Genomic DNA, 144,179 nt, shown 5'->3' with positions numbered 1-144,179 from the left:
TATTTTCTCTTGCTGGATAAAATTTCTTTATGAAACTGACATGACGTTTAATCTTTACTTTCTTATCAGCTACAAGTTGTAACCACACTGTGTTCTTTGTTGGATAGCTCATAATTTCGAACGGACCCTGATATTGGCTATCTAATTTAGGTTGATAACGTTTCTCCAAAGAAGATTTAGTTACTTTCTTAACTAATACTTTTTCTCCAATAGGTAAATCTATATCTCTATGTTTTCTAGAATACAATTTCTCTTTCCTTTTCCAGGCCAATTCAATATTATCTACAATAGTTTTACTCATCTCAGCTTTATCTTGAGTACTTTCAAGAATTCCTAGATCTAAAATCCAGTTTACATCTAAAGGATTAAACATCTTTCTTCCTAAGTATACCTCACTTGGAGTTTTACGAGTTACAGAATTTTCACTACTATTTAATGTGTACTGGACTTGATAAATATACTTAGACCACTTAGTTTGATTTTTATAAATATAGGTTTTCAAAATTAATTTTATATTTTTATTTTGTCTTTCTGTTAAATTGCTTGACATGGAATAAGGAGTAGTACAAATGTTTTTAATGCCTAAACTAAATAAATAATGTTTGAAATAATCGCTTTGCAGATATCCAGCATTGTCATGAATCACCTTATTTGGAAATCCGTAAGAATAAAATATTTTATCTAATTTCAAACATATAGACTTTGAACTCAAATTCCTAAGAGGTTCGATAATGACAAATCTAGAAAAACCATCGGTTAAGACTAATACATATTTAAACCCATTACTGATAGGCCAAGGCCCCATTACATCTAAAAATAGAGAATTATTAGGATATTTCTCTTTCTGAGTATAGTAGGTACCATAAGGAAGTCTATTCCTATCCCTACATAGCTGACAAGTCGTACATCTCTGAACAAAATCTCTAATTTCTTGGAATAAATTAGGAAAAGTATAACGTATAGCCACTTTTGCTATCGTTCGTTGGACCCCACTATGTCCTCCACCTACAGGGTCTTGATGATGAAATTTAATCACACTATACTTAAGAGACTCTGGTACAACAGCTCTTAAACCTCCATATTGTTTACCTTTAGTTTTCTTCAGAAGGATACCATTTTTAAGAACATAAGGTTCCTTTACCTGTCCCCTTTCTAATTCTTGTATTATAGTATTTAAATTAGGGTCCTCTCGTTGATGATCTCCTAATGGCTTATGAAAGAAAGGATTATTCCAGAAATTAACAAAATTCAAGTGTACTTCTTTATCATCCACCTTATCAATTTCCACTATATCTGATGAAGGAGGTGTATAATCGATATAATTATGCATCCTAGTTAGAAAATCTGCCATATTGCGCTCACTCCGCAAATGAATAATATCAAATTGATATCGACTCACCTTTTCAATAAGAGAGCCGTATTTTCTTTGACGTTTATGATTTTTAAGTATCCACGTCAAGGCTGAATTATCACAATAAATTGTGAATTTCTTATGAAGATACATGTCAAATTTATCAAGGGCATGAACTAAACTAGAAAGTTCAAGATCAAAAATGCTTTTCGACCAATCTGATGGAGGAACACGTTTACTCAAAAAGTAAACAGGTCTAAGTTTTCCATCACCATCGTACTGGCTTAATATAGCACCATAATTTTTGGTGGAAGCATCGACATGTAAAACGAAGGGCGCATTCATATCTGGCACTTTAAGAACAATATGGTTAATAATAGCTTCCTTAATTTTCTCCAATAAATCGTCTTCCTCCTTCCCCCAGATAAATGGAACTGTGGGTGATCTCATAGCATATAATGGACTCAAAAGTTCTGAATAATCTTTTACATATCTAAGATAATAATTAAGAAATCCCAACATTCTATTTAAGGCACGTTTATTTTTCGGTCTGGGTATTTCTTTAATCGCTCTTACTCTCTCATCATCTATTCTCATTTGACCATTAGAGAACTCATATCCTAATATTTTCACTTTTGATTTCATAAACTGAGCTTTGTGTGGACTAATAGTAATCCCCCAATCTTTCAACCTTTTTAACACTTTCTCTAAGATTTCTTTATGTTTTTCAACACTATCCGAGTGAATTATTAAATCATCACAGTAAATATCTAAATAATCCCCTTCTATATCACGAAAGATCTTATGCATTAAACTGGACAAAACGAATGGTGAAACTGCCATTCCCATCGGTAGGCGACAATACTGTAATAATCTATTTGGTGTAGCAAATGCAGTTATATTCCTACACTCAGGTTTAATCTCCAATTGATGAAATGCGGATCGAACATCAATTAATGTATACAAATGGTGTTTACCTATATTAGAAATAATAGATTCTAAGTTCGGACTCGGAAATCCAGTCAATAACAATTTAGAATTAATTTGGCCATAATTAATCACTAATCTCTTGGATTGATCTCGATTAGTAACGAGGAAGCAGGGTGAAATGTATGGGCTACTATTTATTTCTTCAATAACACCCTGTTCTATTAATTTGTCTAAAAACAAATCAAGTTCTTTCATTTTATATTTAGGAATCATATATGGTTGAGTAATGCTTGGTGAAGGATCTGTTAATTGAATTTCATATAAATAATCACGAACATGCCCTAACTTATCGGTTATTACTTCTTTGTAATCATTAAGTAATTGTTTAACATACGGTATCAAATTTTCATCATAAATATTTTCAAAATTTACACTACCTTTTAATGCTTCTCCTCCATCTCCCTCTTTATCTGCCTCCTTATACAATGGATTAAAGATTCTCGTGCCAGGTGGAACATCTTCATAAACAGCAGTATCAGTATTCTCAAGTGCAACTGTCTCCTTGGTCTTTGCCTTAGTACGGTTCTCCGCCCTACTCCTGGACTCGCCTACGCCACTGGTTGTCTGCTTGGTCTGGTTGCCATAACGTCGAGGCCTCCTTGGAAACTGCTTAGCCTTGCTGGTTTGGGTTGGTGTTGTCAGGTTACAGGAAAAAGAACTGCCACCATATTGTAAAGCTGCACCTTCAGACCTAGTCCCCTCGAATCGATCACAAACTCTGGCGCCAAGGTGTCTGGGATCTCTCCGAGTAGGCCTGAAATGATATTGGAAAGCGCACAGATCACTGTTCATACCAACTGGGTTATTCTCAAAAGGTTGTAACTTTACTTGCATTTTCAATTTCTCAAAAAGAAGTTCTCGAGCGTTTATATTTATATGGGCGTAATTATCCCTTAAAAAGTCTAAACCCAATAATAATTTTAATTTTGGATGGTTAACAACTCCAAACCACGCCGTAAAACGGACACCGTGTATAAAGAAAATAAGTTGCACCAACTCACGCACTAACAACTCATTCCCTTGCATGATGGTCACAGAATAATTTACTTGTTTTATTTTAGGCTTGCATTTCGTACGGATTTCTTCTAAAACACTGTTTTCTATTAAGCATAGAGTCGAGCCAGTATCTATTATACAGGGATATAAAGTATGGCATATACTGATGGGCAATTGTAATAAGCTTCCATGATCTTCCCTTGCACTATGAGAGTACGCACTATGAACTCCGGTTTTATTTTCATTTAAATTTTGATAACTCAGTCTATTCTGTCTATTAAAAGGTGTTGACATATAATTTGTCCTGGCACTTCTAAGAGGAGTTTTTACCCGTGGTAAACAAACCTTTTCACTTTTAACTACATTTTTATAATCTTGTTTATATTTGTCATTAATTTCGAAACTTTCCGCAAAATCTACATATTCATTTACCGTTTTTGGAACACTAAGTATCAACAACAGATTACGAATTTCGGGAGTAACTAAATTACTTATTAATTTACAAATTTCATCTTCAGGCATGTTAATTTCTAAAACATTTAATGTACTTAAATTCTCTTGTAAAAAGTTTAATAAATTTTCATTTTCTTGCATTACTCTATATAATGATACCTTCATAAATTCCGTATTAATCAAGGGTGTGACAAATTTTAATAATAATGAATGACAGATATGACCCCAATCTGTAGTTATTGTTAACAAGCGCTGCAACTCTTCATAAGCTTGCTTCCTACACCTCTGTAAACTCGATACTAAAATCGCCTCTACGGGAGCAATTTCCTTTACTATTAACATATCAAGTTTCAAAAGAAAATGACATACTAACATACCATCTGTTCCATCTATTACCGGTATATCATATATTTGCTTTTCTAAAGAATTAAAAATACTTTGCGAAAATTGTTTTTGAAAGTTACAGGTTATGGGAGCTCGCAACACTGCTTGTCTATTTTCATGAACAGGTGCATGTGGGAACGACAAGAAATTCCCCCCTCTCTGATTTTCCTGCCCTTCACACCTACGACCTTCTATCTCATCGTCAAATGAAATAAGGGGAGGGTCAGCTACTGCGACTCTGCTATTACGTAACATACTACCCCTAGCTTCGTATGCCGCTTGCCAATGACTCATTTTTCTTTTCTTTTCTAATGGTACCAATAACCGAAAGATTTATATACTTAATGAAATTAATTTCTTTCCTTTTATCCAGCTTACAAATAGTAGACTAATACAAATTTTATTTTCGTTTTTCTTGTTTTTAATCACAACCAGATTCGAAATCCACTTCTTATTGCCCTCACGCATTAAGGTTTAAGTTCCGAGATTGAAACATGAGGTAATTTATATTTATATGTAGCGGCAGTCTTGTTACCAAGTAATCCACTACCTATGAAAGGGTATTTTAGGATTCCCCTTAATGCGGAGTAGGTTGGGCAAGTAATCCTTTTCGTGAAAATTATAAATATACTTCAACTCGAACAATTTATTGTATAATTTCTTCAACATAAATGTAAATTCAACAATAACAATATAACTGTGCAGACACAAAACAACTTCACTCAATGTTAACTGGAACCCTTTCCCAATTTGAATAGTAGTCCGGAAATTTTTATACATTCGCATTCCACTACTTTATATTCTAAATTAATTTTACTGGTTGTACTTTTGACAGGTTTCATATATCAAATATCTACACAAATTAAATTTAATCCCCAAATATAACAATATATATATATTAAATTAGTGACCAAAGACATACACTCACCAAAAAGTTGTAACAGTTGGGCCGAAATGGAAAGAAAAAAAAATAGATTAAAATTTTGTACTTACAATTTCCTGACGAGCTGCATATCAATGGCACTTACATACATTACACTTAATTAATCCGGCTACTTTCTGTGTAGGAGCATTATTATCCACACACTATTCCGAAATCACATTTAACTAGTTATCAATTTAACGGACACAATTTCTAAGCTCCTACCCCTGCTTACCTCATGTTTCAATCTAAAGGAAACGTAATAGGTACGGGTAGAATACAAAAGATAGATGGCGTTTTAGTCACTTCGAACAAACGAATATCAGAACCATGACATTGACCTACAGAGCCAATGTTTCCATATACAAGTTTATTTAACTAATCAGCTGATCAAGTTTTCAAGTTCTTTTTTTTTTTTCATGAACTTAAGAGAAATGTCTCAGTATTGATGATAGAGAAAGGTATAAGAGGTGGAATTTCACAATGTAGTAAAAGATATGTAAAAGCAAAGAATAATTATGTGGAAGATTACGATGGAAACAAAGAAAATTCTTACTTAATGTACTTGGATGCTAACAACTTGTATGGGTGAGCAATGAGCCAATACTTGCCATTTAAGGGATTTAGATGGTTAAGTGAAGACGAGATAAGAGAAACAGATATCACAAATATAGCTGATGATTCTGATACTGGTTACATATTAGAAGTTGATCTTGAATATCCTAAAGAATTGCATGACTATCACAAAGACTACCCATTAGCACCTCAAAACACGTGTCCACCTGGTTCAAAACAATCAAAGCTATTAACAACCCTGTACAATAACGAAAAATATGTAATTCACTATCGAAACTTAAAACAATGTTTATCGCTTGGATTAAAACTTAAGAAAATTCATCGTGTAATAGAGTTTGAGCAATCATATTGGTTAAAGAATTACATAGATTTAAACACGCAGATGAGAACTAGAGCAACAAATGACTTTGAAAAAGACTTTTATAAGCTAATGAAATTCAGTTTTTGAAAAGACTATGGAAAATATTAGAAAGAGATGTAAACCTATAAAAATAGAATGTGATCCAACAAGAGTAGAAAAACTAATTGCTAAACCAAATTTTAAAGATAGAATTATTTATACTGAGAATCTATGTGCAATCATAATGAATAAAACAAAATTAACTTTTAATAAACCAATATATGTTGGAATGAGTATCTTAGATCTATCGAAATATTTAATGTACGACTTCCATTATAATGTGATGAAGCCAAAATACCAAGACAAAATAGAAGTATGTTATACAGATACTGATAGCTATATATACCATATTCAAACAGAAGATGTGTACGAGGACATGAAAAACTACATTGATTACTTCGACACGAGTGATTACCCTAAAGATAACAAATATAAGATACCACAAATCAATAAGAAAATACTTGGTAAGATGAAGGATGAGATTAAAGGTACAATCATAGAAGAGTTTGTGGGTTTAAGAAGTAAGATGTACAGTATAAATGCACCTCAAATAGATTTAACAGATAAAGACTGTAAAGGTAAGTTCGATAAAGAAAAGTGTTGTAAAAAAGCTAAAGGTGTTAAGAAGAGTGTCGTGTATAAAGAACTTACATTTAACGAATATAAGGACTGTTTGATTAGTCAAAGAGAATATTATAAAAAAGATGAATTTAATTAGAAGTTATAAGCATAATATATTTAGTATAGAAGTAAATAAGTTAGCATTAAGTTCTGTAGATGATAAAAGATGTGTTTTAAAAGACGGGATCAATACCCTACCATGGGGTCATTATAAGATAGAAGAGAAATAAAATATATGCAATTCATTTATATAATAAATACCTAAACAAAACATAATAAAATTAGACTACTTTCGATATTATTGCACAACATGTAAATCAATTGCAACGCAAACTAAAAAGGAATGTACAAGTGACTTCTGTAGCTTTGGAAGATGTAGTAGATGTGAACATTATGGATATGATTATATTTGTAAATGCGTAGAATAATTTAGTTGTAGTTAGATATAAGGTTTTATGATTTTAAATGCGTCTGAAAATTCTTTTGTAACTAGATTGTGATTTTTTGTAATTTTATAACTAGATTTTTTGTAGCCAGATGTAAGTTTTTATGATTCTAAATGTCATAAAAGTTTATGTGCAGTGTGCAATACCCAATCTACTTTGTGCTATTATTCTTTGTTAAAGTTCAATGGTTAGTGGTGGATTTGTAATTTTTGGCAGTTAGGAGTTGGAGGGGAAAAGTGGGCTAGAAGTTAGGTTTGCATTCTACTGATGATGATGAAACGTAGCTAGAAGTCATACTGTACAATGATGGGGACCATACACACGATGACGTTCTTTTATTCTTTGAATTAAAAAAAAAATTGAAAACATAATTTAGATTTTATTTTATCTATAATCAGGAACAAATAAAGAAAAGATAATAATAAGTATACAAAACAAACGAAGGAGAAATAACAGACATAATGAAGAAGAAAATGATAATATGTATACAAAACAAGTTTTAACAAAGAAAAAGAGAATGAGAAATAATTACCTGCAGTAATAGATAGAATTAAAAATTTATTTTCTCTATAACAATAATGAACAAATAAAGAAATGATAAAAATAAGTATACAAAACAAACGCAGAACAAGAAATAACAGACATAATGAAGAAGAAATGTTAATATGTATACAAAAAAGTTTTAACAAAGAAGAGGAAGGAGAAATTATTACCTGCAGTAATAGAATAATTGAAGATCATTTTTTTCTGATGTGGATGAGAAGGTATGATGAAAATTGTTTAAAGATCTTCCTTTAGCTTTGAAGCATAGAAATATGTATGAATAATGTCCACATAGGGACGATTTCACACTTTGAAATTGTTTATTATTGAATTTATAATAAAGAGAATTTTGAATGTGTTGCATTGCATATGGAGGAAATCCAAATGTATCGAAGTAGTGAGCACGTCTATCAGTATTAATATATACGGATACCCAATGGGTATGGATTTTAGTGGACGAATATGTATTTATGATGATAGCTGTAAGTACCGGAACATGTGATGGTAGTACGTTGGCTGCAAATATGAAAACATGATGATTTTGAAATAAAGAATTTGTTTGAAATGCGTGTTATTATTCTAGTGTAGAGGATATCATGTATGAAAAGGCATACATGTACAGTCATGTCCAAAATGTCGCATATCTATAACTGTCTTCTTGTAAGAATATAATTTGATAATGATTTTGCGGGGTACTTTTAATACTATTTGTATAATCGGGAAATGTATAGTTGTGATAAATTTTATATGAAAGGGTTATAAATACGAAAATTAGAATGAGTAAAATAATAAAATGTTGCTAAATGGACAAGAAAGTTTTATTTTCATTTTATTGTTCTTATTTACTGTTCATTTGACATGAAATTTGCCACATACATGTGTTTGCCGATTATACACGTACTAATATTATAAGAAATACCGGGCGAATTCGTTATCAAATTATATTAGTACAACAACATATTTATAGACATGTGACAATGATTTTGGACACGAGTGCACATATATGTTGTGGTATTTAAATAATAATAAAATAATGGGCCTTTAAAAATCCATGATGATGTTCCTCTGATGATCCACTTCTAAGAGACTGAAATTCGCCATCTGTGATGCATGAGACAGGTGCTGTTAGAGGGATCTTAAAACGAACTTCTAGACGAATACAGCCATGTCTAATGAGGTTCCAATGCTGCACAGCGCTGGCTTCTTCATCTTTCGTAATGCCGGAAACAAAGATAGTGTATCCTTGAGGAAAGTCAAGGCGAGGAATGTTGTTGCCATGGTTGGAAAACTGAATACCTGGTCCACAGAATGAGGTGTGATATGAAGAAACAGGTTGTTTTCAAAATTTGGTTGTAAAGGTTTTGAATGTACAGGTTTTCCATAAATGTATAGTGAAAAGAAATTGATGTCAAAATGTTTGAAATGAAATGGATTTGAAATTATCGTTCCTGTATAGGCATCATTTCGAGTAAACGCCACAATCACTTGAATTGGTAATACTCCCATAAATAAATTATCGATTGTTTTTGATTAAAGATTCTTTGGAATGACGAATGACTTCATTTGCACTCTTGAGAGAGGATATTTGGCGGATATTGATTGTAGAAGCTTGTTATGTGCTAGTTATATTGTAGGACTTACACAATTGTTTTTAAAAAATATGTAAAGCAGCGTTTAAAACGTTCACTTTAGCCTCAACAGACGAATCAATAGCGATGAGACAAAAGTTTGGCTTTGCAGGAATTAATTTGATGCAAAATTCTACTCCCTGGATTAAAAAATTATCCTGATTAAAAGTATCACAATGAACATGCCCAAGCACGTTGAATTTTGCACTGTTTTTGTTAATTCATAAAGCTGTTGAAATCCCCTAATACCACTAGTTCTTGCATCTATATGCTCATCAGTATCTCGAAACTATAATGCACATTAAAGACGAGTGTTTTTTTAGCACAATCATCATAATTTAACAGTTTTCCGATGTATGATCGATATGGATGATTATGAGATGGAAATGAAATCAGTTTGTTATTTAAATACACTTCCACTGTTACCTTTTCATCTTGTGCGTATGATTTTATCTATGTAAAACGTTTGTGATAACGTCACAGATTGTAATTCCTCTCTATAAAATAATCCATCCAGTGGTTTCTTGTTTAAATCTTCTATTTCATAAACAGCTGGATTATCTTCTTCAATTTAAATATTTCCTAAGTCCAGTTTTACATGTATAATTTATCAAATATACGTTTAGTTTCACTAATTCGTACTGTATCACCAATCTTGAGATGTTATGAAAAATCCAGATTCTTCTTCCTCTTCATTTTACTATCATACTGATTATATCACACTTGTAATATGTTATTTTGAGAAACATTTGCAGGTGACATCTCAATGCTTGAATGGTAACCTTCATTGTATGATTTCACAAGAAGAGGTAATACATTAACATAATTATACGTTTGATACTTTGTGAAATACTTCCACATTTTTTCTTTCGGAGCTGTGTTAAAACGCTATATCATACCAGCTTTTAGATCAGGATTTTTAGTTGTAGTATGTTTTATTTTGTTTTCCTTCAAGTACTTCTGCATTGTTTTATTAGTAAACTCACTTCCTTTATCTGTTCGGAGTGTGATTGGTTTTCTCTAATTGTTGTAAACAGTTTTTTATATTTTAAGACATCATTTATGCTTTTAGGTTTTATTGGAGGAGCCTAGGCATATGGACTGAACACATCTATCACTGTAAGAATATAACGATATCCATCATTAAATTTCCGAAGAGGCTGACGATCATTAGTATCACTTTCCCACTCGTCATCAATGTTATTCACTACATAGAAATCTCTTTTAAAACGATGACGTACTGGTTTGTGTAACGTATATGTTGATTGTTTCAGTAACCATTTTTTATACAGTGTATGGGAACTCTCTTCTTTGTAGCTATCTACAATTTTTTAACAGTTGTAAACGAAGCAGGATGTGAAGTGTTGTAATAAATTTTGTTAGCTGTTTGTTTATGGTTTCCATCTTGACCATACTAGATGTTTACACGCACCTTTCCTTTAAATTATAGGAGATAATACTCTTCCTTTTTCTTCTTCTGCTTCTACAAACGAGTTCAGAGGCTTTTCCCTTGACGATCATGTTACTAGTGATGCTTTGTTTCGTCGTAAAATATATGACAAATGTTTTGGATTTCTAATAAGATCTTGTGATGTGTTATTAGAAGATAAATAATTACAAAATTTTTCCCATTCTGGTGGATTTGTGTGTTTCCGTGGTCGCGACACATCACAAATCAAATCTACAATGTGAGATCCTTCTAGTTTATCACCTTTGACGTAAACAGCTCCTTTATTATCCCACGTGCTGTTATCATCTTGTTTCATTCAGCTCTTTTACAAAACATTTTAATGTCCGTGAACCTGGCCCCACCCACATCGACACTAATTTTAAAACATATGCCAAAAATTAGTGCCCAATTAGTGCTGACGACCTGTAATGTTTAAAAAATTTGTGCCGTTACACAGACTTCAAAAAACAAAAAAGATTCTGGGTGGGGCTAGGTTCACGCTAGTCCCACCCACTCAATCGAACGAGATGAAACCTATACCCAAAGTTAGTGTTAAATTAGTGCTGTTGATACCGCATAAAAAGAAAATTAGTGCTATTATCAGAAGGCCAAAATATATTCGAAAATGTTCAATGGCGGTATCTTCAAAGAAAACAAAAGATCCCTCATTTTTATGATAAGATATATAGCACTAATCTTCTTTCTATGCAGTATCGTCAGCACTAATTTAGCACTATTTTTTTTGGCATAGTTTACAAACTTAGTGTTCCATAATTAAAAGTGGGTGGGGCTGTCTTCACGTGAACCTGGCCCCACCCACAGCGGCACAAATTTTAAAACATATGACAAAAGTTAGTGCCTAATTAGTGCTGACGAACTATAATGTTAAAAAAATAGTGCTGTTACACAAACGTCAAAAAACAAAAACGATTCTGGGTGGGGCTAGGTTCACGCTAGCCCCACCCACTCAACCGATTGAGATGAAACGTATACACAAACGTAGTGCTAAATTAGTGCTGTCGATACCACATAAAAATAAAATTAGTGCCATTATCAGTAGGCCAAATATATTCGAAAATCTAATATGGCGGCATCATCAAAGAAAATAATCGATCCTCATTTTTATCATACTATACATAGCACTAATTTTCTTTCTATGCGGTATCGTCAGCACTAATTTAGCACTAATTTTTGGCATAGTTTTCAAAATTAGTGCTATTAAACAAACGTCAAAAAACTAAAAAGAAGTGGCCTGTAATGTTTAAAAAATTTGTGCCGTTACACAGACTTCAAAAAACAAAAAAGATATATAGCACTAATCTTCTTTCTATGCTGTATCGTCAGCACTAATTTTTGGCATAGTTTTCAAAATTAGTGCTATTACACAAACGTCAAAAAACCAAGAATATGTGGGTGGGGCTAGCGTGAACCTAGCCCCACCCACTCAACTGATTAAGATGAAACCCATACCCACTGTTAGTGTTAAATTAGTGCTGTCGATACCGCATAAAAATAAAATTAGTGCCATTATCAGTAGGCCAAATATATTCGAAAATCTAATATGGCGGCATCATCAAAAAAATAATCGATCCTCATTTTTATCATACTATACATAGCACTAATTTTCTTTCCATGCGGTATCGTCAGCACTAATTTAGCACTAATTTTTGGCATAGTTTTCAAAATCAGTTCTTTTGATTTTGCTGGAAATTTAACGCAATGAAAACTTCCCCATGAATTTCTTATGGAGTTTCGTGACATGTAATTAACCATATCTACATCAATAGTTAAGCATTTATGAAACTGTGTGTGTTTTCTAGAAGCACAAACGATGCATGAACGAATGACACTTACTTTCTGTTAGTGCTTAAAATGGGAGCCAAATTCACAGTGTCCCTAAATGTTTTTCTACTTGTAGAGCCTACACTAATGTTGCACTAACGTTATTTGTCGGTGCACTAGGAAGCACTAACGAATGACTAGGAAGCACTAACGAATGACATTAAGTTTTTCATTAGTATTTCAAGTGACAGGTGCAGCGTGAACTTGATGCCACAAAAGTTTTTTATTTGTGGCTCCTATAGTAATAAAGTACTAACGATAGGTGTTAATGCACTAAGAATCATTAACGATGCACTAGCGATTGACAGTAAATTTATCGTTAGTGCGTTATGTGGAGGTTATGTTCAGGGACTTCGTTAGTGCTTCTTAAGTCAAGGTGTTAGAAGGAAAACCCTTTCGTGGGACAATTTCTTCTTGCTACAGATACTCCAACCACTAACGAAAAAATGAGTGCCATTCGTTAGCGCATCGTTGGTGCTTCTTAATGCACCAACACCTAACGTTAGTGCCTCATTAGTATAGGTGCAACAAGTAAAATATTTTGGGAAATAATATGAATTTAGGCCCTACTATAAGCATTTAGGAAAAAAAATGCAATTTGTTAGTGCATCGTTAGTGCTTCTAGAAGACACTAACAGCTTGTATAATTTTGATATTTCTGAAGTTGGTCCCCATCAAAAGCCTTGAACAAATACTAAAATATGGTAGCAATAACATTAGTGCTTAGTGCGTTTAAGTGCACTAACGGTCCACTAACGATTTGTCATTAAGCCCATGTTTCTACGTCAATTTGTATAGATTAGGATATTTCTGAAGTTGCCCTCACCAAAAATCTGGAATAAATCCTAATATATGGTAGCACTAACGTTATTGCTTAGTGCGTTTAAGGTCACTAACGATGCAGTAGTGATTACCGTTAACTCTATGTTTCTACGTCAATTTATATGGAATTGGATATTTCTGAAGTTGCCCCCTTCCAAAAATCTTGAATAAATCCCGAAATATGATAGCACTAATGTTAGTGGTTAGTACGTTTAAGTGAACTACTATCGATGCAATAACGGTTGCCGTTAACTCCACGTTTCTACGTCAATTTGTATAGATTTGGATATTTATAAAGTTGTCCCCACCAAAAATCTCCAATAACTCGTAAACGCTGATAGCACTAACGTTAGTGCTTAGTGCGTTTAAGTGCACTTTCCATGCACTAACGATGTGCGACGTTTAGTATAATTTGGGAGAGGTCAGTGGGGGCAACTTCAAGCACGTGTGTACATAGCAATATTTTTCTTTCTATGCGACGTGTTTGAAGTTGCCTTCTCCCTACCTCTACCAAATTACAACAAACGTCGTACCTCGTTAGTGCATCGTTAGTACACGTTTGTGCAATCACAATTTACGAGATATTGAAGATTTTTGGTAGGGGCTAACTTCATATAAAGTTATTCTCCCCACTAAAGATGAATTAGTGATTCCCGTTAACCCCCTGTTTCCTTTCTATGGAATTTGATATTTCTGAAGCAGCCCCACTACCAAAAACATTCAATAAATCACAAAATATGATAGCACTAACGTTAGTGCTTAGTGCGTTTGAGTGCACTAACGACTGCCGTTAACTCCATGTTTCTACATCAATTTGTATGGAATCTGATATTTCTGAAGTTCACCCCCTCACCAAAAATCTTCAATTACTCGTAAACTCAGATAGCACTACCCTTTGTGCTTAGAGCGTTCAAGTGCACTAACGATGCACTAACGATGTGCGACGTTTGGTGTAATTTGGAAGAGATGTGGAGCCAACTTCAAGCACTTTTATACATAGCACTAATATTCTTTCTGTGCGACGTGTCTGAAGTTTGGCCCCACACCTTCCAAATTACAACAAACGTCGCACATTGTTAGTGCATCATTAGTGCACTAAACGCTCTAAGCACTAACGTTAGTGATATCAGAGTTCCGAGTTATTGAAGATTTTCGGTGGGGGGCTAACTTCAAAAATATCAAATTCCATATAAACTGATGTAGAGGTTAATTGCAATCGGGGTTAATTGCAATCGTTAGTACACTTAAACGCACTAAGCACTAACCTTAGTGCTACCATATTTTGGGTTGATGGGGGTCAACTTCGGAAATATCAAATTACATATAAATTGACGTAGAAATTTGGGGTTAATGGCAATCCTTAGTGCATCGTTAGTACGCGTAAACGCATTAAGCACTAATGTTAGTGGTATCAGAGTTTACGAGTTATTGGAGATTTTTGGTTGGAGAACAACTGCAGAAATATCCATATCTGTACAAATTGATGTAGAAACATGGGGTTATCGTCAATCGTTATAGCATTGTTAGTGCATTTAAACGTACTATGTATTAACGTTAGTGCTACCATATTTTGTGATTTATGGAAGATTTTTATTGGGGGGCCAACTTCAGAAACATAAAATTCCATACAAGCTGTTAGTGTTTAATGGAAGCACTATCGATACACTAACGAATATCACTAATTTTTTCGCTAGTGCTTGAAGTCGGGGCAAATTCAAGTAATCCTCCAAATATATTTTACTTTTAACACCTACACGAATGAAGCACTAGCGTTAGTGGTTTCTGTACTAAGAAGTACTAATGATGCACTTACGATTACACTAGAAGAGATCATTAGTGCTTTTGAATTTGGCGGAAATTTGACGCAATGAAAAATTCAACATTTCTTATCTGTGTTTCCTGACATGTAATTGGCCATAATTACACTAACACCAAATTGTTAGTGTTTAACACAACCACTAAAGATGCACAAAGGAATGGTACTAATATTTTCGCTAGTGCTTGAATTGGGGGCGCCTATACTAAGTTCACGCACGGCCTATACTAATGAAACACTAACATTAGGTGTTCGTCACAAATAACTAAAAATGCAGTAACGATTTCCTTAGAAGAGATCATCAGTGCATTTGAATTTGGCGGAAATTGATGGAATGAAAAATTTCCCATAAATTTCGATGTGAGTTTCGTGACACGTAATTGGCCATAACTAAACTAATAGTCTAACAGTAGTAATCGCGGGACTTAAGGCCATTTTTTCCGCCCCTGGAGCAGGGCGCCCGCCGCCGCCGCCAAAATTTTGCGCCCCCTGGCGCCCGGCGCCCATTTTTTGGGTTACGTGGCCCGGGGTCAATGACCTAGGGGTACATATGACCACCCCTTTTAGATTTTGGTAGGGGTACGATGGCCCACCCCTAAATTTTGGCAGGGGTACCTAGGACCACCCCCTTAAATTTTGGAAATTACCAAATCTAAAAATTTGGTGTGGTAGCCTAGGACCATAGTATGTACCTCTATCAGTATTGGGTGTCCATGTCGTTCCCTTTCATGGGTAAAACTGCCAAAAATTCAAATTTCGGGGTTTTCTGACCTAATTTATCCCCTTGGATGAGGTGTTATTATCCTATATAGTTATATGGTCATGTATATGGGTTCATTACCTTTCATAAGACGTGGATATATTAATGCACCTCTTGAAAAATTTGGGAGGGGTACCTTGGCCCACCCCTTAAATTTTGGAAATTGACCAATTTAAACATTGGGTATTATAGTACTGCACCCTAATATGTATTATGATGAATTTGGGTGGTCCACCTCGTTCCCTTCTAGGGGTACAAAATTGCCAAAATATAAACGTAAGCAATACGTTATAGCACGTGTTTGGTTTTTGGTCGATTTTATCCCCTTTGATGAGGTGCTATTACCTTATATGGTTACAAGGGTCCATTCCCTTTCATAAGATATGGGTATATTTGTGCACCCCTTTAAAAATTTGGGAGGGTTACCTTGGGCCACCCCTTAAATTTTAGAAATTGCCCAATTTAAACATTTGGTATTATAGTACTGGATCCTAATATGTATTATGATAAATTTGGGTGGTCCACCTCGTTCCCTTCTAGGGGTACAAATTTGCCAAAATATAAACGTAAGCAATACGTTGTACCACGTGTTTGTTCTTTTGGACCAATTTATCCTCTTGGATGAGGTCCTACTACCTTATATGGTTATATGGTTATGTATAGGGGTCCATTACCTATCATAAGAAATAGGTACATTTGTGCACCCCTTTAAAAATTTGGGAGGGGTACCTTGGGCCACCCCTTTAATTTTGGAAATTACCCATTTTATATATTTGGTATAGTGTAGGACCCTAATAGAGATTACTATAAATTTGGTTGGTTCACCTCGTTCCCTTTCATGAGTACGAAATTGCCAAAAATATAAACGTAAGCAATACGTTATACCACGTGTTTGGTTTTTGACCTAATTTATCCCCTTGGATGAGGTATTATTACCCTATATAATTATATGGGCGTATACAGGGGTCCATTACCTTTCATAAGACATGGGTATATTTGTGCACCCCTTGAAAAATTTGGGAGGGGTACCTTGGCCCACCCCTTAAATTTTGGAAATTGACCAATTTAAACATTGGGTATTATAGTACAGGATCCTAATATGTATTATAATAAATTTGGGTGCTCCACCTCGTTCCCTTTCATGGGTAAAGAACTACCAAAATTAAATTTCGGAGGCTATTGACCCCTATTTAACACGTTATATGGTTTATTACCTCTATATGTTTATGTTCTCTTTTAAATTTGGGAATTATAAAATAACAAAATTCGATAAACGTTTTCTAGGACCCATTGGTGTTCCTCTTATGGCCAAATATTCAAAATTTAAAGGTTATTGACCGGCTTTATTATTGAATAAGTACAGGATTTATTACTTTTTCATAAGACACAGGTGTATTTGTGTACCAATCTTAAATTTTGGGAGGGGTTCATTTCTTATTGTCACATCAATAATTGGTAATTGTTCTTTGGGTAAATCATTGTGAAATATTAGTATGATCACGTGATCAGTTATTGACCTATGATGGGATTAGGAGTCCAGGACATTGGTACATTTAAACATAATTTGAGAATGCGTCATTGGTATTGATTATTACAGCCAAATATGAACGTAAGCAATACGATGTACCACGTGATTGACCTTGATGAGGTAGTGTACAGGGATACATAGCTAACCTTATTGAATCTTATGACTCATAGTCTTAAGGGAATACATGCTACAACACTGGCAAAATTATTGTTGATGCAATTTGATTGGTTGATCACTATCTTTCGTGCAATCTGATTGGCTGATCACTATATTTCGTGCAATCTGATTGGTTGCTGATTTTCAAATCTTTGCTGCATTCAGTTTTAAGTTTTGTTTAACATTTAAAAATCTTGGTTTCGTTCAACATTTTGCACTCTCTGATAAATATGATCAAAACCGTTTATTTGTTAATCGAATAGTTAAAAACCGGATAAAGTTTGACGGTTAACCGTGAAACGTAAATTATTTTTTGTTTGAAAGTTTTTGTTTGAAAACTCTTGTTTCAACTTTGTGTTTGAATTTTTTTGTTTCAGAATTTTGTTTGAAATTTGTTTCAAAATTTTTTGTTTGAAAATTTTTTTGTTTGAAAATTTTTTGTTTAAAATTTTTTGTTCGAAATTTTTGTTTTGAAATTTTTCGTTTCCAAATTTTTTTGTTTAAAATTTTTTTGTTTCGAATTTTTTTCAAAATTTTGTTTGAAAATTTTTTTCGTTTCAAAATTTTGTTTGAATTTTTTGTTTCCAAATTTTTTCGTTTCAAAAATTTTGTTTCAAAGTTTGGTTTGACATTTTTAAAAGTTTGTGCACTCATTAGTAAAGAACCGGAACTGTTTAGAACAAAAACCTCTGGCAACATTGTGGTGCAATAGTACACGTCAGAACATGATAATGCAACGTCATCAGTTTTGCATCATATATAAGTATCGTTCGAGTTAGTATTCATGATAACATCATCATGGCTACTTGTCTGCAGTTTCTAAACACACGTGATGTGATGAAATCATTTACCAAGATTAGTGATTTACAACAGAATGTACCTTACAGAATCTTAGCTAGCCAAATGATCCCTACAAAGTTTGGATTAAGAATCGTAGTGAAGCTTGAAAATGATAAGAATATAATTTTACCAGCAAGATATTTACCCATGGAAGCATCAAAACAAGAAGAACTGCTGCGTTTCTTAAATACTGGATCTGTATCTTTATGTTACAAAGGATTCTTGGGTCGAAGTCATCAATTTGAATTTAGTACACAGCCAGATTCGTCAGCAATTGTGATGAAATCATAAATTCAAACGTCAGCACATCAGACATAGTTGTATGAATTTGGTTGGTCAGCATGACGTCAGTAACTGTGATGAAATCATGAATTCAAATGTCAGCACATTCCTTTCCTATGACGTCAGTAATAACTATAAATCAACCAATACACTATCATCCCACGAAATCATTTGAGCAAGTGCGTTTCAGCAGGAAAGATGTGTACTTCTAACGATAAAGAGTTCATCTTCGCAAGCTATTATCCAATAAATATATTTCAAACAAAACATGTGATGATTGGTATCAGTGCTAGAACATTTGAACCTGTGATTCGATTGGGCAAAGCAGAACAATTTGGTGTACAACTGACCTGTGAAGAGTGGCAAATATTATGTTCACGAATCGACCAAATGAACGATTATTTTCATGATGAGCTAAATGTGACCATAGTCAAATCATTAGGCTCAAATCATGAAGTGGTGCTGCGTACAGTCCTCGAAGAGAAGATGGTGCTGTTACGTAAAAAGAGTACATTTCATGCCCCTCGCAACATGGTGTATCTAACACAAACTGAATGGAACAAATTCATCAGCGTATTTCAGTGTGTTAAACATGCAGTGGAAGTGTGCAACAAAACAAGCATATTCCTGAAAAAGTACTATTTTGAAAAATGTGTTATGCATATTGTACAACATGTATCTAGATGTTGTGATGGTTGTCAACATCGTTCGTGGGTGCATACCTGTATTGATAAACAGTTTATTTGTGATCAAATGGACATTGAGTTTCCACCAATTGATATTGCAATAGACCTTAAAAGACTTCAATTGGAATTAAAATTATACGCTAAAGACAAACTAGTTCAAGAAGTTCAAAATACATTGTATCGACAATATCCAGATCATATATCTGGTATGGATGTATGTGGAGTGTAATAAAATGATCCATTTCAATGAATTGTGTTTTTTCATGTCAAGTACAACCCCATGTTCTGACGTGTACTATTGCACCACAATGTTGCCAGAGGTTTTTGTTCTAAACAGTTCCGGTTCTTTACTAATGAGTGCACAAACTTTTAAAAATGTCAAACCAAACTTTGAAACAAAATTTTTGAAACGAAAAAATTTGGAAACAAAAAATTCAAACAAAATTTTGAAACGAAAAAAATTTCAAACAAAATTTTGAAAAAAAAATTCGAAACAAAAAATTTTAAACAAAAAAATTTGGAAACGAAAAATTTCAAAACAAAAATTTCGAACAAAAAATTTTAAACAAAAAATTTTCAAACAAAAAAATTTTCAAACAAAAAATTTTGAAACAAATTTCAAACAAAATTCTGAAACAAAAAAATTCAAACACAAAGTTGAAACAAGAGTTTTCAAACAAAAACTTTCAAACAAAAAATAATTTACGTTTCACGGTTAACCGTCAAACTTTATCCGGTTTTTAACTATTCGATTAACAAATAAACGGTTTTGATCATATTTATCAGAGAGTGCAAAATGTTGAACGAAACCAAGATTTTTAAATGTTAAACAAAACTTAAAACTGAATGCAGCAAAGATTTGAAAATCAGCAACCAATCAGATTGCACGAAATATAGTGATCAGCCAATCAGATTGCACGAAAGATAGTGATCAACCAATCAAATTGCATCAACAATAACTTTGCCAGTGATGTAGCATGTATTCCCTTAAGACTATGAGTCATAAGATTCAATAAGGTTAGCTATGTATCCCTGTACACTACCTCATCAAGGTCAATCACGTGGTACATCGTATTGCTTACGTTTATATTTGGCTGTAATAATCAATACCACTGACGCATTCTCAAATTATCCTACAAAGTTTAAATGTACCAATGTCCTGGACTCCTAATCCCATCATAGGTCAATAACTGATCACGTGATCATACTAATATTTCACAATGATTTACCCAAAGAACAATTACCAATTATTGATATGACAATAAGAAATGAACCCCTCCCAAAATTTAAGATTGGTACACAAATACACCTGTGTCTTATGAAAAAGTAATAAATCCTGTACTTATTCAATAATAAAGCCGGTCAATAACCTTTAAATTTTGAATATTTGGCCATAAGAGGAACACCAATGGGTCCTAGAAAACGTTTATCGAATTTTGTTATTTTATAATTCCCAAATTTAAAAGAGAACATAAACATATAGAGGTAATAAACCATATAACGTGTTAAATAGGGGTCAATAGCCTCCGAAATTTAATTTTGGTAGTTCTTTAACCATGAAAGGGAACGAGGTGGAGCACCCAAATTTATTATAATACATATTAGGATCCTGTACTATAATACCCAATGTTTAAATTGGTCAATTTCCAAAATTTAAGGGGTGGGCCAAGGTACCCCTCCCAAATTTTTCAAGGGGTGCACAAATATACCCATGTCTTATGAAAGGTAATGGACCCCTGTATACGCCCATATAATTATATAGGGTAATAATACCTCATCCAAGGGGATAAATTAGGTCAAAAACCAAACACGTGGTATAACGTATTGCTTACGTTTATATTTTTGGCAATTTCGTACTCATGAAAGGGAACGAGGTGAACCAACCAAATTTATAGTAATCTCTATTAGGGTCCTATACTATAATACCAAATATATAAAATGGGTAATTTCCAAAATTAAAGGGGTGGCCCAAGGTACCCCTCCCAAATTTTTAAAGGGGTGCACAAATGTACCTATTTCTTATGATAGGTAATGGACCCCTATACATAACCATATAACCATATAAGGTAGTAGGACCTCATCCAAGAGGATAAATTGGTCCAAAAGAACAAACACGTGGTACAACGTATTGCTTACGTTTATATTTTGGCAAATTTGTACCCCTAGAAGGGAACGAGGTGGACCACCCAAATTTATCATAATACATGTTAGGATCCAGTACTATAATACCAAATGTTTAAATTGGGCAATTTCTAAAATTTAAGGGGTGGCCCAATGTAACCCTCCCAAATTTTTAAAGGGGTGCACAAATATACCCATATCTTATGAAAGGTAATGGACCCCTATACATGACCATATAACTATATAGGATAATAACACCTCATCAAAGGGGATAAAATCGACCAAAAACCAAACACGTGCTATAACGTATTGCTTACGTTTATATTTTGGCAATTTTGTACCCCCAGAAGGGAACGAGGTGGACCACCAAAATTTATCATCATACATATTAGGGCCCTGTACTATAATACCCAATGTTTAAATTGGTCAATTTCCAAAATTTAAGGGGTGAGCCAAGGTACCCCTCCCAAATTTTTCAAGGGGTGCATTAATATATCCACGTCTTATAAAAGGAAATGGACCCCTATACATGACCATATAACTATATAGGATAATAACACCTCATCCAAGGGGATAAATTAGGTCAAAAACCCCGAAATTTGAATTTTTGGCAATTTCGTACTCATGAAAGGAAACGAGGTGAACCAACCAAATTTATAGTAATCTCTATTAGGGTCCTATACTATAATACCAAATATATAAAATGGGTAATTTCCAAAATTATAGGGGTGGCCCAAGGTACCCCTCCCAAATTTTTAAAGGGGTGCACAAATGTACCTATTTCTTATGATAGGTAATGGACCCCTATACATAACCATATAACCATATAAGGTAATAGGACCTCATCCAAGAGGATAAATTGGTCCAAAGAACGAACACGTGGTACAACGTATTGCTTACGTTTATATTTTGGCAAATTTGTACCCATGAAAGGGAACGAGATGGACCACCCAAATTTATCATAATACATATTAGGATTCAGTACTATAATACCAAATGTTTAAATTGGGCAATTTCTAAAATTTAAGGGGTGGCCCAAGGTAACCCTCCCAAATTTTTAAAGGGGTGCACAAATATACCCATATCTTATGAAAGGGAATGGACCCTTGTAACGATATAAGGTAATAGCACCTCATCAAAGGGGATAAAATCGACCAAAAACCAAACACGTGCTATAACGTATTGCTTACGTTTATATTTTGGCAATTTTGTACCCCTAGAAGGGAACGAGGTGGACCACCCAAATTCATCATAATACATATTAGGGTGCAGTACTATAATACCCAATGTTTAAATTGGTCAATTTCCAAAATTTAAGGGGTGGGCCAAGGTACCCCTCCCAAATTTTTCAAGAGGTGCATTAATATATCCACGTCTTATGAAAGGTAATGAACCCCTATACATGACCATATAACTATATAGGATAATAACACCTCATCCAAGGGGATAAATTAGGTCAGAAAACCCCGAAATTTGAATTTTTGGCAGTTTTACCCATGAAAGGGAACGACATGGACACCCAATACTGATAGAGGTACATACTATGATCCTAGGCTACCACACCAAATTTTTAGATTTGGTAATTTCCAAAATTTAAGGGGGTGGTCCTAGGTACCCCTGCCAAAATTTAGGGGTGGGCCATCGTACCCCTACCAAAATCTAAAAGGGGTGGTCCTATGTACCCCTAGGTCATTGACCCCGGGCCACGTAACCCAAAAAATGGGCGCCGGGCGCCAGGGGGCGCAAAATTTTGGCGGCGGCGGGCGCCCCCTAGGTCATTGACCCCGGGCCACGTAACCCCAAAAATGGGGCGCCAGGCGCCCGGGGCGCAAAATTTGGCGGCGGCGGCGGGCGCCCTGCTCCAGGGGTGGAAAAATGGCCTCAAGTCCCGCGATTACTACTCTAACATTATTGAAACTGTTAGTTTTTTAAGCACTAACGATGCACTAACGAATGCCACTCATTTTTTAGTTAGTACTTGAAGTGGGAGCACCAACTTCACCCTAAAGTTCAAACCTATTTTATTTGTAGCACCTATACTAATAAAGCTTAACTTCAGTTGTTGGTGCACTACGAAGCACTTACGAATCACTAACAATTGCACTATTAGATGTAATTAGTGCTTTCGAATGTGATAGGATTTGGCGCAATGAAAAATTCCCCATGTATTTCATATGAGTTTCGTGACATAACTATGCACCTCCAATTCAAGCAAAAAGGAAACATTTGTGCAGTTTTTGCGGTTTTGTGTAATAGCACAAATTTTGTAAACTTTGCCAAAAATTAGAGCTAAACAAGAGCTAACGATACAGAATAGAAAGAAAATTAGTGCTATGTATAGTGTGATAAAAATGAGGATCGACTGTTTTCTTTGATGATGCCGCCATATTAGATTTTCGAATATATTTGGCCTTCTGATAATGGTACTAATTTTATTTTTATGCGGTACCGACAGCACTAATTTAACACTAACATTAGGTATAGGTTTCATCTCAATTGGTTGTGTGGGTGGGACTAGGTTCACGCTAGCCCCACCCACTTCTTTTTAGTTTTTTGACGTTTGTTTAATAGCACTAATTTTGGAAACTATGCCAAAAATTAGTGCTGAATTAGTGCTGACGATACCGCATAGAAAGAAAATTAGTGCTATGTATTGTATCATAAAAATGAGGATCGATTGTTTTCTTTGATGATGCCGCCATATTAGATTTTCGAATATATTTGGAATTCTGATAATGGCACTAATTTTATTTTTATGCGGTATCGACAGCACTAATTTAACACTAACAGTGGGTATAGGTTTCACCTCAATTGGTTGTGTGGATGGGGCTAGGTTCACGCTAGCCCCACCCACTTCTTAGTTTTTTGACGTTTGTTTAATAGCACTAATTTTGGAAACTATGCCAAACATTAGTGCTAAATTAGTGCTGACGATACCACATAGAAAGAAAATTAGTGCTATGTATAGTATGATAAAAATGAGGATCGATTATTTTCTTTGATGATGCCGCCATATTAGATTTTCGAATATATTTGGCCTACTGATAATGGCACTAATTTTATTTTTATGTGGTATCGACAGCACTAATTTAGCACTACCTTTGTGTATACGTTTCATCTCAATCGGTTGAGTGGGTGGGGCTAGCGTGAACCTAGCCCCACCCAGAATCGTTTTTGTTTTTTGACGTTTGTGTAACAGCACTATTTTTTTTAACATTATAGTTCGTCAGCACTAATTAGGCACTAACTTTTGTCATATGTTTTAAAATTTGTGCCGCTGTGGGTGGGGCCAGGTTCACGTGATGACAGCCCCAGCCACTTTTAATAATGGAACACTAAGTTTGTAAACTATGCCAAAAGATAGTGCTAAATTAGTTTTGACGATACTGCATAGAAAGAAGATTAGTGCTATATATCTTATCATAAAAATGAGGGATCTTTTGTTTTCTTTGAAGATACCGCCATTGAACATTTTCGAATATATTTTGGCCTTCTGATAATAGCACTAATTTTCTTTTTATGCGGTATCGACAGCACTAATTTAACACTAACTTTGAGTATAGGTTTCATCTCGTTCGATTGAGTGGGTGGGGCTAGCGTGAACCTAGCCCCACCCAGAATCTTTTTTGTTTTTTGAAGTCTGTGTAACGGCACAAATTTTTTTAACATTACAGGTCGTCAGCACTAATTGGGCACTAATTTTTGGCATATGTTTTAAAATTAGTGCCGATGTAGGTGGGGCCAGGTTCACGGACATAACATTTTAGGTATAGATAACAATATTTCTTCGTCTACATTAAGCTTCACTGATTTAGTTGGAAATCTTTTTTGATGCTGCTATTAATAGAAAATACACCATCTTTTAGGGTTTCTTGCTGTACTTTGTTGTTTTCCTCATCGCTGGAGGCAGAGATCATTGATATCACAGCGAGATGTTTTTTTATTTATTTATTATTATTATTTTTTGTAAGATTCAATAATTTTATACGGATTACAGATTGTTTTCTTATACTTAGGGGGCCACTATAGCTCAGTGGTAGAGCTCACACATGTGGTATTAAGACATATAAATGTACAGTGACTTGCTATTTTTAAATGTATATGTCCATGTATATTTGCTGCTGTAGTATTTATAACCATATTTTATTTTACTTCTGATATTTATTTTTCGTTATGTAATATTTGTTGACATTATTTGATTGTTAATTTCGTTACTGTTGATGTGTTTTATGTATTTCCAAATTATATGTTTGTTATTATTAATACTGGGTGAGAATAACCTGATAGACAGCTGTTTTTTGTTTAATTATATACATAAAGCATCGGTTATCAAAAACAATTGAAGACTAGTGGTGTTCGGATAACCAATAATTTACGAACAAACTTGTATCAGTGTCGTAGAAGAAATAAGGAACAAAAAAACACAATATTACATAAAGTAGTTTATTAAAGTAGACCTAAAATTTAGTAAAGGGAGTTCAAACTTTTAGTGTGCTTCAGAGCTGACACTTCTATTTATTTTTTCCCCGCTAAATCTCATACGTGTTTTAAAGACAACATCATATTCTTCTTGTTTATAACCACTTCATAGCCGTGTCAGGGCAGTGAGTTTGGCGACTGGAAAAGGACTGTTAAAATTCGAATAACAAGAAAAAATAATCGAATAAATTTGAAGGCTTTCAGTTAACCGTTGTTTTGGGTGATCGATATTCGGATAATCGATGCTCTACTGTATATGTTGTCGCTCATTTATATATATATACAGGGTGCGGCACGTAAAACCGGCCCGTAAAGTGAACACATAAAATGAAATGTAATGTATTGAATATGATTAACTACAACACATAAATGAAATGTAATGTATTGAATATGACTACTCACCTTCACAGCAGGTGCTGAAAGTGTCCTTCGCCCACTTCAACACACATGTGAGCACGATTGAAGAGATTCATATATACCCTTGTCAGTTCTTGTGTTGTAATGCTATTGGTGACATCCTGGATCCTGGTTTTGAGTTCTTCAATTGTGTGTGGATTTGTTTCGTATACTCTTCCCTTTAACAGTCCCCATAAGTAAAAGTCACACGTGGACAAGTCTGGTGACCGAGGAGGCCACAAGCCTTTGCTGATTGTCCTCTCTGGTGTAAACATCTCATGCACAAGGGACAATGATGCAGCTGATGTGTGGCATGTTGCACCGTCCTGCTGAAAGTAACATAACTGACGCTCCTCTTCGGTCAAGTGTGTATAAAACTACTCCAGGATTCCCATATACACGTCACTGTTTACTGTCGTCTCAAAGAATATGGGCCCAATAACGCGTGTGGCGGAAATGGCACACCAAACACCAATCTTCTCATCATGCAAGGGTACCTGGTGGATTGCGTGTGGATTTTCTGTCGACCAATACCGGTTGTTTTGGGAATTTATGTACCCAGACAGGTGGAACCACGCCTCGTCACTCATGATGAGCATTAGTGGATAAAAGAAACCACTGGTAAAATTGCTCAACAGCCATGAACAAAAATGCACCCTCTTCTGCAGGTCAGGCTCCTTCAGTTCTTGCACAACACTTATCCGGTACGGTTTCAACTTCAGTCCCCTTAAAACACGTCTGCAACTTCTCTCGCTCGCATGAACCTGTTGACTCAATCTCCTGGTTGACTTTCGAGGACTTCTTGTCATTATCTCCTCCACCTGCATCTTTAATTCAGGTGTGCAGACAGATGGTCGTCTGTTCCTGGGAGCATTTTGAACCGATCCTGTACGCCGCCATTTTTCAATCAATTCCTGAATGGTGCCTTTTGCTGGCACAGAACGTCCTGGAAATTTCTCCCGAAACAAATTCTTTGTTTTCACAAAAGATCCAGTGAGAATGAACCCTTCAACAATGGCAACACGCTCGGGTATCGAATACGGCATTATCACACACTGACACTCACCCGGCTTAACACAACGAGGCCTTTTTCTCAACTGGTTTCGACAAGTTTCACTGGCTGCGGTTGCACGTGACTGCTGCAGGTCACGTAAGTCAACCCGACCTCGACGCGCCATCTCTTGGTAGGAAGGTAGATTATTTAAGTGTTGCCAAAAACATAATATACCAGAATATTACGACGGGCCGGTTTTACGTGCCGCACCCTGTATATAAAGCTTTTAAAATATACAGCTTCTTTGGAATTTAAGAGACAACTTTTGTGATTTTAAAGTCTTAATTTTGTCGTTTACGTTCCATGGCAAATGGTGATTTGTTTAGATAGATAACGTATGCCACTGAAATTTAAAGAATGTAAAATGTATGACTGGACTGAGAATTAAAGCCTGGCCTCCTCCTCACTATAACGGTGGGTTAACTACTACATTACACTACCGCTTCTTGGTCAGCCAAACATATTTCCACTTGTAGATAAATCACCAAATGGAGTGTATCACAACGTTGTGCTTGTAGAGCGCAGCACATATGTCAATGAACACTTGTTCAGCTCATGTATGTTACATGCACATCTAGTAAAACAGAGAATGTTGTTATGCTTAATACTACTCTTGGCATCCAAAACAGTCCAACTAGCTGAAAATTGGAACACGCAAAATTCTGCATCATGTTCAGTGGAATAATGAATTGCTCATCATGCGAAAACTGCTGCAGTTCCTTGGAAGGTTATGGTAACGGAACACAGAGTTTGGATTCGGCCTTTGTGCAAGGTAGTATGAGTGCTGGTTTGCACAAGTTGAGAGATTGTCGCCACTGCTTCTCGAAGAACACCAAGCCAGTTGGAAATCCTTTCAGATGATGCTATTAATAAAACATGCATTATCTCCTAGGATTTTTTGCTGTGCTTTGTTATTGTCATCGATTTTGAGGCAAGAACTTTTGAAAAGACAAAGAGAGATGTTTATTTACCAGTGCAAATTATACGAAACTTCAGTTGAAATCTATTGTACACAATGTTTCTTTATTGCCTCCATATTGATATATAAATTGCAAATTATTTTGTTATGCCGATGGGCACTGTAGCTAAACAGTATAGCGCTCAGAGCTGATACTACGACATGCATACATGTAGAGCAACTTGGCATTTTGTAAAATGTATTTGTTCATTTATATTTGTTGCTATAGTATTCATGACTGTATTTTATTTTCGATAGATATGTTATTGGTAATTTTTTTGTTATTTAACATTTATTGCTATATTATTAGTCTTCCAAACTATGCTATGCATAAGTGTCGCAAGTCTTATAGAATGCCTTTGTTCGTTCGTCCGTCTATCGACAGGTATCAAAGAAAAATTGGTAAGAGATATATTGGTAGGATGGTTTCAACATTAATCATAGATCGAAAACTATAAAAGATAGAGAGAAGAGGTTTATGCCAACGATTCAGCATCTCAATATAACATGATTATCCACAATACTCTAACAAAACCAGAAGTAGTTCAAATTTACTATTACTTCCGATAGAACAAAAACGGTAAGGGATATGGAGATGCTGTTTTATGCAATAGATTTAGCTTCTCATGAATAGTGTCTGTCCCCTCCATTAACCAACTATTAGACTGGAAGTGGTTCTAATTAACCATTTCCGGTTTCAACATTCACCGGAAGAGAAAAATATAGTAGAAAGTGAAAAACGGTGTTCTTCAATTGAGTCAGGGAATCAAGACAATGTATCATCACAACCCAAAACACTACTAAAACCGGAAGTTGAAATTTACTATTACGTCGGGTTTCAATACAGATTTACACAGAGTGTGCGTGGGTTTTCTCGGGGTTCTCCCGTTTCCTCCCACTTTCATCATTCCACCCTTTCATTCATTACTCATCATCACCGTCTCCTTTAGCCTAACCGGCATAACCGTGGGACGTAAAACACAAAGATTTCATTTCATTTCAAGATTTACACAGAGCAAAAACGGTAAGAGATCGATATGTGGATTTTTTCAATTGTTTCAGCTTACCAGGAATAGGTTCAATCTTTTCCGTTAACTTTCGGTTCAAAGCGGAAATGTTTCAGATTTATAATTTCCGATTTCAACATTTGTCGCCATTGAATAAAAACAAGGGGGGCGCGGTGGCTCAGTGGTAGAGCGTTCATCTCTGGTGCTTGGGGTGTCGGGTTCGATCCCAGCCCCCGCCAAGTGAACTTTGTGGTGGACAAACACCGTGCTCGTGGGTTTTCTCGGGGTTCTCCCGTTTCCTCCCACTTTCTTCATTCCACCATTTCACTCATCTCTCATCATCACCGTCTCCTTTAGCCTAACCGGCATAACCGTGGGACGTAAAACTCAAAGATTTGAATAAAAACAGTAAGGTATAGGAAGTAATGGCTTGTTGATATGGATTCCTGTTTTGAGTAACAGGTTGTATCTTAAATCTTATTACTCTAATGCAGCGTTTCCCAACCGGTGTGCCGCGGCACACTGGTGTGCCGTGAATGGGCCGCTGGTGTGCCGCGAGAAAATCGAGATCGTTGTCTGGTAGTCTTGTATTGTCAAAATGTTGTGCACTTAAAGAAGAACTTCTTCTATTCTTTCTGTCAGAAGAATATGAAAATGTGGATTTCCTTAGTGATGATTCTTGGTGGAATAAAGTTACTTTTCTTACTGACATATTCCAAACATTGAATACGCTTAACAAATGCATGCAGGGAAAAATGGAAAATATCCTAACCTTAAGTGACAAAAGTTTCTCATTTAGGGAGAAACTCTCACTTTGAGAGGACAGAATTAGAAAACCAAACAAATGTGACATTTGAGATTAGAATGTGATGTAAAATTGACACAAACCTCTCAACACTTATTTCAGACACATTGTCTTTGTTGTGTAGCAATGTTGAGAAGTATTTTCCTACGCTTCAGTTCAATTCATTTGACTGGGTGAGGGACTCCTTTGAGCCTTCTGTCGTAGTCAGCAGAATTAAATGTACAGGAAAAAAGTTAATTGGTCGATGTGAGGAATGACCGAGGTTTGAAACTCCTGCACTCACAAGAAGACAAGGCATCATTCTAGATTTCTCTCCGGAGAGAATATCCAGCTATTTCTACAAAGTTCATATTCCCTTTTCTACATCCTACTTAAGTAAAGCAGGATTTCCTGCAATGAATACAATAAAGTGTAAGAACGGGTCACAATTTGTTAACTCCGAAACACGACATGAGGGTGTGTTTAACAACTATCCGTCCACAATTGAAGATTATGAAAGAACATCAAGCTCAATTTGAACATTAATTTTGCTTCGTGAACCAACTTGTTTTACTTATTTTTTGGAAAACTGTAACCTTCATAGTATATTATAATTAAACAATTGCAACCTTCAATAGCTAGTATTCAAAAATTTTACATTACTAATAATATTGAACAATTCTAACCTTCATATAATATTTAAAAATTGTAAAGGTAAAAAGTAGGATATAGTTTTCGAAAAAGAAAGTATATTTTTAAAAACCTGAGTCCTATATTTCATTGCAATTGTTTTCTATTTTTAAATTAGAATGAAAAATAAGCTTAATGATTTACACTGAGAGGAAAACCAGTGACCGAGCTTTCTTTCCTGTGAGAACAGTAATCACAGAGAAAAAATACTAGGGTATTTTATGTCTACAAATAATAATAATAATATCTATGTATGTGCCGCGAGAATTCAAGTTGCACCCGTAGTGTGCCGCAAGTTGAAAAAGGTTGGGAAACGCTGCTCTAATGCATCCATCAGTTATAGAGGTACTACTTCAAATTTGAGTATTGAATTCCCATAGGTTGGTAGTCTATCGAAGGGGCACAGTGAGAACGAAATTTTCTTACTTATTAGTTTCGTTACTATTGTTATATTTGATTTATTTCCAATTTATATATTTATTATTAATAATATTGGGTGAGAATGGTGTGATAGGCCGCTAGCTCTGATTTTAATTTTTTGTTAGTTTAATTATATATTTACTATTTATTCATTAATATATAATTAAGTTTTCATTACTTTTAAAAACGTACAAGGTGTTTGGATTTGTATTTTTATTAGAAACTTGAAGTCTGTCCTTTTAATATTACGAGAAAGTTATGTCGTTTACATTACATGAACAAATGGTTATTTACTTAGATATTCCGTATCTGCTACAATTAATTAAACGAGACATTATTGAAGACAATTTCTCCACTGCCGATTTCTCACTTGTAAGACTCTGGAGTCTCCACTGGATGAGGGATACTGAAAATTAAGGAAAAGTATTTGGTATTCATGGCTATGTTTGTACAGAGAGAATGTATGCCATCCACTTACGCGATTTCAATGCAAAGGAACAATTCCAGAGTGATAGAAATTTCCCCTAATTAGAAGATCCCTTATTTATATGATAGATGAATATACCTGTAATGATATTTGAAGTTTAATGTTCCTTTTCTGCTACAGCTATTATGGGATTGTAGACGTACAGCTTAAAGTACGACTTGAGTTGCGTGTACAGGGTCTACCAGAAGAGAAAGCAATGTTTAAAGTTTATATTTCATAAATTTAAATTATTTTAAAACTTGTGCGTATGGAATACGTAAGGGTATTCATGTTATATGTGACGAACAAAACAAGTATTGAATACAATGTCCTGCAGTTGGCAACAATCTCTACACATTTCTAGAATTTCGGTTACAAATTATCGATTACTGTACATTTGAAAGGGATCTTCTCTATATGTCTTTGAATTATTTGTTTCGGTAGTGGAACATCCCTTGATGGTAGGGGGCTAAACATTTAACTTTATAAACATACAGTATGTAACAGGAAATAGTCACGAGCGAAAATACCCAGGGATCGCGCAGGCCAAGACTAGTTACCATATTTTGAAATGATGTGATTGGAAACACTCTTGACACCGTCTGAATATTTAACCTCGTTTTGTTGAAACTATATTTCTCCGCTAATTTTAGAGAAAGTTGCCTACTATGACTTCAAAAATGTATTTAACATCGCTATATAGTTCTCGTTGTTATCTTCAAAGACGTACAGACAATAATCCCTAAGAAGAAATAGGTAGAACATTATACTCTTACTTTTTCACTATATAAGGGTCTTTGAAAAAGTTCCTCAGGTTAATCTTGCACCAGTACCGAATATTTTGCTTATCCACGTATATCGATAAGTGAAAGCGGCCCTTCTGTTATGAATAGGATCTGTTTCCCCCCAACATTTGTAGTAATATTTGGCAAAATTTGACTCTGTTTACATAATTCTTGGTTAATGCATGCACCTGCATTCCATCCTTACACTTTATAGGGATGGAGCATTGCAGACTGTGCCGGTTGGCTTGTCTCATTGCAATAATGTTCTTAGGTATCCTGAGGCTTTTCCAATAGTGCAGACTCTATTTCTTTGATATCCGTTGTATGATCTGCAGAAACTGGATTGTCGTGGTGAAATGCGAACCGTTGAGCTTGAGTTGAATTATCATTCCTGTGATGTATATTAATAACGAAAGCACGTCGTTTGCCTACCCCTTTCCGCATCCCGACTTAATGTTTTGGGATTGTAATGCAATGTCAGTGATCTAAGGTTCCCACATACACACTTGTATCCTCGTCGCCAAAAGTGCCTTTACATCGCCGTGACGGGTATGTGACAGCGCAGTACTCCGAGGAAGGGATGGTTGCATAAGAAATTGTGATTAATTTTGAAGAGTTTTTATTTTGACTAGGGAAATAACGTAGTATAGGGAGTAAAGGCATAGATTTGAAGCATCAGCGAACTGTCATCTCTGAAAAGATTCGTATTTTCAGTTTTTCAATTTATTGTCCTATATGTGAAGTTAATAACTGCTAACAACTGCTACTAGCGCTTTTCACTCTTCAGGAATTTACTGTGACATTTTCCCAGGACACTTTTCTAAGTCCTAAATGAGTTAGTGAATTACTTGATTCGCCTCACTGTTCTCATTTGAGAATGGAAACTGATTAAGTTGAACGTGAATATGTTTCGCTGTCGTCAAGCAAGGGCCGCAATAAATGTAAATAAGATTCTTATTATTAAATAAAACACAACAGTATTTATTCTATGTATAGCACAATATAATAAAGTAATTAAGCAACATGATAATCACTAACGCCTGCAGGATTTTTTCCAACGGGAAGGGGGGGAGGTAAAAGAACGATATAGAGTTTTTCGATTTATTGCCCTACATATATTAAAAGTCATAAGATTTATCATTGATAGCGTATATCCTCTTACATTTTAAAATCGCCACTGTAGCCTATTAGTCAGAACATTCATCTCCAGATATAATGTAGAGAGAAGGAAGGAGATATGAAAAGTAGCGTAAGTAATTTTACTGCGCCCTGGATCATCGATTTACTCATACCCGCCCCTGTCTCACGCATTTCAGCTGCTGCGTTATATTTATATATAATATATATATATATATATATATATATATAATATATATATATATATATATATATATATATATATATATATATATATATATATATATGATTCCATGTCAAAAGGGCCCGACAAAAGGGCGAGGATAGAAAGGCCGAAGTCAAAATGGCCCGTCAGAAAGACCCCGCGTCAAAAGAGCAAGTTCAAAATTGGCCCGCAAGAAAAGTGCCGAGTCGAAACTCGTCAAAAGGTTTCCCTCGTCAAAAGGTACCGGGTCAAAAGATCGTCGCGGGAAGAGAGCCCGAGTCAAAAGGGACATATGTCAAAAACCCGTGTCAAAGAGGACCCTGCCTCAAAAAAGCACAGGTCAAATGGTCCTCACCAGAAAAGAGGACGAGTCAAAAGGGCCCTATGTCAAAAAGGACCCCGCCTTGAAAGGGCACTGGTCAAAACGGTCCCGCGTCAAAAGGGCCCGGTAAATACAATTCCACGGCCAAAAACCCTGAAATCAAGACTGGAAATCAGGAGAAAGAAAGAGATATGACCAGTGGCGTAACAATTTTGCTGCGCCCTGAATAATCGATTTACTCATACCCGCCACCTGTCCCACACATTTCAGCTTCTGTGTTATGTGGTTAAATATCAGAATGGCCCCTCAAAAGGGCGAGAATGGAAAGGCCCGAGTCAAGACGGACCCGGTCAAAAAGGCCCCACGACAAAAGTGCTCGAGTCGAAAGGGTCCTATGTCAAAAAAAGCCCAGGTCAAAGAAAACTCCGCACCAAAACGGCCAGGGTCAAAATGGCCCTCCGTAAAAAAGACCCAAGTTAAAAGGCCCATCGTTAAGAGGAGCCGAGTCAAAAGAGCCCCGCGTCAAAAGGGCCCGGTAAATACAATTCCGCGCCTGATCGTTCATCATCTATTTACTCATCCCTGCCCCCCACATTTTAGCTGGTGAATATATATATATATATATATATATATATATATATATATATATATATATATATCTGTCTGAAGGGCACGGACAAAAGGGCGAAGACAGAAATGCCTGAGTAAAAAGGGACAGGCGACAAAAGGGTTCGAGTCAAAAGAGACCCAATGTCAAAAGTGCCCGAATCAAAAGTTCGACGCGACAAAAAGGCCCTATCTCAAAAATCCCCGGGTAAAAAATGACACCTCAAAAGGGCACGGCTTAAGACGGTTCCGTGTCAAAATGGCCCTACTCAAAGGGCCCCGCGACAAAAAGCCCCGAGTCAAAAAGGCCCCGCGTTAAAAGAGGCCGAATCAAAGAAGCCCTGCGTCAGAAAAATCCCTGTCAAAAAGGCCCAGCGACAGAAGGCCCGGTAAATACAATTCCACGACTCAAAAGCCTGAGATTAGGAGTGCAAATCACGAGAAGGAGAGAGATATGACCAGTTGCGTAACAAATTTTACTGCGCTCTGTATATCGTTGATCATCTATTTACTCATACCTTCCCCATGCCCCCACGCATTTCAGCTGCTGAATATTCTATGTCAGAAGAGCATGGACAAAAGGGCGAGGACCGAAATGCCCGAGTCAAAAGTGCCCCATGACAAAACTGCCCGAGTCAAAAACGGCCCCTCGTCTAAAGGGCTCGTGTTAAAAGGGCTCGGCGACCAAAGGACCTGAGTCAAAAGGGTCCAAATTAAAATGGTTCCTCGTCAAAAGAACCCGTACTCGGTGACAAGAAAGCCCACGTCAAAGAAGCCCTGGTCAAAAGGGCCGGAGTCAAAATGGCCCCGCGTCAATAGGGTTCGAGTCGAAAGTGCCCCACGTAAAATAGGTCCGAGTGAAAAAGTATCCGCGTCAAAAGGGACCAGACGAGTGGACCGAAACTTTTCAAAATTTGGTCACGGGTAGCTTGGTCTAGGGCCCCAGATCAAGACGAAGAGCTTTTATTCTAATTTCGAACTAGGGGATCTCAGGGGGACGTTTACCGGAACCGGCCTGGGGACCAGACAAGTTGACGGCCGAGAGTTACCAAATTTTGATCAAAGATACCTTGGTCCAGGTCCCACACCAAGGCAAAGCGTTTTTGACAAAATTCGAACCAGGGGGTCTCAGGGGGGCGTCTACCGGAACATGTAAAAGTACTATAAAATGACCGATATCAGTGTCGATTTCATAGTTTTCGCGGTCGCTGAGATCAATGGTGATACTTTCATTAGCGATTTTTTTTTCAAATTTAGCCACCATTGTATGCTGGTCGGGAGTCACCGGGGGTGGGGATTGCGAGACATGTAAAAATAATGGAAAATTACCGATATTAGTGTCAAATCCATAGTTTTTGCTGTCGCTGAGATGAATGGTGATACTTCCACAGGCGTTGACTTCCAAATACAGCCCCCATCGGCTGCGGACCAGAGGCGTTGTTTTTTCAAAATTGGAACCAGATGATCATAGGGGCTTTTACCGGGATATGTAAAAAGTAGTAGAAAATGGCAGATGTTAGTGTCACATTCATAGTTTTCGCGGTATTGGTTGGGGACCAGAGGTTTTTTTCACAACTCGAACCAAGGGGGTCTGAGGGGGCGTTCACCGGGACATGTAAAAGTAGCAGTAAATGACCAATATTTGTGTCGAATCCATATTTATCGGGGTTGCTCAGATGTATAGTGACACCGCCGATAGTGTTTACGTTCAAATTCAGCCCCCATCGGTCTTCCCAATGAAAACACATGTACGTTGTTGGATACACAAAATATTTCCAATTTTAGAAATGTTTCTTAATTGTTCTCCAGTTGTTCAGTTTGTTTACATTGATATTTTATCTGATCCGTGCGAAGAACGGGCATAACAGCTAGTACGAAATGGTAAAGTGTTTTTATGAACCAAATTACAATGGATTCAATTATATAGATAATTATTATAATTATAATACATAATTATTTCCTTGTTGAATTATAGATACTTTTCAGTGGAAAAAAGAATAAAATTTGGAAGTCCCAAATCAACGTAAAGTAGACCAACGTAAAGGAAAAATGTATAACATTTTCCATATAATTAAGCTTACAAACTTAAAATTTCCATGTAATTAAGCTAAATTTCCATTTTTGTGTCGCTTTATGCGCCTATTTCCTCGTTTCTGCGTCACCGGAAATGGCTCAATGTTATCCTACAAATATGACGGAACAAGTTAATGCTGTTCCGTCAGGAACGATTTCGAGGTCATTTCCTTCACATCGTCTTGTGCGTGTTTTCTACCGTTTTGTAAGCCTATGTCCACGTTTAGTAAATCAATGGTAGTGTGTCAAAATGGGCATTCAATGTGGGAAGAAAAATGACCCACTCTCCCACCAAGATCGAATTTCGCATTGTTTAGTGCATGTATTTACCGTTTCTGCGCATATTTTCACGCTTTGTGTACCAACGAAAGTGGGTCAAAGACGACCTACAAATATGTCAGAAAAAGACATATTCATTCCACTTTCAAGGTCCATTTTGACCCACTTGCACTGATGCACAAAGCGACACAAATCATGCATAAAAATGTGAAGGAAACGACCTCGACATTCGATGGTGACGGAACAGCATTAAGTTATTCCGCTATACTTGTAGACCATTTTGACCCATTTTCGTTGTCGCACTAAAGTGGAAACAGGAGCACAAAACAGTACAAAGCAGGCACTATACGATGCGAAAGAAACGACCTCCAAATTCGATAGTGGCGGAACAATGGCTCTATTTCCTCACACCTTGATGGACCATTTTGACGCATTTCTGGTGATGCTCAAAACGTGGAAGTAGGCGAACAGAACGGTACAAAATACACATTAAACGATGCGTTCTCCAAATTCGTTTGTAGTCGAACAACATTAACTTATTTCATTATATTCGTAGGTCCATTTTGACCTACTTCCGGCGACGCACAAAACGTACAAAACAGGCACTAAAAGATCCGAAAGAACCAACCCCGAAATTCGATAGTGGCGGAACAATGAGCCATTTAGCTCCCACTTTAAAGGCCCGTTTAACTCACCTCGGGCGATGCACAAGACGAGAAATAGGCGCAGAAAGCTTTCAAAAAAGGCACTAAACGATGCGAAAGTAACGATCTAGAAATTCGATAGTGTCGGAACAGTGGGTCATTTTTGTCACACTTTGGAGGCCTATTTTGACACACTTCTGGTGACGCGCAAAACGTGGAAATAAGGGCACAAAACAGCACGAAATTCACTAGTCGATGTGAAAGGAAGGACCAGAAATTCGGTAGTGGCGGAGCAGTGAGTCATTTTTATCCCACCTTCGAGGCCCATTTTGACCGTCTTCCAGTGACGCACAAAACGTCGAAATAGGCGCACAAAAGGGTACGCGATGTGAAATTAACGACCTCGAAATTCGATAGTGGCGAAACTCTTGATCATTTTCGTCCCATCTTGGAAGCCCATTTTGACCCACTTTCGGTGACGCACGAAACTTGGAAATAAGGACACGAAACGGCACGAAATTCACTAGTCGATGCAAAAGTTAGGACGTCGAAATTCGGTAGTGGCGGAGCAGTGGGTCATTTTCGTCTCACCTTTGAGGCAAATTTTGACCGTCTTCCAGTGACGCACAAAACGTCGAAATAGACGCACAAAAGGTTACGCGATGTAAAATTAACGACCTCGAATTTCGATAGTGGCGGAACTCTTGATCATTTTCGTCCCACCTTGGAAGCCCATTTTGACCCACTTCCGGTGACGCACAAAACGTGAAAATACGGGGACTCATTTTAACCCACTTCCCATGACGCACAAAACGTGGAAGTAGACGCACAAAACGGCACAAAACGATGTGAAGGAAACGAACTCGAAATTCATTGGTGGCAGAACAGCAATAACTTGTTCCGCCATATTTGTAGGTCCATTTTGACTCACTTCCGGTGATGCACAAAATGTGGGAATAAGCGCATAAAGCGACACAAAACTCGCACAAAAGATGCAAAACAAAGTACCTCGAAATTCGTTGGTCGCGGAACAAGTTAATGACGCGGTGAGCACCAATATAGACCTAAGTATATACTGTAGTTCTTACCAGGGGGCGCGGTGGCTCAGCGTTCACCTCCGGTGCTTGAGGTCCCTGGTTCGATCCCAGCTCGCGCCGTGTGGACTTTGTGGTGGACAAACACCGTGCTCGCGGGTTTTCTCGGGGTTCTCCCCTTTTCTACCACTTTCTTCATTACATTATTTCATTCATTTCCCATCATCACCGTCTCCTTTAACATAACCGGCATAACCGTGGGACGTAAAACTAAAGATTTCATTTAATTTTTTTGTAGTTCTTACCATCAAGGCTGAGAACTGCACGGTCGAATTTTTTAGCCAAAGTAGAAGCCCAACCGGGATAGTGATGTCAACCGGCTCTGCTCGGTTCAACTGAGCGTACAGCTTGAGCTGGCTTGGTTGGGATGACCCATCGACTGGGCTCAATTGAGCCAATGGCTTGAACCGGCTCGGTAGAAACGAGTCATCGACTCGGCTCGGTTGAAACGCGTCCATAGGCTGGGTTCGAGTCAGCTTAAATGAGCTGATGGTTCGAACCGGCTCGGTTGGGATAAGCAATCAGCTCGGTTCGGTTCGGCTTGTGTGAGCCATCGGCTCGAGCTGGCTCGGTTGGATGATCTGTTGGCTCGGCTCACTTCTCGGTTCGGCTCGATAAGTGAATGAGCTGTGAGCGAGCCGCTTGAGTCGTTGACAACTCTAAACCCGGGTCGAGCAATTTTGAACATTTTTGACTGGAGTCCTATAACTTTTAACAATTTTCGGCTCGAGTCCGAATACTTGCTCATCCTGAACTCAAACCTAGAACCTCGTGACCGATGTCATTGCCTCCTGAAGATTTCTTGACGACCGAGATCGACAGTCAACTAATTTTTAGTATTGAGATAAAAGCCGCCTATATTCCATGTTTATACAGGTACACGGTGTTATAAAAATAATGAGTTATAGTAAGTAGTACTAGTAGTATAATTGTTAGTTATATTGTCTATGTAGGATACTTGAAGATAGTAGTACTTGGAACTACACAAATGATTTAGCTCAAATTGTCTTGACTCGACTGGAAACTCGATCCGAATTCGAGTCGAGTTGGGGGAAATGTTTCGAGCCGAGTTCTCGAGTCGAGCTCAAAGATGTCTGCTTCGAGTCAAGTCGAGTTTTAAAGAAAACTCGCTCGAGCTCGCTCGTGCCCATTCCTATTGTATGCATGACGGGCATATAGAGTTCTTTCGAGGGGGATAGAACCATAAACATAATATATTTTAAAAAAATCTTAGTTTCACGGCTTTCTTCCCAGGGGGGCGAAGGGATGGTAGTTATCCCGCATTTCTTATAAGTACCTTATTTGAAATATGTAAAACAGGAACAAGTGGACAACGCAATATAACACATCTTCTTATCTTCAGTTTTAATTGCTGAGTTCAATTGCAATTAACAATTACAAGTTTCAATCGTCAATTGCAAATAACAATTAAATGTTTCAATTGCACCCTTTGCAATTGACAATTAACAATTAAAAAGTTTCAATTGCCTGGTGACCAATTAACAATTAACAATTGACGAAAATTTAATTGCAAATTTTATGATAGAATTCAATTGCAATTGAAATTAATTGTCAATTACAAATTGAAATCATTAGCAATTGAAATCAATTGCAATTAATTTTCAAAGCAATTACTTTAAATTGATTGATCAATTGCAATTGATTTCAATTGATTTTGCCCAACACTAGTCTGTGATTCCTTTTCCTGATTGGGGGTGCGGTGGCTCAGTGGTAGAGCGTTCACCTCCGGTGCTTGGGATCCCTGGTTCGATCCCAGCTCGCGCCGTGTGGACTTTGTGGTGGACAAACACCGTGCTCGTGGGTTTTCTCGGGGTTCTCCCGTTTCCTCCCACTTTCTTCATTTCACCATTTTTACTAATTTCTCATTATCACCGTCTCCTTTAGCCTAACCGGCATAACCGTGGAACGTAAAACTCAAAGATTTCATTTCATTTTTTAAAGATTTCATTTCCTTTTTTTCCTTTTCCTGATCGCACCAAATATTAGGCGTCACTTGGCAACGTCGCATAGCAGATACGTAGACTACAACTTTCGTGCCACAACATGTACTGTGGTTGTCCTTATTCATCAAAGTAAAGCCCGGCATGTAAGTCTTGCAGGCCTAGTATACCTTTTTAATGTTTTTATATACAGTCGTCTTTGGTTCCTTCCAAAACTATTTTCCTTGCCAACGAAATATCTCAGTATCATACGGAAACAGTGCAACTGCTGTGGCATACTCACTCCCTAAGGGTGTCACGTGACAGTGTAGTTATCAAAATGCGACGGTGGCCTTGGTCTTGAAAACATTCAACTTCAGTTCTGCTCGCTGTTCTACATAGCGTATGCCAAACGAAGGCGCTTTAACTTATTAATTTAAAGCGCCCTGGTGAAACACTGCTCATAGTTGGAGTCCCTTTCCAGCACAGTAAAAGAGCGCAAGGACGAAAAAAATGAAAAGAAAAGAAAAAAGAAAGAAAGAATACGGAGAATTGTTCCTTATGCAAAGAGCGTTTGAAAACATTTCAAAAGGTATGCTATGACTATTATCAGTTAATTGTCAACAACCGATATCGGGGACAGATCCAGGAATTTTTGATGGGGAGGGGCGCAGGTCTGAAAAATAAATTTGAGACATTTTTCTATATGTGGTTCGCTAACCAAAAATGTGAGCTGGAGTGCTTTCTAATACGTATTTTTTGTTTCATCAGTTGCTTGGCTATAGGCCCTACCCACATGGGGACTAGGGGGCCGGGCTCCTCTAAAGTTTTACTGTCCCCCTAAAATATTCACGGTAGGCTTGCAAATGAACTACTATAATATAATGATGAACTATCATATGGTTGGATCACCCCCATAACTTCTACCGCCCCCCTCATATTTTTGGGCTGGCTACGGGCCTGCTTGGCTACCTATCAATACACACAATGTTTAGTCTTAAGGGACCATCCACATATTACATAACGCTATTTTTGACCAATTTTTACCCCCTCCCTTCCCCTTGTCACACTTCGTAACGCAAGGCTGAACCCCTCCCCCGTTCGTTACATAACACCTTTGTATTTTTGTTTTTCACCAATCTTGCTTATTTTGGGAGTTATTATAATGAAACACTATTTTTAATGGGAGAACTTTTATTACAAAATGCTTTTATTCTGAATATATTTGTAGTGTTTTTCGCCAATAAATCAAATACCGGTACGTATTAGAAAATGGTAGGATGGTAATCATATTTTAACCCGATAAGATTGCTTAATTAACAGTCCTAATTCTTCAAAACTGCATACTGTCGTTTTCCCAAGGAGATCACACCTATCCTTTTCGGTCAGATGATGACAATGAGGAAATACTGACAAGGAAGATGAAGGTGGAACAGGATCTAAAGAACTAACATTCACCTCTTTTTCAGAGATCGTGCATTTGAAGTTCGCCAGTGTCGACGATGCAAAGTTCTCTTCCTCGTCGACCACAGATTCAAAGTGGCTGTGAATGTGGAGGAGGAGGGACATCTCGTTTGTGAACAAGCTTTTGAGCATCTTTTTTGGACTTCGGACTTAAGTTTACCTCTTTTCATATTCTTCTTGTCCTAAATCAGAGCGAGAATGCGAATAAACTCAATTTCTTCAGAAATATTCAAATTCAAAAATATATATATATAAAAAATAGTACGAATTAGGTTTTTAATATCTTATTTTGATCTACAAATCCTGGAACGTTCCATCGCGGAAAATATAATTTCACGAAAAAGGATTGCTTCTGTTTCCCATGCAAAACCCCTTAGAAGAATAGAGTGAGTAATGATTCGAATCAAAGGTTTCAGATAACATTCTTAAAAATAGCAATACGAGTGGGAACATGAGGGCATTTTCAGGCGGTGGTTACGATCACTAACAACTAGCTCCGAAAAAGCATGTTCTCTAAATCCAATGCTGCGATAGCCACAAAACGGAGTTTTATTGTATTGTAATACATGCAGGTTTCGCCACCATTTATGCTAGTGTCTAGTGCGTCTTCGAATCTCTTCTGTATGATTCCATGGTGTTTGGGGTCGCTGAGATGAACAGTAACACTTTCGATGCCGTTTAAATTAAAATTTAGCCATGCAACTTGGGGAAGGGGAGATGTATATAAAAATGATCGAAAATGACTTACATTTGTGTCGAATCCATAGTTTGTGGAGTCCGTAAGTTGACGGTGACAGTTTTGGTTCTATTTATATCCAAAATGAAACGTATTCTCCCCGTGTGAAGACGAGTATTCTAGCTAATTTATAAAAAAAAGAAAAGACTGAATAAAATTATTTGTTTAAAAGATTGCATATAAATCTGAGAATAAAAATAAAAATTACAGCAGGAAAAAGTGTAACGTAACAAAGACCTAAATCCCTTCCTCCCCCCTTGTCAAACTTCGTAACGCAAGGCCGAACCCTCTCCCCCTTTGCCGCGTTACGTAATATGTGGACGACCCCTAAATGTGTCTTAATCACATATCCGTTAGATACAGAACAAATAAAGGCATTTTAGTTGTTCTACTGACAGTCAGTACATATAGTGTTTTTTCTTGAATGACCCTTGTGCACATTTCGGTTGCACACAGAACAATTCCAAGGACTTTTTTTTTTTGTCATCAATTCGAGGACAAATAGCACATCTCCTCCTTTTAGCTGGAGAATCTGTCTGCGGACGGTCTTCATTGATGTTCCCACCAGTTAGTCGCAACAATGACTGCCGAAGCCTACGAGAAAGTGTCTCGCATTCGCCCCTTAATTTTAGGTGATCTTGAATGAGAGTCATCCGAATACTCCTCATGAAGTCTCGCCTCTGAAGCCTTCTTGGTTCTTTGGAAAGATGGTAAAAAACAAGAATATTTAAGCATGCAACGTCCAATATTCTGTAGAAAATTGCAAGAAACCACCTTCTGCACGATCTGCTAGTTCGGAGTTCTACACACACCTCCGTAACACTCCCCAAGAAAACCACAGAAAAAAATGTAATGCAGAAAACAGATAGCGCAAGTACTATCCTGGAGAAAATTTCGACCCCAGAGGTCCGAAAACATCGAAACAACAAAGCGCATGGACCCGAACACCTAGTCGCTACGAGATCTCAAGATCAGCTGAAAATTTCCTCCATTAAGTTTTACGTCCCACGATTATGCCGGCTAGGATAAAGGAGACAGTGATTATGAGAAATAAATGAAATGGTGGAATGAAGAAAGTGGAAAGAAATGGGAGGACACCGAGAAAACCCACGCACACGGTGCTTATCCAGCATAAGGTTCACTTTGCGTGGGCTCGGATCGAACCGAGGACACCATGCACCAGAGGTGAACGCTCTACGACTGAGCCACCGCGGCCCCCTAGCAAGGTCAACTGAGAATAGACGACTGAAACCTCAGTGAAACAATATATATATATATATATATATATATATATATATATATATATATATATATATATATATGTATGTATTGTCCACAGCTAGAAATGTGCTAGGTCAAATTTGACCCCACGATAGTAGTTACGAGTTAAGTATGTAGTGATAACTTAGGAAAAAGGTAAGTAAAAACTTAGAGTTCTTAATAAAAATAACTTTGTATACTGTTTGTATATATATATATATATATATATATATATATATATAACGCAGCAGCTGAATATAACGCAGTAGTATATATATCACGAGGGGGCCGCGGTGGCTCAGTGGTAGAGCGTTCACCACTGGTGCTTGGGGTCCCGGGTTCGATCCCAGACCCCGCCAAGTGAACTTTGTGGTGGACAAACACCGTGTGCGTGGGTTTTCTCGGGGGTTCTCCCGTTTCCTCCCACTTTCTTCGTTCCACCATTTCATTCATTATTTATCACCACAGTCTCCTTTAGCCTAACCGGCATAACCGTGGGACGTAAAACTCAAAGATTTCATTTCATTTCATTGGGGGTATCACAAACGTGTTAGGGCATGAAAAGTGGAAGGGCATCGCGAACGAATCTTGTGTATGTAACTTCTACTAGAAGAACTTATAAGAGTAAGACGGAAAGGAAAGACAGGTAACATACTGTATATAATAAAGTTAGAAGTTCATATTACAGTAAGTTCAATAATGAAATACAAAGTGTGAGTTTTGAATATATATCCTAACATAATACATAGCTATTTATTTTTACATAATATCTTACGAGAAGTTAAATCCCAAAACTTCCGTTGCATACTCCACAGTGTAAAGAGAAAAAAAGTGTGATTATAATGTGACAACTTTGTATATATAATTCCACATTATGTAATAGTTACGAACATCCAAATATGTGGAATCTGTCAAAGTATTCCAATGAGAATGTTTTTTTTCTTTCTTTTCAGTTTTACACTCAAATCCATTATGATGATTTGGCGTTGATCGCGCTAATTGTTAAAAGTGTTGGTTACATCATGTAATTTTTATTGACTTAAACCGCAATCTTACTAAAGTCCGCGTTAATCACTGATACTTGTATATATATCAGTGATTAACGCTACGATATGTATGTTATTATCGTAGCCGTAACTGTTGCTCTAACGACTAGCGCATGAGCCTTTTCTGTATGAGAGCTCGAGTTCGAGTTCCACTTTAAACTGTAGATCTACCATCTACGTCTCATATAATCTCGGTTCTCAAGAAGAAAGCTAAAATTCATGTTTTGTTTGATTTGGTTTCGTCTCTCTCCCAATTACATAGGGCTGATCTCAAAACAGATTTGTAGTACTCTCTTCAATTGCCATCAAGCGACATAAAAATTAGCAGAGTATTTCTTCTGAATCGAGACCAGAAACTACTTTACGAGACAAGAGGAGACGGGAAAAACTTTTTAGATTATCGAGACGAAAGAGAAATAGTCGTCTTCGAAAATCGAGACGAGACGAGAATTCTATAAAAATTGACGAGACGAGGAAATCTTATTTCTCGTCCTTCTCGTGAGGAACATACTATATTTGGGATTGAATTATGGTCCTCACATCAAATTTAAAGGCTGTACTACTGAGCCATCAATCTTCTTCCTCCTTAGTGACACGGAAGACTTGATTTGAACGTTTGTGTACTGTTCCGCACGAGACGAGACGAGAAATAAAGTTTTCTCCTGTCGTCTCTTAAATTAAGTGTTGGATTCTCGTCTGGTTTTGATTCTCGAAGAATTATTTCTCTTCTCGTTTTATAAATATATGCCTTGGCTTTCTTCTTAATTTTATCTAGAAATTATGAAAATGCTTCCGAGTTACGAGAGTTCCACTAAGAGTGTAATGTATCAATATTTAAATCATATTTAGTATTGAAGTATATTATGTAATAACTTACGTATCTTAAAATGTTGATAAATACTCTTCATTGTCTGTGCTCTTGGGTTTTCTCGGGGTTCTTCCGTTTCCTCCCTTTCTTCATTCCAGCATGTCATTCATTTCTCATCATCACCGTCACCTCTAGCCTAACCGGCATAATCGTGGGACGTAAAACTGAAAGATTTCATTTTACCCTTCATTGAGTTCGTACAACCACTGTTATAAATTATGAACTTTTACTATGAATCATGTAATACTAAAACACTGGAATCTAAGTGAATTGTTGCCCATGAGACTTGATAAATTCTTGTCTCGAAAATGAGACAAGAATTGTCGTTTCTTGCATCGTCTCTAACTTGGACATACACCTCTTGTCTTAACTCTTATTAGAACATACACTTCTCGTCTCGTTTCCGAGACGACACGAGAAATTTCTGTATCCTGCACATTACTTTTTTGCTTCTCCAAATACTAAATTTCTCAGTTACCTTTCATGCCACTTGTTTCTATTTGCTTGATTCATCAAGTATTTAAAAGTTAAACTGAATTTAAATATTTCTAATCAGATATATTTTATTTAAACGAAAAATTCTCTATGCGATCTAGCATGATGCAAAGATTTTAGAAGAACCCATAGTTATAAATCCTACTAACCTATTATCCTCTTGAAATTTTTGTCAGAAATATAGTTTCTAAGAATTTTTTTAATATATAATACGTATGTTTTCTATTACCATTATTCTGCGAACAATATCAATTTTAATGTGATAGGATTTAAGTTATATATATATATATATATATATATATATATATATATATATATATATATATATATATCTCTTCTTAGCACTTAGTGCGTATCATTCAAAATTACTATATACATGGTGTTTCAAAACAACACCGAGAACGTTCGGGAGCTGATTCCTGACACTAAGATAAGACAAAAAGTATAGACCAAACTGTGTGCACAAATGCTTCCTTTGAGTTATAGACTGCCGAAAATGCGAAAAAATGAAATTTAAAGGTCCAAAACTATGTGACCTACCGTAGTCGGGTCAAGACTTAACTTAGGATCTAATATGTGCACTATCCAAATATCCATGTTTCAGAATCCTGCGGTACTTCCGCGACATTTTTTATAGAGGTTGTTGGTGAGTGTTTCAAATTATATGCCTGTAGCCAAATTCCTTCCATAAAATTTGTTGCGGAAGTACCGCACGATTCTGAAACATGTATTTTTGGATAGAGTACACGCTAGTTCCTAAGTGAAGTCTTGACCCGAGTAGGTCCCATAGGTTTGGGGCTATGGACCATTAAAGTTCATTTTTTCATGTTTTCGACAGCCTATAACTCCGAAAGGAAGCATTTGTGCACCTAGGTTGGTCTATACTTTTTGTCTTATCTTGGTGTCAGGAATCACCTTCCAAACGTTGTCGGTGTTGTTTTGAAACATCCTGTATATATATCATGATTTACAAAAATGTCTGTAAAACGGCTTGTTTCTTAAAAAAAAAAAAAAAAAAAAACTCTCGTGTTGAGCTAGGTGTTTCCACCCAGCACATTGTGCGCCTGCCTATCACTACTTTGTGTGACGTCACTCGCTACGGTGAAGGGCTTCTCTTGAGATTGTCTTGCCTTACCCCAATGAAAATCAAACAATATTTTCGCAAACAGCCACAGCTGGGGGACATAGAGTGGCACAGAACGCACACAGTTCGCTGTATAGCTGCAAATACTTAGAACTATGAGACGTGAGACCCATGGACAACTATAGTTGCTCTCTTGTTACAAGGCGTTCAGTCAGGGAGACAACTTTGGTCTTGGTTCCCTCGCACCTACCAAGGTCAGCTCCTGCGACGAAAGGAAACAACAGCAACATAAAACTACTCCCTTCTGTTTACTTTTCACGAATATTTGTCACCTTCGTGGGTACGGGTCACGTACTTGCGTAGATTTAAATTATATGTTTGTCAAGAATATATTCCCTATAAAGATATGAGTACTGAGAAGGAAAAAAAAAACATGTAGCTATTTTTGTTCTCCTTTTTCTATTAGCTAGTGGAAGTGTGTATGGCTGTTTGAACACCCTTCTTGTAATTAGTTAGGATTCACTTCGTCTTTTTAGTTAACCTTTGGGTATGAATAACACCGGGACAACTCGTGGTTATGATAGTGGCGTATTTTCGCGCCCGAAGGATTACGGAAATAATAAGTAATGTAGACTCCGATGCTTTTGAAACGGACAATGAAGGTAATTTTGTAGGAAGATTCTAGCATCAATTTATGTGACACGCATCTACCTCTATCTATTTCGAAATACTGGGTGATATCAATAAAAATAAGTAACTACTCCTGAGAAGTCCTGCTCGTGAATCGGAGTAACTACAGCTGGAGTAATCTCCTCCCTCAAATGGGTGATATCAATAAAACGGAGAAGTTACTCATTACGCCCAATTTTGAAGTAGTTACTCGCATTGGCATCAATAAAAAGAGAACTGAGCACTAGTCGTCTGGGCTGACCTCGGAGAAGCCCCGCCCTTTTGAAGTAACACCTCTATTCTCGAGCCGAGTAACTACTCGACGTTTGATATCAACAAAAATCAAAGACTCTTCTGTGATGCTAGTAACTTCTCCAAATTTGTGGAGCAAGCTAAATAGGTGACACCGTGCGAAATATGGCAGAGTAGCTATATGATTGTTTTGCTATGTAGCAAAACTTATAAATTGCATAGAAATGTTGCAAATGGAGATTACAAAAAACAGGTTCACGAAAGAAAATGTAGAGTAGTTAGCACAACATTTTTTAGGAGAATCAACGGAAATTTGAGATGGTGCACTACGTAATGACGAAAAGATGCGGGTTTTCTTGCTTTACGTGAGTGATCCGGGATTCCAGGTCTGAAAGTTAGGGGATTCTGTTGTGGCTCAAAGTACTGTGTCTTCGACTACTACAAGTGTAATGGATGCGATTATTGCGAAATATGAAAATTGATTGTTTCCGGAGGTGTGTGTAATATTCAAACAGCAAAGGCAGAGTGGCAAGAACAATATACATTTCCGGGTGCTATCGAAGCACTTGACTATACACACGTGGCAATAAAGAAACCTAGTATTTTGATGACGAATACGCTAATAAGAAGAGCTCCTTCGTGGCTAAGCGCATAGCGTACATGCCTTTGACATGAGAGACCCGCGTTCGATTCCCGGCGGGAGCTCATATGCAGGGCCGGCGAGAGCGGTCGCGGGCCCCGGGGCTGAGCAATCCCGGGCCCCTTACATGTTTCCTTATGACTTTTACGTACTTACTTACGGAGGTAAACTAAAACGAACATTAAGACTTATTTTGAACTCTTTATTAGACCATTAATGCGTTTAATTTACATGTTAAACAGTATTGCTATATCTCCAAATAAGTTAATAATAAAAACTCTGAACCTAGCCTATGTTCACTGTTCGCTGAAAAAAAAAAGCCTCATTAATTCACTATTTATGTTTTTGTTTAGACCCTATACTTGTTGGTTCTAAGATTTTTGAAGGCTTCAAAACTAAAATGAATTTAAAAAATTTCATATTTAAATATTATGGTATCAAAATATAGAGAAAAAGTAACTTATCTATTTATAATAGCAAAAGTTCTCCCCTAATGCTCAATTGATTGGAAGCAAACTGAGTAAAAATATACATTTAGTAATTCTTTATCCTCGGCCGCCGGGCCCCCTTTGGGCCCCTGGGCCCCAGGGCTCTGGCCCCTCCTGCCCTCCCCTCTCGCCGGCCCTGCTCATGTGGTTCGGATTCCAAGTTGATCAGTGGGTCCCGTCTCATATAGCCTCGCTACTGAAAAGGACATTAAACTCAAAATCAACTCAACTCAACGCTGATAGGAAGGGTGTATACATGAGAATGTATATTTTTTTATGCCAAGGTGAAAGGGGACACGTATGGTGTGGAAAACGCAATCAGATGGACGTGCTTTATGACGTGACTGGCTGGACTATTTAAAAAAGGAAAAAAGGGACCAAGTGTCTGATTTCGTTCTTAAAGCCAAACAATTTTGGACAACATGTGATAGGCACTTATCGTGCTAATCTTGATATTGCTGGATTCCAATCAACATCCATCAGTTCCAAGAGGTTCGTGGTTTCAGTATTTTTTTTTTTTTTTTAATGCTCGCTCAGATATTAAAGATTCTCTTTTGGATTTGTGTCTCATTTGTAGATGTATTTCATATTTCGTTGCATTTCACTGTACTTGCCTTCAAAGCTTCGGCTTTCCTTCGTTTACTTTCTGGTAACTGTGACTTTGAAAGTACCACTGAAAACTCTTTTATAATATCCACAAATGCACTTTGATTGAAGCTGTCGTTACTACTTGTCCCTTCCATGGCGTTTAGGATACTGCGCCATAAGTTACCCACAACGAAATGACCGCCCAACAGATGGGAGAAATGAGTAACCACTTCTTTTATTGATGCGACTCAGTGCTACGTGCAGAGGAAACGCGAGTAAACGTTCATAAATCTGGAGTAGACTAGACATGAGTAGTGGCTTGTTTTATTGATATGAAATTGAGGGAGGAGATTACTCCAGGTGTAGTTACTCCGATTCTTGAGCAGGACTTCTCAGGAGTAGTTACTTATTTTTATTGATATCACCCAATGTAGAGTGGTTAGCACAACATTTTTTAAGGAAAATCAACCGAAATTCGGGGTGGTGGACTACGTAATGATGAAAAGATGCGGGTTTTCTTCAAGGGCGCCGATCCTATGGGGGCCAGGGGTCCCGGGCCCCCCAAAGCTCATGTGGGCCCTTTATTGTATTTATGAATATACAATATTTGGCATAATTAGAGTGCAATTTGTCTTAAAATCCTGATATATATATACCTTCTGCATCTGAATGCCCCCCCCCCCCCCAAATTTACAGAGAAATCGGTGCCCTTGGTTTTCTTGCGTTACGTGAGTGATCCGGGATTCCAGGTCGGAATGTTAGGGGATTCTGGTGTGACTCAAAGTACTGTCTATGACTACCTGAAAATGGATTGTTTCCGGAAGTGTGCGTAATATGCAAACAGCAAAGGCAGAGTGGCAAGAACAATATACATTTCCTGGTGCTATCGGAGCACTTGACTATACACAAGTGGCATTAAAGAAACCTAGTATTTTGGAGAGTAATACTGTAATAGGAAGAGCTAATTCGTGGCTAAGCGGTTAGCGTACATGCCTTTGGCATAGGAGACCCGCGTTCGATTCCCGGCAGGAGCTCATATGGTTTGGACTCCACGTTAATCAGTGAGTTCTGTCTCATATAGGCACGCTACTGAAAAGGATGTTAAACTAACAATCAACTCAACTCAACGTTGATAGAAAGGGTGTATACATGAGAATGTATTTGTTTATGTCAAGGCGAAAGGGGACACGTGTGGTGTGGAAAACGCAATCAGATGGACGTGATTTATGACGTGAGTGGCTGGACTTTTTTAAAAAGAAAACAAAGGAGCCCAGTGTGTGATTTCGTTCTTAAAGCCACACAATCTACAAAGACCTTGGACAACACATGATATGCGCTTGTCGGGTTAATCTTGATATTGCTGGATTCGAATCAGTATCCATCAGCTCAAATAGGTTCATTCCCATGGTTTCAGTATTACTTTCTTTTTTCCCGTTTTTTTCATCTTTTTTATTTTTGTTTTATTCTCGCTCGAATATTAAAGATTCTCTTTTGAATTTGTGTCTCAGTCGTAGATGTATTTGATATTTCGTTGCATGTCACTGTAATTACCTGCAAAGTTTCGGCTTTCCTTCGTTTACTTTCTGGTAGCTGTGACTTTGAAAATACCACTGGAAACTCTTTTACAATATCCACAAATGCACTTTGATTGAAGCTATCGTTGCTACTTGCCCGTTTCATGGCTTTTAAGATACTATGCCATAGGTTAAAAACAACGAAATGACTGCGCGATGAATGGGAGAAATGAGTAATCACTTCTTTTATTGATACGACTCAGTGCTACGTGCAGAGGAAGCGCGAGTAAACGTTCATAAATCTGGAGCAGACTAGACCTGAGTAGTGACTTGTTTTATTGATACGAAATTGAAGGAGGAGATTACTCCGGGTGTAGTTACTCCGATTCTCGAGCAGGACTTCTCAGGAGTAGTTACTTATTTTTATTGATATCACCCAATTTCGTATCAATAAAACCAGCCACTACTCAGGTCTTGACTGCTCCAGATTTATGAACGTTCACTCGCGTTTCTTCTGCTCGTAGTGGTGAGTCGTATCAATAAAAGAAGTGATTACCCATTTCTTCCATCCGTCGCGCGGTAATTTCGTTGTTTTTAATCTATGGCGTAGTATCCTAAATACCATGGAACGGGCAGGTAGCAACAACAGTTTCAGTCAAAGTGCGTTTGTATTATAAAAGAGTTTCCAATGGTACTTTCAAAGTCACAGCTACCAGAAAGTAAACGAAGAAAAGCCGAAACTTTGAAGGTAATTACAGTGAAATGCAACGAAATACCAAATACATCTACGACTGAGATACAAATTCAAAAGAGAATCTTTAATATTCGAGCGAGAATAAAACAAAAATAAAAAAGAAGAAAAAATAAAAAAACGGGATAGAAGAAAGTAATACTGAAACCATGGGAATGAACCTATTTGAGCTGATGGATGTTGATTCGAATCCAACAATATCAAGATTAACACGACAAGCGCATATTACGTGTTGTCCAAGGTCTTTGTAGATTGTTTGGCTTTAAGAACGAAATCAGACACTTGACTCCTTTGTTTTCTTTTTAAAAAAGTCCAGCCACTCAAGTCATAAATCACGTCCATCTGATTGCGTTTTCCACACCATACCTGTCCCCTTTCGCCTTGACATAAACAAATACATTCTCATGTTACACCCTTTCTATCAACGTTGAGTTGAGTTGATTATTAGTTTAACGTCCTTTTCAGTAGCATGCCTATATGAGGCGGAACCCACTGATTAACGTGGAATCCGAACCACATGAGCTCCTGCCGGGAATCGAATGCGGGTCTCCTATGCCAAAGGCATGTACGCTAACCGCTTAGCCACGAAATAGCTCTTCCTATTAACGTATTACTCTCCAAAATACTAGGTTTCTTTAATGCCACTTGTGTATAGTCAAGTGCTCCGATAGCACCAGGAAATGTATATTGTTCTTGCCACTCTGCCTTTGCTGTTTGCATATTACGCACACTTCCGGAAACAATCCATTTTCAGGTAGTCATAGACACAGTACTTTGAGCCACACCAGAATCCCCTGACATTCCGACCTGGAATCCTGGATCACTCACGTAACGCAAGAAAACCAAGGGCACCGATTTCTCTGTAAATTTGGGGGGGGGGGGCATTCAGATGCAGAAGGTATATATATCAGGATTTTAAGACAAATTGCACTCTAATTATGCCAAATATTGTATATTCATAAATACAATAGGGGCCCACATGAGCTTTGAGGGGCCCGGGCCCCCTACCCCCCACAGGATCGGCGCCCTTGAAGAAAACCCGCATCTTTTCATCATTAAGTAGTGCACCACCCCGAATTTCGGTTGATTCTCCTTAAAAAACGTGCTAACCACTCTACATTTTCTTTCATAAATTTATAATGCTTTTTGTAATCTCCATTTTTAACATTTCTGTGCAGTTTATAAGTTTTTCTACGTAGTAAAACAATCATATTCTCTGCCATATTTCGCACGGAGTCACCTATTTAGCTTGCTCCACAAATTTGGAGAAGTTACTAGCATCACAGAGGAGTCTTTGATTTTTATTGATATCAAACGCGAAATAGTTACTCGGCTCGAGAATAGAGGTGTGGTTTCTCCAGAAGGGCGGGGCTTCTCCGAGGTCAGCCGAGACGAGTGGTGCTCAGTTCTCTTTTTATTGATACCAATGCGAGTAACTACTACAAATTAGGGAATAATGAGTAACTTCTCCGTTTTATTGATATCACCCACTGTGTGGTATACAATATACGGAATTCAAGATGGCTGCCATGATGTACACTAAATCATTTAACGCTGTTTCTACACCAATGCCAAATTGTAACATTTTCGTTTACTCCGTTCATGCGTCTCTTTGTTACTGCCCTGTCACAATACACTTTTTTTATTAGATACATATGTCAAACATAGCATTCCCTGTCCCAAATAGATGATGTGTAAAAAATGAGTTCACATTTTCATTTGGGAGAATATTCAAGCCTAGGTTGAAGTGTAAAATCATAACCTTTTACATTTAAAACAATATTGTGTGATATGCAATATGGCGGAATTCACGTACTGCAGATTTAAATGATACACTGTGTCAAGTATATATTCCCTATAAAGATATGAGTACTCAGAAGGAAACATCCACTCCAAATCAGTGCGTCTACGCATGTCGTTATTATTGTTCTGTACCAATGACCTGTATACAGATCCACATATGTCTTCTCACAGCAACATTATGCTAATCTTTTCCACAGAATATTTTTCATTCTATACTTTGATCCAGGGGTAGAAATGAAATTTTAGAACTAAGGGGAAAGTCAATAATATATAGAGTTTGATTAGGCTATGTATCAAGAATACAACTCAGACAGTCGGAAGTGCAAACAAACTTTAATGGAGAACGACTTAAGCAATAGCGATTGTTGCAGAACAATCAACAGCCAAACAAAACTAATTTCACCATTCAAATTTTTTATTTGTTACTAATAACTACAGATATTTTCCTTCTTTTGCACAAACACTTCAACTTACTAAGGGGATACTTTCCCCTTGTGCATGCCTGATTTCCACTGTTGCTTTCATCTCAGGCTTTTTACACGTGGACCGTATTTACCGGGCAATTTTGACGCTGGGCCCTTTTGACTCGTGTCTTTTTGTCGCGGGGCCCTTTCGCCAGGTCCTTTTCCACGCTGGGCCGTTTTGACTCAGGCCGTTTTGAGGCGGGGCCCTTTTAACCCTGGCTCTTTTGACTCAGGGCCCTTTTAACTCGAGCCCTTTTGACCCGGGCAATTTTGACTCGGGGCCGTTTCTACTCAGGGCCTTTTGTCGCGAGACCCTTTTACCCGAGCCCTTTTGACCTGCGCTCTTGTAACTCGGGGCCGTTTCTACTCGGGCCCGTTTGACGCAGGGCTCTTTTGACTCTTGTCTTTTTTCTCGCAGGACCCTTTTCACCCGGGACCCTTTGACGCAGGGCCGGTTTGACTCGGCGACTTTTGTTGCGGAGACTTTTGACCCGGACCTTTTGGCTAAGGCCTTCTTGTAGCGGGGCCCATTTTGACATGGGTCCATTTGACATAAGGCCCTTTTGAGTCTGGGTCCTTTTGACTCGGGATCTTTCGACGCAGGGCCCTTTTAACTAGAGTCCTTTTGACCCGGGCCCTTTTGATGGGGCCGTTTAAACTGGGGGCCCTATTTTCGCGGAGAACCTTTCACCCGGGCCCTTTAGACTCGAGCCCTTTGGTCGTCGAGAACTTTTGACCCCGGGCCGTTTAGACTAGGGCACTTTTGTCGTGGAGTCCTTTTATCCGGGACCTTTTGACCAGGGCTCTTTTCACGCAGAGCCGTTTTTACTCGGGCCCGTTTGATGCAGGGCCGTTTTGACTCGGTCTTTTTGTCGCGGGACCTTCTGACCCGAGCCTTTTTGACTCGGGCCTTTTTGTAGCGTACCCCTTCTGGTACGGTCCATTTGACGTAGGGCCTTTTTGACTCTACCCCTCTTAACACGGGGCCCTTTTGAATCTGGTCATTTTGTCGCGGAGAACATTGGACCAAGGTCTTTTTCACGCTGGGCTGTTTTGAAACGGGACCCTTTGAGGCGGGGTCCATTTGACCCGGGCTCTTTTGACGCAGTGCCCTTTAAACTCGAGACCTTTTGAGCTGGATCATTTTGACCAGGGGTTGTTTTGACTCGTGCCTTTTGTCGCGGAGACATTTTGACCCATGCCTTTTTGACGCGGAGCCGTTCTCACTCGGGCCCTTTTGAGCGGGCCCTCTTGACCGGGCCTCTTTTGACCCAGGGCCCTTTTGACCAGGCTCTTTTTGACGCGGGGCAGTTTGGACACGGGCCCTTTTGGCACAGGGCCTTTTGTCGTGAAGATCTCATGACCCGGGGCCATTTTTAGTCGGGGCCTTATGTCGCGGGTGGACATTCACCCGGGTTCTTTTGACCGGATACCTTTTGACCTGGGCTCTTTTCACGCCGGGCCGTTTTTACTCGGAAAAGTTTGACGCAGGACCCTTTTGACTCGGGTCTATTTTGTCGCAGGACCCTTTTGAGCCGGATCTATTTGACGCGAGGCCGTTTTGACTCGTTCACTTTTGTTGCGGAGATCTTTCGACCAGGTCCCTTTTGACTCGGGCTCTTTTGTAGCGGGTCTCGTTTTGACACGGGTCCATTTGACGCAGGGCCCTTTTGACATGGGCCCGTTTTGCCTTGAACCCTTTCCTCGCCCTTTTGTCTGGCCCTTTTGACATAGAACCATATATATAACGCAGCATCTGAAATTCCTGGGGCAGGCGGCGGGTATGAGTAAATTGATTATTAATCGATCCCTGGCGCAGTAAAATTAGTTACGCTACTGGTCTCCTTCTCTTTCTTTCTCTTCCCTCTACATCGTGTCTGGAGATGAATGTTCTGACTAATAGGCTACAGCGGCGATTTTAAAAAGTAAGAAGATATATGCTACAAATTATAAATGTTATGAATTTAAACAATATATATAGGGCAATAAATCGAAAAACTCTATGTGGGCCTTTTGTCCCCCCTCCCGTTGGAAAAAATTCTGCTGGTGTTAGTGATTATCATGTTGCTTAGTTACTGTATTATATTGTGCTATACACACAATAAATACTTCTGTGTTTTATTTAATAATAAGAACCTTATTTATGTTTATTACGGCCCTTGCTTGACAACAGCGAAACATATTCACGCTCAGTGTAATTAGATTTCATTCTCAAATACGGTCAATGAAGCGAATGAAATAATTCACGCACAAATTTAGGACTTAGAAAAGTGTCCTGCGAACATGTCGTAGGAAATTTCTGAAGAGTAAAAAGCGCTAGTAGCAATTGTTAGCAGTTATTAATTTAACATATAAGACAATAAATTGAAAAACTGAGAATACGAATCTTTTCAGAGATGGCAGTGTACTGACGGCTCAAATCTGTGCCTTTACTCCCTATACCTACGTTATTTCCCTAGTCAAAATAAAAACTCTTCAAAATTAATCACAATTTCTTATGCAACCATCCCTTCCTTGGTGTACTGCGCCGTCACATACCCGTCACGGCGATGTAAAGGCACTTTTGGCGACGAGGATACAATACCTAACTACAATTGTGCCAATTTAGAAATCTCGACTGAACAACTCCGGAAATCATAAATGGATATTTTGGAATCCTGATTGAAAACTTCCTTACGATTTTTTGTACGATATATATGGTGCATATTGATAACAAATCTAAAGTAATTTTGCATGGATATGGTTAAGTTAGTGGTGACATGGTGACTTAGTGGTAGATCCTCATTTCTGACGCTAGGAGTCCCTGGTTCAATCTCAGACCATATGAGTTTGTGGTGGACAACATATGTTCGTGGGTTTTCTGGCGATCCTTCTGTTTCTTCCAACATCCTCGTTTCACCAACTATTTCATAATCATCCATTTTCATGGATCGTCTGTCTTCCTTAGCCTATAGAGCGTAACGCTGGATGTAAAACTAAAATCATGCTACTCACTTTTAATTTATGATGTAGTTAAATGATACTTAAAATTTATTTTACAAAATCCATTAAATTTGGTAAACAACACGGTAATATTACACCTAATTTTAACATCTTACTAAACTTATACAGGTAGCAAATATTCTCTAGAAATATGGTTAGAATTCCTTATGAGAACGAACTAAACGCAAGTATAATATAAGGTGTACATAAATGATTTTACTTTAACTGTACTAGTTCAGTTACCATATGGTACTGCTGTTGATTTTCAGTAATAGCTACTATCACCTCCTTCTGAGCTAAGTACCTAGAAGTAGTGAAAGTTTTTTTAGACAGGTTAGAAATGTAAAGGATTTTCTATTCAAATGTGTATATATACTCTTTCTTTTATTCAAGCTCTAAAATCTTGATGTCAGTTTATTGTGAATACGCGTCCATGTTGACATTAATAAAATTTAGAAATGTCGTGTATTTTTCTTTGCTCCTTCCGGTACCAAATTATCACTGGTTAAGCGAAATACGGTGTGTGTAAAGACTCATAACTATGTTTAATATGTGAATTACTGGCTTTGTAAATTATGAAGAATTTAATTTCTTAGTTGAGATGATAAAAATAACGCTAATCACTTTTTACATAGCGCATGAAACATTTTGTTCCAAACAATGTAAAAGTATTTATTTTTATATATTTATTCCCAATGAATATATAATATACACTAGAAGTGTGTTGTTAATTAACATTAAATAATTATTAGTGTAGTCACTCACGAATAAATGTACAAATTTTGTTTTACGCATTTCTTGTTGATTACTTGTGTATTTTGTCTCAATTTGCTGTGGAATTGTAAGTAATAAAGTATAGTGCAATTTAAATGAATTTGAAGACGTATAGCATACTTTTACTACTTTCCTTTATTTGACTGGTAACGTTCGAATTTGTGGTTGTAAACATTAGACTAGATCAGTAACTAGCTTAACGCTCAACCAACTAATACTTTAATGTTAAATGCTTAGAAGAACAACAGTGATTTATGATAATTTCTTGATTTATACGGAGTGTATATGTAAGTCAAATCAACTCTTATGTCGAAGTGATGTAAATGTCAATTGTGGTTTCACTGCCATTCCATAACGTAACAAGTATACGGATTTTCTTTTAATTGTTATCATTTTTCATCATTTAATTTAATACATTTCAGTGAATGATGTATTGTTGATAGAATGAATATTAACAATGAGTATTGTCAATTATGGATATAATAATAGGCAAGTCTGATATTAAAGTTTGCTAGCTTTCTGAATTTGTCCAGAAACTTCTTCACGTTAAAACAAAATTCCGAGATAGCTCCTAACTTAGATTTTTTCTATTCATTCAGTACATTAGACTTCCGATAATCCGGCATGTTCGAGGCTTGGTCAACATGCCGCGGTCACTACACATTAAATCCTAGACTGAATATAGCTATTACATAATATTTGGCACCAAATATTGTTACCAGGAACGATAGTATAATAATTTCAACTCAAATAAACAAAACCTAATTTTAATTTTACATTTTAAAAGACAGCGGACTGATACAGAATTACTGTAGGCCAATAGCTTGTATACTAAGAAGGTTTTCATTTAAAAGATTCTCTAGTGCCCTTTTTTCTACAATCAATTTCCTTTTTTTAGAAAACATATTCCTTATAATATAAAAATAAATGAATTCGGCATAATTATTGATTATTCTGCAAATTGATTACTGTACCGTACTGATTCATAATAAATAACTAAGCATTCTAATAGTGCGTGCCGAAAATTTCTAATTAGTCTTGAATCACGTCGAACGCGAGAGTTTGAAGACGTGGTCGTTTGATGTGACTCGTGTACATGCATTTACAGCTAAAGGTAAAAACGAAAATCTCAATAATGCCGATGGCGGACCATCGGGCATTCCGGACTTACGAAAGCCTATTGTAGTTAGTATTTATAGTATAAGTTAAAACGGAGTAAGGATTGCAAGCGAAGAAAAAAAACTTCATTTTGCAAGGCGAAACTACCAAGTTTGACTTTTCGTGTGTGTATGCAGTAGGGAATTATGGATAACGGGGATTGAGGCCAATCTTAGGTTTTCTTTTGTTCTTATTACTTCACTCTTATCATGCCAGAACAGCGATTCTTAATCTTTAAACTACAAGTGACCAGTGGATCAAAAGCTCTCGTATCAATATATACTCTTAGCTTTAACCTTTTGGATGACAGTAGCATGTGAACATGACATTTCAGATATAGCATTAGGTATTTAATGGTAATCTTGATATCCATGTTGTGTGTGAATACGCTTGGCATCAAACAAAAGCAATGTGTTTGTTCAATGTTAAAATGGATAGCGTTCTAGAGGTCAGTATGGAAAACCCAGATTCTGCTCCTAGGAGTACAATTTATTCTGACTTAATATATAAGCTATAGGTCCATGTCGTATGTTGCATTGCTTGTCAATTAACACTAAAATTTTAGAAAGTGGATAATACTGATTTTGTTTCTGAAATAACATACGCCTTTGTTTGTCTGTTTATTTCTATTTCCTAAACTCGTGAAGTATTAACATTCCTCGCTACCTTAAAGATAATATTGAAAAACATTGTACTATAATATTGGGTACATGCATTATTGTATTAAACTGTTGAGTAAAATGTTTAGAACTGTATTTTCTGTCAAGTAAAACTGTAATAATTTGCTTTATTTATGTGGATTCTCTTTAATCAACTATTCTAACATTTTCTTTTTCTTTTGGTTATATGTCCCTCTTCTATCTTCTCGCATAAAACATAGTTTAAATATACCCTTAAATTGTTGACATTCTGAATAAACATACAAGGTGTCTCAAAAGTCCTCTAACATAGGGTAACTCTGTTATTATCAGAGATGAAACAATATGTAAGAGAGAAAACAGTCTCCAAATATGATGTTTTAATCTAAAGCCAGCTCCCGCCAAGTGAACTTTGTGGTGGACAAAAACCGTGTGCGTGGGTTCCCTCGGGGTTCTCCCGTTTCCTCCCTCTTTCTTTATTCCATCATTTCATTCATTACTCGTTATCACCTTCTCCTTTAGCCTAGCCGGCATAATCGTGGGACGTAAAACTCAAAGATTTTTTTTCAATCTAAAGCCAAGGAAGTTTCTAAATCGGACGAGCCGCTTGTGCTGTACCCTCTTTATGTGCCCAATGTTAAATGAAAATGCAATGTTGCAATTTACTTGGACTCACAACATATGTGAATGAAGTTACTGTTTGAAATGAGGACTGACAGTAATTAAATTCACTTCTGTTGTGAGTCCAGGTAAATGGCAACGTTGCATTTTCATTTAACATTGAGCGCATAAAGAGTATACATCCCAAACGGCTTTGGAGACGATTTTCCCTCTTACATTTTGTTGTACCTCTGATAATAACAAAGTTACCCTATATCAAGAACTTTGGGACACCCTGTGTATACTTATATGTTGATACAACAAAATATCACAGTTGTTTATTTCTTTGGAATATTAATAACATATGAGATTCAGCACTAGCAAATATGATTTTTCATTCTGTCTCTTTCAGCAACAAACTTCACACAGAACAGCACAAAATAATATCACATCATCCATGTTCACCAAAGAGTAAGTCAAAGTCCCAGTTGTACAATAATTTGATCTTTATTACAATTCCATTAATCACTTGTCTTACTTATATGGAAAATGAAATGATAGGTAAATAATTGTACACATTAAATAAATGTAGTCTTGTTCAAAGTCCTGTGAATTACCGATTCTTCTTTGGAAAGCTCTGTACTCTAATTCAGGTTTGTATTTAGATTTTGGGCTTTCGGCATCTAAGGCCATTTAGCCCTTCACGTTTTGAGGGATGACGTCCCTCGGCGAACACACAATCCGGGGAAAGGGAAGGAAGGAAATTACCTGGGACCTATAAGTTAGGTACCACCCAGGCATTTGCCTGGTGTGGATGAGGAAAACCTCATTTAGGGTGGCTGCCCTGAAAAAGCGTTTTACACTTTTTCGACCGAGTGCCCCACCGGGGATAGAACCCGGGACTACTCTAATCCAGTGATTTCCAAGCAGTAGGTTGCGCAGTCCTACAAAGTACATCGCGAAGTTTTAGAATTGAACAATCAAGAAAGCACGAAAGTACCATTTTCTAAAATTGTAAAAAGATATGCTTTTCGATACTGGTCGCATCCGAGAGGGCGATGTTCTTTTTGGTGTCAATGACTAACATTTTAAATCCTATCTGATGGAGAAGCGCCACGTACGAGTAATGGTGCTCACACAATATTCTCAACGACCTGAAAACCCGGAAAATTGAATTAGCATTCTCGTAAAAAGTCCTGGAAAAGTCAAAGAATTTCATGACAAGCTTAAAAATCATAAATTTTCAGGGAATTTTTCTTTCTCAGAACTCATTTCTCTTTTTGCCTTACCCGGCTATTTGGTACATTTGTATGGGATATTTTACAAAACAAATTAGTTTGCTGTGAAAAACTTCTCTACCTACACACACAGTATAGCTCTGGAAGACTGTAAATCGTGACCTTGAAAAGTCAGGAAATTAGTGCTCGACAAGCAAGTGGGAACTCTCTCATTAAGAACACAAGATGCAATAGAATTTATGTACGAGGTGTGGGAGATTTCCTGCTGTTGGCTAGCTTTGAAGAAACAGTTGAATACTACAATGGAAGCAGTTAGTTGTTCCCGCAAGCGGAGTCTAATGGTGGGAGGTAAAGTGGTAGTAGCCGTCCGTAACGCAATTATTGAAAATCATGTTAGCTTTGTAATCAACTTTGTTTTGCAATAGGCTAACACGCAAAAGATCAATGTTTCGTCGCAGTAAAATTGAGGATTGTTCCATGTACTTTCCCATCCTTCATGTAATGTTTCAACATTTTTTTCGAGTCTTACTTGTTGATTGATTGATTGAGTAAGGTTTAGTGGAGACGTAGCATCGTGGCTATTTGTCCCCGTTCCAATCAACTCGATTCCTCCAAACACGGACTTCCGCAAAATAGAAAATAGACAATAAATAGAAGAAAATAACAATAAAGAAAATATAACAACAAATGGACAACGTGGAACAATAATAACAAACAGGGTACATGAGGAACAAAAAATAAATATTCAACAATAACAACAAAGAAAAACAACAGAACAGTAACAAGAAATACGATCAATATTGAGAATAAAGAATACATATAACAGTGAAAAGCAAGAAGGCAGAATAAAATAATAATCTTTTACTGTCATTTACTTTTGTTGCACTTTTATTATGTTATATTGGGGACGGGGGCATCGAGGCCACCGGTCCCCGTCACAACAAACACAGCTACACAAACACGAACGGCCATAAACAAAACGTACCCAGAAAACAACACCCACAACCCATTAGATTATAACATGTTTATCCTGGTGTCGCCAGTCGCCAGAGCCTCGTTAGCCTGCATTACAATGAATGCAGTTTCCAGGGTGCACTAAGAGGAAGTGAGGTTGGCATTTGGGCAACCACAATGGAGCGCCCCTTACACCCCGAGTCTCACTCGTATTGATGTGTAGGTAAGGCAGTTACTTTTACACAAGATTTTCATATTAATTTGGAAAAACAAACTACTTTTTTAAAACATTATTATTATTATTATTAATATTCGTTATGTTTGGAATAATAGAAGCTATGCAAACGCTGTTTTCATAAAGTTTCACCTCTTATGCAGAATTCTACCGGCAGTAAAACACAACCTTGACACGTCATGACAGAAAATTTTCAATTATACTCCAATGATTTGTTCCATGCAAAAGTGGATAATGTTAAGATATTTTTAAAATACATTAAAGTGTTTATTTTCTTCCCTTGTATCAGATCTAATTTTATTGATGACTCTTACAATATTATTTCAAATTAATATTATTATCTCTTATATTATTTTGCTTCTCAATGTTAAATATTGAACAGTTATATAAACATTTACATCCACTGAAGGCAAAAACAAGTTGGCATGTCCTTTGTCTTATTGCAATTTCTAAATTGTATACAGAAACAGCGATGACTCAATCGTAAAACGCCCATTTCTGACACCTGAAGGCCTGGTTTCATCCCAGCTTCTGTGAAGCGAATTTTGGGGTGGACAAATATCATATGCGTGAGCTTTCTCGAGGTTTTCCCATTTCCATTTACTACCACTCGTCATTTTTCCATTACCATCCATCTCATTATTACCATCACCTTACTTTCGATGTTTAATTGTGTATATTAAGCAAAAACAACATGTGTATGAAGTCAGCAATATCATTTTGAAAAAAATGAAATAAAAGTTATATATTAAAAGAAAGACCTTTTTGTTTTATATAAACAAGTATCCTGTAGGCTTAAAGTTTGTGTGTGTCTTATCAAGAGTGCATATGCAAATATTATATGTGATGTATAGACGAAACAACCAACTTTAGATAACCGTCTTCTGTAGGTGAAAATGTAATTATATACAAGGAGCGAAAAAATGGACCGGGAAACTTTCCATGTGCTCCGATATCAAGTGAAGGAATGTATAGGTATTCAGGTAGCATAGCGGTTAACTCAAGAGCATGGGAAGTCGGAGGCCGTGAGTCGTTCATTGCTTTACTTTCTACTTAATTTAATTTTCACCTATATGGGTAAGATATTATTGATTGTTTCGTCAATATTTATGACACGTAATATGAACTCAACCGTCAGAGGTCTTCAAAATGTGGAAACAGGGTTGTCAAAGAGCATCAAATGTACAATCCAGGCGGAGCACAAACTTCAAACATGACGGAATGTGTAGTCGTTCAAGAAGCAAATTAGATAGCATAGTTGTTAAAGTACGGTAAGGCGGAGACCTAGATTTGGCTCTCGGTTTATTCATGTTATGAGGCTTGTAATTACTTCGTAAGTCACAAGAAAAGACTACACCATTCCACACAGTAAGCTGTTTGTTGTTTCATATTTCCACAGATTTAGGGTTCTCACGCTGAGACCTACTCTTTCTGTTTTATGCGTTCTTAACCATTTTTACTCTCGTTTATATTTTTCTCGGTACACCGGACGAGTTTCTGATAAAGGGAATAATCTCGTTAAAAATGGGGCGTTTGCACGCCCTATTGTAAGTGCGCTTTTAATTTAATTTTATTATTATTATTATTGAGAAATTCAACCCTTAGTCTCACCCATGACACAATATATATAATATTGTGAATTACCAATTTTGAGTTCACGGATGAAAACTTACATGTATGAGCAATTCTCCTTTCTGTTTATGGGTCTTCCTACATTTCTTCAAGAATATTACCTAACTTTCAGATGAAGTGTCCCATCCATGATACATTATGCTTGCCTACTCATGCCTGTTTGGCGCAGGAGACCATTACCTGTTAGATTAGACGTTCCCCCTCCTCTATTCTTCACTTAATTCACTTTCTGGATGTTCGATAAACAATAAACAGAAAATAATAAAGCATAACTTATCACATATTCACTAGGCAAGTTAAGTTTTTCAGTAACCTTCCACCGAGTAGTTCCCTCCGCTCGACAAATAAGTCTATGCTCATAACCGCTTAGACAAAATATAAGCACAACTTGAGCTCTTCTTACATATTATCAAGCACATAAATGAGCAAATTATACATTTTTCCCGGTAAATTTTCAAAACTTTGCAAGAAACGAACGATTAACTTCGGAATTTAATCAACAATAATAATAATATTCATAGTAGTACTCGCAGCACCTGATCAAACTATTGATTATCCAATTTGGGGCCACCATGGACCATAGTGAATGAATTAGGGATGCTTTGGCCCGCGATTGCGTCACCTATTGAAATTTTGTTAACGCTTATTAAGGGGCCATGCACGCTGGTGCGAATGAGTCAGAGGTACCTTAGCCAGGCTATGACGTCATTGAATTGGGAATTTTGGATTAGAGGTTATGATGATTCTTTAGATTTACTAAAAATATGGTCTTGATGATTGATTACGTTATGAATTAGTACAGGTTTATGAATGCTTTTTTGATTTTCGTTTCCTTTTATGGCATAAAATTTGGAGATTGTTATCCCTTTGATGATATGGACTAACACTGGTACAAATGAAATCTTTAGTTTTACGTCTCACGCTATGCCGGTTAGGCTAAAGGAGACGGTGACGATGAGAAATGAATGAATGTGTGGGAGAAAATTGGAGTATTTCGAGCATAATGTTGCCCACCACAAAACTACTTTCGCGGGATTTGAACCAGGGACCCCATACAGCAGAGGTGAACGTTCTACCACTGAGCCACCACGTCACTACTCGTGCGAGCTAATGTGATTGTTTGACGTCGGGGTGACCCTATTTCACTCTTGATTATACAATTTGGGACCCCACATGGACCATAGCGAATGAGTTAGAGATGCTTTGGCCCGGGATTACATTACCTATTGAAATTTTGCTTATGTTTACTCAGGGGTCAAGGATCACTCATGACACATAAGATCACCTTGATTTACATCAGGAGTTGGGGGGGGTATAGGACCTCGTTCCCTTTGATGAGTATAAAAATATTAAAATTCGGACTTTTTTAAAGCTTATCCTATTATTTAGATGAGACATTTTCGTTATATAATAGAGTACAATGGTTTACTTTTTAAATTTGGGAGTCATCGTTCCCTTTGATGAGTATTGATTTTGGAGCGTTATTACGTTATATGGAGGCGTGTTTAAAATTATTTCCTTAAATTTGATAAGTACTTTGTGATCCACTTTGTTCCGTTTCAGGGGTGAACATGGATACCTTACATGTGTTGATTACTACGTTATAGACATTCCAATCGTCCCGAGTTCGATTCTTGGTGCTAGTTTAGGAAATGTTGAATTTAACGTCCCCAGCGAAAACGATGGTGATGAGAAATGATAGGACGAAACAGTGGAAAACATGAACTTACTTGACTGAGGATTGAAGCAGGGACCTCACACATTAGAGACAAGCGCTAAGCGACCGTGCCCCATTGAGAAATTTTAATTTGTCGATTACTACGTTATAGACAATGTAATGGTCTGGAGTTTGATTCTTGGTGTTAGTTTCAGGAAATGTTGAGTTTAACGTCCCCTTGAAGCGATTATGAGAAATAATAGGACGAAGCAGGTGGAAACATGAACTTACTTGCTTGCGGATTGAAGCAGAGACCTCACACATCAGAAATAAGCGCCGAGCCACCATGCCAACTTCGGTGCGAGCAATTTCACGTATGAAAAGAACATGGACAGGTTATGTTACATTACATAATTCGGTGTGAGCAGTTTTCACACTAGGTTTATGTTTCATATAGAAAGATAGAAGGTCTGTGTTGTCATCTTTTTTTTTTTACTTCGTGTACGACTTTGACCTTGAAGGAAACCTTGCTGACTCAATGCTAAGCATTGGCATTAAAACGTATAAACATAACCTTATTGTTTAGTTGGCTGTATTTAGGGATGAATCAGACGTTTAGGGTTGTTGGTTCCAATCTAGTTGTGTTCGCTCTAACTCAGTGCCTGAGCGATACTTAGCGAGATTTTCCATTTTGCCAATACTATCAGAATGAATCGATTCATTTAGTCGGAGCAGTTTCGTGACGAAAACTGATTTTTGTTTTGTACAGAATTTTTTTTTCTGAAACAGAATTTTGTTTGTACATAAAAATTTTTCTGAAACAGTTTTTGTTTTGTACACAAAAAATTCTGAAACAGAATTTTGTTTCGTACACAAAAATTTTTCTGAAAATTATGTTTCGTACACAAAAATTTTCTGAATCAGTTTTGTTTCGTGCACAAAAGATTTTCTGAAACGAATTTTGTTTCGTACACAAAAAAATTCCTGAAACAGAATTTTATTTTGTACACAAAAAAATTTCTGAATCAGTTTTTGTTTCGTACACAAAATTTTTTTCTGAAACAATTTTATTTTGTACACAAAATTTTATTATTTCGTACAGGAAAAAAAAGTTCTGAAACAAAAATTTAGTTTGATTTTTTTCCGTAAAACATTTAAACATCTTTAGAAATTTTATTATACCGGTAAACTGATTCAGAAAAAAGAAATTGAAATCGCAGTACAGGAAAAGAATTTGATTTTAGGATGTGAAATAAAACACAGAATTACTTTTTTTTATGTTTCTGTACATTTATTTTTAGCATGTGAAATATAATGCAGAATTTCTTTTTCTCCATCTTTGTGTGCATTTATTTTTCTTCAAAGAAAGACGTGTCCGTGACGGGTACAAATTCTGTAAAGAGAAGATAAAATATATGAATATACATGGAAATATTTATTTTGTTTCCTGTGAAAGAAGAAAAACAGACTATTAACATCTAACAAGAACATAAACTAACTGATCAAGAGAGAGTGAGGTGAGAAAAAGAAAAGCAAATGTGACGTACCTGAATTCCTTTTTTTCTCCACTGGTTTCTGCAAGGTAATGTCATCTGAGTTTGTCTCCGTTCGTGCATCGTTGAAGCATGTCCCATGTTGCGGTTGATTCTTTGCCCATCTTTGGGAGATGATATTGGTGGGATTAGGGAAAAATATGGCTGTTATTCTGTTTTGGCTTTTTTATACCCATAGGGCAATGTCTCGTATGTGTTTTTTATAGTTGAAACTGTATTTCTTTTATTCAGGTTTTGTGACAAGCTGATGATCGTGGGTTCTGTAAATTTTGTATGGCGTGCTAATGGAGATTTTTTCTCTGAATTAATTAACGATCATTTGCTCCAGACTATTGAAATTTAGCTTTTAACTTGCTGTATAATTGAGTGTGAATCCACGAATTTTGCATACATAACTGGTTGATTTCGTGTCGGGGTCGTAGATTTCTAAAGCGTACTGTTTTGGGCCACCAGACACGAATTTTTAATGTATGCTTTTGTCCAATTGTTTCCAGTTCATTTGATATTGAACCAAGAAATACTTCTGGTTCTATTGTGGGCTCTGATGGTCGCTGCGTGAATATCACGAAATCTGTATCGAAATATAGTACTCTTTCTTGCAGCAATTCTAAATATTTGTAGAGTTCCAGACGTCTTGACACGTTGTAAATGCTCCAAGGACAACATTAGCATTGTGATTTTGTACTGGAACATCATCTTCATACTGCCAATAAAGGTATAACAACGAATCATTAACAGGTAAAATTTGGTTGACATTTATATCTGGAGCAGTTAATGATGGTCGTTTGGCTGAAATTGTCTCTTATAGCGAGTCGTCCCCAGAAGGCATTCAAACAGAGTTTTGCAAGAATACGACATGCTGAATTTGTCATTATATTTGCTGCATCCAAAGTTATGCCTTCACGTTGTTGTACCATTTGAATATACTGCTGCTTTTCTTCTTCGGTGACGCAATTGGCGGGACATCCAGAAGCTTCTAGCTTAGATTTCAAAAATGTGTTAATGTATTCGCTGAATAATCCGCCAGTCTTGGTTTCAGCATAATATACGGTGATGTCGTAATCCCAAGTTTCATAAATTTCAATGATTTGATACACAAGTTCAATGGCTTTTTGAATTTCATAGGACACCCACGTTCCTGTTAAACTTCGTTCACTGTTGGAATGTGTACATTCAGAATCTTGATTTAGTGCTGTGGCACAGGCAGCACAAAGTGGAAACAACAACTTCTTATTTGAGCGAAATGGAAGTACTGGGTGAAACACATTTCTGCTAGGCAAAATCTTTAACTTGACTAGTCCGTTGACATCTTGAATGGTGGGCATTTCTGGATCTCCCTGTAGATATATTCGTGGGTGCCCTTTTGGATACCGTCCACATTTATTAACATAAGGATGCAGTAAAACGATATCCAAAAAGTTAATTTCTTCGCCTTCATTTTCATTTCCGACGTGATACAGTTTAATGGCATTAACACGGCCACCATAGAAGCTGTCTCTTGGATTTAATGGTGTTTTATTAGTATAAGGATGTGTGCTTAAAGAAGAGGCCAATGCTGGATTGGATTTTAACACTTGACGAAATTCACATTCCCACATTTCATGTACTTTAGATCCCATGGATCGTAATAATTTCATTTTACGCTGTGTTCTCTCGTAGCGATAGTTCGTCGTTTCTTCGGAGTTCTCATAAATGGGCTGATCACGGCCTGTAGGGACGCATAGAGGACAGGCATGGATTCTGCAGCCTTGAAATTCATACACGTGTTCCTCTTTAGTGTTGGGATGTTTGTAGTAACCGTCCAGATGAAAACCAGCAACATAAACTTCTTTTCCTCTTGCAGCATGTAGAATTGGATGGCCCTCTTTTTCTTCCATGTAGGCAAGCCACTGCAAAGCAATCCATGACTGATTATTTCTGTGACGGTATCCTCGTGCAGGAAGAATGCTAATAGTATTGGGTTTTAAGAAATTTCGTCGAAATACTAAATTGCACGCACTCGCCAAAGTGATAGCGTCCAGGAAAGGATTAACGTGTGTTTCTTGTTCAAAAGTGGTCATGAAAGATATACAAGCCATTCGAAGTACGTTGACGTCCTGGACACAATAGTTCACCAATTCTTCTTGGAAAATAAACGTATCGTTCTGGTGTTCGTTGTACCATGTCATGAATTTCTCTCGTTCATCCACTTTCATTTCATCTGCACCATAATAATGGATGTCCGGTAATTTTTCCACATACGTTTGATTTCCAGCAGTATTAAAAAATGTGGAAAATATCCTTTGGTCGCTGGTAAATGAAATGCCTTGGATAATTTACTTAAAGCCATTGGCATGAAATTTAAGGAGTCAATAAACGATAAGTGATTCACTTTCATGCTTAAAATTTTTGTTCCGTTCAAGATCAAAGTAGGTTTCAATTCATGTTCTTCCACTAAGGATTTAAGAATAAAATGACCATCATATCCCTTAGAGTTATGTGCCAAAGATACAATAAGCTTGATGTTAGGTCGTGGTTGACGTAGATACGCAAGAAAGGCATTGATCGGATCATCTTGAAAAATATGTTCCTTCTGTCCACAAACTTTACACGGGTGATGTATATCTTAATCTTGAACACAGTTGTAACATACTTGTTGGGCCACCAGTAAATTGGGGTTATGAATAAACGTGTTTTCGTCAAAGAAAGTATGCTGTGTGGCTTCGATATCATAGAAGACAATCATAGCCTTCTTGGCATGTAACACTGATAGAACTCCAGGCTTTAATTGAGTCGTATCAGGCTTCATATAACATTGGTGAGACGACAAAACGTGTTTACGACACACATTACAAAAATAATCTGTACAATGATGGTATCTTTCCCCTGTATGGACAAACGAATAAATGCGTAGACATTTGGAACAATGTTTCACCATCTTGCATATAGGCTGGCCATTATGATATGGTACAGTCAGATGATTTCTATAGCATGTTTCACCATAAAATTGACGATTGCATTCTGGACACTGCTTCTCCGTATTGGTCTTACTGCATGGCGGTTTCTGCAAACATTTCTCACACATGGCCGAACAGTTCTTAACGTGTGCAATAGGATGATCATATTCTTACGCTTGTGTATTCGGTAGGAATGCTTTCGTCGTCGTATTGAAGAAAGAAAAGAAACTATAATCGTTAATTTGGGAAATATAGCTCACTGGTAGAATTGAGAGGTAACTGAGAAGACGACGAGCGTTTTTAGTTTGTAGGGCATGTGGGTAGAAACAAATAAGAACAAATATTTATAAAAAAGAGAGTCGAGAGTCAGTTTAAGTAGTAAGAAAAGGAAGGTTGTTAGGGCGTTTAGGATCTTGGATGAGTATTCCGTACCTCAGTTCCTGGTCGTCGACTGGTAGTCTCCATGTCTCGGCCTCCGTATCAAATTGGCGTGGGATTTGATATAGATCTCTCCTGCTGTTGCTCACACTCGATTCTCGCATACTTCTCCGCGCTACTCCGCTTCTCGTGTGCTACTCCCATCTTCCGAGTCCTGGGACGTTTTTATATCAACCAAAGTAGGAAGATGGCCGTCGAAATTACGAAAAAAGCATCCAAAGTACGCACGTGTAAGGATTCAGGAAAGTGCAAGGTAAATGGTATTCTCGACTTATTTAATAATTTGTCAACAGTTACAGAACACTTTGGTTACATCAGATTACATAAGTTACATAAATTTACCAAGAATGAAGAATGAGGAATTGTCTACTAAAGAGAATTTTGAAATGTTTGCTGACAGTCTTATTGTTCAAAGTTGTGACTGTCTCTCATCATCCACTAAAAAAGGAAGAAAAAAAGTAAAAAAATAAAAAAAGTAAAATCGTTATTAAATCTTGATTTGTTTATATACTGAATATTAATAATATGATGGAAGTCCAATATCTCTATCAGCACAGTAATAGTTGGTAGAAAAAACAGACGATAATGACGTGATGATGTCATAATGAGAATTGATGCACACTAAATTGATTGGAATTTTGTCTTCGCCACCCGGCCCTTCATACAGAATATCTTCTCCGGAAAAGCGGGTGTATACGGTAAGTTTATAATCGGTCAAGTGGTGTTGCAATTGTCGCAATTCTTCCACGGATCCCCCATGGTCTAAATTCACTGAGGATCTAGACAAAAGTTATTGTACGTCAGGGAGAACGACACACTTGCTCTGGTCCTGATATTGTCTGTACAGTTTCTTGTTCGTATCCTTATATTTCTTTAGGCCAATAGCAATCACAATTGCATAAGCCAAACATTTCTTGTCGGTGTTTTTCACACGTAAAATGCCATTCTTGCGTTTTAGCAACTCGTCGTTTGATAAAAGACCTTGACGCATTCTTCCAAATCCACATGATTAAAATGTACAATGATCTCTTCGTTCATGAGAAAACTATCGTTACTTTGAAGGATGCGATCGAAGGAAGCCCATAAAGTCTCCAGTGTCAAATTACTTGCACGCCGAAAAGATAAATAAAATGGCTTGTTCTTTTCATCGTGAGATAAAATCGATAATCCAACCATCGATGATTCGTCGACATTTTCCAATAAATAATCCAGCATATGTTGAAAGGAGGTCTGAACCCACTCAACAATATCAGTGTCACTGGTCGGTGCATTAATTTGAATTTCCAGCATTCGTCCTTCAAGATTAAAACGCCGATAATGTCTATTGATTTCTCGCAAGAGAGTAAAGCCAGAAGTAGCCATATTCAAATAGGAAAAAGGTAAGGTAAATCAAAAAGGAATAGACAAAGAAAACAAATATCTAAAACGAGAAAAAAAGCACGAATTAAAATTGATTTCAGAGATCGCTAACACGTTTAACTGTATCAAAATGACTACACGATCAATCGTAAAAGAATGATCATATCTCAAACAGTTCTACTGTTAAAATTTTTTATTGTCGTCATACTGGAAATCAAACCCGGGACCAACATCAACATGTAATTGACCTAAGTTTCTGTAGTGATAAAAAGAATGAATGAAATCGTTTTTCTAACTGTGCTGAGAGAATCATTGTAGTAAGCATTTTCCCCTCACACTGAACTTTAAACGTATGACGAACATGAAACGAAAACAAAATCTCATGCGCTTGCTTTTTCGAGCTAAGACAAGAAAGACTCGATTTCGATTCTCGGCGGGAGATCAGATCCCACATTAAACTGAAGGTCCACGTCTCACTGTTAAAAGGCACGTTGTAGGGGAACAAATTCGTGCCTCTAAAAACTAAAATTTTGTATACGTTAATGGTAACTTTCAGAAACTGAGCTTCCTCATAGCTAAGTGGTTAGCGTTACGCACCTCTGGTCCGTGTTCAACACCCAGTATGCGCTCAAATTCAAGATTAAGCTGTATTCTTAGCCCCACTACTGAAGGGACGCTAAACCAAAATCAAAAAATCATATAATTTCTCGTGCTTACTTCTAAATGTGTGGGATTCCTGATTCGATCCCCGGTCAAGTAAAGGTACTCCCACTAATTCTTCCATTTGCTAAATATTTCATGCTAAAATAAAACAGTGATAACAATGTTATCCTCGTGCGTAATACATTTTCAAAATAAACACTCCATTGATATTAAGAAACGCGGTTAATAAACTCTTAATAACTTACCTCAAATTCAAGGAACGGAGTAAAGTCACGCTGACACAAGAGGTACACCTGCTCAATTTCAAGATCTTCCTGGAAGTAGGACTTGAAAATGAAATTAAGAATTTTATTTAGGTCTGAAACGTGTTCAACTATAAAGTGGCATCACTATCAGCCAAACAGAAACGATGAAATGAATCAATGACATCACGGAGAACCAATGAAAACACAGCTTTCATCATGTATCATGAGCCGAAACGTGATGTAAGAAACAATCTAATTGATTGTGACATTATTCACGTTTTTCTCCTTACACATCAATCCTTACAACATCTAGTATCGCGATTCTGGTCATGACATCATACCGTTGACTCGTTAGTTTCTTACGACATTCAAATTACACATCTGAGCTCCTACGTGGCTAAGCGGTTAGCGTACGCACCTTTGGCGTGGGAGACCCGGGTTCGATTCCCGGCGGAAGCTCATGTGGTTCGGATTCCACGTTAATCAGTAGGTCCACGTCTCATATAGCGTCGCTGCTGAAAGGGACGCTAAACTAAAATCAACTCAACTCAACTCAAATTACACATCTAAAATGTGATTCATTTCTTTGAACTTGATTGAAAAATGTAACACTCATCAATAAGTTATGAAACTGTCTTTGACATAAATGTAAAGTTGAGCTTTAAAAGCCCGTCAGCTGAGAAAAAATGCTGATGTAGTATAAGCAGATTCTGCAATTTTACAATAACAAACTTCTATGCGTAACAACGAGCAGAAATGTGTAATGTAACATAATTTGTTCATGTTCTTTTAATACGCAAAACCTGCTCGCACAGAAAATTAAAAACTTCTCAATGGGACATGGTGACTCAGCGCTTATTTCTGATGTGTGAGGTCTCTGCTTCAATCCGCAAGCAAGTAAGTTCATGCTTCCACCTGCTTCGTCCTATTATTTCTCATAATCGTTTCAAGGGGACGTTAAACTCAACATTTCCTGAAACTAACACCAAGAATCAAACTCCAGACCATTACATTGTCTATAACGTAGTAATCAACAAATTAAAATTTCTCAATGGGGCACGGTCGCTTAGCACTTGTCTCTAATGTGTGAGGTCCCTGCTTCAATCCTCAGTCAAGTAAGTTCATGTTTTCCACTGTTTCGTCCTATCATTTCTCATCACCATCGTTTTCGCTGGGGACGTTAAATTCAACATTTCCTAAACTAGCACCAAGAATCGAACTCGGGACGATTGGAATGTCTATAACGTAGTAATCAACACATGTAAGGTATCCATGTTCACTCCTGAAACGGAACAAAGTGGATCACAAAGTACTTATCAAATTTAAGGAAATAATTTTAAATGCGCCTCCATATAACGTAATAAGGCTCCAAAATCAATACTCATCAAAGGGAACGATGACTCCCAAATTTAAAAAGTAAACCATTGTACTCTATTATATAACGAAAATGTCTCATCTAAATAATAGGATAAGGTAAAAAAAAAGTCCAAATTTTAATATTTTTATACTCATCAAAGGGAACGAGGTCCTATACCCCCCCCCAACTCCTGATGTAAATCAAGGTGATCTTATGTGTCATGAGTGATCCTTGACCCCTGAGTAAACATAAGCAAAATTTCAATAGGTAATGTAATCCCGGGTCAAAGCATCTCTAACTCATTCGCTATGGTCCATGTGGGGTCCCAAATTGTATAATCAAGAGTGAAATAGGGTCACCCCAACGTCAAACAATCACATTAGCTCGCACGAGTAGTGACGTGGTGGCTCAGTGGTAGAACGTTCACCTCTGCTGTATGGGGTCCCTGGTTCAAATCCCGCGAAAGTAGTTTTGTGGTGGGCAACATTATGCTCGAAATACTCCAATTTTCTCCCACACATTCATTCATTTCTCATCGTCACCGTCTCCTTTAGCCTAACCGGCATAGCGTGAGACGTAAAACTAAAGATTTCATTTGTACCAGTGTTAGTCCATATCATCAAAGGGATAACAATCTCCAAATTTTATGCCATAAAAGGAAACGAAAATCAAAAAAGCATTCATAAACCTGTACTAATTCATAACGTAATCAATCATCAAGACCATATTTTTAGTAAATCTAAAGAATCATCATAACCTCTAATCCAAAATTCCCAATTCAATGACGTCATAGCCTGGCTAAGGTACCTCTGACTCATTCACACCAGCGTGCATGGCCCCTTAATAAGCATTAGCAAAATTTCAATAGGTGACGCAATCGCGGGCCAAAGCATTCCTTATTCATTCACTATGGTCCATGGTGGCCCCAAATTGGATAATCAATAGTTCGATCAGGTGCTGCAAGTACTACTACTTTCATCATAAATATGTGATATCGTTGTATAAAAGGCAAGATTCTGTACGAGAGGAGCAAATTATAGTTTCCTGCCCGGTATATTTACAAAGGTGGAGTGAGTATTTTTAGAGTAATTCCGAGCATTTCATTATCACATATTTTACTAATGTTAAAGACTAAGCTCATAACTTAAAAAAGGCATTTATTTAGCTAAGCCCCGCCAGCTAATCAACATGATAATTACTGGTGAATAGGATAATTTAGGTTAGGCATCATTTGATTCCTTTCACTTACTTGTTTGGGCTAGAGGGCCTTATTGGAACTTAACCCTTATAAAAGATTGCACTTAAAATTATGAGAGTCCGAATATCATTTATCAACTGAAATAAATGTCTGACATTACTGTAATTAGTGGAAAACAATTAAGTTACACTATGAAAATAGAAGCAATTAACGGTGCTGGTGTAGTTCTGGTGCACCACATTTTGGAAGATTTACAGGTAAAATTAGATATTTTGCATTAAGAGACATGTTTATAAGTAACATATTTCTGCGCGACAGAATTAACCCTTAGTCGGTAATATCCGTCTCCCAGGCGGATGTCAGATATTTTTTTCTTCAGAGTTGGTACGCATATTTGCGCTATGAATTGATATTTCGCCTATGCTTCAGTTGCGGGTTGACTCTACTGTTTTGTGCAGATGGTTGCGTATCTAGCTCATTGTTGCAAACTTCGAAGTGTATGAAGTTATTCCACGCCGTCCCGCAAGCGAATATTACTATAAAGGAAATACATTTTGTCTGTCTAAGGGACGGATATTACTTTACACTGACAAATATTAATATTTGGGTGTTTCTCTCGTTTCGAAAATCTCAATATATTAAGATGGCAAGTAGCGAAGGTATACCAGAAAGGAGTAGGGTTATACTACAAATGGCTATCGAACAGTTAGAGGAAACTGAGTATGGTTACGGATCCGATGGTTCCTCTTCGTCAAGTTGTAAGAATACTGATAAGACTAAAATTGAAGCGCTCATTGGGTTGATGACTTTGTGTTCCATTTTCCAGGTGGGGCGTGAGAGCTTGGTGTTAGTTTTATCAAATGACTGCACTGGAGTTCATGCTTTTCGTGCAGCCATGTCTCTCAAAAGGTGAGAAGTTTTGCTGGCAGCTCTTGCGTATGATTCATCTACTCGTGAACGAAGGAAAAGAAAGAATTCTCCAGCAGCAGTGTCTAAGGTTTTCAATAAGTTCATTTTTAATTGCCACAAGGCATATTTTATTGGATTTGTTGATAAAACTGTACAAGTTATGTGTATAGGAGTGGATTCTCAGCGGTGAAGCACGTTGTGTTGAACTCGTGGGTACATCCACAAGTGAATTACGACATGCTTTACTATTCAGTTTATGAATTTTGTTAGGTAGAATGAATTCTCTGGGTGTAACTAAACCTTATTAGAAACTGGCTTACACCACTTTGGCTTCAAGCGTCTCAATTATGCGTGTCCGACTTTTAGGCGGATGTTACTGTTATAGCTCGGGAGCAGGAAAATTCGGTGTAGGAAATTTCGGTGTAGGAAAATTCGGTGTCGGGAATGTTAGGTGTAAAGAAAGATTCGTTGTAATAGGCCGTAGGATTTATTAAAAACTCAACTTTGAGGATAAATGAGCGTATTAGTTTTAAGTTCAAACTGAAGTAGACCGTAGGATTTATTAAAAACTCAACTTTGGAGATAAATGAGTGTATTAGTTTGAAGTTCAAATTTTGTGTAGAACGTACTTTTACTGTCTACTATCATTTTTACTGTTTACTGTGTACTTTATATTGCTTTATATTGAATTGTGTTTCTGAAATTATTGGAATTCTAGATTTCGAGGGATTTTAACATTTTATGGCCCTTACATGACGAGAAATTTGTCCTCCAATCAGACACTTTAGTCCTCAAAGTCCTCCAATCAGACACTCTAGTTTGTTTACTTTAAGGCAAACAAACTAAAGTGTCTGATTGGAGGAGAAGTCAACTATTTGTACAACTATTATCTAAAAAAACATCCTGCTTTATATTGCCCTTTCCAATAAGACTTTTTTGATCAATATATTTTGCATCTTACATATGTATATACAGAGTGATTCTTTGAAAACTCACGGATTTCATTTGGCTCTAGAATTTCTAACTGAAGTCAGATTTCCATGCTTTTTGCTACAAATCATCAAGGAGGGATGGGAGATTTATGGGACTATTTTACTGGTTTAAATTCATCCGGGGTAATATGAGCAGGTCGCAAGAAAAACAGCAACTATTCGCCATTGTACGTTACAGTTCGAATGAGATATTGCATATTTGAAGCGAAATCACATGTTGAATAGAGATTTCTTGGGTGACTTAGAGTCGGTACCTGACATCTTTCACAACATCCGCCAGCGAGGTCCGATGCTTCCCTGTCTTCCTCAGAAGCGATTCTGTTTCCTGTAATTCATTCACTAACGACCATATTATGTTCCTGTCTGGGGCAGAAGTGAGGCAAAGTTGCGTGTAAATGTCCTTTGCGTAGCAACAACAGATCCAGTTCTCGAAAAACTTTTTAACGATAAAATCACGTTGCTCCAAAGAGTACATTATTGTAACTGTGTCCTGATCATATTGATACAGTAGCACAGCATAATTCTCAATACAACGGCCCAGTTTCTTGTTTCTTATTGACCGTCGCGAGATTGCCATCTAAGGAAGAAACTCAAATCTCCACACCGCACCTCACCTAATTCCAATTCGATACAGTGGCGAATATTTGCTGTTTTTCTAGAGACGTGGCCGATATTGCCCCAAATGAATTTAAACCAGTAAACATAGTTCCATAAGTCTCCGACGTTCCTTGATCATTTGCCACAAACCGTAAGAAAATCGGACTTCAGTTAGAAATTCTAGACCCAAATTAAATCCGTGAGTTTTAAAAAAATCACCTTGTATATGTCCTATGATGTACTATAGGAAAGATGTTTTTAGTTGTTCCTATAACTATTCTCTGAACTTATAATTGTTTTATTTCTGACAAAAAATGTCAGCTTCATTGTGTGATGAAAAGTAGTTTATAGTAATACCCCGCGAAAGACATGCAAGAGGTAGTGGACTGAAGGCAAAAAAATAAATTTGCTTTTCTTGAAATAGGAAATAACATTTTATTCGTTACATTTTATGGTTTTTGTTTTCACAATATGAAGTGTCGTAAATTATCGTAAGTGGTAATATTCAATATCTATTACACCGAATCTACCTTACGCCTAAATTTCCCCACACCGAATTTTCCTACACCGAGTTTTCTTACACCGAATTTTCCTAGACCCGTTATAGCTCATTTTTTGGATGTTACCAATTAAGGGTTAAATACAAAGGGGTTAAGTTCCAAAGTTGGTAGTCCGGTTCTAGCAAAGTTTTGAAAATTTATAGGAATAAAATGCATAATTTGCTCGTTTGTGTCCTTGCAAAGAGAGCGAAGGTTGTATTTATATATAAAAGTGGTTCTAAACATGTAAGCAGTTGGGAATCGAAGGGAACTATTTGGCGCAAGGTTACCGCATGGTAGGATTGTGAGAAACTAATAAGTATTTGTCTTAAGCGTATTATTCATCGTCATACTTCTCCATCATATATTGTATCAAACTTTTCTTTGATGGTAATTTGGTCAAATAAGTTGGCTAAAACTTTCGCAACCATTATAAACGATCAAATATAAAGATGAATATACTTGCTTATTTGTTTATATTTCTTGATTCAATTGTCATTTAATTAAACGTATCTGTGTAGTTTTATGGTAGTACCTGCTGATGTAACCATAATGAATAAGGCTGTAGAAATAAATGGAATGACAGTTCACAGTTACTTCTGTCTCATTTCCCTCCTTTATTGCTATTCCCAAATAAATCTTATTTTTATGCTTCCTTTCTTGTTCAGTATATACGAAAGAATTTATATTCTATTTATTGGCCCGATGCTTAACTTTCGTCTAATTCAGTTAATTTTCGGGTAACTTTGGGGCACTGATTAAGAATAAATAGTCCGTCATAAAAATGTTAGGCTATTGTTTAGTTTTGGGGCCAGGTTTTTAATTGACGTATTTGCGATATTCTGTTCACATTCGGTTGAGTTAGGTTAATTACATTTAATTCAGACATTATTGCCGAGCGATCGTTAGCGAGTGGAGGCGGGTTAGAATCCCGCAGAGCACGTTGTTTTCTTTCTTCGTTACTAATGGCTCCCCATTACTAAACAATTACCAAATGTTAGGTTTCACAACTAAAGTGAGAGAGTATATATTAAAGAGGGTGCTGTAGGATACTAATTTCCGGAGGAATTTTTCAGTGTAGGAAACTACTAATTCACATTTAGAAATGCAAAAATATTACGCACTCTAACATATGTGATTTTATCCAACATCAAGTGTTTTTCACACTATACTCATTTTCGCTCTCACCTTGCTAAATCGTAGGTCCCATGCAGTACTCCTGCTCTGAATCGGTTAAATATCATCCTCACTTTTAATGAGCACCTGTCGTAAGTTGCTTTTTTTCTGCAGTCTCTTTTTAAATGGTATTCGTCCGATGCGTATATACCTTAAAGAAAGTCCTCATAAAGTGAATCTGCACTCATGAATTCAACACCTATCCTGAGAAACAATCTTTAAGATATTACGAATGAATTTCGGGAAGAAAGAACCACATATAATAAGATAGCACATTATAATTCCAGACACATCGTATGCAGGCATATTGTCAATCTGTAAGCAATAATCTGAGCATGCGCCAAAGCAATAACATGCCAGAAAGTCTTAAGAAATCATCTAAATCGAAAAAAAGAGAAAGATTTTTTTTTAATTTTATGGAATATTCTCAACCTGCGCCAATTTTGGGAAGTTACCTGCGGTACTTAGCTCTAATATTCTTTAATTTTATAGTTACATAACACAAATTACTGCTAGTATGCATCCAAAGAATATCAACTTTCCGTGTCCACATTATACTCGATTTTAGTGCCACCGCATAGCGATTTTCGTTTGTTTTCTTTGATACAATGTTGGATTTAAGTAGAACAAGTTCTAATTTAGAACAGATGTATCAAATGTTGTAACCAGCCCAAAAGTTGCATACAACTTTGTATCATACATGTTCAAATTCCACTTTGATGAAATATTTGATACAATATATGATGGGATATTGGTTCGTCTATAACGGGCTTTATACACATGGCTGCAGGTATACAGACACGTTCCCCTGTATGTCAATTTACAGTTTCTGAGACAATGCAGTGATACTCAGAAAAAATCTATTAACAGTATGCTGAAGTAATCGCTTAATAAATTGCAGAAAATAAGATAACCAAATAACTGCAAAGAAACGAGAAACAAGTTGTACTTTTCAATGTAACGGTAAGTAACATATCCAACATGGCTCGCTCGCTCGGCATTATTATGTTAATTGGTAATTAATCTTTGGTCAGGTAAATTAAACTAAATCCTGACGATTTTCAAATTTTCGTAACCTCTATTACCCTTTTGGCCAAAAACTAGAGAGATGACCAACTTCGGAATTAATACCATACAAAATAGATGTATTTAAAGTTTACAAGTATAGGGTTAGTATGTCAGAATCATTACAAGTGCTTTACGACGGATAACTAAGTGCATAGGAAAGACGACTCTATAAGATTGTATCTTCCATCGGTGGTATATTTCTGCACATTATCTTTACAAGTGGAGCGTTACTAGATGAAACCATGAAAAGTGTTATTAAAACTCGTATCACTGCGAGAATCTCTTATTTTGATTACACTCGTTTATGCGCATACCCATCATCACTAACGCGCCTATTCCCTTCGGACGCGCCTTAGCGCGAGTGCACAAGCTTCGCCCTGTTCTGCCTCGGTTAGGTAGCAATCGTGCTTTCTACTTGAAACAGCACAAATTGGTTTGTCTTTCTTTGCACTGTAGTTCTTATGCTACACATCCGGAAGCCAATTTATACGCAAATCTTAAAACAATTCTTCCTACTGCTGCGCCAGAAGTAAACCAGTAAACAATTCATTACCTGTTTTATTTTCTTTCGTTCCTTCCACGTTATCTGGTAAATTACCTACTCTTTAACTACTAAACCGACTCCTTTCTAATAGCAAACGTTGTCGCTAACATTGCCTTCTGCATATTCCCTCCATAATTCTATCCACCTCACAAATATTTACGAACAACACGGATTTCGGATTTCGTGTTTCATATATTTTCATTTTTACAGGCTACGCATGCGCACATCCAGTTTTACGTAGTTACCACGTTTATTTTTCTTATCTCATGTATTCGACTTATAGTAGTTAATCATACTCAAATCAACTCTTTTGCAGTACTCAAAGTAGACTCTGAATACTAAAAAGTTAACTTTCCTTAGTAAACAGCTAGTATAATACTAACTAGTAGGTGACTAACAATCGATTAACGAATTGTCTCTGAACACCGCCCTAGATGTTTGGTTGCTGATTATACCCTATTCCTGGAAACTAAATTTGGCTCACTAAACCGGAATTGGATTACGGAAATAGTTAAAATTGGTATCGATCGACTTATTTTTGTCAAACTGAATCGATTGATATATAGATTGCATTGCATGTTTCTTTGCTGATTATAACCTGTTGGAAATTTTACAAAAAAGAAAAAACTAAATAGAATGTGTGAGTACCTTACCTCAATTTCCGCAAACGTGGTTTCCGTTCGTCGTCTTGGTTAAGAAGAAAAAAAACTTCTCTTATAGGTAATTCTCCCCTTGATCTTCCTATCTTCTAGAAGATTCAACGTGATTTTCACACTGTCAGTCAGTCCTGTGCACAGGCTGGAGTCCAATGTTATACACGTCCCAATTTCGTGCAGCACTAACTTCTAGTAGCTATAAAAATCACACCAGAGCATGTAATTATACTCACTTCACTTACTATTAAACTCATGTGTTAGACAGGTACACGATCTGTGTTGACCGCACTCTACGATAGTTGCATACGACTGCTTCCTACAGAGCAGCAACTTCCAGCTCACAGCACTCATACAAATCACGAACTGTAACTGTGTTTGTGTGCATATTTGCTACTACAACTGCCCTTACGTATTGTCACTAGAGGCAGGGCGTAAGGTAATACACGTCACTCACCCTGACGTCACTGAACGAAAACTTGATAAACAAAAGCACATAAAAAGGTCTGTATGGGCAACACTTGCCCTTGTTGACAAGTTTTCGTCAATATTATGATACATGGATAACAATATCAAAGTTACTTACATATATATACAATTAATGTACAACTAGTTATGTTCTAATTTACAAGGCCTATCTTGTTACAAAGTAGTACTAACCTATTTCTCATGAGAGGCTTTGTCAGCAAATCTGCCAGCTGTTCTTGTGTTGAGATCTGGTTCACCCCTAATTGTGTAATGGAAATGGAAAGGGCTGAAAGTACCATAAAGTAAAATTTCCAGTATTCAATAAAAACTTCCTAAAACTGTACTTTATCCTTTAAAAATGTATAAAATGCGACTGCTCTAGAAACTAGTAGGAATTTTTCTGCCACTTTGGACCTTCTCTAGATTATTGGCGATGTCGTTTACAACACATTCCATGCAAAAAACCGATTTTTTATTTTTTTTTGCACTTTCAGCCTTTTCCATTTCCCCTACACAATTCTTCTTGAGTCACCTTTTCGCGAATAAAGAACTGCTTGGTCTGAATATGTTTGGTCCTCTTGTGGAATTCCGGGTTCTCTGCAAGTCTCACCGCTGCGCTGTTATCGACTTGAATGACGGGCATCTTCTCCAGCTGTGTAATCTCTTGGAAAAGCCGTTTTAGCCAGGTGACTTCCTTCGCCGCCTCTGTAGCTGCTACTAGTTCAGCTTCTGTAGTTGAGGTCGTTACCATACTTTGACGTTGACTCAACCAACTTATACTTCCTCCAAAATACAGCACAAGAACTCCCGTGGTTGACTTCCCTGTTTTCTCACAACCAGCAAAGTCAGCGTCTCTGTAGAATTCAAGAACACCTGTATTCTTGTTATGCTGATAAACAATTCCTAGCTCAACAGTACCTCTTATGTATCTAAATACACGTTTCAGTCTCATGACATCAGTGTCTGTAGGATGTTCAAGCGTTCTTCAAAAGCACACTCACACTGTAGGCAATATCTGGTCTCGTACCTAGCATGAGATACACCAAACAACCCACTGCCTTGCGATAAGGATAGTCTTTGTTTACCTTTTCTTCTTCAGATGTTTTCATTTTAATAACAGGTGTTGTTACTGCTCTACACGCATCAAAATGGAACTTGTGAAGCAGTCTTTTGGTGTATGCTGTCTGATGTATCTTGATATCGCCATTGTCACGCCCCTCTATTTCCAATCCCAGGAAGTAGTGAGTCTCTTCTTGAACAGTTATCTTGAATTCGCTTTTCAGCGTCGCTAGGAATTCATTAACTTTTTCTTTGTTACTAAATGCGACCAGGCCATCATCCACATAAATAATTAAGAGAATTTTATCCGTATCTATTTCACGAATAAAAAGACATGGATCATCATCACTTTTCTTAAAACCCTGATTAAGCAAGAAATCAGCAAACCGTCTGTTCCAACAACGGGGTGCTTGCTTCAATCCGTACAGACTTCTCTTAAGTTTGCACACCTTTTCTGAGCCATCCTGGTACCCTTCTGGCTGCTTTATATATATTTCTTCTTCTAGATTTCCATAGAGAAAAGCTGTGGATACGTCGAATTGAAGTAGATGTAGTCCCTTATTCGCTGCTACACTCAACATTGCTCTTATTGTACCAAGTTTTGCCACTGGACTGAAAGTCTGCTTGTAGTCGATGTCTTTCTTCTGACTAAAACCTTTCGCCACTAGTCTCGCTTTGTATTTCTCAATGCTTCCATCTGGGTTATTCTTAACCTTGTACACCCATTTACATGGAATTGCCTTTTTTCCTTGCGGTAAATCACATAGTTCCCATGTCTCATTCTCGCGCAACGATTCCATTTCCTTGTCCATTGCCTTCTTCCATTCAAAACTTTCTTTGCTTTGTATGGCTTCGTCATAGGAACTGGGACTGTCTAAGTCATTAACTAACTCTTACTGCCATCACATAATCGTCGTATTTTGAAGGTTTCTTCAGAGTCGCTCGGTCTCGCAACACTATGCCCTGACCATTAAGTTTCTCTTCCGTAACTCGGCTTGGGAAACACTAGCGGTTTATCATCCTTCATTTTTGCCGATTCTTGCTTGACTATAGGTTTTGATATCTCTTCCGGTTCTCTACTCTGAACGTCCCTTGTTCGTAGCTGTACTTCTTCTCTAGAAGTTTCTTCAAGTGTGCTTTCTTTGAAAATGACGTCTCTGGAGATAATAACTTTTTTTTCTTTAATCCAGACTCTATATGCTTCATCTCCATTGTACCTAATGAGATATCCTTGCTTGGCTTTCCTGTCCATCTTTCTTCTTTTTTGTACCGGAATGTGCACGTAACACTTGCAACCGATCTGTCTCATATGCTTAATCCTTGGTCTCTTCTGCTTCCAGAGTTCATATGGACTGACACCTTTTTGTGAAGATTTTCCGGTCGTGTTAAGAATGTAGATCGCTGTTGAGGCCATTTCTGCCCACATCTCTTGCGGAAATTGCACTTCTTGGTTAGAGTAAAGGAATGTTCTTGCCATTTCCACAATGGTTCTATTCTCACGCTCACTGCCCCCATTTTGTTCCGGTGTATAAGGCGCTGTGAACCGTTGATGGATGCCATACTCCTTGAGTATCTTCCGTACTTCGCCATTATCGAACTCTCCTCCGTTGTCGCTAAGAAACTCTCTAATGGTATTTCCTTCTGCCTTGGCACTGGCTAACACCTGTTTCAAGGCATCTTTCACTTCTGTTTTTTGATGTAGAAAAACACCAAACCTGTACTTTGAATAATCGTCTCTGAATATAGCTAAGTACTTGTATTTCTGAAACGATTCACTAAAGGGACAACAGACATCTGCTGATAATAACTGTCCCACTGAAGATGAAGGTTTTCTACTACTAAACGGTAGTCTGTGCGCTTTTCCGTAAACACAAGAGTCACAGAGAACATTTTCATCTTTCACAGAAATATTCAGCTCTTTCTTCATTAAATCTTTGATATGTTGCTTGTCCTGATGTCCCCATCTGCTATGGTACAATTGTAAAAGAGCTTTATCAGACATCACAACATTCACTTCTTCACAATTACTTGAGGGTATTGGTTCAAACTGCGCTTTGAACAACGCCCCTTGGACTTTTCTTTTGCCATGAACGATAGCAACTCCGTCCATTTCTAACAAACACTCAGTGGTAGAGGACGTAAATTTACTATTTCTATTCCTATCCTGTGCGGCCAAAACTGAGAACAGATTTTTCGTAATATTCGGAACGTACCACACATCCGTAGGGATTAAGTCAACTTTCTTGCCTTTCACTTTTGAAAGCACTTTGACGTCACCTTTCCCTAATGCAAGCAGCTTCTCTTTACCTGCTGCTGAAATACTACTCGGGTTCACAAACTTCTGATAATTGAGGAAGAAATCGGGTGTGTGTTTTACATGCTTCGTTGCACCATTGTCAATCCACCAAACGAAAGGTCCATTTTCTTCTGTAGAACATTCTTCGTTAGCAGAATAAACAATTGTCAACTTGGTTTCACTAGATTTCTGATTCTTCTTCTTCTCATTCTTAGGCGGTTTCCCATCTGCAATCCACTTTTTGCACGTTCGAACCCAATGCCCTCTACGTCTGCAGTAATTACAAATATCATCTTTCTTGACCTTCTTCTGTAATTGCTTCGAAGAATTCACTACTAATGCTTCTTGCTCTGAAGGCGCACCCTTGTACTTGCCTACTGGTGACCGCTGTACAAAGTTCCTTTCGAACATACACAATTGTGTAGTCAATTCGTCAAACGTACGTTGTACTTCTTTGGTCAGCAACATCCAACTTGATTTGAAAGTTTCAAAGGTACTGGATAGGATATGTAACACTTTACAGATCAACAAAAGATCTGGTAATTGAGTATGTCCTTTGTCCTTCAATCCACTGTTGAGTTCCATCCACAAACTGTTCAATTTACCTATGTGTGTGGAAACATCTTCACTTTCACTCCAATAAAAAGCGAAAAAGTCCATACAAATCTTGAACAATTGATCTGTGGAACTTGCCTCAAATAGCTTCTTTAAAGCTAACCACATTTCTTCAGCCGTATCTTTCTCCATTATCTTCTGGTAGACTTCGTCCGTTACTGCACTCGTTATCATCGACTTGGCATAACTATTAGCTTTCCGGTAAACATCAGCCTCTGCTCTATATTTCTTCTTTTGAGCTTCTGAAGCGGAATCTTCTAACGGTCCGGTTTTCGCAACTTGCCATCGATAACTTCTAGTGTCCCTTCATGGTATTCTAATAAGTCCCTAATTTTTCTTTTCCATACGGGCCACTCTTTCTCACACGATAACGGCTTTATATTCTTTAAGAAATCCATCTTCGTGTTTAAAGAAAAAAAAACTGACACAGACCAACTAACCTACTAGGTGTATTTGAATACAAGCGTCTCGACTTTTAGTACAAGGAAACATAAAATGCAATAAATCTATTTGCACTTCACACCACAACAGTTGCACTTCACTTAGAATATGCATATGTCACTAGCACGCCCAAAAATAATGCGTAAGCTATTCGTCGCACTATTCAAGCACTTAAAACCAAACACAGCAGTTTCGGAAAATTTCAGTAAGCACACTGGGCCTTATTAAGCACACTGGGCCCATAACCAGAATGTTGGAAATTTTACAAAAAAGAAAAAAAACTAAATAGAATACGTGAGTACCTTACCTCAATTTCCGCAAACGTGGTTTCCGTTCGTCGTCTTGGTTAAGAAGAAAAAAAAACTTCTCTTATAGGTAATTCTCCCCTTGATCTTCCTATCTTCTAGAAGATTCAACGTGATTTTCACACTGTCAGTCAGTCCTGTGCACTGGCTGGAGTCCAATGTTATACACGTCCCAATTTCGTGCAGCACTAACTTCTAGTAGCTATAAAAATCACACCAGAGCACGTAATTATACTCACTTCACTTACTATTAAACTCATGTGTTAGACAGGTACACGATCTGCGTTGACCGCACTCTACGATAGTTGCATACGACTGCTTCCTACAGAGCAGCAACTTCCAGCTCACAGCACTCATACAAATCACGAACTGTAACTGTGTTTGTGTGCATATTCGCTACTACAACTGCCCTTACGTATTGTCACTAGATGCAGGGCGTAAGGTAATACACGTCACTCACCCTGACGTCACTAAACGAAAACTTGATAAACAAAAGCACATAAAAAGGTCTGTATAGTGATGGGCAGTGGGAATATTCCCGGTGGGAAGAAATTTAAAAATGGGAATATACCCGGTTTTTTCCCTGGCCTATAAATTCCCGCGAAGAAATTTATTTCCATTTCTTTACTTTATCATCCAAATTATAAGAACCATATGACTAATTACTTTACTTTAATTATTATGATTTACTTCTATGTTTTAAAGAATTTGGAGGTTAAAAAATTTAAAATTATTTGACGATACTTTATATAACTAAAAATATGATTTTTTAAATTCCATTTCCATTTGCACTAAAAAGTAAGGTAATTGTTTAGTATTGGGGGGCCAAAACTAGCAAAACGTAAGATGATTTACGGAAGAAATGAGTTGATAGTGATGTTCAAGTAGTCAAGAAAGTATCGAACACTTTTTTTTTTAGGACAGTAGGGGATTTATACAAAACGGAAAGGTAAGTGGAAGTGATTTATGTAAGAAAAGAAAGTGAATTGTTGGTAACGAAGATAGAAACCTGCCTTCATTCGCTAACGCTCGCTCTGCAATGCTGTCTGAATTTAAAGTTGGTAACATAATTTAACGTATGAAACCATAAAACAACCGAATCGGAATAGAATATCGCAAAAAAAGTAGGTGCAAAAGCTGACCCCAATGCTAAAGAACAGCCAAAATTAGCCAAGTACTAATTTACAAATGATGAAAAGGAACCATTTTGTAAAGTAATTTAGAATTATATAGAAATAGAGATGAAGTACTATTAATAAACACCGAACCACAACTAGTAATAGACGCCGGTCTGTCTCCTCTCTCTGACTCGAATTTCTGAAGAGGTACTCGGACTTCCTTTACATGTGAATTAACGTATGAAATTTCGAGAAATAGTTAGAATGAAAGGTCGTGTATGGCAATGTTACGTGCTAAAATATAAAGATAAGTAAGTATCTTGCAAATTTTATGAAAATAAATATGTATGCGCAAATGTTGATGAATTGGTGAGACATGTATCTTCTAGCATTAACCCAATATTATTGGTTCATAACATTTATAAATTTAATGTGTTTATAATATCAGTAATAAAGTCAAGCTGAGCAAATCCACTTACATATAAATTTAAACTGTTACTATATAATTTACTATATAATTTTTTCACACATATTTAATTGATAGAACATGTAAATAGATATACATTTATCCGTATTCTCTAAATATAATAAAGTGTTAATAAATTAACATAGTACCGTTCAGAATATATAGATTTTAAAGAATCCTTTGTGGACATCAGTAATAGAGTCAAGTTAAGCAAATCTACTTACATATAAATTTAAACTGTTACTATATAATTTACTATATAATTTTTTCACATATTTAATTGATTGAACATGTTGTAAATAAATATACATTTATGCGTACTCTCTAAATATAATAAAGTGTTAATAAAGTAACATAGTACCGTTCAAAATATATAGTTTTTAAATAATCCTCTGTGGACAACAGTAATAATATGCTGTGATATAAAAAATAATTCAACTTTGAAATCATAATATAGCAATAGAATGCAATTTTCTTTCTGATTGTACATAAATTCCCATTTTGCTAATATTCCCGGGAATATTCCCAGGGAATATTCTCGAAAAATATCTTCCCGGGAATTTACCCATCACTAGGTCTGTATGTGCAACATACCCCACCCCCGGAAACAAAATTAGGTTCTGTAAACCTGAAGTGGTTTACCGGAAGTAGTTAAAATTTGTATTAATCGATTTTTTTTTGTAAGCTGATTCGATTGATATATAGATTGTATCCGCCTTATGCAGAGCCGTTTTAAAGTATGATTAGCATCATACTAAATGTCTGGCTACTGCAGGAAATAAATTTTAGTCGAATCTTTAGTATGGTACTAATCACGCGTCAGAAAGACTCTGTATAAGGCCCAATAGGAGCTATTCAGAGAGAATTTGTTAATCGAGTTTTAGTCACAGTCTAGTTAGTATCATACTAACTCTTTACTAAGGAATGTGCACTTTTTGGTATTTAGAGTCAATTTTAAGTACAACTAAAATGATGATTTGAGTATGATATCACCCCAATTCATCGGGTTAGAAAAATAAATGTGGCAAGTACGGAAAAGTAGATCAGCGCATGCGTAGTCAGTAAAATGAAAAAAAAAAACATGAAATACGAAATGCGATATGTTGTGTCACACGCTACACCGTGGGTAAAAGATTAGCCTCTGCTCTAGATTAATTAGTCACATGCGATTAACTTCGTCAAATACTACGTCCTAATCAGAATAAACGACTCTGCATAAGGCCCAATATGTTTCTTTGCTGATTATACCCTCCACCCCCGGAAACTAAATTAGGCTCAGTAAAAAGGAAGTGGTTAACCATAAATAGTTAAAATTGGTATCGATCGATTTCTTTTACGAAGCTTAATCGATAGATATATAGATTGTATATGTTTCGTGGGTGATTATACCCCACCCCCGGAAACTAAATTATTCCCGTGGTATATTCCCGTGTGTGTGTGTTGCGTTTTTATCAACTAACTTTTGAAACTGTTATGGAATGAAGCCTAGGGAATGTTGATAATGTTAGTTTTTTTGACCTGGCAAGGCTCATTCGATAGTGACCGTTGGCAGACAATTTCGAAGTTGTTTTTGCTCTTATGTCCGAAAATGGCTTTCTTTTTCAGGTACCAGATTTACAGCTTTGAATATGGAAAGTTCCTAAGTTTGCGAATAAAATATGGTGTTCAATTTTGGGAAATTATGCAGGTTGTTTGTAGATACTATGGTTGTTCTCCGCACAGTGTTCGTTTTGTATATAAATGGAAAGACGTCAACCTTCATGAGACGATTGAGAGCCTCGGCGACATTGGAGGGACGATATATCTCTTCCCTCGTTGTAAGTAATAAATCCTATAGTAAAGTGTTGAGTAAAAAAAATCGATAAGGGTTTAAAATAAGGTGATTGCTCAGTTTATGGGACAATTACCGGTAAGAATGCACTATGAGCAGAACAAGTGATTTTGGTTATCTTTCAATTTCTCCCCCTATCTTGCAAATATAGGGTCTCCGTCTTACTTCACAAAACAAAGCTGAGCGAGCGAAGGGGTTTACAAGGCCCGCAGGGCTCGTTTAGGCATGGTTCGTGTGAATGTTCTGCTCAAACTACACTTTTTTGCCAAATTTTCTTATGTGTTTCTTACAAGGGCATTACTTGAGCCCAAAGGGTAAACTTTACAAGACACACTCCAGCTGCGCATAGATAAGTGGGGCCCTTTGTAGAACTAGAGTAGAGTAGAGTAGGGTAGAGTAGAGTAAGATATAAATTAGTAGGGTAAGGGTTAGGAACGGGTTAGCTTAAGGTTAAGTAAGTTTTGATCCATTTTCATAAAATTAATAGTGTGTAACTTCTCGTTTCTGAGTGCGTATGCCTGCTGGAGCAGGCGTTGTAAAGTTAACCCCTACCAAGTTTTAGATTTCTTACATTTTTAAGTTAGGTTAGAGCTACAATACTGCTGTGATGTCATAGTATAGTTAATGATTTGTTAGAGTATAGTAGAGTATTCAATAAGGTTAGGCTCGAAGGCCACGTTCATAGTACTGCATACGCTTTGTCATTTATCAAGAAATTCACTTTCACTACATTTATAAAGTGTTACACAAAAATTCTTCTGTGCACATTTACTTTAGGAGGACTTGACCGTTTTGCGTGTAAACACTGCATGCAAGAATATGCCATAAAAACTAGTGTAAAACCAGAAACCAATCTGTGCTAGGTGTCCACTAATAGCATGAGTGCTAAGAGCGCAGCAGGTGTTCCGAAACAGTTACAAGGGGATGTGTCTGTAGGGACCAGGTGCGTGGGCGTTAGTGGTTGTGTGCATAGACAAGGATGTCACTAAAGACACTGTTACGTTAGGTTTTTTTTTCTGTAGATTTTACGTATTTTTCAGGTACTGTTCTTGAACACACCTCCCTCTTCCCATTTAGCTGTAATAAAGACAGAAAACGTGCCTGCGGGGCTCTAACTCGCTTTCATTCGATAACACTCGCTCGGTAATACTATATGAATTAAATAAGAAACTTTGGTACAGAAAGGAATCAACCTAGCTACTAACCTATATGGAGGGACCTGTGTTCTAGAACCTTCCCTATTTTTCATATATCTGGGCCTATTACCTGGCACTTAACCCTAGAAAACAAACGTGTCCTAGGTGGTCTCTAAGGTCAGGAATTTGTATCTAGCATGCCGTAAGGCTCGAGCGGAGCTGTTGGTCACGCCACGTGCATGTAAAGAAACATAGTAGAATTACACTGCCTTCACATAGTTCACTTCATTATCTTCTTTATGATCTATTACGTGCTGTAAAGCATACATTTTGGTTAAGTTTTAAAACAGTATTACAAATGTCAATTGTAAATCATGATGTTTTGATTACGTACTTATACGTTCCTCTTATTGGATATTCCTTGTGTAAGTTTTACATATCTATAGTTTCACGAACATTGCTTTCCATTAATCCCTGCCGCGATAACTGAAAATTTGCAGAATTGCCTGGGAAGAAGTGGTTGCTGTAATGGTTATAGGGTGTGATGGAATAAGAAAATTGTAGAAATTGGCATTTGTTTATGAATATTGGATCTATTTTGTTATAGCGGAAGGTTGCTCCATTATGGAGGGAGTAACATGAGAAAATGGCGAATTCTGTTAGGACTGATTTAAGAGTGTTTAGGTTTGTCCAGTTAAATATCAAGAACGAGGAAAGTTTGTTGAAATTGTGCATAAAGCATGGATTAGCGATTGTAAGGGCGAAATGTGGAAAGTGTAGGAAAAGTGATCAGATAAGGAAATTACAGTGTCAAATGTTAGGCAAGGATCAGTGAATGTTATTGGTAAAAATCGGCAACAAAGAAAACATTTTTCGAGCGACTCGATTGCCGTTGTAAAAGATGCTGTATTGTAAGGAAGATGCGATGATTTAAAGTGCTATGTAACGGGAGTGTACAAAATGATAATGGAAGTGTCGCAAAGCTGTCCCACATGCAGGGCATGTGATTTCATGCCAAATGTAGTGTTTCTGCAGTATTCTCGTTTATGCATAGCCTCTCGACGCTGTGACACCCCACCTATTTTGCTCGGGCTCCCCTATTGCACTCCTGCCCTGGGTCTCTTAGAATTCGTGCTTTTTAGTTGCCACTTAGCACAAGTTGCTTGGTGTTTTACAGTTGGTTCTTACTTTATGGTCAGCACTCCTAAAGTCAATCTCCATCCGTAATGCAACACCTGCTTTGAGAATCTTTTTTTTAAGGGAGTAAGATTGTGTTTCGTGCGAAGAGAAGATAATGTTTGGGGAATGTAAATATGCTCCTATAAGGTAGGATAGTACAATGAGTGAAAGGTATAAGCAAAAATTGGCGATGCTTTCGGCAGGCAATTTGTAATTTTTGATCCGATAATTCTGGTCATTAGCTGGCGGGGCTTGACGGAATAATGAATTGCACAAACTGGAATGGCACTTAGAATAATTATCGGCCTGGAGCCATTGCGTTTACAATCTGAACCAAACATTTATAAAATTTACGGAAGAAATGTACATTTTCATTTAAGAATAGAACTATATAAATAGTCAAAATATATAAGGATCTTATCTCTGACATGCGTCAGAAGGTGTAAATAATACTACGTAGTACTACGTAAGGAAGGTGGGATGAACTGTAATGGTACAGGAGGGCAGGGTGTTGGGTCATGATGTGTAAAGATAGAAGTGTCCCATGTGTTGTTTTTGTGTTATCTTCATTTACCTGAAAAATAAACACACTGCTGAACAAGACTGCACTTATTTAATATAAAAACACATTTATTAAATAAGTTTAGTCTTGTTCAGCAGTGTGTTTATTTTTCTGATTTTATTCGCAAGACGTTGACTATGATTGTGTGTCAGTTTCATTTACCTGCTTGCTTTCTATGGACGAACCCCTGTGTAGGCTCACCAGTTTCGCCCTGTCGTCGCTAGGGTCAGATACAATTCTTGTTTAAAATAAATACGTAGCACGTGTTCGTTGGTATTCTCGAATTTTTTATTTATTTATTTATTTATTTATTTTTACGTATCCGCACGTGATATTAGTAACCCATAACGGTTAAGCTCTTTTACAGTGGATTCGCGTCCAGGAATGAAGCTCTTCCCATAAGACACAATGTGTAAAGTACGAAGAGTATGTATTTTAAAGAAAGGATTTTTTTTTTTTTTTTTTTTTTTTTTTACTTTAACATCCCACGAGTATGCGCCAGGGTTATATGAGATTGTGACGAGATTGATGATAATGGTGGAATCATAAGGAGGAACGGAAGAACCCGAGAAAACCCAAGGGTCCGCCACACATACTGTTTGTCCACCACAGAGTTCATTTAGCGCTGACTACGATCACCACACAGATAAGTGCTCTGCTACTGAGCAACGGCAAACCTGAAATAAAGTAAATATATTATTAATGCTAGTAAATATGATTGCAGATTGATTTTTGATTATTAATTTTCAACTTAGTATCCCTTTTAAGAGCGCGGCTATTTGAGACGAGGACCTACAGTTTAAGTGGGATCCAAAGCACATGAGTTCCTATCAGGAATCGAACCCGGGTCTGTGAGTGCAGATTATAAAATTGCACCGTCATTGTTTTGAAACTTCAATTAATATATAGGAATTTACGTTAAAAAGTATATAATTCTTTAATTTTTTTTGTTTTTAATAAAAAAAAAGCAACCACCAAGGATTCTTTCTTTAAAGGAAAATGAATGATATATATAATTATTTTAACATCCCTATCGCATGTTCCACAGTGATGCAGTATAGTTTCAGATTTGATGAGTCACATCACTTATTATCGAACTTACGAACTGAAATATCCATAAAAAAAAATTCAGCTATCAGAAGAACTTCCCACATTGTGCATCAGTCTTACCATTACAAGCTGCTTTTCGGGGAACACGTTGGCTTAATGGTAGAGCGTTTACCTCTTGTGCGTGGAGTCCATGGTTTGATCCCTGGGAAAGTAACTTTGTGGTGGACAGCGTCGGGTCCGTGGGTTTTCTGTGGATACTGCCGTTTCCTCCCACGTTCTTATATCATCATTCACTTACCTTATTCATCCGTGCCCCTTAGCCTAAAGAGCATTATGTTATTTTACTAACAAGGTGTGTGTCACTTAAAGCTATAACATGCACAACATTAATTTGCACAAAGAAAACAGGGATGGGCACGAGCGAGTTCTCTTTGATTCGACTCGACTCGAAACAGACATCTTTCAACTCGGCTCGAAGAATTTCCTCTAACTCGACTCGAATTTGGTTGGAGTTTCGAGTCGAGTCGAGCCGAATCGTGTATGTAGTTCAAGTACTCTCTTCAAGTATCTTACATACACAATACAATTGTTATCAATGACACTACAACTTTATTATTATTATTATTATTATTATTATTATTATTATTATTATTATTATTATTATTATTATTATTATTATTATTATTATTATGGGCCGCCATGTGTCTGTGGTAGAGCGTTCACCTCTGGTGCATGGGGTCAGTCCCTGCTCCCGCCAACTGAACTTTGTGGTGGACAAACACCGTGTGCGTGGTCTTCCTCGGGGTTCTCCCGTTTCCTCCTACTTCCCCCATTTCATTCGTTTCTCATCATTTCCGTCTCCTTTTGCCTAGTCTGCATATGCGTGGGACGTAAATCTCAAATATTTATTAGTATTGCAGCGTTTTTGCTTCGCAATCGGGAGCTCTCATGTTCGAATCCAGAGTTCGGTATCCTGACTGAGGTTTTTCAGGGTTTTCCTCAGTTACCCCAGGTCAATGTTGGAATGGTTCCTTAAACTACAGGCCCTGGCCGCCATTCTTCCACTTCCTTTCCCAATGTTATTATTGTTGTTTTGTTGAGTGCTCCAGTGTAAAATGACCTCTGCGATTATATCTGGTAGCTTAGTAATAAATAAATAAATATATCTCTCGTTCACTTAATTCTGCAAAGGATGGGTGATTTTGGGCTCCTAAGAGACTACCGCTTTTACGATACTTCTTCGATACGAGACAGCCCAAACTTTGTTTCGTAGACTGTCGTCGTGGTCTGTATATGAGTAACTTTAGACTTACAATCTATGCTACATTCGCGAAGTGTTCTCTCGGAATTCGTGTAAAACTGATTCAAATGCAAAGTTCTCAGCGGCCCAATGCATATTGTACTCATTTTAACGCCCCATACGTAATTTGCATATTTATGGGCCTTCATATATACGGAATTCAATCATACACTACTATAACGCTCGGGCTAGAGGTCTGCACTTGCCGAAATTTTTAGCCCGGGCCGACTCGTGAATTTACAACATGAGGCCCGACCCGAGTTCCAAATATGTTTTAGCATTTAGGCCCGAGCGTGTGATAATCAAGTGAGTCCGAAACAAGCCCGAATTACAGAAACTTAATTAATGCAAAATTGCCTTTTATTTACAACAATTAGAAGTTTAATTTTGCAGTTGTACTTTAAAAGTTCTCCAGAATGAACTGTGCAATATATTATCGTTGTACAGTATTTACAAAGTTAGGCCCGAGAAATATGATGATTGTATATTTAAAAATTCACGGCCCGAGCCCGTGAACACATCTAGCTCGGGCACAAAATTGTTTTTAGTTTCTTTATATGGAACTGGACAGGAATGTGGGCATATGCCAAACAAATTGGATCAAATATTGTATCAAAGAATTGTTATGAATAAATATTAGTCTAGTAGCGCTTTACTGAGTAAGTAGGCAGAACGATAGGAGGAGAGATCTGATTCGGATAAGCACAACAATGGCTCGTGATTGAGGAAGGCAAAATTATGTATATAACACTGTTGTCCAAAATAAGATAAACTATTCTACATTGTAGATATTCTTCATTATTATTATTAGTAACAACTTCGGCATGCAAAGTGTCACACATGTCAATATTTCGTGAAAGCAGAGAAATGAACTTGTTCTTCCAATTGCCTTTGTCCTATTTGATTCTTCCGGTTATTTGAGGAGTGTATTTAGCTGCAAATTCTGACTACCATAGCTTTGCTCAAATAAATGACAAACTGCCGCAGAAAAGTAATATTGTTCTTTTCCTTTTTTATTGCCTACTATAAAATACAACTATTTCTGAACCTTTGAAGGGACCTCTGATTACAGATTCAGTTTGGTGGTAACTTGTTTACTTGCAGAGTTGCAGGATTGTTGAACAATAAACCACACGTGTTCAGTTGTAGTCCAGTCTAAATCTGTAAGGTTCGCCTACAATGGAGAAGATAAAAGAGAATTTCCGCCCATACAAAATATTAAGGGACGAAGTCAGCACTTTATTTACCATGATATGAGAGGATTGAGCGAACATAACGATAAGTGTCACTTCCGGTAAAATTAAGTTATTAAATGGAATGAATTGGCATCGAACCACAGAAGAAACTTGTTCGATGTGTATCTTTGTATCGAATTGCAGGGGAATGATGAACTTTCTTTTCATACTTACTCGAAAGTTAGAAAATGTGGCATACCATTGTTTCCACGAGCTGCCCATACTAGTATACAAATAACAACATTGTTATCCGGAATAGGCTTTTCGCAGATATAATATATCCTATTAGTAATGCAAATATTGATGTTTTTGGCCAGCTTAAGAACCAGTAAATAACAATACTGTATATGTAGGCTTCAAAAATCTAGGAACTAGATGACAACTATTCTTCTCGCAAGAAATTCTAAATATGAGGAATTTAAAAATACCATAGGAAAATTACACAGCTAAAGACAATATAGGGATATTACGAAAGAGTATTATGAAGATAATTTAAAGTATGACTTCTTTTGTCACTAGAACTCTTTATAATGATTGATATTAACAGAAAAACAGACTAACAAAGCAATAGGCCCATGTTAATACTGAAAAAATAGTGATTTCTCCATATAGCAGGGTTTGCCCAAGTGGGCCCAGCCCGAAAAAACCCGGTGGTCTTTTTCGGGTTGGACCCACCTGAGCTTTTGAGCTTTCTGTTAGTGTATTATTGGTACAACTAAGGTAATCACATTGAAAGTGATTATCAGATTTTCGACTTTCCTTGGGAGAATCAGGTGCTTTCACGTTATGGTATACATCATCATTCAACATGAGACCTTTATAAAGCTCTGAATGCACTGAATGAATTAAAAAAAAATAAAATAAAATAAAAAATAAACAGCCTGAGATAGTTATAGAACAAATTAATGTGTGGATTATGCTTATAGTCTATTCGAAGTAAAATATGCAGTTTTGTACTGCAGAAAATATTTTCCGCAAATAGTGTTCTCGTGGTCTCGGCGACACCGAGGGACGTTGTCACTCATACGTTTGACGGGTTTAAGGCCATAGGTGCTAGTACTAATAGTAAATATATAAATACATTAGTATTATTTTTACCTCTGATGTAAAACACAAGTATTCTTCAGTACAATTTGGTTTTCCAACAAGAACAGTTTAGTTCAGTCGTTTGTTGCTACTCTCCAAATAAGCATTCTGTAGAGTCAACACAAGCAATAGCGTAAAAATTCTTCTCAAATTTAAGAAGCTTAATGCTCGGAGTTCCGAAGACTATGTAACGCTTACTATTTCAAGTGCTGAATTCAAATTTCCGTACTAGTGGAAGTTTCGATGTTCAGTAAAGAAACATGTATTCGAAAAAAAAAATTGCCTGGTTAAAGAAGCGCTCGGGAAATTCCCGCAATTGAACGCAGGAGCATCGGAAATGAATGCTTCAACAATAAAGCTATTTGTTTTACGCTGAAAGATATATAATTTCATTTAAGACATTTTGGAACAATTACTTTATAAAATATGAATTATATCTTTAATTGTTTCAAATTATTTTTCAGGAAAGAACCATCTTGCAACAAGTGCTCGGCAAATTCCCGTAATTGAACGGACAAATTATCGGAAGTGAACTTCAACAGTAAAAGCATTTATTTTACGCTGGAAGATGTTTATTTCATATAAGACATTTTGAAATATTTATTTATTTTATACAACATGAATTGTATCTTTGTTTTAAATTAATAGACCCCTTTTGGTTTTCATATTTGGGGAGCGTCAGTCAGGCTTCTGGATGACTTGATCTACATTTGTTCATTTGTCTGCCAAGCTCCTTCATTTCATGGCTAAGCGGTTAGCGTACGCGTCTTCGGCGTGGGCGACCCGGGTTCGATTCCCGGTGGAAGCTCATGTGGTTCGGATTACACGTTATTCAGTAGGTCCCATCTCATATAGCCTCGCTGCTGAAAGGGACGTTAAACACAAAATCAACTCAACTCGTTTGTCTGCCTCTGCTACACACACTACAGGGTGCAACTATCGGCCTTTTAAGTTGAAATTTTCAGAGTACAAGCACGAGACACTCTAAATTTCCTGTATAGATTTTGGCGGCATACCAACGTAAAATTTCGAAATGGCGGCATTTTTTTCAAAATAGAAAGTATCCACGCTACAAAGCGCAATTTTCAGTCTTTTACGTTGAAATTTTGACGGTGGAAGCACGAGATATGCTAAATTTGCTGTATATATTTTCTCGGCGATCCAATATAAAATTTCAAAATGGCGGCCACTTTTCCAAAATAGCAGTGAATAGAAAATTGTTTCAAGTTGTGGCAATGACAATCTTGAAATATAAATCACATTTTAACACTTTTACTCCAAAGATATTGAAATATTTCGAAAAAATCCATATAGGCCCAGGTGGGTTGGGCTTTTTCAAAAAGAGCCCGGGTTTTTTCAAGCCCTGCCATATAGGCCTGTGATACGATATTCAGAAAAGTGATCAATTTTGAATTATCACTTTTATTAATCATTCATAATAGGAGTCATTTCAACACAGCTTTGCACAGTCACAAAGGTGAAGACAAGGAGATTTAATGTTGATAATTATGGTTGGAGGGGGGTAATTCGAGATGTATGATAAAATATTGGAAAATATGGTAAATTTTAGGTTTACGTATTAACTAAGTAATTAATTATTCATAACGTGAGAGCTGCTTCAACACGGCTATAGTATAAAGGTGTATACCAGGAGATAAATTGATACCGACATCAATTTGATTAAAGAGGAGTTACATGAGACATATCCTGTAGAGGCGTATATCCATCTTAGAATGCCCCGGCAACCCTGTTATTTTTCTGTTCTGGAGGCAGCAGTTATCTGAATCAGTGCGGTGCTCGGCACGGGTTTAGGGTTGTCAGCGGCTCGAGTGTCTTGGCTCACAGCTCATCTACTATCGAGCCGAACCAAGAAGTGGGCCGAGCCAACACCTCACCCAACCGAGCCGGCAAAAGCCGATTTCTCACCTGAGCCGAACCGAACCGAGTCAGTGGCTCATCCCAACCTAGCCGGCTCGAGCTGTTCACTCAGTTGAACCCAGCCGAGTCGATTGACATCACTACCAGGGTTGGGCTGCTTCTTACGTTCAGAAATTCGACCGTGCAGTTCTCAGCCTTGATGGTAAGAACTACAGTATATACTTATATTGGTACTCACGACATTTGACGCTGTCTCTTTATAAAAATCTATTGTTGTCTCGTTATCGAGACGAGACTAGATGCAAGCAATGTCCTCTCGTGAGCAACACTAAAAGTATTCCACATTTTTCATGGCTTTCGCTTTCCAGTTCAATCATGTCATGATTTCAAAACGAGTTGAACGAGTGAGCCATGTATCAAACTCGACTCGACTCGAAAGTCGATCTCAAAAACAGTAACTGGACTCGAGAAAACTACCTTTGACTCGGCTCGAAACTCGAGTCGAGTCGAGTTTCATCTCGACTCGTGCCCATCCCTAAAAGAAAGCACTACGCTGAAAGCACTTTAAATTCATTCTCTTTATATTTAGGGGGCATGGTGGTTCAGTGATAGAGCGCTTATCTCTGTTTTCGTAGGGTCCCTCGTTTGATCCCCGGCCAAATAAATTTCTGGTGAAGAACTTCGTGTTGGTGGGTTTTCTCAGGGTACTCTTGTTTTCTCCCACTTTCTCATTCCACTAATTTTTCCATCATTCACTTTCCTTAATCATCTCCCTTACCCTCATTAAACGGAAAGATCTCATTTCACGTTTTTTTGAAAATATTTAATTGAACGTCAGCTTTAAAGTAATGTATAAGGTTGCTTTACGTTCCTTGTGATGTAATATGTGTGTTTGATTGCGTTAATTCAGAAAATTATTGCTTTTATATTTCCAATACGATGATTTTACGCTTTTGCGATTTCTTTGTTTCAGACCTTACCTACGTAAATATTGGTAGTTACGTCCGAATATTCCTACATTGTAGTTTAGCATCCTCTTGGCTCAATATCGTTGCTATATGTCACTTTGCGTTTCATAAATTATACTTCCTATATCACACAGAAAACAACAAAAATTGATCATGTGATAATAGACAATCAGTAATATTGCAGAAATTGTGGCTGTAAAAAGAGTATATTTTCGATAGCAACCTATTTTTCTCCTTTTTTGCGTAGTCATAGTGTTGTGGGGAAAACGATGATGCATGGTGATCATGTAACTGCTGATAAGGTAGCAAGTTTATTACTTACTGGTATAACCTATTTTGTAGGCTTGTCTCAGGATATAATAAAAACGAACACTGAAAGTACTAAATCAATATTAAGAAAGTTTTACTTTTTACTTTTTTTTAAAAAAAAAAAAAAAAAAAAGATTAATTTTCTAAAACTGCCATGTCTGCATCATGTTTCCCGGATCCGAAAAAACAATGCAGGGCCTGAAATATACGAGCCTGCATTTCATTAAGATATGCATCATCATCCACTGTGGTTTCTGTTATTTACAAGATATTTTGATCCTTAACAGTAAATAAATGCAGCTTAAACGAAGAAATAAACCTACTACGTTCTAGATGCATAAAGTAATTTTCTGTTACTCAATGTCGAAATGATTTTCGGTAATGTAGGTTAATTTATATGTAAGTATAATATCAAAATTCATTGAACAATAAATTTTCCCATTAAGTAAGAGTTTCACTGTAATTTAAGATGTGTCAATTGAGGAATTTGATGCAATAAAGGCGTAAACCTGAAACACGTACTTGGAGAAAAGCGATGTTGACATTTAAGTTTTACCTAACTGACTCACTCACTCTATCGCCTATGGAACCCGGAGGTTCAGTGCCGCGTTCACAAAAGCTCTCCACTGACTTCTATCCTTAGCTAACTGCATCCAGTTTCTACTTTGTATTCCAATCTCTGCGAGATCCATCTTAATATTGTCCTCCCATCTGCGCCTAGGTCTTCCTAATAGTCGTTTTCCGATTGGTCTTCCAGTCAAGACTTTGAAAGCGTTTCTACTTTCTTTCATTCCAGCTGCATGACCCGCCCACCTAAGCCTCCTAGACTTGAAGAACCTAACAATGTTGGGTAAACCGTATAAATTATGTAGTTCCTCGTTATGAAGTTTCCGCCATTCCCCATTCCCGTTCCTCTTGGGTCCGAATATTCGTCTCAGAATCTTGTTCTCAAATACTTTCAGTCTTTCTTCCCTCAGAGGAAGTGACCATGTTACGCAGCCATACAAAACAACAGGCATGATTATCGTTTTGTATATTTTAAGCTTCAGATTCCTCGACAGAATTCGCGACGACAAGAGATTTCGAACCGAATACAGGGTGGCCACTCACCTGGAAAACCGTGAAAAGTCAGGGAATTTTTTAATTCTGGAAAAGTCAGGGAATTTTGATGAAAAACATGGAATTTTTACTCGGAAGAAAATTTACGTTCTGCTGTATTCCTAGCCATTTAGCCGGTTTATTTATATACGAAATAGCTTTGGTCGCTGGGGGCTTCGCCCCCAGATTTCTCCTTCCTCCCAGGTTTCGTTTATCTAGCTCTGCTGGTTTGGGCTGCGCATACTTTCTTCATATTCTTTTGTCATTTAGTGCTGCCCATGAATTGAGCTGGAGCGAAATCGGGACCATTTTGTAATTAACACACTTGTTTAGTTCGATGGCTGCTTGATTTCCAGAATTCGCTCGGGACTGCGCCCCTGCATCCCGTTTTGGTGGTCACGTGATTAATATAAAGGCTGAACGATAGTGTGTGGAACACAAAATGTGTGGAATTTTGGTTAATGCGTGTATTTCTATGTGGAATCAAAAACTGTGTGGATTCCACATGCATTTGTACTCAGTGGCATCAGTACTTTTTGCGCCACACGATTAATTGGCCATGCTTTTTTACAGATATTTGACCTTTTGATCACCAATTTGAAGTAATGGCATTCCCCTCCCCCTAGTTTTTACACCCAATTCCGCTACTGCATGTACTATTGTTCTAAAAAAAAAAATCAGCTTCAAACAAATTTTTCTGATTTCTTAAAAGCACATTTTAATGGTGCTCATTTACTTCAGTTCCGTTGTTTTGTTACACAATATTTCCCATCTATGTCGACCTGTTCCCCGGTTGCATAACCACCGCACGCCACTGCTGGCACGACAAAACCTTTGGGACCCGGGCCTACCTAAAGTTGTTAATGCCGGCTTTCTAGACCGAAGTCCGCTACTTCTTAATACAGGTAGCTCCATAATTGTCCTTTCCATTCATTTGTGACGTCAAAGAACGATAGCATAACCTTGTACTGCAACATGACAGAGTTGCTAATAAGCACACCTGGTGAAGATATTGTATATTTGTTGTTAAATCCGGAGAAATATTTGATTACAAATTAACGAATAATAAGTAGATAATGAGTAGAATAGTTTCTTGATTTGAATTTTGCAATTTTAAACCGATTTTATGTAAATTCTGTAATGGTGTTTTTCCAAGAAAATAAATTTAAGAATTATTGATTACTTATTTTTTAAACATATATTTGTTTAAAAAAGAAATGAAAATTTCAGTCAAGGAAGTTGAGGATTGTCGCAGGGTGCGGGCTCCACCTCCATTGGCCATTTCTTAGCTATGGGCCTGGATCAAAATATCATGTTTTCGAGGAATTCATTTTCTTAACACATGGACTTCTTTGCCGTATAACTCACATGATTTGTGTTTAATAATGGTTTACGGGTTTGCAGGGCCGGCGACAGGGGAGGGGGAATAGGGGACAAATGCCCGGGGGCCTGGAATCACAAAAGAATAATTAAAAGCAATAATTTTACTGGAATTTAGGGGTTCGTGTTCCTGAGTTGCCCAAGGTTCCTATATATACCAATTTTAGATATCTCTAGAAATTTTCTGGAAAACCGGGAAAATTTCTGGAAAAGTCAGGGAATTTTGAAATTCCAAATGAGTGGCCACCCTGGAATAGTAACATGAATTTCTTACATAAAACAATGTAATATGCAGCATTTTAGTCCGATATTGAATTGAAATGTTACCAGGAAGCTAAACATCATGGCAAAAACCACAAATGCGTTTGATGCAAAAAGGACGTAAACTCGCTTACGCCTTTATTACATCAAATTCCTCAATTGCTAAGTAGTATTCTTCGATACTAAACTTTGCACTATCAATTAAGTAAATACTTGATTTCTTTTAACTAAAAGTAAATAAAATAAATAAAAAATCACATTGAATAATGGGATGTTTACTGCAATGTGCATTTAGGAGAGAGACTAAAATCTGATGAAAATTCTATTTTAATTTCAGGTATGCCGTTTTAAAATTGAAACAGACAATCGGGATCTTCAGCGCAGCACCAAATTGCTTGAAGGTAACAGAATTTTTTAAATTTCACAATATTTCTATTAATAATAATAATAATAATAATGTTTTTGAATAGTTTAGAAGATTAAACATTCATGTCTCATATTCAGCTCGTAAGTGGGCGAATCCTTTCTTAAACATTGTGTGGACACATTATGAGAAAGTACAAGGCAAGACTTTACTATAGGCATTTCATTCAATTGACTCATTCAATGAATCGATTCCTTAGAAACTGATTCCACGGAACAGTTTCCCAACTGTTCCGAAAAACTAGTTCCTAAAGAATAAACTCGGAAAGGTTCTACCACACTGATTACAAACCAGATTGTTTACTTTCTATATGCAATTTCATAGAGAAAGGAAACAACTTGCTTCATAATCAATATGGTAGAGCAGCGTTCTAGAACTTTCCACCAATACCCCACTCTTGAAAAAACATACCAGAAAAATCTGCACGAAATATAAAACAGAAATCGCGTTAAATCATACTACAAGGGGGGGGGGGGCAAAGCAAAAATTATATATTAAAATACATTGTACTACAAGAGGGTCAAGCCCCCTAACCCCCCTAAACCAAAAAATACATATTAAAGTAAATTGTACAAGGGGGCAAGCCCCCTAACCCCCTCCAAACCACTACCTACATATCAAAACTTAAACAAATATATAAAAGAACAACATACCTGAGACTAAACTGAAGTGTACAGTTCACCAGCATGCTTCATAAAAATTAAATATTTTTCACCAATTCTCGCATCCTTACAAAATTTTTGACACCATAGATAATATGCAAATTGCAATATCATGGACTCAGAACCATGAGTACAACTTAAATTTCTTTTCAAATGACACCAAAGATTTTCTATATTTTGCGGGTAGTCACAACTTACTGGGTCAACGAAGTTTGAAGAACGGTTCACTGTCAAATGATGCCATCCATCAATCTTTATCTAACTTTAAAATTCCTACTGAGAAACAAAAGCGGTAGCTATTTTTTTCACTATTAACCACCAAAGCTCCTAGCCTACCCAAATTTAAATTAGCGATTTCTTCATCCTCATATAAAATATCAACACCGTTTGCCATTAAACCGCCCGCGCAAACCATACACAGCAGGGAAGAGAGCACAACCTACAGCAAAACAGAAGAAACATCACTGACACACCACGCCTACAAACACACAACCGCATGACGTCACACCCAACATTCCATACAAGAAGATCGAAGGTACGACGTACCAGAGAAATCATGTTCTAAAGACGATTCACATCAACAACCAAATCACTGAATCAAAGAATCAAATGAACGATGAAATGCCTATAGTAAAGACCTACCAAGTACAAATTTTATTTTTATATTCTTCATTCAAATTTTCATTCAGGAAATGGGAATAATCATATGTATTCAAATTCAAACAATAAATTAACATTTTGGAAACTACACATAGAAATAAGCCCATTTACTCTGTAAACATACTTTTTAAATTAATGAATATTAACTGTAAATTTGGAAGTGTTTTTAAGTCTGTTTTTGCGAAATTTTAAATCCCTATAAAGCCCTAGCAACCCAGCATCGATGAGGTGAAAAGTTCGATATTCAGCACAACAAAATTATAGATAATACTTTGTTTCCACCTGATCGAAATACGCCATATGATGACCGTAGTATTCGACAGCAAGGTACTTGGATGTGCATTACTCCGTGTCTTACTTGTGCCACCACTATTGCAGAGGCCTCCAAAATTTGAATATTTATGATAACCTAACGTCAAGGGTTCCTACAAGTCAGGGAAGCTTAGGGAAAAGGACTGGAAATCAGGGAAATTTTACAAAATGTGTTTTTTCTAACATTAATGGTACACCAATTTCAGCTTAATCAACCATTATAATACCTATTTTTGTGGGTGGTAAGTGGAATGTACGTATGAGCAATTGATTACTATTTTTCTCTATAGAATAAATTTTCTCATATATAAATATTCACCGCTATTTATTCCTTATTTATATGTTAACGTCATGCGATACCTGTCACCAAGGTCAGGGTGAAGTCAAGGAAATAGATTTCTCTAGATCAGTAGGAACCCTGAGCTTTCTTAGTTTGTAACACTGCATAACATATGTGGTATTGTATGTTTTCCTTTTACATGAAATATATAATAAGTGACGTGTCAAACAATGTCACCCTTCCGATATTTGCAGACTATAAAATTTCAGCGTTTTTTGTCCATTAGCTCAAAAGCTAAGGGCGTATCAAAATAAATGTTACTCCCCCCTCCTGTATATAAGGGACAGAATGTCACATACAATATTTCTGACTTCTCTTCCACACTGAGGAACAACTTAAAGGAGAAAGGCAAGTAAACACAAATGGTGGAAAATTAAAAAATAACGTAAATGCATGACAGAGCACTTCAAATTCGTTGCTTCTGTTTTCAGGAACCTGGGCATTTGGAGTTATGGAAGATACTGAAGCGAATAGCGGCGCTGAAGATCCTGTGTTCTGTGACGGCCAGCGAACCGGCGAACAATGGCCTCCTTTGGGCGCAAATGATACAGATGAGCAGTGCATGAGTCATCACACTAATGAGTAAGAAACACATTTGATCCTTTTTCAAAATTAACTGTCTTGTGTTTCCTTTTGTCTACAACTGTCAAATTCACATCTCTGAAGAAAGGCGTTTCTCTCTTTTCATGGAAATTAGAAACATGAAAGTTATAGAGAAACTAATCTTTATGGAACTTCATTACTTATTCTTTGTTAACCCCCACACAGCCAAGCAGCCAAGCTCAAAATTATGACATAAACGGTAAAGTGAGGGTCTAAGTGATCCCATTAGAAATTGTATCAAATTTGTTCTTATTGCCTTGTTTTCTTTACAGAACTTCTGTTGCGGTGTCTACATGTCTATTTTGACTTGATAATGTACTGTTAACATATACATGCAACTCCAAATATTACTTTCATAACAAAGATTTAGTAATATATTTTTTGTGTTAATATCTATATTGTACATCTCGCTACATAACTTCTTCGCAATTTATCCTTTTTTCATTCAGATTTTATGCACAGTTGTTACACTTAACAGCTGTTACAGTCTTTCTGTACCTCCTACATATCCATCCTTTACAGCTTTCACATTTAATCTTTGACTTTGTATCCTGGTTTCTGTCGCACATAAAACAACTTGCTCGTTTCACTTTTTCTCAGTGTCATCATCAGACACATATTTTAGGCGTGTTCCAATAAAAGGTATTATCAAAGCCTGAGGAACGGCGTTTCTATGTCTCTTTTGATAACTCTAATATACAGGGTGTCTCAAATGTCCCCCTGACATAGAGTAACTGTTATCATCAGAGTTACAGCAAAATGTAAGAGGGGAAACCGTCTCCAAATATGATGTTTTCAATCTAAAGTAAAGGAACTTTTTAAATAGGACGAGCCGTTTGGGCTGTACACTCTTTATGTGCTCAGTGTTAAATGAAAATGCTAAGTTGCCATTTACCTGGACCCACAACATAAGTGAATGAAGTTACTTTCTTTTATGGTAACGTGTCAATGGCAAGCCCCCATTTCATTTTAGTTGAGGATGCTTTCACGTGTCATGTGCACACAATAGTGTAAATTATTTTATAAGATTACTGACTAGTTGACTTGTTGGCTGGATGAGATAGTACAGAACAACAACTTCCAAACAGCAGATCAGGGTCAGAGCTGTTGTTAGTCCATCGTTTGGATTTGATTGTTTGTTAGAAGAGAAAGTAATGTTCTACGACGTGTTTCTTAATACAAGTGTGTTTTGACATTGACCTCTGTTTGTGTGGTTAAAACAATTCAGAATATTTGTAATTATGTATTTGTTTGTGTAGTGTTCGAATACTTACTGGTGGAAATAAATTTAAGAATTCCCGGATCTGGCCCAAAGTTAGTTCACAAGGTGGTGATGGGAGGTGATAGTGGTCCCAACATGGGATTTATGTGCCCAAATCATACAGTACCCATCTTAATAGCACTGGAACCAGTTCGAGCTATACACAAGCAGCTGTTCAAGCAGGTAGCGTATCGCAGACGTTCATAATGTTTGTGGTATGCTATCACGCAATCGCTGGAAATTTTGCATAACTGGATGATGTTTGTTGCCCGAGTCTAGCTTACGATCAGGTGCCATTCCACCATCGGTTAAGGTACGGAGATCCGGTAGGCCAGGATAGGTGTGTACTGAATAGAGTATGTTGTGTTTCCCTTAGTGCTATGGGGCTGTCTGTTATCCAACTGGAGTATGGAGTACTGCAAAATGTCGAGAAGAGGATTGATGTCGTAGATGAAGGATGCACTATTTATGCTCCGTATAGAAAAACTAAATTCGAGCGGGATGTGTACCTTAATTACTTCATATTAGAATACATGTATCCTGTGTAGCGAGTGCCTTCACCTTTACGTCTATGGACACACAAGCCTCCTCCACTGTGCGAGACAGAAGGTACTTTTGTTATTGGATACTATCGGTCCTATTCGCCTTGCCACTTCAGTCTTTCCAGGCTCATCGAAGACGTTCTTCGTCATGAACGTCTGATAATCGTGCGCGTACACCGGTCTCTACAATCGATTGTGTAATGCTCGTACGCTCACATGGAGGGCATCTGGACAGAGTGACTGGCGGCCCGAAGAGCATTGTTCTGTCCAGGAGTTTCCCGGTGTTTAGGGAGGACATTGTGGACTCCATCGATGGAGCATTGACACTTCACGACTCCGTAATGAACATTCTTCCTCTCGCAGTTCCACTGTATAACCAAGCTTCAAGTCACTTAGCTGCTCAATATGCGTTCACCCTGTCGTTGCAGTCACAGTGTGTAATCCACACACAAATACAATCACGTTGTTCGACAACCTCTCAACTACTAGCAAGCAACATACATTCTACACACATACATTCTGTGCGGCAAGTTTATTTCGAATAGGACTTTATTTGGAATGTTCTTAAATGCGCTTGCAGCAGTGTACTTTGGAAGTGAGATAGATTTATTGCTCTAGTGTAGATTTGTACTGTAAACTTCCTGTGCTTCAGGAACTTCGTTACTGTCGTTTTGGAGATACCAAACGCTGTATGAGGCGCTGTTCCATGTTTGTGACCCGTTACGATGGCTTATTTCTGTTGTTGTTTTAGGTCTCTTGTTTTTGCCGTAGTCCCAAATCTAAGAGGGAGTATTTACAATTTAAAATAAGGAGTAAAATTGACAGAAGATATGAATACAAACACAAACCTGTTCGATTTTTCGCCAAATCGAAAAACTGTAAAAACATTCACGATTTTCTCCTTGTCCATTGTCGTTACATACCAAAATGCAAGGAGAATTGGCCTTTGTTTAAAATTTTGAGCGCAATCTGCACTCAAAAAAATACCAGGCTCGTAAGTTCGGAGGCAGTTTTTTTTTTCTGCCGGTGTGCAGTACCGGTACTTTGCTTGATTAAAAGTACAATTCCTGTTGCCATTTTTTATTTTTCTATTTATAAAATGACTTTTTAAATTTAAATCTATTTGAAGACTAGAACAACAGTATATTATGTGCGTTTAAAATGTAATAGTATCAGTAGTTTCGACCAGACGCCAATTTTTTTCACTTGTTTAGATTACGCAGCACCCAAATGAGAAGCAGTTCTTTGTTTTCGTGAATATCTTCACGAAAATAGTCTCGGACAAGCTATTTCCTCTAAATTACACTTTGCTCATAACTGTGCGAATGTGAAAGAGGTTTTCTCGTGTCTACCATATAGCAGCTTCATCTAGATCTTTGTGCTTGTACGAACAAATTGTGCAGTGAGATTCATCAAGATGGTAGGATAGGACTGTCTCTCACACTATTTAACTCCAGAAAATACATGGACTCAAAGCTGCTCCGAGGTCACCATTCTGCGGTTGATGCCGAAAGCAAGACATGATGTAGAAGCAACTAGGATATGTTGGACGATATAATAAAAGGGTAAAACTTGTAATAACATACATACTTAGTTTTTCTTAAAAACTACCGAGAGGTAATATGGTGCCTTCCATTTCAATTCAGGCAGAGCATGTACCATCACCATCTCCGATATTGTTGAAACTTTTTTTATAGTAACCAGGCATGTTATTGAGAGACCCAATTTTTTTGTTTTGTCCAAAAAAAATTTTCCCGCCAAGTAATGGGCCATCAAAGACGGGGAGTACAATTTATGAATTGTAGAAGACTTCGGAGCCCTACCATTCCGCTATGGAGACAGGTAGAGTTATAATTCTTGTTGTGGTATGTAGATAGGAATATAATAAACTATATTTTATTATAGTTTGGTTTGCGCATGCGTATCTTTTTGTACATAACGAATGAACGTTGGCTTATCTGAAAAGTCGAAGTTTGCGAATTTTTTTCGAGCACTTCCGGATCGAATTTTAAAATTCTGTTTTCTCGGTTGATAAGACCTAGTTACCCGCTTTCAGAAAAAAAAAAATTGCTTTTATGTGCAACCGTTTTGTCGCAAAAAAAAAAAAATCGAGAAATTGTAAAATTTTCAAAAATTACCATTTTTGGGCGCCATTTTCTCGAAAACGCCATATTTTTAAAATTCTGAAATTTTGTCAGATGGTTCAAATTTACATGAATGAAAAACATACCAAATATCATTCTCGACCAATGCTTCATGAATTAACTACAGCCTTTTGAAGTTAGCGAAGTTTCGTTAACTTTGATGTTACAGTTGGCAACACTGGGAACAATAAAAGTGCAACTATTTGATGATGTTTGTGGTTCACATTCATTAAATGAAGAATAAAAGGTTTTCCTGACTACTTTTTATTATTTTGATCAAAAATAGTCACTGAAATAGTAAAATGAGCCTCCCCTACTCCTCCGGTTTCTTCAACCGAAGTAATCTGAGATGGAAATTATGATAACGAAACACACACATTTTAATTTTACTTGAAACGACCATCCAATAAATCCAGATGATCTGTAAAAAGCCTGAACTATTACCTCAGTGATGATTTGGAGTGCTCCAAAGTCTCAATTAAGTGCGATGTCATTACAGTGATCGAACCATTTATTCTTCATTTAATGAATGCGAACCACAAACATCATCAAATCGTTGCTTTTTTATTGTTTCCAGTGTTGCCACCTGTAACATCAGAGTTAACGAAACTTTGCTAACTTCAAAAGGCTGTAGTTAATTCATGAAGCATTGGTCGAGAATGGTATTTGGTATTTTTATTATTGATGTAAAGTTGAACCATCTGACAAAATTTCAGAATTTTAAAAGATGGTGTTTTCGAGAAAATGGCGATTTTTGAAAATTTTACAATTTCTCGAATTTTTTGCGACGAAACGGTAGCACACAGAAGCGATATATATATATATATATATATATATATTGTGACAGCGGGCAACTAGGTCTTACCAACCGTGAAAATATAATTTAAAAATTCGAACCGGAAGCGCTCGAAAAAAATTCGCAAACTTCGACTTTTCAGATAAATTGACGTTCATTTGTTAATTTATGTACAAAAAGATACGCATGCGCAAACCAAACTATAATAAAATATAGTTTATTTATATCCTTATCTACATACCACAACAAGAATTATAACTCTACCTGTCTCCATAGCTGAATGGTGGGGCTCCGAAGTTGACCATTTTCCATGTCTTCTACAATTATTCATAAATTGTACTCCCCGTCTTTGATGGCCCATTACTTGGCGGGAAAATTTTTTTCGCCAAAACAAAAAATATGGGTCTCTTAAAAACATGTCTAGTTGCTGTAAAAGAGTTTCAACAATATCTGAGATGGTGATAGTACAATTTTATTTTATTTTATTTATTTATTTATTTATTTATTTTTTTTGCCTGAGTTGAAATGGAAGGCACCCTATTATTTTGACCGGCACTGTATATTAGTTCCTTTTATTTGTTTAAGCTTTTGTTTTTCTAGTTAATGTTTTTGTTGTTGTTTTTCAGTGATTCTTGTGAAAGAGAGAGATTAAGGGACTTGGAAGAAGAACAAGAGCTTCTAAATTCTTCGCTTATTGCTCTAACAACACACTTTGCTCAGGTAAGGAGTACTCTACAACTTACTCAGTTGACGTGGGAATGGGTTTATCAGGTAGGTTTTCGAATAGCATTTAGAATATTTGGACAAGTAATCAGCCTCCACCTTTTTTCCCCCATTTGAAAATTAATCTACGTGTTGAAAATTTTTATTTCATCTATCCTTTGTTTGCTTTTTATTTTTCTTGTCATTTCACGATGTGAGTAGTTGAAATATTATTTTAAATACAGTAGACTATCACTAATCTGCTCACAAGCTTTTGTCGAATTACAAGATTTTCAGAAAAATAATAATAATAATGACATACTAACTGTAATGTGGAGTGTAGAAATTTTGACAAGATTTTACTTTGACTCGGACAGTGTCGTCAATTAGTTCTTATAGCTTCAGTCACTTCCCGGAACTGTTTGTGCCTTTGGTGCTGTCACGTGGGATATAGTCCACTCTTCACACACAACTTTATTGATTAAAAAAAAAAAAAAAAAAAAACGATTTACTTATGTTATGAAACAGCTGAGCGAGCAAAGGGGGTTAGAAACCCCGCAGAACTCGTTTTATTCTACCTTTAACCATATGATAATACCACCCTGACATTACGTCACGATCGAGTGGATCAACTTCAGTGTGATTCCTAAACTGCTCCGGGAACCGGGTCAGATGAATCGGTTGCAGTCACTGTCCGAGCCAAAGTTAAAACTCGCCGAATTTTTTAGTAGTCTTGTGTTTCTTCGCTTGAAACGACAAAGTGACTATCAGAAAATTCCCGATTATTGGATGGGTTGAAGTAGTATACAGCCAGATTATTGGATAGTCTATTGTATAGCCTTTTTTAAAACTATTTTTTTCCAGATTGGTGTTTATTTTTGATTTGTAGGTTCAGTTTAGATTGAGGCAAATAGTAGACGCTCCGCAACACGAGAAGGAAGCTTTACTGAAAGATCTAGAAGAATTTGCATTCCGAGGAATTCCTGATATCTGTGACCAGAGAGTTTTAGAACCTCTATGTTATGTAAGTAGTCAATCATTCCATCATCTTTGCTTCTTATCAAAACAAAAAGTAACACCGAAAATTCTGAATCTTTCTCAATTGCAATACTGAAAAAGTTTGAGCCCACTGGGAATCGAATCCTAGACACAACGCCTGCTAACCACACGGCTACGCAAAAGCATATTTCTAAACTAGGTTTCAATTACCCGGGTACCGTATTTACGTTTATATATAATGCTAATTTTTTCATCCAAAATTTTAGATCTGTAGGGGGCGCAGTATACACGGAATATTTCTGACAACTCTATCAAACTTTGTTTTTACTAAGTCATTGGCGACAGCACTTGAATTTCACGATAAAAGTGCATGAATATAGAAGTAGTAGGTAAAATGTGTGAAATAATTGCACTTCACGAGACCAGTTTGTGTATCGTGATCAAATTCAGTGTAATTACTTTCGCGTGTTCTGCCAAAATGACCGAAGAAAATAGTTAAACCGATTTTCTGCCGTTAAATTAGTATGCTCATCTTACATGGGACTTATATATATCGGGTGTTCTGAAAATGGCTCCCATGGACCACAGAGCACTATTCTACAAGTCAAAACCAAATCTATCTATCTATCTCTCTCTCTCTCTCTGTCTGTCTCTCTCTCTCTCTATATATATATATATATATAGATAGATAGATAGATAGATAGATAGATAGGTATTTGTATACTTTTCGGGTCTTCGTCTCGAGACGCAAATTGCACTATATGGCAACGTCGCAAATATATATATATATATATATATATATATATATATATATATATATATATATATATATATAGTAGATCTACCATAGAGTAGATCTACCAATCCATCAAATATTTATATCGATTGTTTCCATATGTCAGCTAAAGTCGATAGCTGTTGAGACTAGCACCATATATTAGCGTAACAATCGATGTAACTGCTTGATGAATACATAGAGCAATGCTAATTATTCCAAGTTAATCTGTGACGTTGCCACATAGTGAAATTTTGATTCCCTGTAGCGGCAGAAGGATGCTCCGGAGGGTATACAATCACATAGCAGTTTTAGAATACCCGATATATATATTCACTATCGAAAGTAGGATGCACATTATACACCAGGGTGTCTATTTTTACTTGAAATAGTGGAAATTAGTATCGATACTGGAAATACTGAAAATATACTGGAAATTGCCCGGTTTGCAGTAAATTAAAGAGTAAGTCTCCTTTAAGACCCTTCAAGGTGGCAGTTCCATTATCAGGTTGTAGGTGATGGTAGCGCTAAGTGGCCGATTAGTAAAAAAACTAGCTAGTTCGAGAAAGAAAATGTATTTATAATGTAAAACCTTAATTTCGAGATCAATCAGAAGTATGATTGGTAGTGAGATACTCATCAGGAAGCAGAACTGACTCTTTGCATAGGAAGAGCACAACTGTGGAAGGTTCCAAAAAAAACTGATGTGATCAGAAAACGAACTGAAAGCAAAGCTGTCTTCAGGGAACAATAGAAGAAGCAGAAGCTTTGCAAACAGAAATGGACAAGTTGAGAGAAATAGTCAAATGTTAACTTTTGACTTATTTTATATGCAGTTTGTATTTTGTGAAGTGTCAAGACAGTAGCATGTACAAGCATAAATATTAAACACGATACTCCTTGATATCTGTAATTAACTGGTCTTCTACTTAACAATGTTTTCTGTACCAAATGTTAAACAAAAATGTCTAAATATATGTAATACGGCGAACCACGTGAGAAAAGAGTTGGCTGAGAGTGGAAGCCAAAGAGCGCACACACACACATAAATACATAAGAGGAATAACTCCCGAAGAAGAGAGTAAGTCCAGAGAATACTTGATCTTCTATTTTCTTTTTCGATTTTAATCCACTAGTTTCTATGCACGTTTTGTATTAGAATATTGAAAAAGCCTTTGCTTTTTCTTCAACGTAGGCTGTTTAATATCACAGCATACAGTCCTATGTGGCACTCAGTTTTATTTCACTTCACCGTATTATACTGGCAATTTTTCTAGCAGGACATTAGATTTACTGGAAATATCCAAATCAACTCCTGTATACACCCTGTACACGAATAAATACCGAATTTATTTCTATCATGTTCTTGAGGATAAAGAACACTATGATAATCTCAAATGAATGTTGGTGGGGGGAAACTAAAATTTCCACAAAACTTACATATAAATTGGTGTTTTCATTTCATGACTACCTAGTTCCAATTCACAAATATCAGAGATGAGTTCCGTTCCACTAATCCACAGTCTCTTAATTTCTACTACCTTTTGTTTCGCGCTAGCTACCATAAGTTTTATATATATATATATATATATATATATATATATATATATATATATATATAGTCTACTTTAAGTGAATTGGTAAAGGTACACAATGTTATGTATCGGTTGAGTTAGTGTGTGTGATTTATGCATAGCCACTGCTTCTTACCGTGCTACTGTTAACAAGCATTCCATATTGAGTAGTGGAAATTTGTCTCAAATCGTGTAAGCTTCAAAAATACTTTAGCACTGAGAGGTAACCGGGGGATGTAAGGTTCAGGATGTGTTATGAAATTGCACTGAAATGCTGTATTAAAAAGAATGTATACCCATCGTTCCAAATAATAGTGTTCAATAACAAAAGTAATAGTTTTCTCGTAGGAAACTTCTATTTGGAAAGGCTTACATGTATTATAGGCGGGAACAGTAATCAATTATCCAGAATGGAACTGTCATTGTGCTGTGCGTTTCATTTATTATATGCATTCACTTATTGGAGATCTTCCGCGACTCAATTATTCAGTGATCTCTATTGGCCCAGGTTGATGGATTAAAATATTTTCACATACGATCGAATGGCATGTTTTAGTGTAGATCCAAGTCTCATGTGCTGAAAAGTTACATTGAAATGGACTGTTGTAAACCAAACTAAAATTCCTGGTGTTCCAGTCCACGAGAAGTCTGCCAAACTGGTTTTAGTTGGGTGATGATGTGTAGTTAGCATTTCAGCTCCCGTGGCCTTCTAGATCTGAGTTTGCTTTTTAATTCAACCACCTTCGCAGTTTCTTTACAGTGAGGTCAACTCTCAAAAAGTCTGTGGCTGGTACTAGAAATCAAACCTAGGAACATGTGATAATAATTAAACTAGACGAGAACACTCATAATATTTTTTGTAGCATGTTTTACTAAATAATATGAAGATAATTGCTCTGATATTCTTACCCTCAGCTAAATGTTTGTTGGCTGCTTGTTATGTTAATATGTATTTTATTGTTCATTGAAGGGTGGAGATGATATTGAAGAAAAAATGGTAGCACAAAAGAGACGACAAAAAGAGTTGATCGAGCAATTAAAAACACAATTAGAAGATCTAGAGAAATATGCATATGAAACAGGAGAAGCTGGGCTACCACAGAGCGTAGTGCTAGAGCGACAGAAAGTTATCATTGGTAAGTAAAACATTTTAGCTTTGTAGGAATTAACAACTACATACTTCGATTCACTTCAGTCATTAGTATCGTATGGATAATCCTGGAATAGAACTACTTGTCATACAAAAATATTTTTAATGCAAATGAAGATACGAAGAATAATTATCATTCGAACACCTACCAAACTTCTCTTTCCATAACTAAATGTATTACTGTTGCAATGTTTGTATATGTATATTGTAAAATTCTCTCAGTTTATGTAAGGTAGAGCAGTTACTGTACACGGGAATTTGGACTTCCCCTTCACCTTTTATTATAAAATGATCCACTTAAATACAAATGCATACAATAAGTAGCTCCTCTAATACTAATCTAATACATGAAAAGGTACCCAATGACCAAGCGTCTTAGGGCTTTTGTAGGTGAGGTTCCTCTCGGTGACCGGGCGTCGTGAGGGAGAAAGGGAACCCAATGACCGTGCGTCTTAGGACTTAAGGATAGGTATCTCTCAATTGACCAAGTGTCGTGAGAGGGTAAGGTAAACCCAATGGCCGGGCGCCTTAGGGCGTAAGGATAGGTATCTTTCAATTGACCAAGCGTCGTGAGAGGGTAAGGTAAACCCAATGGCCGGGCGCCTTAGGGCTTAAGGATAGGTATCTCTCAATTGACCAAGCGTCGTGAGAGGGTAAGGTAAACCCAATGGCCGGGCGCCTTAGGGCTTAAGGATAGGTATCTCTCAATTGACCAAGCGTCGTGAGAGGGTAAGGTAAACCCAATGGCCGGGCGCCTTAGGGCTTAAGGATAGGTATCTCTCAATTGACCAAGCGTCGTGAGAGGGTAAGGTAAACTCAATGGCCGGGCGCCTTAGGGCTTAAGGATAGGTATCTCTCAATTGACCAAGCGTCGTGAGAGGGTAAGGTAAACCCAATGGCCGGGCGCCTTAGGGCTTAAGGATAGGTATCTCTCAATTGACCAAGCGTCGTGAGAGGGTAAGGTAAACTCAATGGCCGGGCGCCTTAGGGCTTAAGGATAGGTATCTCTCAATTGACCAAGCGTCGTGAGAGGGCAAGGTAAACCCAATGGCCGGGCGCCTTTGGGCTTAAGGATAGGTATCTCTCAATTGACCAAGCGTCGTGAGAGGGTAAGGTAAAGCCGGGCGTCTTAGGGCTTAAGGATAGGTATCTCTCAAGCGACCAAGCGTCGTGAGAGGGCCGGGCGCCTTACTGCTTTAGGTGGTTTGATCAACGTGGATAGATTGATGCTTGTTGATGCGTGCTCCTTTCTTTTATCTTGGAGTGTCGGCTACCCTCGGTGATCTTAGTCTTGCCGACTGCTGGCGAATGCGGGCGACTCTTCTTAGGGTCCGTCGTCTGGGTTGTTTTTGTTTACTATTAACACGTGTAATACACACATGGTTATCGCATGTTATGGAGACATGCGGAACCTTACAATATATCTCCCAAACATCTTCTATCCTTATAAATAAACGAAATTTTTCAATAAGTTCTCACTTTTATCAGTAATATGATTGGTACTGTGTCTACATTTTCTTTCAAATTTCACTCAAGAATAAACTATATGATAAATTTTTCATCTTTTTATAACAAATGCAAAATTTAGAGCACTATCAATTTGTTGTTAGATAATAATCTGTATCCAAACAAATCTTACAGAAAAAATGCACCAATAGACTGCAGAATACTTTGTATATTGTATAAGTATACTGTTTGTGTTCAAAAATGTCTCCATTATTTATTTTCGTTCGTAAGTAAAGCTCACACTGTGAGGAAACCAACGCCTGGGATTCGAACCCGAGCATATAAGTTAATTATCTTTATTTGGAAGTGGAGAACAAAATACACACTTTTATTTGAAGTTTCAGCCCAAACAAGTTGTGTCCATGTTACATACGAAATAAATCTATCAGCTACATCACTAAGCTATTGTGTATAACACGCATCTATCAGTACGCGACAATGATGATAATGTTGTTAACCTTGGTCGAAAATCTTCTCAAACACTCAGTATGCGCAAGAATATACTATACACTGGACAATATGCTGTACTAATTTAGAAACTTCATATTTGAGAAAAGCCAGTTGTTTCAGGTGATTCGTTCATATACTACTTTGGTATAAATGTCTTAGATTTCAGAGTACGCAAAGAAGTTTTGCGCGTAATCCAGCAGATATAATTTTTGTCGCTGGTATCTGTGAATACCGTAAATACACTGTTTCTGAAGAATCACATAAAAACACTAACTCGAATTCTATTTCTGTTGAATAGGGCTTTTTGGATATCTGGTTAACGTACTCATCTTCAGCGCGGGAAACCCGCTTTGATTTCCACTGGCAGCCCAAGTGGTTCGGATTCCACGTTGAGCTGTAGGGTCATGTGTCATATAACCTCGGTGCTGGAAGGAACACTAAACAACCAACAAAGATAAATTCATAATGGAAATTCCGACCCTTTTATCGTTATGGTAGTAACCTCTGCCACAGATGAAATTATCGAACGGACAATCAAAATTCGCTATCTTGTTTTGTGTATGATAGGAACAAATCCATCGAAAAATTTTCTTTTCTCGCGATTAGATTAGCTTCTTGATTTTGTGTTAAACCTACGATTAGATTTGTAGCTCTTCAGCATTGTACCATACGTAGTCATATTGAATACAAGTAAAACAATTAAAAATCAAAAGAAAGAAAAAAAACTGTTTAAAGCAGAAATCACAGTGGAGTAGACTGACTGAATACAGTTTTCCCAGGAAGTGCTTAACTGACACTATAGGAATAAGCAACATGGAAAACCGATCATGTTTCAATTAGCTTACTGTCACAAATTCCATTTGTCCAACGAGAGACCGAATTTGCTTTTTCCTGAATCCAGCAGTCAGTTTTTTCTTGTCTTTTTCTAAGACTAAAATATTTGACTAAAATTTATAACAAGAGAAATCTCTTAATCTATTGAATAGTCACTACACACTAAGAACTGGGTGAATTTATGTTGTAGCCAAAGTGTTCACTGTAACAAAAATTTTGTGCTTGTAGAATACCGGCAGATGTTCTTGTGTTGCCTAAATCAGTATCTATTTGCAGATAAGTGCAGGAGTAGAATAGAAACTATGAAATGGAGTTGAATTGTATCACTGTATCATCCCCTTTTGTTAAGAAGTTATTTAAGCTTTCAGTATTTATGTACAAGTAATCGTTGTAGTTGAACTATATTTTCGTGTTACTAATATTTAAGTACTTTGCTTCCGTATTCCTTTTTCAGATCAATTGAAGGGAAGATTGAATCTCAATGTTGATAATATGGACAAACTTACTGTAGATGATCTGCGTAGTCAGGTGGATTATGCCATAAGTCAGGTAAGATGTTTATTTATTCACTAACTGAAACGCTGTTCTATGTACGGGTAGATTAGGTATGTGGAATGATTTGAATTCCTCCCCCCCCCTTAGGATACGCATTTCAATAAAAATGGGATGATAAAACCCTCTAATGTATTTTTGGCATAAATTTTTGATCCCCCATATCCACAATATCTTTCGTGTAATCCGACTCTGTGAGTAGTGCTTCTGCGGAATTTTATTATTATTATTATTATTATTTGATTCAACTGCGATGCCTTGTACTACTGGGGAAATAACTTTAAGTTAAAGAAATATTTAGTTTTTCCGTGAATTGATATTTGAGTAGATGGTTAGACTAGAACGGGTACCTTTGTTGTAAAGGGTCCATTAGTTGGTTGCCATATGCTATATAAGCTTGTTGATGATTAACATCGTGTCTGGGATTTGATCAGGGTTTTTCCATTTTATTTCTTTAATCCAGCAACTGTTCGTCACTCCCTTGCATTGTGATTGATTCATCTCGCTTTATTCTGTAGACAGCATCACAGAACGTTAAATTAAAAATTTGTGCCTTTAGGGAAATGAGATCATATGGCAAGACTAATGCACACGAATGTCTTTGCAAGGGGCACGGTATCTCAGTGGTAGAGCGCTTTCTTATGGTGCGTGGGGTCGCTGGTTCGATCTCGGCCAAGTAAGTTTGTCGTGGAGAACATCTTATCTGTGGATTTTCTCCCACTTTCTCATTCCATCATTCACTTGCATTAATCAGTCTGTTTTGCCTCAAAGACATAACTGTGGGATGTTAAACTCAAAGACTTCATTTTTTACGAGTGTCTTTGCTGCGCTGTTGTACAGTTTCTCGTGACATCACTGAAGTCAAGCAGTACTGGGTCTGGCCAGTATTTTCGAAAAAAAATGAAATCTTTGAGTTTTACGTCCCACGATTATGCCGCTTAGGCTAAAGGAGACGGTGATTATGAGAAATGAATGAAATGGTGGAATGAAGAAAGTGGGAGGAAACGGGAGAACCCCGAGAAAACCCACGAGAACGGTGTTTGTCCACCACAAAGTCCACACGGCGCAAGCTGGGATCGAACCAGGGACCCCAAGCACCGGAGGTGAACGCTCTACCACTGAGCCACCACTCCCTCCGGCCAGTATTTTTGTTGACCATGAGAGGAAAACCATATATTGTGTAGTATTGGCTGTACGGCGTTCACCCAACGTGTTGAAGACAATTGGGGAACCACTTGAATGAAAGAAGTGGCAGACAAGAAGGTGATCTAACAAAGACGATGAGACTACTCACCACACATTCCCCAGCCGAAACAGGTGGCATGTTCTTGGATGCGAGATAGTATGGAGGGGAACGCCATATACTCGCAGGATCGTTCTGGCATGGGCTTTGTACCCATTACCACCGAATTCTGAATCCACGTTAATAGTAGGGTGTGTCCTTCATAACTTCGGTGTCGTGTAAGGATTAAGACACAAGCACTAAAGGAAACAAAATCCGGCTAGTCGACTTAAGCCTTTCGGAGCTTGGTGCCAGGGAATTCAGTCGTAAGTCAATTTTTGCCACAACATTGTTTTTGTGTTCCAAATTTCGTAAAGTAAGGCTAATAATAATATTTGGGGATGCGCATGGCATAATCTTCATCGACTATATGAAGAAAGAAAAAATAATACTTAGCGAGTACTATGTTACATTATTGGACAAATTAGACTAGAGGATAAAAAAAAAGATCATGTATATTGATTTATAGTATTACTTCTGCTTTTTTTAGAAAGCGGTCAACATTGACTTTGCTGTGTCTGAATTGTGTTAAGATGTTTGATATCATCTACTTTAAAGTTACGTTTTGATTAATTTTCAAAAATATTAGTATGTCGATCCATCCATTTTAAGGCTATTCTTACTAGGAAAATACTTTAGACGGTGACTGTGCAACTTGAAAATCTCATATTGAGTGTTAGAGAGCCTAAAGGGAGTTTTGAAGTATTTCTTATTCGAAAGTGTAATTTTACTGTTTGCTTTTGTAATTTTTGTATGAGTACTATTGCTACAGTATTTGTCTTCCTCTTGTGTGGTGCAAAGCATGTTCCAATGTTTTATAGGTATAGAGTCTAAATAACGTATTCGAGAATTTAACTCTTCACATTTTTGCTATAAAATGTCATAAAATTTTACAAAGTTCTTGTAAATATATGTCTCTTTAAATGTTTCCAGTGTATAGTAATATCGAAGCCCCTCGGCACACGACGGGGCCTCGGGAAATAAAGTATATTTGCCGTAGCCGAGAACGACCATAGACGGGATCGGTTATACTCTGTATTTCATAGCAACCCTGGGAGTAGGTATTAAAGGAAGTCTCCATAGCCCATGGAGGCCTCGGGGAAGGTTTTGGTAGACGAGTGTACTGGCAGTGATAATTTCTTGGTTCCGTCGTCCTTTTTTTATAGCCATCTCCTTGGAGGGTGAACCTATTAAGGAGTTATCGGCTTTCTTCGTATTTCTCTGAATCCTTTTCGTTTCTTCCTGGAGATGGTCTCTTTCTGTCGTCTCGCACAGTTTGTAATTGTAAAAGCACGTGTTTGTATTGAAAACATGATTTGCAGTACGTCTGGGTATATTGACTCTTGCAATATTATTAATTCAAGTAATGAATTGGTTATTGGCAGTGCCTTTTTTTTGTGGAAGAAAATCTGCCGGTACTCACCATGTCTATGTTATTATAGCAACTTACACTTAACATATTGTAAGACCTACACTTTTAACATATTGTCTCTAGATCTCTTCTTGCTTTAGGTACCAATCCATAGAATGTCAGCACTGGAACAGTCATGAGTTAATCCACATATTTGCTAGGATTAAACACTGTGAGAGACGGTCCTACTATCCTTATAAATATCAGTGTAAAACTTGTCCGTACTGGATGAAGTTATCTGAGAGAACCCGCTTTCATATACGTGCATTTTCTGGAAGATATTGCAATCGTGACCAAAGTGTGCTTAGATTAAATAATATATCCGCTACTTTATTTTGCTAAAAATAGTGGCGGAAACCGTGAACTTGTCTAGTGTAATCGAAATTTGTCTAGTGTAACGACTGCAAAAGCAACCATAAAAATTCAAACAAGTGGACAAAATAAGCAGGTTATGGAAACTGTTGATTGTATTACACTTTGAATACATATAATAGACTGTTGTTCCTGTCTTTAGATCGATTTAAACTGAAAATTTCCTCTTATACTACGAAAATAAAAATGGATAGAGGAATGGCATCTTTTAAACTTCACAAAATAGGTATCGGTTCAACATATCATTGCGTACCGGTTATAGGCATACAAATTATTCGACTAACAGAATTTCTTATACCCGTTTTAGATTATAAGTTTTATGTATTAATATGCTATTGATGAATACTGTTTTGATTTTATTTATTTATGCTTTATCTTTATTAGCAGTACAAAAATTTCACATATGTGATTACTTCTTTTCTTATCTTGTTTTTCAGAATCTCCTAAGTACTATTGGTAACATTATTGCTACCCATACTCCGTACAAAAGGACATACGACTCTCATTTCAAGGCATTCGTGTGTGCTGCTTTGAAGTAAGTATAGTTTCACCGTAATTTTTGTACACCTTCAACTCTAAGTAAATGTATTAAATGCATACCCTAATTCATGGACATTCCAGTATCTTTTATAGCATCCAATTGTTAATAATGCACTATATACATATAGAAACTTAGTTATCCCGCAGCTTGCTTTGTTCAAAGCCTTGAGACTGATGGACATGGAATTAATAATTTTTGAATTTGGCCTCTGCAAGCAAGCAACTCTTTACGAGAAGCAGGTATCCTAGAACTTGTTTTACTGCACGATCATCAAACACAGCTGAGACGTGTTCTTGGGGTTCCTGACACGTCCCTAGGCAATAGTAGCTTTGGATGTAATTTTTACCAACCAAATATAGGAGTTTGAATCGAATATTTTAATATGTACGTAAATCTAGATAAAGTGAAGCCGTTGACTGAATATTAAACTTCAAGATTTTTTTATAAGTATTTAAAAAGTATTGGAAGCATGAAAGCCGATTTTTTTTTGTTTTAGTATTTTAATGCGCCAGGTTCTAGTAGTAGGCTATACACATGCTGTAGAGTGATCTGCTGTGAGGTAGTTCAAAATATGAGCGAATGCAAATTTGTATCATCATCACCATCATAAGTATTCTGCCATTATTGGCAGATCACTTGCCGCAGCTATGAAGCTTCCATGCTCCACGGTTCTCCGCTAACCCCTTTGTCTTCACGTATGATCTTTCTGCTTTTGTCATCCATTAATTGTAGCTTCCTTCGCCCCTCTCTTTCTCTTTCCAGTCACCACACCCTCTAGCACGTTCCTCATGATACAATTTCTTAGTGTTCCAACCAGTTTCTCTTTCCCTTCTTAATATCTAAAAGTGTTCTTTTCTTCCCCACCATTTCTAACACCCTCTCCTTCGTTTTCCGCTCCACCCAAGTAATTCTTTCCATTCTTCTCCACACCTACATTTCGAAAGCTCCCAGTCGTTTTTCATCAAATATGTATAATGAAAAATAAAATTTGGTAGAATAATGAGGACAAATGGAGTATGGCTACTTCGTAAAACTTTAAGTGTTTGTTTACTATGGAAAATCTTGGATCAAACACGCCGTCCTGCATCGTATAGGTGAGGCTTTATCTTAAATGTGCCATTATCTTTTTTAGGGAAGGGATATCGAGATCCTACTTAAATTCTTAGGTATGAATTTTGTCGTTTATTTCGTTGTTTTTTAGTTGTGATAGGTCTTCTTTTTACTGATCTTCAGTTACTCAAAATACAGGGTGACACATGGGAGATGGACGGTTTTTAATGAAATAATACTCAGCCAATTTGAAAATTAATGCATGTTTATTTATACAAAATCAAAGTTCATTATTTGCCATTTTAGTTAACAAAGCTCATTACCTACCATTTCAGTTATTTGTGAAAAATAATGTCGTCAAAGTGATGTACATCATTTCAAATGCAGGACTAAAGTCTCTTCTCAACATCCTCCATCACACGGACTAACATCTCTGCAGGAATGGCAGCAATTTCTTGAATGATTGCATTCTTCAACTCACCCAAAGTTCGTGGTTTGTGGTTATAGACACAGGTCTTAAGGTACCCCACAGAAAAAAGTCACACACTGATAAGTCGGGAGACCTGGGAGGCCAAGGAATATTGCCAAAACGTGAGATAATCTGTCCAGGAAACATGCGTCTAAGAACTGTCATTGAAGTGTTCGCGGTGTGTGATGTTGCCCCATCCTGCTGGAACCAAACACGTTTTAAGGGGATTCGTCGTCTTCTTAGTTCTGGTTTCAAGAACGTTTCAAGCATACGAATGTATCGAGCCGAATTAACAGTAACTGGCCCCGTTCTCTTCGAAAAAGGTCCAATAATGCCAACAGATCCAAGAGCACACCAGACTGTTACTCTTTCAGAGTGTAGAGGACGCTGGCGAATAAGGTGTGGATGCTCTGGAGCCGAGTAGCGTCGGTTTTGCTTATTCACGGTCCCGTTTAAATGGAAATGAGCTTCATCGCTCATCAATAAAATTGCATTTTCATTTGATCCCAAAATCACTTGCATTCTGTAAGCAGTCTTCGCGTACAGCAAAATAAGTTGCCTTAAGTTGTTGGACAATGAGCATTTTGTAGGGATGGAATTTTAATTCTTTATGCAAAATTCGTCTAACCGATTCACGATTGATTCGTAGCTCACTAGCATGACGTCTAGCTGACCGTCCTGGGCTTCTGACTGCCGCTTCCCTTACCCTTTCAACATTTTCTGGTGTCGTTACACTGCATCTCGGGCCAGGATCCTTCTTATCCAGTATGTTTCCAGTCGATCTGAAGTTTTTCACCCATCTGAGGATTTTGTTACGGCTCGGAACAGCTCCATGTCGACCGACATTAAACCGCGCACGAAACAATCCCTGCGTAGCTGTAATACTCACCACTTCTCACGAAATTGTCATAGACAAACAATCGACGTTGCAAGTCCCACTGCTCCATAGTGACTGAGTAAATGAAATGGCGTCTTGTGTAGAGCAGAACTATCCCCACCACGACCACCTCTCACCACTGCACTCTCAGTACTACGCAGTTCAAAACCATCCGTCTCCCGTGTGTTACCCTGTATATATTTACTGTGAAACGTTTTGTTTTCAGCTCCAAAAGGCTTGTATAGTGACCGGCACGTAGCATGGCAGCTCAAGGTCACTGCAAAAACAGACGAATTCCGAACAGCGATCTTACCGTCAATCAGCTTTCCAATAACCGGCAGTGCTGCCAGTCCTACACAATTATTCCAGCATCCAATAACAAGAAGTACAGTCAATCACAGAGGAATTAATAACAGATAAAAAAGAATCCTTATAATAGAAATAATAAAAATAAATTAATAATGGCGTGTGTGCATGTATTTCCGTCTTAAAATTTATTTTGAGATCGAAGTGCATCATTTTATTCAAAATGATGGCATTTATATTTTGTAACCCATAATATTTTAATCCGGCAAAATGCCTAATATATTTAAATTTCATTACAACTATCCGGAAAATTGAACACGATTTGAAATAAATAACACTGTATATCTTTAGTTTAACACGAACAATCGCACCAATTTGTCGGAAAGAACATCTCCTTCGGGCAGAAAGATGTACATATACAGTTCTACATATTCAGTTAATTTATTTCGATATGTAGTTTATCAGTTTGTTAATGTGAGAGACGATCTATTGTATAATTTACTTACAAGTCTCTCTCCTCAGAATTACATACGTGAGCGATAGAAGCACGAAATTAGTCAGTTATAGGCTACGAAAGTTTAGGACTTTCGAATGATACAGAAGTAACGTTTACGATCTGTTTTCAAATGTTTCATTGGAATCAAAGTGTGCGTTGAAATATTCGAAGAAAAAAAGAAAAAGTCATAGATATTATACTTTATAAGCAAATGTATAAATGCGCTAATTGTCGACAGAGATGATATCATATTCATGGACTCTGTTCTTGTTATTAATATTTGAAATTGGCCCCGCGTGGCTAACACTCTTGCCTTTAGTACGAACGGTCCCGGGTTTGATTCCAAGTAGAGACACTCGGTCGACAAAGTGTAACAGCTTTTCCTAGCCTGCTATCATGACAGGATTTTCCTGTGTTTTCTTCATTCACACAGGCAAATGCTAGGATAACATACAAGTTCCAGGCCGATTTCTTTCTTTCTTCCCCCTTCCCTGGGTAATATACTCGCTGAGGGACGTCATCCCTCATATGTGATGGGCTTAAGGCTATAGTTGCCGATAATGCCCAGAAATATGTATAAATAAACAAATGAAATAAAACTTATTACGAAGAACGACCTGCAAATCAGTCATGTTCTTTTTAAAGAATCAATTGAAAAAGAATGTATTTTTACCGTAAATTTTGCTGCGAATCGATTCTGTGGGCATGATTTCCTCGCTCCATCTCTTATCTAGTTATATGTTTGTAAGATGTATACGTAGTTTCTGAAAGCATTTTTGACCTATGTTCTTTATCCTTGTATAATATGTTTGTTTTTTCTAAATAATTTTTGAAATTTTGTCTTTTCAACCCTCAACAGCCTTATTATTAAGTGTGTAATGTATGTTATAGAATTAACATGTTTGTATATTGTATTGTTTCGATGCCTATTTGAGCAAATCATGCAGACGTATGATTTCAATGTAATCAATATTTTCGTAGGGATCTTCGAGCCCGTCTCGAATTAGCAGTCGATCACGTAGCAGAATTAGCTGCAGTACAAGAAACCCCAGTTGATAGTGATTACACGTCGGATTCTGAAGATGTTCCTGTAGTGTTGTGTAACGAGAAACTAACCTCTGCAGTGAGGAAGGAATTGGCCGTCAGCATTCGTGATCTGCTTCAACATGGACTTATGCCTGTAAGTAATGCTCTTAAAACCTCGTTGCTGAGAATAAGCTGTTTGGCGAATGTCGATGTCTTTTACGCAATATACAGTATTAAAGGTTTTATTCAAGTTATTCGTTCTGTAGAGATCCTTGAGAGTTAAATGTTAGCGTAATAATCTTCGGTGTGTGAGACCGGATTTGATTCCTGGTGGGATATAATATAGTTCAAACCCACGTGGGTGTGTACGCGTGTGTGTGTTTTTGTTTTGTAGACGGTGAAATTTTGACTCCTGGTGATGGTTTACGAAAGATGGAATACAGTAGAGAGAACTAGGTGACAAGTTTTTGGATTTATTTGTTAATTGTTTTGAAGTTTAGCGTCCCTGTTCAGCAGCAAGACTATATTACATGAAATCTCTTGTTTAAAGTAAGACTCGAATCTTTATTCGTGTTTGTATCCGAGGCAAGCAATCCTAGCGAGATTCGAACCGGGATCACACGCTCAAAAGGTACGCGTGTTTAGCCACTTGGCTGTAAAGAAGGGAACTTACATGTATGCAGTTAACATATTGGTAAAGGGATAATTTAATAATATAAGTTTGTGTAATAAATCGAAATTGCAGTATTCTTTTGTGTGCTGTTAGATTCATTAGTGTTCAAGTGTAAAGATTGCAAATCGTTGAGAGTAATGTATTGGTGTAACATATAAAAACTAAGAATGAAAGTAGTAGAATTGGGGGATAAACATTATGCTCGGTAAAAGGGAAGTTGCAATGTACAAGATGAGATCCGGTATGTTATAAAACTAAGAGAAGTTCAGTTCTTATAAGAGAAGAATTAAAATGTAGTCAATGAAGAAAATAGATCACTATTCCAGGTATCTTTTTAAAAACTTGAATTGTGAGTTGGTTTTCTGTCTCTCTCTGTTCTAAGTTTGTGGTGTTGAAATTGCAGGTTGGCCAAAGCGTTAGTGTTGTTCCTTTCATTGGATGCTTTCCAACTGGGAGTCATTCTGCTGGAAAGATGATGCACGTGTGGGAATTGATTCTCAAGTATTATGAAATGAAGAATGGGGATATTTTTAATTCCACACCTGCGCGGAAACTGTCAAAAAGTTTCAATCTGGACATAGGTGGAGCAACGGCAGTCTCAAACAAACAGGTTTGAAACATTATTGTTAGTGATAGCACAGATAACCAGAACCACTTTGCTCATCTGTATCTGCTACGAATTATTCTAAAGATCGTTTTTAATGGTGTGACGACTACATGTTTTTTTTACTAAATCTGTAACAGGATACAGAAGATCAAATTGAGTACCTGTTGAGTTTGTGTATATTGATTTATAGTTTTACTTCTGTTTTTGGAAAGTAGTTAAGATTGAATATTATTCTATTCTTGTTCATAATTGACTTTGCTGTGCCTGAATTATGTTAAGATGTTTGATATCACCTACTTTAATTAGTTATGTTTTGATTAATTTGCAAAAATATTAGTCGATCCATCGATTTGAAGGCTATTCTCACGAGATAAGTACTTTGGACGGTGACTGTGCAACTTGAAAATCTTGTCATATATAGTCACTATTGAATGTTAAAGACCCTAAAAAGGTTTTTGAAGTATTTCTTATACGAAAGTGTAATTTTATTGTTTTTGCTTCAAAGCACTTTCTGTGAGTACTATTGGTACTTGTGCATACTGATTGTGTGACTGTCCATTAGTTTTGCTACAGTATTTGTCTTCCACTTTTGTGATGCAAAGCTATTATTAATTGAAGTAACGGATCTGTTATAGGCAGTGCTTTTTTGTCGAAGGCTGCTGGTACTCACCATGTATATGTTATTATAGCACCACACTTTTAACATATTGTAAGACACCAGTGTTGTCTCTAGATCTCTTCGTGCTTTTGGTATCAACCCACAGAGTGACAGCACTGGAACAGTCATGAGTCAACCAACATATTTGCTAGGATTAAACACTGTGAGAGGCGGTCCTACTATCCTCATGAATATCAGTGCAAAACTTAATGATTACTGCGAATGGCAAAAGAAACCAACGTGATAACCAAGCTCGGGAATCGAACTTGGAATCCGTTCAGCACCCGTGTATTGACAGCTTCGCTAATGTTAACGTGAATGCATACAAAACTATGTATACACAAATGCTATCTCCCGCAAATTGTGATGCGATTCAAATAAAACGGAGTTTTGCTCCAACCTCACCACAATAAATCACTATATTACAGGTTATATTGAAAACGGTATACTTCAGCAATTCATTCTATTATAGAAAGTATAGTATAAAGAAACTTATACTAAGCGGACTACGCACACAAGAGATGACGAAGAAATTAAAGAATCCAATGCATCTGCAATTTAATTTGATATATTTGACAAGTTATAGCTACATACTTACGTGGTTATTCTTGTTTAACAAAATTTAAAAAATATATATATATATATATTGAGTAGTACGTAACTACAAAAAGTGACAAGTCCAATTACTCCATCAATACTTAAGCACGAGCTAATTGCAGGTCTTAACTAAAGCGTGGCCGGCCATCTTTGAGGATAGTCTTTCGTTCTTCCCACTTTTCTCACTAATAAGTCCCACCCACGGGTCTAGAGCCGAGGCGTAAAATAAAGTCCCAAACCCCTCATAACATACGAATTTTTATTCATTTCGCCTGCACATGTATTCTCATTGGCTGGAGCCTTATTATGATGTATTAGCAGAGTCTGTAAGAGCATGGGGTCAGCTCCTTTGCCACGGGTAAGACTTAAACGTGAACAATGAGTCCATTATAATGTAAAAAGAAATGCAGAAATGAAACGAAATGCACTGCACAAACTAAAAGGTATATTCTCAAAAATTGGTTCATAATAAAGATCGCAATAAGTTGTTCATACAAGCAGAGATGACCCGGATGAAGTTACTATCCGGTTTATCTGAAAGAACCCACTTTCGTATACGTGTATTCGCTGGAAGATATTGCAATTGTGACCAAAGTGTGCTTAGATTAAATAGTATGTCGAGGGCTTCATTTTGCTGAGAATAATCGCGCAAACTGCGAATTTTGTTTAATGAAATGGAAATTTTAGCGGATGTGAAGGCATACGTCAAAATCCAAACAAGTGGAAGAAATTAGCAGGTAATGGCAACTGTTGATCGTATTACCCTTCAACTTTCAAACAAATTTCAGTAACTTTCAAACCTATTGAGTATGGAGTATTTACCTATGAGGTAGCCGGAATCTGAAAAGTTCTGTCAAGTTTTATTTATAGTTAACTGGCGGAATGTTGATAATGTGGCTAGAGAAACTAATTTGCTTATTTCTTTCAGACTGCTTCTGTTGAACAGTAGAGACTTCAAGTGTTATATCTGATATTGTGATAATAACAGTTTTACTCCTAAATTGTACTGCCTAGATCTAGTGAATAGCACTAAACTTCGAGTTTGCATTATTTTTGTACGCACGTAAACTAATACTCTTTAGCCGTCTACTGTAATCACTAGAGACCGAATGTTTAAGCACTAAAAACGTGGAAAATAGGCACTTATAATTCAGAGAATAGGGGCTAAAATGTGCACGTACTTAAAAATAGGCAGAGCTTCTTCGTGGCTAAGCAGTTGGCGTACTCACCTTTGGCGCAGGAGACCCGGGTTCGATTCCCGGCGGGAGCTCATGTGGTTCGGATTCCACGTTAATCAGTAGTTCCACGTCTCATATAGCCTCGCTGATAAACGGGACGCTAAACTCAAAATCAACTCAACTCAAAAATAGGCACCAAAATCTAACTAAAATTAATGCAATGACATCAGCACCGTAGCTTGGAACTTTTCCTGGCGCGGCAAGCATTAAAATTTGTGTTCCCCTAGAATAATATGAAATTTGCCTGTCCCTAAAATTTAGAACGTTAATAAATATCTTTCTTACTTCTGGGGGAGCCAGTTGACGCTTTGCTGGAAGTAGAGCCAAAATTACATTTATGTTTCATGTTAGGGTCATTTATTTTGTTCAGGCGAAGGGGGCAGCAGCTGTACCTTCATTATTTTTTCTTTTGGAAATTGTATCCCATGCTTCATTAGGTAAATTAATGGAGATTGACATAACTTAAGTCTTAAGAAATAATCATTTCTGAAGTTCTAATAGTAGACATTTTCCTAATTTGGCTGACATCACATTTTCATTGCATGTTACGTTTGCTGAATCTATTCCTTGCTTCATTTATACATTCATGTTCGTAACATATAAAAATGAAGTAAGGAACTTTTTATCTTATCCTCCCCGGGGAGCTTAAATGGGAAGTTTTCCTCTGCCTCCACAAGTTACCCCACTGAATGACACACAAAACCTGAAATAAAATGGTAAATAGTATTCAAGTAATTTAGAAACATACCTGATTGATGCTTGTAGGAATATATTCTTCTAAAGAAAGAGGCATGAAATTATTTCCATTATATTTACTAAATAAATTATTTATAGCTCTTTGTCACTTCATGCAGCTGTCCAGAGTTTCTGAACACTTTATTACTACACACAGCACTCAAAAGTTTTATAGCACTTTATCATAGCACACTACCACACACAAGAAATGAAAAAAAAAATTGTGGTCATTTTCGAGCAAATAGATGAATTAGTAAATGTATTTTAATTCAGTACACTTTGATAGTCTGCACAAGAAATCTTTAATTACGATTGCACCTGATAAGGTATTTTTTCAAGTTGTCAGTTGATAAATTGTATTCAGTCGTATAACACTTTAAAAAAAAAAAAATCGAAAATGATGTTTGTACTTTACAGATGTAGTCAAAGCATACTTGAAGGACATTTTGATCATATTCACTTTGAACAGTTTCACCTTGGAGCACTTGTCCAATTGCCTTTAATTGTAACATAAAGTTACCGAAAGATTTGCTATACATACTAATGGTTGTCAGGTCGATACCCGCCTATGAAATCTTTCGTCTTGGAGGATGGGGCAGGGTGGCTCAGTAGTAGAGGTCCCATCTGTGGTGTGAGGGGTCCCTAGTTTGATTCCAGGCCATGGGAGTTTGTAGTAACCAGCATAATGTCAGTGAGTTTTCTCGAGGTTTTCCCGTTTTCTTCTACATTCTCATTCCACCAATTCGTTCATACTCACTCACTTTCATTAATCATCTATCTCTTTTAGCCTAAAGGGTATAACCATGGGAAGTTAAATTAAAATTTTGTGTGGGTGTGTGTGTGTGTAACTTGGAAAAAACTAGTTTTCTAAATTATAAATGTGTATACAGGGTGTTTCAAAATAACACCGACAACGTTGGGGAGGTAATTCCTGATACTAGGATAAAACTAAAAATATAGATCAATCTGGGTGCACAAATGCTTCCTTTCGGAGTTATAGGCTGCCCAAAACATGAAAAAATGAACTTTAAAGGTCCATAACTCCAAAACTATGGGACCTAACGTAGTTGGGTCAAAATTTCATTTAGGAACTAATATGTGCGCTTTCCAAAAATACATATTTCAGAATCCTAAGGTACTCACGCAACAATTTTTATGGAAACAGTTTGGCTACGGGCATATAATTTGTTACCAACTACCTCTCTAAAAATTGTTGCGGAAGTACCGCAGGATTCTGAAACATAAATATTTGGATAGGACACGTAGTAGTTCCTAAATAGTCTTGACCCGACAACGGTAGGTCCCATAGAATTGGAGCTATGGATCTTTAAACTTCATTTTTTCATGTTTTTGGCAGTCTATAACTGAAAGGAAGCATTTGTGCATCCAAGTTGGTCTATACTTTCCGTCTTATCTTGATGTCAGGAATCACCTTTCAAACGTTGTCGGTGTTGTTTTGAAACAACCTGTATATGTATTCAAATACGAGGGTTTACCAGAAAGACTTCGTGTGATATGTGTAGAACAAGTCATGATTGAAAAGGGTTCATAGAACATACGAATATAGGATTAAAGTTTACGAGACCACAAATTTTAACCTATTTTTCAGACTCCATGCAAATCAGTTTCTCTATACCATCATTTTACTTGGTTGCTGCCAAGGTTCACAAGCCAGTGATTGCTGTATAATTACAAATTATTCATCCGTAATATGTTCATCATTATTCATTTTATGAATTTCAATGAGACTTAACTTTTTAGTATTCAAAATTTGTATTTTACTTGGCAGGATTGTAAATTTTCTCATACATATTCAAAACTTCTGACTCAGCAAATATCTCATGGCTTGTCTCACACTAGGCTACGAGTCGGGGAATTGGTTGTACACATATGTCATTGGTGGAAGGGGCCGAGAACTCGGTTATTGACTGACTGTAAATACCGTTGTGGCAACCAAGTTTAGCGTTGATCTAGAGAAACTAGTAAATGTGTGATTTATGGTTCCTGTGTGGAAAAATAAGTAGAAAGGTGTGGTATGAATTCAGTGAAATATTGACTCGCAACTTATTTTACGTAATTACTTTCTGAATGACCCTCGTAGCTGTCTATTAAAATAAGTTGTAAGGCAGGTGTCTACTTTCGCTGGCGACATTACTATAAAGGGAAGAGTAAAAAACGAAAGGACTGGAATTAACTTTTCTGTCCGTTAAGATAAGTGGTCTCTCTCGTACACAGAAATTCCTTTTATGAAAAATCTGCCCAAAGGAAAGAGCAAAATGATCTCAAATCCTTTAGCAAGGCAGCAGTGGCAGATTGTTTCCGCTTCCATCTCCTCACATAGATTATTTCAGCTTATAAGAACGAAAAATTCCCCGAGCATGACTGCGTAGTATACATTTGTACAATTTGTAATAGTTAACGTGCTCATCCCTTTTCATTTCTAGTAATATGTATTCTTACTCATAGAAGGAATTGAATCAGTCCTTTTCTAAAAATATATATATATTTTTAATTTGAACGTTAATAGGAACTGTTAATCTGAGCAATCAAGAGTATTTAGCAAGTTGAGTCTCCGGGATCAGGAGTATACGCAATTCTGTAATAGCACTACGTCTTTATGAACACGACTTGATGCCTTGAAGGTATAGCTAATCTTTCTTAAATTGAAAATATATTTGCAACTTCATTCTGCATTATACTAGTGAATCGTTCATGTATGTAATTCTGTTGATTATTTCTTCTTGTTTTAGGACTTACGGAAGAATTCATAGATGGAAATTGCGCCGGAAGTATTGGTGAGGTGTGTAGGAGGATAAAGTGAAACTAAAAAGTAATTCGTGGCGAAGTTTGCGCCATATTTACAGAACGATTTATAATTGTGACATTTGGTAGTGAATTTGGTTCCTTATTAACAGAATGAACATTATTCTGTTAAGTTTCACACTATGGTATGTTATTGTGAGCTGGTTTGTTCCAAGCTCATTTTAATTTAATGTAATATTTAATGTAGTTCCTTTTCTTGTAAAAAGGATTCCAGGAGTTTTTGGATCCTTGAAAAACTGTCACAGTTCAACTTCGAATTGTCATTGGATTTGTCTGTTCGTCAGTTCCAGAATATAAAAGACGGTTTTTAGTACTTACGAAGGAGTAAATTTTATTTTTTTATTGCAATGGGAAAGAAGCTCATTCATCTTGTTCCATTTTAATGATTTAAAAAAAAAAGAAAAAAATATTTCCTGCAGAGAGCATCCACGTTTTGTCTGCAGGCGATCTGATTAAAAGCCTAGCCATTTCTGCGCTTCGAATGAGTATTACAATTATTTGTAATCCAGCAGAATTGTCTTCATGGCATGAGGTCTACCATATCAGATTTATTCTGTGCAAACAGAAGAATGCTGTGGATCGTAGTAGCCCAGTGAACTTTGTACAATTTGTAGTAATTACAAATCCCTTCGATCTTCCAATTCATAGTCATTGATCTGCCAGTGATAGGGAGTGCATGGAACCTGTTACTGATTATACAGTATTACTTTCTTTTGTCAGCGAACAATCACATGAACTTTTTACTTTCTTTCAACAATAAATGACCATTTTCAGTCCATTGTTCGGTTTCAGTTGTACTGACACGAACGTCATTGTGAAATGTACTACAGGGTTTACAAAAGAAATCTAAAAAGAATAGCCATTGTTTTAATTTATTGTATTTCGAAGAATATCTAGCACTATTGCAGTAATATGTAATTGATTTTGTGAAGCATTTTTATTTACTGTACGTTCATTCAAGATTGAGAATAGCATCGTAAATATCGTTTCCGTTTTCTTTACATCTGTAATTTTGTGTTGTATCTCACCACTGTACTCAAACTGCAATACACATCACATCTATGTAAGAAAAACTTTCCTTTTAACATATACGTGCAACAAACGTGGCGTTAAACACAAAATTATTCTATGTTTGTAGCGTGTATCTGTGTGAATGTGAAGGGGTATATCTATCCAGTTAGACGGCCAGTGAATTTTGTCTACAAACTTTAGGATTGCCAATTAGAAATTGCAAACTACTGAGTCATGTGCAATGGAAAGCTTTAATAAGAATCTATTTGGCATTTTTTTGTTAAAACAAAAACTCAGGGATAAGTCATTTAAGTGTAATCTGATTACGTTGTTGAAAGAGTATATTTTAATATTAGTTAAATAAAATTATTTTTGTGCAAAAGTGAATGTCTTGATTTGTTTGTTTTTTGAATAAGGTTTAATACAGGTGGCACATGAATAGTTGACACATGTAATTGTTAGAGTATGACGAAAAAATATTTTTTGTTAAGTTTAAAATGACAAACAAGCGCCTTTTGGAGTTCCTCGAAATACGGGAATCAAGGTCACGGAAAGTTATCGTTAGGTAATAAAATTTATCGCAATTCTGCATTGCGAGGAAAAGAATGGCTGAACACGCACGTTTGTCCGTATTGCAGCGAACGAAAGTTTTTGTTTATATAAAACGATAATTATGCCTGTTGGTCTGTATGGTTGCGAAACATGGTCGCTTACTCTGAGGGAAGAACGTAGACTGAAAGTATTTGAGAATAAGATCTTGATACGAATATTCGGACGCAAGAGGAACGGAAATGGGGAATGGCGGAAACTTCATAACGAGGAACTACATAATTTATACGGTTTACCAAACATTATTAGGGTCATCGAATCTGGGAGGCTCACGTGACCAGGTCATGTAGCCAAAATGGAAAAAAGTAGAAACTCTTTCAAATTTTTAACTGACAGACCAATCGGAAAACGACCATTAGGAAAACCTAGACGCAGATAGGAGGAGAATATTAAGATGAATCTCGCAGAAATAGGAATATACAGTAGAAACTGTATCCAGTTGGCTAAGAATAGAAATCAGTGGAGAGCTTTCATGAACGCGGCATTGAACCTTCGTGATCCATAGGCCATACAGTTAGTTAATTTAGTTATATTTTCAACGAACTTAAAAAGTTCGTTACTGAATTCTCTGTCTGTATGTCTGTTATTTGCTTTTTTGAACCCTGCATTCGATTCAGCATCAAACTATCTGAGAAAGTGTTTACATTTTTCGCGTCATTCTTACCATTCTCGAGATATTCGCCAAAAAATTGTCCGACTTCCAGAGATTTAACGTTCCATATCTCGGGAACCGTAAGTCAGAGAGATGATATTGGTGTTAATCAATACCTAAGAGGATGGTAAATATATTGGTATCAAATAGTAACCGGTGGTCACTGTCCAACTGGTCACTGGTTTGGCCAGTGGCCACCAATTAATATCGGTACCAAAATGTTTACCATTCTCGTGACACTGGCCAAAAATAGTTCATATTTCGGGAGATTTAAGGAGCCATAGCTCGCGCATTGTAAGTCAGAGAGAGATCATATTGGTGTTGAACAATACCTAATAGGATCTAAACATTTTGGTACCAAATGGTAACCGGTGGCCACTGATGAACTGCATCTAAGAACAATGACAGTATGCTTCCCGCTCCATCTCTCCATTCTTTTTAAGTTCGTTCTGGCAAGGCTGTTGGAGCATTCTAAACTGATTCTATCTAAATAACTGTGACGTGTATTCTGTGAAGGTTTTTAAAGGACAGACTACCGATTAAAGCCCCAAAATGTTTCGGGAATTCGAGCTCGCATAGTGCAGATGTGTAGTGAGATGTGTTGCAGAGTGGTATTTAAAAAAAAAAAAAAAAAAAAAAAAATGCTGCATTGAGATTTATCCAGGCATGCAGTAACCAGTAATAATAATTTTTGTTCCATTCATAAAGGTAGCATCTAATATTTAAATATGTCAACTATTCGTGCGTTATCGTCTAAATAAGTGCACCAATCCAATCTGTATTCTTAGAAGTCGAGTATTTCAAAACTATTGGGAACCTTTTCTTTTACTGAAAGTTTATTTTTGCAGCGATCTGTTAGAAATACAAAACATTCCTTAAGAATGTTAATCACATTAACCCTTAATATACAAAGTGGGGTCCTGGGAACCCCTCAGTGATTTTCGGTGATACTGCTGCAACTATAAGAAACAATTTATTTTTGGTTTTTATTTATATTTGTTTAAGATATATATATATTACATAATTAGATCCATGATGCGTCCGTTAAAAAAAGTATAAAAAAATAAATACGCAGGATCCCAGAGGGACCCCGCTTGGTATACTACGTTATGTATTTTGATTAGTGTTGTGGAGGCCTGGAAAAAAAATTGAAATTTTTGATTAAAAAAGTTTTTTCCTGAGCTTGGAGAAAACGGAAAATTGGAAAACGTCTTTTTTTAAAAAAATATTTTACTACATTACGCTTTTAAAATCAAAACTATTTAATATTTACTAGTTTACAGCTAAATTAATTGAGTACGTACGTTTCTTGTATTAGAAAAAAGAAAATTTGTGGCAAAAAATACAGGGTGATACTTTATAGGGTTTACAACTTCAATCGGTTATAATTCTTTGTTGAAATCACATACAGACTTGGTTTATGTCATTATACTGCAAAACACTTCAAGTTTGATTCACGTAGTGAGTGGTTGCGGAGTTGGCTACACGCATCGCCACCGGTCAGTCGTTGAAAATGGAGACTCACTGGTGCGGAAAGAGTTAAGTGCATGTTTTGGTTTGAAGAAACGAAGTCAGCAACGAGTGTACAGCGTAAGTTTCGCACACAATGCGGCAAGGAACCACCCAGCAGACCAACAGTGTACAAATGGTACCAGACATTTGTTGTAACAGGTTCTGTGCAACACACACAGGCTCCAGGGTGCTCACCCGTGACGATGTGGTGAAAGCAGTTAGGGAGAGTTGTGTCCGCAGTTCTCGAACTCTACACGACATGCATCACAAGAAACTGGTATCCCTCAGACCACTGTTTGGAGTGTATTGCATAGACGTTTGTCCATGAAGCCATACAAACTGTTCTTGGTCGAAGCACTGAGTGAAGTGGATAAACATATCTGACATGAATTCTGTGTTACCATGTTGCATCGCATTAGTAGTGATGAGTCATTCTTGAACAATGTGGTACTCAGTGACTAATCAAATTTTCACCTTTCCGACCGAGTCAACACACACAATTGAGGAGTTTGATGTAATAAGGGCGTAAGCGAGTTTACACCCTTTTTGCATCAAACGCATTTGTGGCTTTTGCCATGCTTGTTTAGCCTCATGATAACATTTCAATTCAATATCGGAATAAAATGCTGCATATTACATTGTTTTATGTAAAAAAAAAAAAAAAAAAAAAACACTATTTAAATTTTCAACATAGTTTTTCTCCAATTGCATGTTTTAGACTTACGCCCTTATTGCATCAAACTCCTCAATTGTTATATTTGGGGCACGGAAAATCCACATGCGCACGTGGAGCTGGTACGTGGTGCACTGTTTTTAGAGCAAAGGTATATGGACCATTCTTTGTTGAGAGCACCATCACCGGCATCGGCTATCTTGATATGCTCCAGAACTTCCTTCCTTGTTCTACAGTTAGATGAAAATGACCACGATGGCTGGTTATGATGAAAACAAGATTGCGCCCCGCCGTACTGCTTGATAGACGTAAGGCAAGTTTTACATCAGCATTTCCCAGGTAAGTGGATAGGTCGTGGTGGACCAATTGTCTGCCTGCCACGTTCTCCAGATTATACACCACTTGACTTCTTTCTGTGGGGGTTTGTGAAAGATAAGGTGTACACCCCTCCCCACCTGATAATGTTAATGAACTGAAACATCACATCGCGGACGTTACCCCCAAAATGTTGGCTATTGTTTGGCAGGAAATAGACTTCCGTTGGGGTGTGTTCAGAATGACCGCAGGTGCACACATTGAGCCATAATGGATTTGTCACAAAAAACTTGAAGTGTTTTGCAGTATAATGACACAAAAATCAAGTCTGTATGTCGTTCTAATCAGGAGGAACGCGGGAGGACGTCGTCTCCTGACCTTCAAAAGATTTGCACGACGTCTCCCAAGTTCATAAAAAATTACAATGGGCAAAGATAGGCACGGGGAAAGCGTAACTTCATGCCGCTACCTACCATCCCTCCACCTTTTCAAATCCACTTTTACCCCCTGGTTCCAATAAAGAATTATAGCTGAAGTTGTAAACCCTATAAAGAATCCCCCTATGTGCACCACGCATCCAAACTCTTTAAAAGTTAGCACCGTGATAGAATGGAGTTATGGCTACAAAAGAACCTAAAATATAATCAACATGCACGGCAGTGCATGGCAGCCAAGTTCCGCGAAGAAAATTCGTCGGAAATGAAAACTGGCCTGTACTGCCGTAAGCATGTTATACATTAACAACAGTTTTGGGTAAAATCACCGATTTCGAGACTGTAAAAACGATTCTATTAAGGGTAGCAACATGAGATTTAGAATTTAAGGAGATATCTCGCATTCCTCCTTCAACCATATTCGAGTACTGGACCCCCAAAATATGCAGTTTTCAGGCTCACTGATTCACTGACTCATCAAATTGATTAGGTACTTCCCAATGAAATAGGGAAGTGAAATTTTGCATAAAGGTACCTTATAATAACTTCAGTATGGAAAAAGTCCGAAGTTTAAGGAATGTGCTATGTGATTTCTTTATAGGCGAGAAACTCCTTAGCTAAGCAGAAATCGTTTCACTCATCAAATTGATTAGGTACACTCATGTCCAAAATGATTGTCGCATATAACTGTCTTGTAAAAAATATAATTTGATAATGATTTTGCAGGGTATTTTAATACTGATACTATGCGTATAATTGAGAAACGTATATTTGTGGTAAATTTCATAGGAAAAGAATTGTAAATACGAAAATTAGAATGAGTAAAACAAAATGTTGCTAAATGGACAAGAAAGTTTTATTTTTCTTATTTACTGCTCTTCTGACATGAAATGTGCCACATACATGTCTTTGCCGATTATACACGTACTAACATTATAAAAAATCGACTTCCGTTGGGGTATGTCAAATTATATTCCTACAACAACATATTTATAGACATGCGACAATAATTTTGGACATGAGTCTACTTCCCAATGGGGTACAGAAGTGAAACTCTGCATAAAGATACCTTATAATAACTTCAGTATGAAAAAAGTCCGAAATTTGAGAAACGTGCTATGTGATTTTTTTATGGGCTAAAACAGTCCTCAGTCAAGCAGGAATCTGTTCATTCTCTCACTCATCAAATTGATTAGATACTTTCCAATGAGATAGAGACGTGAAATTTTGCATAAAGGTACCTTATAATAACTTGAGTATGGAATAACTCCGAAATGTGGGGAATGTGCTATGGTGATTTTTTTATTGACGAAAAACTGTCATTAGCCAAGCAAAACTCGTTTGTTACTCTTATCCCATTGATTAGGCACTTGCCAATATGATAGAGACGTGAAACTGCATAAAGGTACGTTATATTGAATTGAGTATGGAAAAAGTCCGACATGTGAGGAATGTGCTATGGGAAATTTTTTATAGGTGAAAAATTGTCCGTAGCCATTAAGTACGCCCCAATGAGAAAGGTGTCAAACTCTACATAAAGGTACTTTATAATGGCTTGAATATGAAAAATGTCCGAAATTTCAGGAATGCGCTATGGAATTTTTTATGGGCGATCCAAACAGAGATCGGTTCATTCACTCACGCATCATTGAGTAGTAGTTCCCAATGGGATAGAGACGTGAAACTCTGCATAATGGCACCTACCTTACGTAATGACTTGAGTATGGAAAGCATTCCGAGTTTAAGGAATTGGGCTTTTGTCATAATTGAGAAAAGTTTTCGTGGGCCTTTAGAAATTGAGCATGATCTTTGGTCCGGTCGGCTTTTGTCCGCGCTCCATTGAATCAACCCTTCCCTTGTTCGACCCCAGCCCATGCCAAATGGACTTTGTGGTGGACAAACACCGTTTGCGTGGATTTTATCGAGATTCTCCCATTTCCTCCCACATTATTAATTCCACCATTGCATTAATTTCTCATCACCGTTTCCTTTAACCTAGCCGGCATATCTGTGGGACGTAAAACTTAAAGATTTCATTTCATTTCTAAATCAACTCTACTACTTTGTGAAACTTCCAGTGAGGAAAAAGCAAATATTACGCCTTCGTCATTAAAATGATTTCAAATAGTTTTGAATTTTCTCGTTTTGATTCGAAAGGAGCTCTTATGAAAGACATTGAATGGATACATCCACTATATTTTAACGAAATCAATTTGTTCTTTGAGTTCCTGAATACTCTATGGTTGTTTTAGCTTTTTATTTCAAAGTAAAGAAAATATATAGGCCTATTTGAAAACAACTGTTCAGTTTTCCCCA

The 144,179-nt window shown here is 37.1% G+C and overlaps 1 protein-coding gene across 2 annotated transcripts; it reads left to right on the top strand.

Annotated features, from left to right (window-relative positions):
• Positions 1–91,181: 91,181 nt before the first annotated feature.
• Positions 91,182–138,055, top strand: LOC145687852 (RUN domain-containing protein 1-like). Of its 2 annotated transcripts, none has more exons than XM_081761334.1 (11): positions 91,182–91,542; positions 105,548–105,611; positions 108,040–108,190; positions 113,581–113,674; positions 114,546–114,680; positions 117,975–118,140; positions 121,399–121,493; positions 124,999–125,096; positions 129,282–129,480; positions 130,403–130,609; positions 136,585–138,055. In XM_081761334.1, the coding sequence occupies exons 1-11, from the start codon at positions 91,516–91,518 to the stop codon at positions 136,603–136,605; spliced, it is 1,257 nt and encodes a 418-aa protein (XP_081617460.1). In that variant the 5' UTR covers positions 91,182–91,515; the 3' UTR covers positions 136,606–138,055. The 2 variants fall into 2 exon arrangements, with proteins under 2 accessions (XP_081617460.1, XP_081617459.1); XM_081761333.1 differs by having other exon boundaries at positions 91,189–91,754.
• Positions 138,056–144,179: the final 6,124 nt, after the last annotated feature.

Source organism: Thermobia domestica, chromosome 6 (assembly GCF_964235325.1).
Source record: "Thermobia domestica chromosome 6, izTheDome1.hap1.1, whole genome shotgun sequence".
Taxonomy (NCBI): Eukaryota; Metazoa; Arthropoda; class Insecta; order Zygentoma; family Lepismatidae; genus Thermobia; species Thermobia domestica.
The sequence above is the reverse complement of the archived record's forward strand: the minus strand, read 5'-3'. Positions and strand labels throughout refer to the sequence as shown.

Excerpts from the sequence above, each read along its gene's own strand:
- LOC145687852 (XM_081761333.1), top strand. The coding sequence starts at position 91,596 with ATGGTGTTCAATTTTGGGAAATTATGCAGGTTGTTTGTAGATACTATG. Across the intron at positions 125,097-129,281 it reads TTCGTGTGTGCTGCTTTGAA|GGATCTTCGAGCCCGTCTCG; the intron begins GTAAGTATAGTT and ends ATATTTTCGTAG. Across the intron at positions 129,481-130,402 it reads TTCAACATGGACTTATGCCT|GTTGGCCAAAGCGTTAGTGT; the intron begins GTAAGTAATGCT and ends TTGAAATTGCAG.